The 116,200-nt window shown below is 38.1% G+C and overlaps 5 protein-coding genes across 6 annotated transcripts in view; 3 read left to right on the forward strand and 2 right to left on the reverse strand.

The window, feature by feature from the left end:
• The first annotated feature begins 6,088 nt into the window (after nucleotides 1–6,088).
• On the forward strand, nucleotides 6,089–12,063 carry LOC139150863 (tripartite motif-containing protein 3-like). The gene is made up of 2 exons (XM_070723290.1): nucleotides 6,089–6,164; nucleotides 7,971–12,063. The coding sequence occupies exon 2, from the start codon at nucleotides 7,996–7,998 to the stop codon at nucleotides 9,109–9,111; it is 1,116 nt and encodes a 371-aa protein (XP_070579391.1). The 5' UTR covers nucleotides 6,089–6,164; nucleotides 7,971–7,995; the 3' UTR covers nucleotides 9,112–12,063.
• A 4,471-nt stretch (nucleotides 12,064–16,534) lies between these two features.
• LOC139150865 (DNA excision repair protein ERCC-1-like) lies at nucleotides 16,535–37,409 on the forward strand. The gene is made up of 9 exons (XM_070723294.1): nucleotides 16,535–17,283; nucleotides 22,539–23,090; nucleotides 23,800–23,903; nucleotides 27,032–27,131; nucleotides 35,106–35,182; nucleotides 35,470–35,569; nucleotides 36,325–36,396; nucleotides 36,762–36,830; nucleotides 37,126–37,409. Exons 1-9 carry the CDS (start codon nucleotides 17,212–17,214, stop codon nucleotides 37,219–37,221), a joined length of 1,242 nt encoding a protein of 413 aa, XP_070579395.1. The 5' UTR covers nucleotides 16,535–17,211; the 3' UTR covers nucleotides 37,222–37,409.
• On the reverse strand, nucleotides 37,396–42,867 carry LOC139150866 (18S rRNA aminocarboxypropyltransferase-like). Its single transcript, XM_070723295.1, has 5 exons — nucleotides 42,429–42,867; nucleotides 41,035–41,266; nucleotides 39,956–40,149; nucleotides 38,990–39,166; nucleotides 37,396–38,321 (listed from the first exon to the last, which is right to left on the reverse strand). The coding sequence occupies exons 1-5, from the start codon at nucleotides 42,553–42,555 to the stop codon at nucleotides 38,038–38,040; spliced, it is 1,014 nt and encodes a 337-aa protein (XP_070579396.1). The 5' UTR covers nucleotides 42,556–42,867; the 3' UTR covers nucleotides 37,396–38,037.
• A 38-nt stretch (nucleotides 42,868–42,905) lies between these two features.
• LOC139150864 (WASH complex subunit 2A-like) lies at nucleotides 42,906–95,071 on the forward strand. 2 transcript variants are annotated; one of them, XM_070723291.1, is made up of 31 exons: nucleotides 42,906–42,998; nucleotides 52,962–53,105; nucleotides 54,529–54,693; nucleotides 54,902–54,973; nucleotides 55,377–55,556; nucleotides 56,393–56,486; nucleotides 58,499–58,572; nucleotides 59,555–59,647; nucleotides 59,785–59,880; nucleotides 60,360–60,582; nucleotides 60,896–61,020; nucleotides 61,929–62,025; nucleotides 62,728–62,855; nucleotides 63,240–63,369; nucleotides 63,798–63,934; nucleotides 64,488–64,702; nucleotides 65,623–65,743; nucleotides 66,474–66,586; nucleotides 70,232–70,361; nucleotides 71,014–71,160; nucleotides 71,802–71,927; nucleotides 72,827–73,522; nucleotides 74,887–75,025; nucleotides 77,137–77,324; nucleotides 78,068–78,247; nucleotides 91,688–91,813; nucleotides 92,169–92,613; nucleotides 92,890–92,978; nucleotides 93,789–93,969; nucleotides 94,684–94,771; nucleotides 94,835–95,071. In XM_070723291.1, the coding sequence occupies exons 1-31, from the start codon at nucleotides 42,915–42,917 to the stop codon at nucleotides 94,896–94,898; spliced, it is 4,890 nt and encodes a 1,629-aa protein (XP_070579392.1). In that variant the 5' UTR covers nucleotides 42,906–42,914; the 3' UTR covers nucleotides 94,899–95,071. The 2 variants fall into 2 exon arrangements, with proteins under 2 accessions (XP_070579392.1, XP_070579394.1); XM_070723293.1 differs by having other exon boundaries at nucleotides 60,896–61,017; nucleotides 94,684–94,981.
• A 14,012-nt stretch (nucleotides 95,072–109,083) lies between these two features.
• The window catches only part of LOC139150867 (germ cell-specific gene 1-like protein), a 23,211-nt gene continuing 16,094 nt past the window's right edge, over nucleotides 109,084–116,200 (reverse strand). Inside the window, exons 2-4 of the mRNA XM_070723296.1 lie at nucleotides 113,368–113,439; nucleotides 112,566–112,703; nucleotides 109,084–110,339 (exon numbers count right to left, since the gene is read on the reverse strand). Coding sequence (XP_070579397.1) covers nucleotides 109,975–110,339; nucleotides 112,566–112,703; nucleotides 113,368–113,439 — 575 coding nt within the window. The 3' untranslated portion in view covers nucleotides 109,084–109,974. The remainder of the gene's footprint in view (nucleotides 110,340–112,565; nucleotides 112,704–113,367; nucleotides 113,440–116,200) is intronic.

The raw sequence follows: 116,200 nt of genomic DNA on the forward strand, positions 1-116,200 counted from the left end.
ATTACAGATTGCAGGTACGGTTGATTTACGTTGTATTCAATTTACAACGTGCATGTACTCGTTGCATTAGCCCATATAAATTGTCACATGAAGTAGTTATCAAACAGAGTTTACTGAGGGTCATTATTTCAAGTGGAATACTTTCAGTTTGTGCATGCAGCACAGACTTATTTTTATTTCCCCCTTCTAGTTCCTTCTGACCTTGGTCAATATACAGAGAACGTGCCTGGTTCACTCTGAAGTCAAGGATACCCTGTCTTGCAACCTACTTCGTTTCTATATCCAGGTTTTATAAGTGCAGCCTTGTATTGTAGGAGGTTCACCATGGAATCTCAGCAGAAGCCTTGTCACCTGCTACTAAAGCAGTCGGTGGCCCACGCTCGTCCCTGAAATAAAGAATTAACCATTCCTTTAGCTTTGTGTTTGCCCTCGTGGGAAATAACAGTGCTCGATGGAAAAAGCAGAGCTTTATTATCAATAACACATATAAAACATATAACAATATATACACATGTAACTATATATAGATATATATATATATATATATATATATATATATATATATATATATATATATATATATATATATATATAGATATATATATACATATATATTTATATATATATATATATTATATAATATCGTTATTAATAATAAAGATATCAATACTGAAACCAAACCATGGTTCAGCACTGTAAAAGATATCTCTACATGAAACACATTATTTTACACCTTTGACCAGGAAAGCAGTGTTTAAAATATGAAGAATGTCATCTTAAGGAGGTCATGGACTGTGGCAAGAACTTAAATCATTCGATTTACCATGCCAATGAAGCTATGGCACTATGGCACGTTGGCCCGAAGTAAACTCTTGATTTGCGATGTTTAATTTTACAAAACTAGGATGTGGAGGTTAGTATCTCCCCAAAGTGTTTTCATCATCATGTAAAGGAACAATTAAAAGAACTCGGTATTTCCACTAACCGATCACATAGGGCCAAATTCGCCGGAATTGTAGCGCAAAGGACAGTCCATGAGTAAACATGGCTATCTGTGAGCAAATTTCAATACTTAGCATAGATATACTAGTTTCAATACTTAACATGGATATGCAAAATGCAATATTAAACCTAGATATGCAAATTTCAAGACTTCATGTATATACACATTTCATGGATGTACAAATTTCAATATTACACATGGATATGCAAATTTCAATATTACACATGGATATGCAAATTTCAATATTACACATGGATATGCAAATTTCAATATTACACATGGATATGCAAATTTCAATATTACACATGGATATACAAATTTCAACACACACGATGTACAAATTTCAATACCAAACATGGATGTACAACGTTCAATACTTCACATGGCTGTGCAAATTTCAATTTCACAAATGGATATGCAAATTTCAATATCACACATGGATATGCAAATTTAGGATGACAGAGTAACTTGCAATATCATTGAAATGTGGTCTTGTGAATTTGAATCCGTCTTTTAATCACTTGATTGATTGCCAGATTGAAGTCTGAATTCACTATTTTGCCAATTGAAACTTTATGACGTGAATCATTTGATGCCATGGTAACAATAGCCGATCATCACCAGAATGAGTTGAGTCGTGTATTTTATCATGAAAAAATTATATTTTTGACACTCCTATTTTTACATTGTAATACATTTTCACAAAAGATGATCTCTGTGTAATAACATTCGTACTGGTTTATATGATAGTAAATCGTGATCAGGCAGCAGACATCACTTCCGCCGCACACTGATGTTTGAAAACTATATTATGCCACATCGTTGCTAGTTATGCAAATTAAACGGACTGTACAGTGTTGACCGGCACAACCATCGAACGCACTAGTGTAAATTGCTTTTAAATTGTTAACTTTTGATACGATACGTTTTAAATTATTGCTTTAACTCCTCGTGTAAGTACATTTAGTCTTGACCATGTACATGTACTTGAGAGTATCTGCAATTCTTCTGACAGACAGCAATTGTAACTCCTCCAAGGAATTATACTGAACGTACGGCCATTTTAAATAGTACTTTTAGTTGTTTATCAGTGAATCAGACCGGGGAGGGGCGCCGAGTAAATTTCATTTACGTTGATGAAGGCATGTCTTTGAATTTTAATTTCTTCAGTTACAACCTGATTAGTTATTACGAGCTGGCAGCTCTACCGGTGAAGACTATTGTCCCTATTTACTTGGGTAAAGTGCATTTCTCTCACTTCAGTACTATTTACGAGCTCTCGTTTGTGTTATCAAGTTTTGTTTCGTTTTGTTTCTTTTTGTTTTGTTTTGTTGGGGGTGAGCAAGGTAAGCAATCTGCTGGTGTATGATGCTATGGTTTCGAGTCTGTCGAGTCATGCTACAATTGTCTGAGCGTGGTTTTGGAAGGCAGCTCGCTCGATGTTCAATGGAAAATGAAATCTGTGACGTATCAAACCATTCAGTAAGATGACACTCTTGACCGAGTCAACGTCAAATTTGCTGACTTGACCGTTTCACGTTTGAGCAAGGTCAATCGATGATATTTAAGCTACTTAGCACTCCAGTGCATAATTAAGCAGAGTTCAGAGAGTTGAACTCGTTGTCGGTGAGGATATTATGGTATTTAAATCTGAGTTGATCAGCACCTGGCTGCAGAACAAGACACGGTGCTATAATTCCACGTTTAAAATATCGTTCAAGGTCTATTGATTGGAATCAAAGTTTGGTTAGCAACCACCAGAGGCGTCCGTATAATGAAATGTTTAGCCTTGTTCACTATTTATTATCAACTAGATTTGCACGATACCCAAGGGATGCTTTTATATAACTTGTATGTTTTGTTGACGTGGTTCATGGCCATTGAATTCGAGTCTGCGATCGATTTACCACATCGTCATATCTTACATATACTTGGTAGTGTAGCCGGGCTAATATCATGAATGGTTCAGCCACACAATTTACACATCTCAGTCAAAGTCAAATGACATGTCGCCAAGACAGCTTTTTCAGAATGAAACTCCTCATTCCACTTTCAGTCGGCTCCACTGAAATCGTTCTGTGATTGCAGTTCATGACCATGGCTTTTCGCTCTTCTTCTCCTCAACTGTGACGAACCAGAAAAACACACAGTCAAGGTCATGCCTATTTATTTGCCATGTATCATTTGATCATGAACTATACGTGCTACGTGAGTGTCAAATAGAATATTCGACAGAACTACAAGATGTTTATTTTTTGAAGCTTAAAGGGACGGGTGTTCATATTTTAAAACATCGTTGCTTGTATATACCAAATATTTTCAGTTTTAATAATCTGCTTAATCACGGTCTCTATGGTTATTCGCGCCTCGAAAAATAATGTTTTCAATTGTATCTGCTAAGACATACTTTCGTCAACAAAACTTCGAACCACTTTCATAATAATCACTTTCATAATAAAAAATAAAAAACACGAGTCGATGTACAAATGTATGGTTTAGAAAAAAAATTACCTAAAATAACCAATTGAAATTCAAAAAGGCGTCATATCTCTACTGAGAAAAAATCCTATTTAATTCGATTTGCACAGAATACGAAGATTGAAACTTAATTTGCGCCACAAGCTTTCAAATAAGTCTACACACTCAGCAGTTCAACAAAGTACTATGAACATTTGATTCCTGAGTCGCATTCTACTTACAGTGGGCTGTCCAAAGTAAGCATTTTAAAACTTTCTTCAAGGTTCCTATCAGTGTAACTGACTTATCGAAGTTGAGAAAAATAATGTCTAAAGACATTATCGAAATTGAGAAAGATAATGTCTAAAGACATTATCGAAATTGAGAAAGATAATGTCTAAAGACATTATCGAAATTGAGAAAGATAATGTCTAAAGACATTATCGAAATTGAGAAAGATAATGTCTAAAGACGTCGACTTGAACTGACGCAGCTAGGGAAGTCAAAGTCATAACAAATGTGCAAAAGTGTTTAGGATATTGATAAATTTGAAACTATGAACATTAAAAATCTAATATTCTGTGTTCATGTTATATTATATAAGCACCCAAACGCACTGGAATCCTGCCAAATTATCGTGGTTGTAGTATACAGGTCCGTGGAAATAGCGTCTATAGTTGTAGCATTGCACAGTAATTACACGGTCATAGTACAACCTTGAAAGTCTCTCTAAACATTAAATACAAGAAGGGGCATCTGTAATCATCGTAACAGGGCACAGGCTTCCATGTTTAACTCCAATTTTCTTCACAGCTCCTTCTTGATTTCAAAACTTTCTACCCGATTTTGGCAGGTTTAAGCATCAAACCGACCTGTTTTATACTTGCGCCCTGCGACATCTAAAGCCTGGGCCATCGAGAAATGATGCGTTGTTGAGAATTCAGGCCATTTTCAACCCTGTCGAAACCGACATATCTGATTTGTATATCGGTTCAATGAATTTAAAATTTCGTACTCCTCACTCACTTGTTCGTTAGCTGCTCTGTCAATTATGTCAACATACTTTTATGCACTACTGTCCGCCACGCCAAACAATTTTGACTGATAATGCCTTCTGCTCCCGTGAACTTGATTCATTTATTAGACTTTCCGAATGTGTGTGTGTGTGTGTGTGTGTGTGTGTGTGTGTGTGTGTGTGTGTGACGTGTGATGTATAGTCATGATACCTATAAAATATTAAAAGAGAAATAAATTGTGTGCAAAATAGTTTCCACTGATTTGTCATTCTTAACTCATTTTGCTTCCAATGATATCGTGTTTCAACCACAGACACATACCGTTCGAATGTCGTACTAAGTGTTTGAAAGAACAATTTTCTTCATCAGTGTGATCTGAACACACAATGATTAACTGACTAAAGTAATGAAATAGCAGTAAACAAACTCGAGACATGTGTGTGTGTCACAAATATGTTTTCGTTTCATTCGTAACTTGCGGCGAGCTATGTTCACAATGTAGATGTTCACGGGGAGGAATTATATTTGCCAGATACAGACGTCTCAAAGTTCCGTATTCAGCAAATGGACTTGAACTTCAATAAAATATAGGGGCTAAGTAGCACAAGTTGAAGGACACAGACGAAAATAACATGTACAGCTGCTCGTCTTCAATGTTTCAATTCTATACAAATCTCCTGCACTTCATTTCTAAACTTTCAGCTTAAAAAAATATACACAAGTCGGCCTTGCTGACGGCCACTGACCATTTCTTCCGTTATTCGGTGCATATTTTACTACAGTGAATCGAACTTTGGTCGTGGGCCTCTTGTTTCGGAACAGGTTTTGACAGCAACACGGTAGCTCATAAATGCAACCAAGCGGCTACTTTCGTACACGTGACCAAACTTCAATATATTTGTAAGAAGCAATTGAGGGCGCGGTGTGAATTCCAAACGTCACAAATCTAGTTTGGCTCGACAAATTTCTCACCTTTCGGAAAATACCATAGACAGTAGAAATTATATTCAGTCACGTGTACTAGAAGCGAGTCTGGCTTCTACTGTCTATGGAAATACTCTATTTCACCGCAATCTCATTTATTACGGGATTCGCATATCAACAAGACAAATATTCCGGCGACACCCCTAATTTAACTGACACTTCTAATTCGTAAGACATAACTTTTTTCCTCAGGCGGGATCTCATTGCCAGAGTAACAATGCTCCAGTGTTTGTCTCAAAAAACACACAGTAATAATTCATTTGCCATTAGATAGCGATATGTCTGACATATATATACAAATTCTTAAAAGATACAATTCTAGCGTTAAAAAGCAAAAATTACTTTTTAACCCGCTATGTAAGTTGGCCATCAAGTGACTTACTCCAAAAGGGTCGATTCCGTTACATTCGGCAATATCTGTGTTCGCATATCAACTTTATCAGGTGTCGATATAGTATAAAACAGATCTTTGGCATATTATATTATCAGGAAGTCGATATAATCTTTCGGTCATTTTGGTCGCTGCAGAGTTTTCCTGAATGCGTACCAGCAATGGTTTCTGTGCAAAAAAGTGTGTATGCCTTCATAACCTGACACTACGGTCAGAGGTCAGAAAGTTGCATTCATTGCGATGAACTGACGTCGTCGGAGTGGGTCAACAACAGGAACTGCAAACACAGGAGACATTTTACTAGGTGTGGCAGGTCTGTTCCCCGTTTACTTTCAATACTATTGTTAAATAACATTGTTACTTTAACAGGCGACACGGCACCGTAGTCCCCCGAGTTGGCTTCAACCTCTGCAGTTTGGTGTAGAGGCTACCCCGCAGGGTCACATTTGACGCAGGAAAAGTTAAAATTCTTTTACGAACGATAAGTCCAGCCGATGAGCTAGGTTATACATAGCTGTGCGTTCCGCTCAAGTGCATAGCGTCAGTTTCAGTAATGGCATTTCGAGAGAACTTGGAATACGAGAGTGAAGTTATTTTGTCGTGGACTCTAGACGAGCAGTAGGGCAATCGTGACTCATTTCTCACACCCGGAAGTAGAAATTATCGGAACTAAAGCTATCAAAACTTTGTCGCGCCATTTTTATTATACATCTATTTGGGAGGTGAACCATCTTCCCTCCGAAAGTCGCTTTTAAGGCCGAGGTGTCTGATAGAGGTAGCTTGCAGTCAATCAATCATTGCGACGCTGAACTAATAAAGGGGTTGGTGTTGTGTTAAATGTGCTCTAGATAGTTATGGGGTGGGCGTCGTGTTGTACATTCAAGCGATTGGAAGCAAAACCATCGTCCATAATAAACTTTTTAAAGTTAATGCGTTTCAAATGCAGGTTTCGACGCTGGTATGGAGATTTGTTTTCACATTAGTTCCTTCTATGCAAGCAAATTTCGTCTTGTGTTTTAGGTTTCTTGTTTGATTTTTTCGTGTCTCAGAATTTGTGGCCACAAGTGAGTTGATATCTTCTTGGAGGGAGCAAGCTTAGGCCAAAATCACGCCATTGCTATAAGCAGCATTCATGGTCTTTCAATGAAGTTCTCCTTGTTGCAAGACGTCCATATATGAACAAATCTAGTGATCACCGCAGTTCAGAATCTGTAAAGGGTTACACTGTTAGCTATTAAAGTGTTTGAAACGACACTGAACGATTTATTGTTGAAAGCATAATAATGACAAATAAATCAGTGCTATTGTTCTGTTGCAGTTTTATTTGGAAAGGTCACACAAATTGAAGTATTTACAACATAAAATATTAACAGTGAATCATACATGGTTTCAAGCGGACTTTGATATGCTGTACACTAATTTATATCCCAGTGACCTCACACAACCTTTGCCCCATTTACGAACACCGATGCGCAGCCCTTCACGGTCGGTCATTTTCGGCACGGATAGGGCACATCTTTTTCTTTATAGAAATCTATTACACAATACATGGCTGATTTAATGGTGTGCTAGTTATTCGACCGTCTCATAATATGCGTGCGTTCTCATTTTGATAATTGGATCCATATTTCTCTAAAGATCATTCTATCTCTACACCCATTAACGACAATGTTAAAGTATATCATAATGCACGCTATGTACAGCATTGACAATAAAGAGGAAGTTGGTCTACAATGTACTGCTTTAACATGTGTGTTGACACGATATATATGTGTGTGTGTGTGTATATATATATATATATATATATATATATATATATATATATATATATATATATATATATGTATATATATGTATATAATATATATATATATATATTGTGTGTGTGTGTGTGTGTGTGGTGTGTGTGTGTGTGTGTGTGTGTGTATATGTGCGTGAATCACTAGATATAATGATTATTGTGTACACTTAATGTAACCTGATGACAGTCTGAACGGACACAGACTTAGTGAAAAAAAGAACACGTACGCATTCATCTCTCGTCGCCCTGAGATTACATTTCTTACATAAATATACTTCCAACATTCATTTTACCCTCATACCTTTAACACTTTTACAGATGAGAAGGAGCGCGCTTGGTAACCATGGCAACAGCGATGTCCAACGTCAGTGAAATCGATGAGCACTTTTTGCAGTGCCCAATATGCCTTGAACGGTTCGAAAACCCGAAGATATTGCCGAAATGTGGACACAGTGCCTGTGAAAAGTGCGTTGTCGAGATCGTCGCTAAAAACTTAGGTTTGTTGCAATGCCCAATGTGCCGAGCTGACAATACTCCCATGATTCCTAGGAATGGTGTCAGTGGCCTGCCGGACAATCACATTCTCAAGTCGTTGAAACATTTCGTTCAAGTTGCGAAAAACAGCCCTTCCGATGGCAGAAGTGGGGACGTGGACCTTGGTGAAGCTTGTGAAATAGATGGCAACGTTGCAGTGGCCTACTGTACCGTCTGTCAGCAGTTTCTATGCCACCAATGCAGAGGTGCACACAATAGAATCTCGGCTACTAAGGACCACCGAGTCGTCTCCATTCAAGATTTTCTGATTTCCCCGCTGGAAATACTACAATCAACCACCAACTGTCCGGTGCACGTCGGGAAACAAGTTACTATGTACTGTGAGACGTGTGAAGTACCCGTATGTGACCAGTGCAGCGAGACCATGCATCAGGATGAGACACATAAACATATACATCTGAAAACAGCCGCCCAAGAACGAAAAACCGCCATGATAGCCCTGAATGAAAGAGTTCAAGAAAATGCTCCGAAACTGAAGAGCGCTCTCGAAAATTTTGAAGAGCAAAGAACAGATTGTTACAGGGAAAGAGGCAGGCTCTATACAGAGATTCAAGAGTGTGCACAAGATTTGATCGATGCCGTTCGTATCGAGGAAGAAAAACTGTTGAAAGATGTACAAAAGACGAGCGCTGAAGACATCGAAGATCTTGATAAGAAAATCGAGAACTTTGGGAAAATGGTGAAAAAGAGCCAAAATTCTGCGGCGGAAGTAAACGAAATGTTTGAAATACAGAACGACGTGGCTTTCTTGTTCCTGGAGAAACAAGAGAGGGTCCATTTCGAAAACTTAGCAACGGCTGAATTCGAAACACGAAAATCAACCAAGACTAAATTCACCGTAAACAGTAATTTACTGAACCGCGTTGAGAAGAAAGGAATCGGCAAGCTTAGTGTAAAGAAATAGACACATTTTGGTTTATTCATCTTATCGAATATGTGTACATGCAATATCAAAGCGATGAACAGATCTCATATATTGTACCGTTTTGAAAGTATTTAGTTAAATTTCTGTGTCTACCTGTGCATGTTATTCCATTGTTTCATGTCAAAGAATTCTAAGGTTGTTCGGTCGGTCGGAATGCTTAAGTTTTTAGTTTTATTTTTTAATCCGGTTAATTATGGTTAATGTTAGGCAATAATGTAGTTTTACTAAATGTTTATCTTTATTGAAGAGTTGTGGAGAGAGCTATAGAATGGTTTAAATGATAATGAAAGTCTTGACAAAACAACTGACTGACTGGCAAGAAACATAATTTTTCGATGCTCGTTGATGAAATTTTTTCGCGTCATTTTTCTTGCTTGTGTATCATATTGCTTTTCGGAATTGGATCTACCTGTCGTCATGACAACTAGATTTTACTTTGTTTATTTGCAGACACTGAACTTATACCATAACGTAGAGGTGTCTAGTCCTAATGCTTACTTGGTAAGAGTCACCAATGTATATATTTTTATGACCGAAACAGACAAATATTTTACCAAAAGTCATGGTGCTCGCCTCCCTTGTTTAGGCTGCCTTCACAAATATATGGGGGGGGAGGGGGGGGGAGCTGGAGGAATCGAGATTGAAATCTTGTTTTCAGATCCCCCTCTTCAATACACCCCCTCCCCCAAAAAATTCAAATCGGATCCCCCACTATATGATCAAAATTTATCAAGCAGATGTTCGATACAACCTTGATTTGACGCAAACATAGATATTCTGTAGTGGTTAGAAATGGTGTCAGCAGTTTGTTTAGCCATATTACTAAGACAACTTCTTAAATTAATTCATTTTTAAATGCATCAGTGGACTTTTTGGATTTATCAGGCTAAGTCGACTTGAGTTAATCCAAATCTGGTCTGGTCAACGGAACCCGCTGAAGAGTATCCAAAATAACAGTCATGATAGAGTATGCAAATTGTGAATTCCTGGCTACACTTTGCCAAATAGTGAAAAACTGAGCGTGGTAATATACCGAAGGAATTAATTTATATAAAGAGTACAGACATATATGACCTAGATGCTACTTATAAAAGTTAAAATACTAGAAGATGAAAAAATTCCATCAAATAAAACTTAAACTTTTGGGTGTAAGAATGGGCAAATTTGGTGAAAAATAAAAAATACATTTATTCACACATTTTTTAATTTAAATTAGAATTTTTTACTGTTCAAAATTTCGCGTTTTTTCATTATACGATAAGAATGGGAACATTTCATTCACTGAATGAATTTGAAATGAATGGTTGTATATATTGGTTTTATATATTGGTTTTATATATTGGTTTTCGTGGAAAATAGTGACTTTTCATCATACGTTTGTAGAAAATCAAGCATGGCGACCCCAACTTATTTCTTTAATATTTGAATATTCTAATATACCACAATTCAAAAATCCGTAACGCAAAAGTATAACAACATATGCATTTATTCTGACCATACACCTTTAAGCAAACGATAGGGTACTTTTCGGTATTTTTGCTTGTGGTACTAACTATTCAGTCTATCAATACAATCCTACACGTGTTATTTACATTTATATTGCAGTTGCATTTCATTTACCCCTCCCCCCATCAAAATGTCATTCTACCATAAGACTGCTGCATATTAACACTCAGGCTGTGTGAATAAGTTAAAAGCATTTAAACATGATTTAAAAAGGTTAACTACATGTTGATACAAATACAAAGTTGAAAAAAAAATCCAAGTTTGACATACCTACTGATCATTCACATCTTTGCTGTACTCGGTGGACAATATATTCATTGTAAAGTGACAAATATAGGTAGCCATATAGGAATAGAAGTAAACTATTCCACAAGGAGATGCACTCTTTTTGTGTGTCATTGTCAACATTTTTGTGAACATTGATACACCAATTGTCTCTTTTGGTCATTATCTATGATCTTGTGTTTCACTGTCATGAGCCTCAAATGACCCAAACTCTCTTCAACTACATCAGAGTCATGGCTATCGCTGCCTCTGTCACTGCCGGTATGTAGTGATATGACACTGCCCGTATAGGCAGTAGCAGGGCAGTAGCTGTATTAACGTTGATAATTTTGACAATGTTTTTGTTCAGTTTATACAACTGCGTTCTTGTTCTCCTCGCTAGCATGTTGAAATGTCCAGTATTCAGCTTGCCAACACAGCCTGTGTATGTGTGCTGTGAATTTGTGTTATTGAGAAATAACTTTCAGTCTGGATTAGTGTTTACATACACAGGCTTTGTCTACGGACTAAATATTGTGTTTCAGCAGGCAGCATGGATACAACAAGAAACTGTATTTGATACATTGCATAGAAATATTGAAAAAATTATCAATATCCCGTTACAATGCCTACTTCTTGTTTTTATTATGCAAATTCAATGGCATTTATACAGTCTTAGATTTTTTGCAGTAAAGGGATAAAAGTAATGAAATGTGACAAAATGGTTCTAGATTTCGTTTAATTATATAGTAACATTAGAACCATCGGACGATGTAAAAATGTTATTCATTTTTCATTGAATTACCTACCAAACTATGGAATCTGAAAATGTAAAAAATAATAGGGAACCAAAATATTTTCAGGTTCCCTCTTATACGCATAGCAAAACTTTCAAGTCTCCCTCTACTGCCTTCAAAATTTTCACATCCACCCCCCCCCATTCCTCCAGCCCCCTCACCATTATTTGTAATCGCAGCCTTACATAGTCTCTCACGAACTACGGTGAAAAAGCACGGATGGTTTCACTCAAATGTGCCCTTTTACAAGATTCTACAACTTTTAAAGACAGAATATTTTATATCATTTTTGTACTTCTTTGTATTGAAAGACGTGTTTTTAAAACAGTAATGAAGGGTTAAAGTTCTTCTCTGAAAGATGTAACTGTGCAGTCGTACAGACTCCTGTTTCGGGTAACCCGTCCTACTCTATTAACACCCCCCCCCCCCCGAAACTAAAATTTTTTCGCGTTTTCAAAAACCAGGCATGATTTTGACAACTTTTACTGTTTTTTGATCGGTCACACTTAATAAAAAAGTTCCCGACCGACCTGACCTATTCCCCGAGTAGTGTACATGTTAACGGAAATACACAATATATTTTTATGCCTATTTGTATATATTGGTAGTATTTTAATCTAATTTACAACAAACGTGAGAGTGGGTTTCACGAAAAGAATAACTCTAAAACTCCAAGTTACATATTTACTCAACGCAAACTTCATTCTTGGCTTTTTCCGATGGCAAATCCACCGTGTGTGCCATCAAGTTGCCAGGCAGGCTAATTGACGGTCTGTGGACATCATCGACTGATTAGGTTGATAAGGCCAGTCGTCATACCGGTAAATGTGTAACTATGATGGATGCAGATTTTATCAAATTAATTAACAAGTGGAAATTGCTTAAACTAAAATATTTAAACTTTTGCATAAAAACAATTTCAATCATTCTGTTACCAAATCAAGACAAAAATGAGGGGGTCACCTGGCTGCAATAATTGTAGCCTTGGTTGGCCGCTTAGGGCTTGGGCTTCTGTCGTGCGACTCGTGCCTTGCCCCAACCAAAGTTGGCACGAGCCGCACGACAGAAGCCCAAGCCCCACGGCCAACCGAGGCAACAATTAGGGACCGTTCAGTTTTTACGGCCGGGGGGGGGGGGGCAAAATCTTGTCGCCGGTGTTCAAAAAAATATAGACCCCCCTGCATTTTTCGTGAAAAAAAGATGACCCCCCCTTTGTCAGACGAAAAAATTTGATTACCCCCCCCCCCCCGCTGAAAAATAACAAAAACCCATATGTTAAATTTACCCACACGGTTTGGATTTGAACTCCGTACACGGCGCACTTTATTCGTTTAGCAGAGATGCCAGTGCACAAACTTCTCAGCCACATCCATGCAAAAGTCGAGATCTGTTAATTATGACGACTGTAAGGCAATTTTTAACTTCGTTTCCATAGACAACTTATGTCCATGGACATTGTATAAAGTAAACTTTCTTGGAGTGGTTCGCCAAAGGCAGCCCTCCGGTTAAGAGGGTCATGGGCCATTACGTAAAGTCAACTTTATTCTAGTGGCCCGCCGATAATGGCCATTGCTTTAAGTAAACTGTACTGAAGGCGTCCAGCAGTTAAGATGGTCATTGGCTATTACATAAAGTCAATTTATCGTCGTGGGCCTCCGAAGGCGGCCCGCCGGTAAAGAGGGTCAATCATGGCCATTGCATGAAGTAAACCTAATTGGAGTGGGACACAAAATGCGTCTGCCCGTTAAGAGGGTCATGGGTAATACATAAAGTGTATTTATTGAAGTGGGCGGCCCGCCGGTAAGAGGGTCGATCATGGCCATGGCATGAAGTGAACTTTATTGCAGGTATTATGTTTTTGAAAATGTGGTGACCCCCTTTCCTAACAGTGAAAAAGTGATGACCCCCCTTCGCGGATTCCAAAATTATGATGACCCCCCCCCCGGATTTTGCCGCCCCCCCCCCGGTCGTAAAAACTGAACGGTCCCTTATTGCAGCTAGGGGATCACCATGCTAATTTTGGTACAAGAGAAACAAACTCACAAGCGTTAGCAGATATTTAAAATTAAAATGGCGCAATTCCTGTGTTAATTCTAAGGGAAAATAAATGTTAAAAGTGCTCTTTATTTGAATACAAGCAAAAAGAACAAAGTGCATTGGGAAATTTGCGTGGGTTACGCTGACATTTTCACAAACCCCTTAAGTAGTGTGACCTACATTACCTTTGGATGTGTAGTGGTGATATGGTTTCGCCCACCTGTTGGATTCACTCGCTGAAAATGACAGCTCTAAGTAAAAACTCACACCACGCATGTACTCCGCCATATGATACATGTTGAAGGATTTGAAGAGACTTGTCATTCTGGTACGCCGATCGATCATATCTCACTCGAGTCGAATATAACTTACGTTTTATTGATAGGAAAACTTAACTCAGTTGCAGAAAACTACTGTTAGAGCGTCTGCAAAAACTTCTTTGTTTAATTGGAGCGAAAGATATAATAAAACACGAAAAAAGGAAAAGGCGACTCCCTTGCTAAGGCTATTTCGGTATTAAGAGCGTACTAGGATTTGAATGATTTAATAAATAGCAAGAGACCCTGTGGCAGTACATGTTACCATCTTAATAAACACAAGCAGATTCTTTGGTTGCTCATACCTTCGACCTTAAGCTTATGCCAGATACATTTTAGCAATTTGTACTGTTTAACACTGAAATAGTTAGCAATATTTTGATTGAAAATCGTACCCTTTCTCCCTGGATCAAGTTCCATCCGGAAAAACTGTTTTCCTTCATCGAATATGAAATCAATTGTCCGTAAGTTTAAAAAGCTTAGCCATGAACTATACGAAATAATTTGAATAGTCCACGATGTTTTAACAAATGACTCGAGTTACAGTTTTCAGCCACAGGTCCGATGGGCCTACTAGGCCTACATGAATATATTTAATAAAGAGTCATCATCATACTACATGAACAGAAGAATATATTAGAAATGGAGAGTTTTCATTGCATTCAATTTATGTTGACCATGATATATATTTCATCAAAATTACTATTTTACACGGCTTAAACCTCAATTTAAAAAAAAATATTTTACTTGTTTGTCTGACCATTTCACCATTCAATTTTTAATTTATATCAATTTTTGTCAATCGATCCATTAAATACATATTCAATTCAATGTTTCTTTTAAAAATCATAGAAGCTGAATGACTTCATAAATTAAAGAATCAGAGAACTTAAAGCGCAGTGGTCGTCGCGCCGCGCTTGCGTGGTTTTTTTGTTGATAAACATAAATTTTTGTAAACATAAGTCTTCTCAACTTCAATAGGAGTGAGATGGGAGCAGTCCCCCACTTTGTTAAGGCCTTTGTAAGACTCAACATCATGCAATAGTAAAATATTAAGATCGGAAACGAACTTCAGTGGTATAAACTCGTGTAGAGCTACGAACATTTGGACACTACACTCAGCACATTATGTCGCTGAGTTCACTGTACGCAGACACAGTGAACAAAAAGCTTTGATCGCGCGCGATCACGCTGGTTATACACAATGCTATGTACAGTACAGTGAAAATACATAACTAAAATGATCAACATTGCCTATATATGTAGACCAGCAACAAGCACAATGCCTAACACAAAAATTACACTCAAGACCATGATCGGCTAGCCTGAGCAGGACACGGGAGATGTTGTTGGGAGACGGTCACCGCGTTGACGTACACGGATATAGAGAATCCGGTCCCACAACGTACCGGCCGGCCCGCCACGACTTGGCCCACAACCAACTGTTGATCACCATGTCTTACTTCTCCTAGTATTACGTGGTAAGAAATAGTAAATGTCAGGAAACAATAGACAAAACGAGCGGGTTTTCGCGGCATTTGGCAGGAAAATTGCACGGCTACACCGTGCATAGACATATCGAGAGATCCTGTGCCCCGGGCCTGTGCACGGTCATGGCAGTGATCCAACCGCTAGCTGGTGTAGGCCTACCGGTGCTGGGCAAACTTCGTTGTTGTACCTCCTGATTGCCGGGTAGGTCTGAATCCTCTTTCAAGTGAGATAACCCCCACATAACAAGAAGACCTATGAAAGGTCCTTCGCTTGACTTGATACCTGTACTCAGAATTCTCGTTTGCACCCCAAAACGGGGTAAACTTTGTTGTAGTTGAGTTGGATTCTCCACAGCCGAGTGTAGCGCGCCATATACCCGGTTTGACACGGACGTTCATACAGACCACGGAACGGAACAGATGCAGAGATGCTTCTTGCTGCAGCGGGCATTGCTCTGCGAGCTGTAGATTTCTGTAGTTTGAGTTGTTGTCTTTGTACAACTTGTTGTACACCTGTCGGGCCTCTTGAAATGAAAGCTCTCGTCCTTGCCAGCGATGTCGAAAACTAGAGCCCGGTCGTTGATAGTCTGTTGGCGTATACATGCGTACGTCTAGCTCTATGGCTCGAGCGATAACAGTAGCCGAGCCCCATTCAACTGATTCAAGAAAATCATGAGCAAATGTGATCTCAATCCAGCGTGCAATTATTGTTCAATATTCAGCAGATATTTAACTTAGATTAATTGACCTTTTATTGCGTGTTACATTTGGTTAGTTGGTATGCTTGTGACAGATCAGCCGCCATTTAACAAGCGGCAATATCGCAAACATTACAATCAACCCGTAACATGTGCGGCGTTCTTGGATTTGTTTACAACAGAGGGGGACCCCCTCAGGAGGATGCGCAGCGCGACGACCACTGCGCTTTAAGTTGTAAACGTTGTCAATGGTGGCGCTGTTGAACGACCATACTATGAGTAAAACATATAACTACGTTAATTTTACCTCCAGCTTCCGGCTGGGCGTTGTGGCGTGCGCCTGTAATCTAGCTACTTGGAGGCCGGGATTGTTGGATGGCTTGAGGACGGGGGTCCTGTTAGTCGTCGTTCTATGTAGATCAGGCGTCCGCGCTAAGCTCGGCATCGATATGGTCGGCCTCGCGGAGGCAGGGACGACCAGGTCGCATAATGAGGGACGGACCGGTCCAGGGCGGAAACGCAGCAGACAAAAGTCCCCGTGTGGAGCAGTAGTGGGATCGCGCCCGTGAATAGGCGACGGCTAGCAGCCCGACCAAAACAGTCGGACTCAATCCCTTTTTTCGATTTTTTTACCGCTTTATTCTTTTTCTTTAATTCTTCTTTCTCTCATCCTTTTTTAAATCGTTGCAAACACATTCAAAAGATATCATGATCGCCAATCCACATCGCGAGGTGTGAAAAACAACGTTATAGACGTACATATTGAGTTTTGTTAACGACGACGTATCCTTCGGGACTTATGTAGACCCAGGAATAGAGGCTATGGACTCATCTCCCCCTTACAGCCATTATCCCAAAAGCCAAGTTCGGTTCACAGGCGCTTCGACCGAATTCCCGAATATTTCCCCTCCATGTAAAACTTGACCTATGACCTTGTTTTAATGAGCATGCGTACTTTTTCATCTGCATTATGGCGGAAAGGAAGAAGTTTATAATACCAAATGCAGACGAAGTCGAAAAAATTAGCAATGAAAGGCCAAAGGTAGGGCTCGGAACTATGTCACACTGTTTATATCATTGTGAATTTCTGAAATATAGATTTTAGCGCAAATGAGACGTCGAATCCACTGTTGGCTGCAGCATCCAACACTGGCAACAGTGACACCTAAGGCCGCGTTCAAAAAAAATGGTGAGGGGGGGGCTGGAGGAATTGCGATTGAAATCTTATTTTTTTTCAGATCCCCCCCTCAATACCCTCAAAATTTTCAAGTCCCCCCCCTCAATACCCTCAAAAATTTTCAAGTCCCCCCCCAATTACCATATAGCCGCTTATTTATTAGGAATGCACGCAGAGTAAAAAAAACATGTAATGTGTGGTTCTGCACGCAAATGTTCAACACTACCTCTTATCAGCAGGTTGTAGAGCCATATACCTAGGGCAAGTTCTTAAATTGATTCATTTTTAAATGCATCAGTGAACTTTTTGGATTTCTCAGTCTAAGCCGACTTGAGTTTATCCAACTCTGGCCAAATCAATGGCACCAGCTGAAAAGCACACAAAATGACAATCATGAGAGAGTATGAAAATTGTGTATTCCTAGCTACGTTTAACCAAATTGTGAAAAAATGAGCACAGTGACCTACCCAATTTTTTTTTCAAAAGTACAAGACTTATGCAACTTAGATGCCACTTATGAAATGTTTTACAAAATTGACAATACTGGAAGGTTAAAATATTCCATGATATTAATGTTTTGATCTCAGAAATTTTGGGTGTAATAATGGCAAATTTGATAACAAATAAAAGATTCCATTTAGTCACACATTTTTCCATTTAAATTAGAGTCTTTACTGTTCAAAGTTGTACTTTTGTGTTATCGGTACAATGAGATGTGAAAATTTCATTCACTGCATGAACTTGAAATGAATGGTTTTATATATTGATTTTAAGTGATTTTAGAAAAACGGACTTTTCATCGTACATTTGTATAAGATCAAGGATGGTGACCCCATCTTTTTTCTCTAATATTTGATTGTTCTCATATGCCAGAATTCAAAAATCCATGGTAACTGTTAGTTCCCTAGTCTTCTATGTGTTGCTCTCCGGCTGAATCCTGTGTACAAGTAGATGTATGTTTCACTGTCGATTGAGTGTACTATGACCGAAACTCTTCTTAAACTACATCAGAGTCAGAGCTACATGTATCACGGTCACTGCCAGTATGTAGTAGCAGGGCAGTAGTTGTATTAACTTTTTATTTTGACAATATTTTTGTTCAGTTTATACAATTGTGTTCTTGCCCAGCTATCCAGTATTCATCTTGCCTACACAACCTACGTGTACCATGCATTTGCATCATTCAATTATCACCAATATTTAGACAAACGGCTTTGTTGACAAACTGAACATTGTCTTTTTCAGCAGCATGCTGTAGAGAGACACCAAGAAACTGTTTGATACATTGCATAGAAATATTGAAAAATTATCAACAGTTGTAGCTCCTGCCCCATTACAAGGCCAACTTGTTCTACGAAAATTTAATGGCATTCATACATTTTTAGACTTTTTCGAGATTAAAGACATAAAATATGACAAAACGGTTCTAGATTTTGTTTAATTATTACTAACATTAGAACCATTGGACAACATCCAAATGTTGGGAGTCAAAATATTTTTAGGTCCCCCCCCTATAGGCAGAGCAAAACTTTCAAGTCCCCCCCCTCGACTACCCCAAAAATTTTCGAATCCCCCCCCTGGATTCCTCCAGCCCCCCCCTCACCACTTTTTTTGAACGCGGCCTAACCAACATTTAATAGCTGTGGGTCCTTAGCTGTGATGTTTCAGACGGGATTCCTGCCTTTTACGGGCTGGTTTTGACTTTTACGATTTTAACCCCGCCACCCCTTACGAAAATGTCTTTTAGGACGCCTAAAAGAAATGTCTTTTAGGATCTAAAGTAATCTTAAAGGAATATTCTTATAAGAACCTTCAGTATTTTGGCCCCTTCCTAAAAGAATCTTTAAGGAATATGAAAAGTATTACTAAAAGATTATTTTTGAATCTTAAGGTATTCTTTAAAGAATACTATTTAAATGGCAACAAATTCTTTAAAGAATACTTATGGCTTTAAATGTTTTCTTATAAGACAATAAATAGTATCCTGAAAAAATACTTTTGAATTTTTTAAGTATTCTTTAAGGAATACTATTTACAACTCTGAAAATTTCTTAAAAGAACACTTAATACATTAATGTACTTTTTATGTAATATTGAAGGACACAAAAGTCATATTTGCAACATTCAGCTAGTATTTTTATACAAAGAAACTTTATTTCTGAAGTAAAAAAAATGACAAATTGCTGAGATATACAAAATATTATGCAAAGGTGTATGTAACAATTCAAATTGACTCTTATAGCTGGAACTGCACAAGCATTCTACGCACTGAAATGAAGATCTACCTTTTAGGATGTTTTTGACTTGCTACCACATGCTATATTTGTGTAAAACTGGTATCTTGACTTTTGTTAAGGGTGATCAATTCAGTAGATGCTGCATTATCAAGAATCCAAATTGATGGCACAAAACATTCAATTTTCAGTACCATAATTTTAACAATTCAATAGCCAAACAAGGTCTTAGTCACCAGCATAAAAAGAATTCAGGCTTCATGAGGGTAATATGTGAGCAGAAAATTAATTAGATATCCACTTCCTGTTTTGTTATGTAACACAGTCGAAACCCTTTGTTTCATAGCTCCTTTGTCTCACCATAAAAGTCTTTCGTTTACCTCAATGGTCTCACTTAAATGTCAATGAATTGTGGATAATTTGTATCCACAATCAAATCCCTAACTACATAACTACCTTGCCTTTAAACTGCACTCCTGTTTATGCCATGGTCAACAAGCTACAACTTACACTGTGGCTGTATACACTGAACAGGCATGTAGACAAAGGATCATTGTGAACCTGACTGTATCTGTAACTTTTCAGTCTTCAAAAGCAAAACATTGACATATAATAATCTATCCTACCTAACCTTGCCATAATGCAGAGAATGAAAGCTGTCAAACACCTGGTTATGTCGCTACACAGTCATTTTTAGAGCTGCAACTGCCTTGGTGTCTTTTCAGTGGCGGCCATATTGTTTTGATGATGCCTACCCATAATGCATTGGAGACCCAAATGCATTCTGGGCTTAAGGAGCATCCTATAGAGGACTTAAAAAGTGTAGAATACAGCGTCATGGCAAAGATGGTGGAGAAACAGGAAAGAACGGATAAATATTAAACTATTTTTTGTGTGTAGATTAAAAAGAAGTGTATGATGTCCACTGACTATTTTTCTATACTTTTTTGTAAAGGATAGAAGTTCTGATTTCTTTCTTTAGTATTCCTTAAAGAATACTTTATACCTGTATAAAACATTTTATGCATAACTGAATTTCTATAAAATGCATCTTCAGTATTCTGACCGAATACACAATATAATACAGTAATCATAAGATATTACATGAATGTGTGACTAGAAATTAGGTGATTATATGTGTTTATATTAAATATCCTTGTCTGACAACGTAATATAATACAACTTTCAAAGAAGAAATTTTGAAAATATAAAATTTGGGAAAATAAATTAAGAATTCTCAAAAACATCTACAAATCAAAAATGATAACATTATATGACAAGAGTTTTATTTTCATGTTACTAAAGAAATGTCCTATAGGAAAATGTTATCCTTTAGTATTACTAAAGGACAGTCTTTTAGGACACTTTTGTCCTAAAGCAGTCCTTTAGGCTGGCTAAAGGTCTTATAGTAATCTTAAAGCAGTACTAAAAGACATTTTCGTAAGGGACCACTCGGGGTTAAAATCGTAAAAGTTAAAACCAGCCCGTAAAAGGCAGGAATCCCGTCTGAAAACACCACAGCTATGGACCCACAGCTAAAACCAACATCTGCTCACACGAACACTGCTACTCACTTGCACATGTAGCATGGAGATCTCGCTTCCTACATCTTAGCTGTGGAAACGCAGCTATCTGTTGGCGGGTCAAAGGTCAACCCCGCCACGGATACCCAGCCACCTTTGACCCGCATATCGATCCCCGCTACCCCGCCAACAGATAGCTGCGTTTCCACAGCTTCCTACATCCATGGTACCAGGTACCAATATGATCTATTGCCATATGGGGAGCATGTTTTTTCACTGCTGTACGTTATACTGTAGTACTGCCAGTTTTTTTGTCTGGGTGTGCACCTAAACAACCTAGCACTAAAAACAGAATCAATATCTGCCCAGTGATTTGTAAAGTAATGCGCCCCAGCCACAAACTAAATTGCAAACATTGTACTGTGGATTCCCAGACACTTCACATCAAAACCACGTCTCACCATACCATCTCATCCCATACCATTTTGGACGAAATCCACTTCACACCTAAACAACAGCTCACACTAAAACCTCTTCGCCCAAGGAGTTACGTCACCCTAAACCATTTTGCCCCCCAAAACATCGCCACATTTCCCCAACTATCGGCAATCAGTAAAGCATGTAGAAACACAGTGTGAAGCATTATGGTTTTAGGACGTGTTGGTAGTATGATGGAACTACGGTATTGTTCGGGCAAAGTGGTTTTAGTACAAGGTAGTACATGTACATGTACTTGGGGCGAGGTTGTTGTGGTGTGAAATTGTTTTGGCATGAAGTTGTGTGGAGATGACATGGTTTTTGTGCAGTGTCTGGACCCTTTACAGTGTACAGAAGCTTTGTGCAGGTGTAGAATTTATGGTGCAAGCAATGTAGCCAGTAACAACACACAGACCTGTACACAGAGGTACTCTTCCTAGATCCTCAAATTATACTGTCTACATGTATGCTCAAATACAATGTAGTGATGCCTATGCAATCATGAAGGCTGAATTATCCTTGATGTGCTGAAAGCTGCAATACTGGAGAACCTAACACCAAAACAATCTTTACACCACAGTGAATCAATTTCATATCGTCATGTTCATTGTGATTGTGAATATCGGTGCTAACAAATTCCTCCGTGGCTGTATCTGTTCATGTTCTGAAAGCAAATCATATTGTGAACTTTTATCAAGGCTTGACAACAGAAGCAACCCATTGACTATGAAAAGCGAACATGAAACTTGGAAATTTCAAAGTAGATGCAAACAGGTCAGATCACTGATAATTTGACAATGCAAAAAAAAAAACTGTCAAAGCAAATGTGATCATGGTATATTGCTCACATTTAAGGTAATTCTGACCACTGCATTGTTCATTGCAGGTGAGACCTTTGTTCAAGTCAAAAAGAGTGTTCAGTGGTGATGTGAAGACGTCAACTAAAACGGAAAGTGATGACAGAACAGATAAACCAGGCCCTTGTCAGCAGAAAAATGAGAAAAAGGACATTACCAATGTATCCAAGGGTTCTGTCAGGAACTTACAGTTCAGAAGTGGTATCAGTAGTCGACAGTTTAACATAGTGACATCATCAGCTCTACAGCCTCCATGCAAAGCAAACACTGAGGCAGGTGATCCGGTGAAAAAGACAAATTCTGAGCTCAAACTAGAAGTTTGTCAAAGTGAGGAAACATCAAGTAAACCTAGCAGTAAAAGTACTGATAAAGCTGTCCCTAGTGACTCTAATATTGAGACTGACACAACCTTACATCATGTGCAGAGAACTCGCAAAGTGGGCATGACGTTTGCTGAGGCTTTCGCTGATTTGAAAGATACTAAACATTATGATGGACTCCAGGGATCAGAGAAGACAGTGCAAGGTGCTGCAGTCAGTTCAACAAAATCATCAAACAGTATTGTTGTCAATATGAGACAGGTACGAACAGTTACTACTGATGACAGCAAAGAACAATTAGTTCCCACCTTTATGGTAGTATGCATCTTGAAAGTGAAAGACTTAAAACTTTTGTTCAAACTTTCCTTAGGGAATCTTTCAACCATTCTCTTTAAAAATCAAGAATAGAAATCAGGGGTCACCATGCAAATTTTGGTATAAGGGAAACAAATAACCCAAGATTTACCGATATTTTAATTCAAAATGACCGCCATCCCTATGTTAACTCTATGGAGAAAAATACAATTTTCGAATTATGAAAAACTAATCAGGTGAAAAGTTTTCTTTCACCAAGAGCTTTAAAATGAACCCCACAAATGGTATATCAGAGAGTCCGAATATCTGTCCCGAGGCACGTCCTACCTTAATCATTCTCAAACAGTGGTGTATTCACAGATAAAAAAAATTTATAACTCCAAAAACCCCAAGCAAGATAGAACCTATTTAAATAATGGCGTACCCCATCCAGTGCGGATAATCGTAAAGAAATAGTGTAAAGAAATACACATGAATATTGTTTTGATTCATTTGTACATGGTACAGGCAATTTGCTGTTTCAGCAGTTATTAAACTGATTCCACTGAGATTTTTCCTTTCCTTGAATATTTGCAGATTGAAAAGCCATTCCATTTATATTGATGCTGATCAACTTCACCACCGTTTTTTTCTGTACTTTTTTTGTTCATTGCAGCGTGGAAATCCAATCTTAAAACACATAAGGAATGTACCATGGGAATTTGGTGATATTTTACCAGATTATGTTATGGGTAAAACCACTTGTGCTTTGTTCTTAAGGTAAACCATGTCAATTTTTATGAAATTCACAAATACAGTCCTTATGTGATAAATATCAAAGCAAATATCATAGGAGTTACATTAGCCCTTTCCTGCCACTCAGTATCACTTTGCCATCAGCCAAGTCAGTAAAAAGCAGTGTTAAGCCAAAACCATCTGTATTTTCACGGCTGACTCGCAGCGTGTTTCCAAGGTTATATCTGATTGGTCGATTGTCACTATTCACAGCCACTTAGGGAGTCTATTTGTATTGTTTTCATTATATTGGTAAGATTCAGCACCCAATTGGATAACAGCTTCGAAATCGCTGTGAGTCGGCCCTATTTTCATGCACTTGGCTTGGTCTGTTATGGGTCATGTGATATTGTGCTTCACTGATTTTAACTAACTTAACCAGACCTGATGGTGAAATATGAACTTGACAGGATGAGAGTTAACATCGTACATCATGTTTTGACAAGTTTTTCTCAGAAATGTTTACTCCATGTGGTTTTTTTCTCTCGGGAAATATAAGGTTCTTGACCTTTGATGTTGAGTTCTTGTACATCTGTTCTCACTCAGGGAAGCATTAGCGAGACCAAAATATGACTATACATGGATCAAGTGACTTTAAAGTATTTGACGGTACTTTACAGCTGCTTAGGTATTTTCTCTTTTCATTTCATATCCACAAGCAGAAATTAGAACAGTGAGTTGCATATTTCTTGAAGTGTTTCCACTGAAATCAAAGCAATCGTATCTCTTATCAGTGGATATCATAGGAGATATTGCAGAAACTTGAATTGAACATCTTAAGTGAAACAAAATGATTTTTATGAAAATTTAAAAAAATTGTTTGGACATTAGCATACACATATGAGAAAAGATAGAGAAGAGAGAGAGATCAATTGTGCCTGCAACATGATACATACATGTACATGATACATACATGATACATTCATGTACTCAATGCCATTGAATAGTGTACCAAAGCAATGCCCTTTTCATTATTATTTCAACTGAATTACAAGTTGCTCACTGTAAAATGTACAAAAATTGTAAAATGAACAATTCAACATCTTAATCTGTATTATCATTGCACAAATCCTGCAAATGATTACTCTGTTTTCTTGCTGTCATGTATCAGATGATACCTAAGGGTGCTGTCATGTATCAGATGATACCTAAGGGTGCTGTCATGTATCAGATGATACCTAAGGGTGCTGTCATGTATCAGATGATACCTAAGGGTGCTGTCATGTATCAGATGATACCTAAAGGTGCTGTCATGTATCAGATGATACCTAAAGGTGCTGTCATGTATCAGATGATACCTAAGGGTGCTGTCATGTATCAGATGATACCTAAAGGTGCTGTCATGTATCAGATGATACCTAAAGGTGCTGTCATGTATCAGATGATACCTAAGGGTGCTGTCATGTATCAGATGATACCTAAAGGTGCTGTCATGTATCAGATGATACCTAAAGGTGCTGTCATGTATCAGATGATACCTAAGGGTGGCTACTTGACCTTCTCATTGACAACATCTGTTCTGACATTTTACTGGACAAACCCTTTAGAACTGAAATCAAGCTTTCTAAATTTCCAAAAAGTACTTCATTCCAGTTACCATAAACAAAGCCTCAGCTTCATGAAGATAAAGTTCAATGTGTGACTGTAAGATCGCTATATATGTGGTCAAAGTCAGAGAAAGAAGACCAGACAGTCTGGACTCCCCAAGTAACTCTAAAAAGCTATAAAGTCATTTGATTTAGGGTCCATGTGTGGAAACGAGAAAGTTTTGCGTACTGCTGTTCAGTTTAAGGTAGCTACATACCTTTTAGACACTTTCAGATTTTTATTTTTTTCTCAATTGAACACGTCCCAAACCCCAATAAAGTATACATTTTCTAAAAGCCCTGATATAGAGCTATCCGACCAAGCACAGTACACGGTCATTATTTGCATAAAAGTCACGTGACAAGCGTTTTGCTGAACCTTCCAAAAACCGGTTTTTCCCGCCTTATGCGAACACGCTGCAAGATTTCCAGTTGGAATTTCTTCATTGACAAGCCTTGACAATATCCTTCAAAACCGTGTCTGGGATTTTCTTTATATGCCTTTGTTTTTTTTAATGCGCTCTTAAAGGTGTTAGATGAAGGTGCTTTTCAAGGAATTTTAATTATCACGCCATATAATTTGAATGGAGCCTCCGGGAAAAAATCGCAGACACGGTTTTGAAGGATATTGTCAAGGCTTGTCAATGAAGAAATTCTAACCGGAAATCTTGCAGCGTGTTTGCATAAGGCGGGAAAAATCGGTTTTTGGAAGGTTCAGCAAAACGCTTGTCACGTGACTCTTATGCAAATATGACCGTGTACTGTACTTGGTCGGATAGCTCTATATCAGGGCTTTTAGAAAGTGTATACTTTATTGGGGTTTGGGATGTGTTCAATTGAGAAAAAATAAAATCTAAAAGTGTCTAAAAGGTATGTAGCTAGTTTAATAGACACTTAAAAAGTCATGATCGAAAATTTGTCTCTGATGGAAGGCTGACATTTATTCTTGCTGCCCAAGCTTTTTATTTCTCCCAAGACAGACACCTGTGAATTTGGGTCCATAATGTCCTAACATCTGTTATGTATCCTTGTTTGCAGCTGCAGCATTTAATGAATTTGACATCAATATACCACAAGGTGGTTCGTGCCTAAAGAATGAAAGACAAACTTTAGCTCGCACTTTCCTCAGGCAAACTTTCAACTATTCTCTTTCAAGATCAAGATCAAAAATCAGGGGCACCTCCAAATTTTAGTACTAGAGAAACAAATTTTCCATCATTTGCTGATTTCTGAAATTCAAAATGGCCACCATCCCTGTGTTATCTCTGGGGAAAAAACATTTCCAGATTTTTACAATAGTCAATGAAAACTTGTTTCACACCATCAACTTTAAAATGAGGCCCAGTAAGTGGTAGGCTAAAAGAATATTGTAAAAGTTCAAGAGTCCAAATATATGCCACTAAGGTACGTTCTACCATAATCTGACTTTATCCATAGACATTTCATTTGTACACCACTCTCTACATACAAAGACACAACCAGAAAAAAGCTATGTGTACCAGCTTGACCATTTCTTTTACTCTACAGCATAAGATACCACAATCTAAAACCTGACTACATCCATGATCGACTGAAACAGCTTGGACAAAGTTATGAACTCAGGGTGTTACTTGTACAAGTGGATGTGGTAAGGATTTCTCAATGTCATTGTCAGTTTTTATTAGCTACTATAGACTATAGTCTATAGAAGCTATTGGGATGGGTATCCGTCCGGTGTCCGTCGTCAGTCTGTATGTATGTATGTATGTATGTATGTATGTATGTCCATTTGTGAGGCGTCCGTCCACTCAAATATCTTGAGAACCGCAGTACTTACTGATTTGATATTTGTTGTGTAGATGAAAAATATGATTTTGAGAAACTTTTTTTTTTTTAATTTTTTGATATTGTTGAAAATAGGCAAATTAATGCCAAAAAAGGCATTTTTGGTAAAAAATCTTCTTCTTCATAACCGCTGGTCAGACAGCTTCGTTATTTGGTATACAGGTCCCAGGGACAACCCAACTTAGATTTGTTCAAATTGTGATGAAATATGCAAATCTGTATTTTTAAGGAATTTTTTTTGTCATTTTTGATGAAAATTTGACTTACATTGTATGTAATTCTTGTCTATAAACCTATCAATTCACCCAGAAAAAAATAATTAATATGATTTTAAATAATTGAACTAATTAGGAAATCATCAATGCCAAAATAATTTTAGTGTAGCATTATCAGAAAGTTCAACTTTTTTTGACAGTTCATAGTGAAATGCTTACCATCTTGGAGGATTAAAACATGTAAAGGCAACTTTCCTGAATCCCAACTTTGACATATTCTGAACCCTCATTTATTGTGCCCTGTATGTTATCTAAAAGAAATTGCTCAAAATAGTTTGTCATGATAGGGTGGTCAAATAAATAGAGATAGAGAAAGTTCTAATTTCCATTTATGGTTGACTTGGTAAGGATAAAATAAAATTACTTTTTGAGGAAAAAAATAGAGTGGTCAATTAAAAGAGTAGTCAAAGTGATAGGGTTTTTATGGTAAAGCTGGGCTGTAAGATTCCTCATGTGCTATTTATAGCAATTATGCAATCTGTGTAAACACTGCAATGAAAGTGTTACATGATGCTTTTGATGATCTTGAACTTCTTAAGTTTCAAACTTTTGTCTCTTCAGTGTGCTTTCTCTGAGTACGTACAGTCTCAACTTATTCAACAGAACTTAGTTACTATGTTAATTTGAAAGTTAAAATGTGCTTGGTTAATAGGTTGAAAATACTGATAAAAAGATAACCAGCCTAAGATTCTTTATAACCTGACAGATATTCTGTTTTTTTATGACGAAAATCTTGATTTAAGCAAATCTTGTTTACTTTAATTAGAATGTAATTAACTCTCATTTACTATGTTCAGACAGGGAAAAATTGAAACGCTTCTGCAACACTATTTGTGATTTGTAAACACAGGGGATTAATAGATTGAGTCCGCTTGCATCCACATACACAAAATTAAGCCATTGTTTTGATGTTTAAGACGTCTTAATGCGCCCTCTCGAGTTCAAAAGGTGTGTATGTCCAAGCATTGTTTGTAACAAGATGGCTGAAATGGACAACGTCGTACTGGCTGTAAAGAATGTGAAAGAGGCTCCCCACCTAACTATCCAATATGTTTTTGTGTCGAGTTTGTGTTTTATTCGTTTCTAAAATGTGTTCCTACATTTTTATCCGATTGTTTGTGTTAATAAAAATGTTTGTTTCGCCTCGCCATAAGCTTTCCCAACACAAAACATTGCTGTACACACTAATCCAAACTTCCCTACAAATATCCGAGGCGAAACAAACATTTTTATTAACACAAACAATCAGATAAGAATGTAGGAACACATTTTTGAATCGAATCAAACACAAACTTAATGACTCAGTCGAATATTTTTGTTCCCAATTAATAAATCATAGACAATCTCGATTCTCGGCGGTTTATGGCATTTTATGTCGACCGATAAAAGTCTTTTCATCTTCAATATTCCGTTCTAATTTCACCTACGGTATATAATATCCTAACCTCCTGTGACTTTCCTTCTAAACGTTGATTTGCCTTGTGCACCAAAAGAGATGCTGTATTTTATGCCAAACGATGAAAAAATATGTGAAGAAATAACCATGTATCAGTCAGTACGGCAGGCGAAACCCGGACGGCCATAACGATTGGGGACAGAGCAGAGTAGATCGAAACGCAAACGGGGTGTTATTATAGGAAAGGCGGCGACTTATTTTAAAGCTGAATAAAATGCTGTCTCTGATTGTGTAAGTCTGTTGATCGAAATATATATTTTGTTCCCTGTTGATTAATCATGGGAGATGGCAGTCTCGATCTCCCCTTTATTGTTCGATATTTACTGACTCGTTCCTTCTCATTTTTGTCAGTCGATGAAAGCATTTTCGTCTTCCATATTCAATATTACTTTGACCGATGTTATATCCTGACCTATACTGTCATTAGTTTTGACCAACGTACAAAGACGTTGCCCATGCGTCCGGTTGATGAGATATTTTGCAAAACGGTGAAGAAATGGGGGCCCGGGAGACATCGATGTCAGTCTTTCCGGACTGTTTACATGTAGCTTAGGGGATATCAAAGGAGATGAATCAGTTGAATAAAACATAACTTTTCGGACTTATTTTATGTCAATTTTGTCAATGTCGGACTTTTGATTCGATCGAGAAACCAGAATCACCTACAGAGATGTCTGTATTTAACACGGACGCACAATTGGGAATAGTTTGTTGTGCTACTGTGGGTCTCAGTCGTGGTGTCTCTCCCATAAAATTTCGTAGCTATAGGCCTACACTTGTCATTTCAATTCACAGGTAGCGGGTACACCGATGACCAGATATTGTACCGTTCTTAAAACTAGTCTAAGCAATTTTACGACACTGCACTATTTGCCATCGTGTCTCCCCTTGAACGTCCTTGAACGTATGGACGTGACCATCGTTTTACTGCGCCCATTAGAGTGTAACCCCTGCTCGTTCCCAGCAGAATACTTTTTTAAAGTTCTGTACATCAGTGTACACTATGTGTATAAGCCCTAAACCTAGTTTAATTCAATTATGGAAAGGTATTAAAGAATAAAGGGTCGTTACAGTTGCTAAAATTGCGAGAAAAACGGCACTTTTTACTCAAATAGAATAGTCCTATCCACAAGCGCTATTGTTTTAAATCACTGTGACGTCCAGGGTGTGCTGTTGATTTTCATTCTTTCGTGCAATTTCATTCGTTTGGAGCACATATCCTTTCATTTGACCTCTCTGTGGGACTCTTCTGAATATGTGTTTTGGGTGAAAAGAACTCTACAGTGAAAGACATAAACTTCGACGGTGATAGGTATACAATATCGGTTCGATGTGCGAAGATATGCAGATTACAAGTTATTTTAGAAGTTCTCAAAACCAGTAAAAATAATTCTGCGCGCCACTTAGGGACAGGTCAGTTTCTTCGGCCTGGGGGGGGGGGGGGCGGTGGATTATTTTTGCCGACGTCAAAAAGTGGCTGACCCCCCCCCCCTATTCCAAATTTTGAAAACAGGGTGACCCCCCCATCCCAAATTTCGAAAACAGGGTGACCCCTCCCCCTGCGCACGCGACAACTGTAAAACAAAAGGTGGACATAATATATATATATATATATATATATATATATATATATATATATATATATATATATATATATATATATATATATATATATATTTTATATTTTATATTTTACATATATTTATATTTTAACAGTTATTCTGTGTTTTAGTGAAATTGTTGATATGTCAGTTGTAAGATAGGAATTTCAAAGTGTCTATCTTGAAGTTTGAATACAGTAGGGTACATTTGAATGAGTTGTGAATGTATTTCACATTTTCTATGCTTAACCAGATGTCCTGAACAGAAATGGATGTCAATCATTAATATCAAAGAGGAAAGTGCAGTAAATCAAAAATTTTGATGGGTGTTAAAGACTTTCCAGCCATCCAATGAAATCTCCTGAGGAGCCATAGAGAGACATTTTCGCTAAATCTGATGTGTGCAGTGTCTGAGATGACCTTTTCTTGTAACATTGAAACCATAAAAGCACAGCTAATAATGACAAAAACTGCCTTTTTAACTGTTATTTTGGTCATAAAAAGTATCATTCTACAGAAAACCTGAGACACAAAGGAAAACAGTTGCATTAATGACAACGAAAGATATCTTGTCATTTTTCTATCTCTATTAAAAATAAGTCAATTTATCAAATAGATATTGTGAAATATTTGTGCATGTTGCTTTCTCATACTGAATTCTCATACAGAGAACAGAAAAGTATCAGGAATTTGTCATGCTTTTCACTTTCACTTAGCAAACATCAAGATATCTCTGGCATATATCTCTGATTTATTAAAGTATGGTGCCCGAAGGGCGCGGAGAAAAATATGAAACATCCTGATACCTCTGATATATATTTCTTGTATATTAAAGTCATGCACAGGAAGGGCGTGCTGAAAAATGTCTGATATATTAAAGTAATGTGCTCGAAGAGCACGCTGAAAAATATTGAACATACAGATATCTCTGATATATGTATGCCTGATATGTTAAAGTTGGGGGTGCTGAAAATATGTCTGATTATTAAAGTTACGCGCCCGAAGGGCGCGCCGAAAAATGCAACTGAATGATGAAATTTGTGGCTGACACGATGCATTTTAGGCAATGATGAGCCTGTGTCGAAATTCAAAAACACACTGACCCCCCTATATGACATTTCAAAAACATGGTGACCCCCCCCCATCACCAAAGTCAAAAACAGGGTGACCCCCCCCCATGAATCCACCGCCCCCCCCCCCCCAGGCCGAAGAAACTGACCAGTCCCTTATTGATAGTTTCTTCTTGTGAACGTCCTCGAATCCGTGACCGCGACCATTGTTTTTGAAGTGTTCGACGGTCGATGATCGGTAGATTAATGAAGATATATGTTACGAACTATCGTGTGATTGTTTAATAGCATGATTAGGTAATAGACGGTGTAGTCTGTACCGGGAGTCTGTAGAGGCGATACGGCGAAATTCCACGGCCCAAGGGAGCGTACATCGCATGGTTTCTTACAACGAACGAGCCATCGGTTTCCATAGCTACTGCGTGAAATCCGGCCTCACCGATGCCCCGGGCCGATGTCCCTGTCCTGATTCGGAGAACAACTTTCAAGCTGCGTGTTGAGGTTCAGATGTCCGATTTTTCATATTCAAAGGCTTATTAATTTACAGAGAACGCCCGTCTTGTATTTAGCTTTAACTTAGCACATGATGGCAATTGAAAATTCAAAGCCAAATAGCCAGTTGGAAAAAATTCGACGACTCGCTCTCACCAGCGGTCGAGGTCGCAATGATGAAAAAAAAATCGAAGTCTCTGAAGTCGGTATCATTGCTCCGCCATGTTTATTGTTGGTTGTACGGCCAGTTTAAAGTCACAGACTTTCTTCACGGTAAAATTCATATAATTGCCATACCGCGAAGTTCCCTGTGCATTTCAATATGTCTATTTGGAAGCAAAAGCGCCACGGACATTCGATCGATGGTGATGAACTTTCTCCAGGCCGTGACATGTCACCAGTTACGAACTTTACCGGTTTTCGATATGAAAGATGCAATATACTATCAGCGTTGTTCACGTTGTGTTTTGAGTCTGATGTCGAATATAACAGGAAAACACTAACGATTATATAGAGTGACGATAGAGACCATGCCCGATACGGAAAATTGACATCAACTACTTGCATTGAGCAGTGACCTGAAACTTCAGACTGATATATAAATGTCGACAATATAAAACATTGAAATGCCGGAGAGAGAGAGGGAGAGAGAGAGGTTTACGCTGTCGCGAACTGATTATACTCTTTCGGATATGACTTCGGTATAGACGATACGCAGACATCGAAAATGTACACCTACTTTCCAGAAATTCGACTAATCTTATAATAAAGAGTAGAACAAATCCAAAAGTGTTGCTTGAAGTAAATCTTCAGATGTTGGTTTTCTAAAGTTAGATAATACTTACAGAAATATGGTCGTCATAGTCTTCTCTTAAAAACTATTATCTTCAACACCACGTTTCTTATGATCGGTGATGTCATTTTTTATTATTTTACAAAGTTTCAATGCATCCAACGCCATTAGACTATCTCATCTGCTTGTCAGGGAGTTACAATATATTTCCAAGGGCTGGCTCACGATGTCAACTTACGTGTCGTCCGTCGAGCGGCCGGTGGCAGTGTCACAGATTGTTCCGTCTGTAATCGCGGCCACTTTGATTTTGATGTGACACCCACGTTTGAGGTTTTTTGTTACCTAATTTGTCGACCTCACAAAATTTCACAGTCCATGCTTTGAAGCAGTCTCAACATGGCAAACATGTCTCGCTTAAATTTCATCCTCGTCGTTCAATTTCATCCTCGTCGTTCCAAATTTAATTCGACCACTAAATTATTTCGGCAGTTTTAATTTCCTATTAATTCGACGTTTTTCAAATCGTAATTATTTTTTTTCTGGTCGAAACTGATAGGGTTTTTGATAGCTAGCTTATCTCTTCGTCGGACCAGTATACCGCGAGATGTAGTACTGTGTTCGGCAGCCATGGCGAAAGTGAATATTGTATGTTGGTTGTTGTTTGTTTTATGTTACAAATACCTGTCGCGTGAGGGCGTTTGAAACGCTTCTGAAGCGGCTCAGTCTGTCCACACAGCGATTTTCGGATAGCGTTAATCCCTACAACGGCTCTGGTCGGGCCGACTAAACCGTCTCAAATCTGAAACGCTTCAGAACCACTTCCGAGTGTCCACACATGACTTTCTGTGTCAGTATTGGCCCAGAACCGTTTCAGAGGCGTTTCAATGGCCTGTGTATGAACGGCATAATTTATTAGCTACTATAGACTAATATAGTCTATAGAAGCTATTGGGATGGGTATCCGTCCAGCGTCCACCATCAGTCTGTATGTATGCTGTATGTATGTATGTATGTATGTATGTATGTATGTATGTCCGTTTGTGAGGCATCCGTCCACTCAAATATCTTGAGAACCGCAGTACTTACTGATTTGATATTTGTTGTGTAGATGAAAAATATGATTTTGAGAAACTCTCTTCATTAATTTTTGATAGTGTTGAAAATATGCAAATTAGCACCAAAAAAGGCGTTTTTGGTAAAAAATCTTCTTCTTCATAACCACTGGTCAGACAGCTTTGTTATTTGGTATACAGGTCCCTAGGGATAACCCAACTTAGATTTGTTAAAATTGTGATGAAATATGCAAATCTGTATTTTTACGGAATTTTTTTTTCCATTTTTGGTCAGGCCATCCTGAAATGAGCTATCAAAGATATCCACCTTCTTCATCAATACATGTGTCACAAAAGGTTATTCTCTACATAACACAGCAGAGCTCTGTCAACTGTTGAGTCGCTTGTTTTTTCAAAACCGCTGGTCAGAGAGCTTTAATATTTGGTTTACAAGTCAAAAGGATGACCTTAGTGAGATAATTTCATACAGTCAGGAAATACTTAATTTTGTATCCATGTCTATAGTAGCTTCAGGGACTTTGGCCCTATGCTTTCATTCTTTAACATGAAAGCACAGTCCCTCATCAAAGGGACAGTGATGAAAGTAATTCTTTTCAAAGTCCTTAAAAAGCACCACCCTACCATCTTCTGTGTGAATGCTGTCAATCAAATTGTCTAGAGGAGTGTAATGTTGAAACAAAGATGGAAAATAAAATTTTCAGAGAGTGTTAGAGACTCATCATTTTACAAAATTTCAAGTGGAAATCTGTTTTGATTCTTCCTGCAGTGTGTGGTACAAATAGGTTTTTCAAGGGATTCATGTGATCACTGTCTAATCAACAGAACTCTTTGTTTTGAAAGTTTTTTCCATGTTCTAAAAGCAGTTTGACCTGATGATTTTCCATGCCCATGCTTCATTATATGTATTGATGTTTGTGTGAAAAGTGTTTTGGGTTTGAATCCACTGAAGCAACTGTAGAGGCATCATCTGTCCCATCAAATACTTAAATCTTACAGACGTTCTCTATTTGTTTTCAGAAAGACCCTCACCATGCAGTGAAGGATCTGACAAAAATAGCAATCCTTGCTGACTGTACATTGATACTGGCGTGGAGGTAAGCCGAGAAACACGACCTGTCTCCAGGATAGAGTAGTGTGTCTACTTTTACAACATGTACATGTAATTGCGAGCTTCCTTTCTGACAACTATTCTGGCAATTTTTACAACTGTATTTTGCTTTTGGTAATGATGTTAATAGCATATACATTGCTGTGTTCGTTACTTTTTGTTTTCTCACAACAGAATGTGTATCAGAAAGGAACAGGCACTTTGTCAGGAAGGAAAAAATCATTCTGTGACCAGAGTTAGTTTTCTCTTGTAATATTATTTCAATATTTTCAGCCCTGAGGAAGCCGGTCGTTATTTGGAAACTTTCAAAGCCTATGAAAGCAAACCACCTGATATGCTGAAGGAAAGAGTAGACAGTGACTACCTATCCAGGGTAAGAAATCTTTGCATTGATTTCATGGTGAACATTGACCGGCTAATGAGGGCACCTGCCTTGGTCTGTTTCCCTGAGGCTACTTGTGAAAAGCTATAAATAACTCTCTAATGTAGCTTTTAGGTGTATAGCCATTAAGTACACTTTTGTACCCATGGCCTTAGAGGCGTAGATCCACCAGTAGAGAGACTCTGGTGAGTCATTTACCGATAACAACATCCTGTATTAATGATTATCTGTCATGCAGGTTTTGATGCAGTCTTCTCATTCAGTACACTGTTATGCAAGTGTTAGCTTGGTATTTCATGGTGTAGATTATTACAACAGTACATACAATAATGTGTAGAAACAAGAACGGAGAAATGTACTGGTAGCTGTAGATTAGTAGAACAGCATTGTAATAAATGTTATGGATTACACTCTGAGTTTTAATTTCATGATATATTGATTGACCAAGGTCAGGATAAAGACCATTTATTCCAAAGCAATATTGCATGCCAAACTAATCCTGACAAGAACCTTGTTTAATATTTTTGTTTTCCGGTCTTCAAAATAAAAGGAATAGACATTGGCAATATTAAGTGTCATGCTTTGTAAATTCTAATTTTAAACCAGGCCATCCCTCAGTCAGCTGCTTTGTGCTTGGATCTGACCATTACACTTTGGTTTACCTACGATGAATGAGTGTAGAATTAGTGATCTGTGTGTTTGATATTTTCAACAATTATTCTGGTGATTTTACTTCTATCTATCAGGCCATTGATTGTCTCACAACTGTCAAGAAGGTAAACAAGACAGATGTAGTCACTCTGCTTTCCACATTTGGAGTAAGTTCAGTTTCCTTCAGTTCTTTCTCAATGCTCCTTTTTACTACGCAGTCAGATCATCTTTTGCGATTGTATGTACATGTATGTACACTATCCGTGGCTAAGCCAAGCTGAGCTCAATGAACTATGCTAGGGTACAGATTTGTACAACACTAGCTTCATCTCACTGCACTGGACTGGTAAAGGCACATCAACTATCAGGAGTTAATCATAGCCTCGTGACCAAGAAAGACTGTGAGATAGTGCATTTTGCACTTGTCATGTTGATAATGATATGTAAGGATTCACCATGGAGTTTATACCCTAAACTCAACCACCAAGTCTTGTCATAAAGTAGTAATCTGATTGATATTCTTTGGTTTCAGTCCATGGAAGGCATTGCCAAGGCATCCAAAGAAGAGCTAGCACTTTGTCCAGGAATTGGCCTTCAAAAGGTGAGATGCAGTTTGTTTACCTCACCAGAGAGGGCGCTGTAACGTAAAAGGCTACCAAGGATACCTGACTGGCAATGTGATTTCGAATGTGAGGCATCTTAAATATGAACTGCAATGGCAAAACTTATGGTGCTTTTAATTGGAGTCATATGCTGACAACAGGAAAGACTTATTTTGCTTCATGTGCAAGTTGAGAGAAGATAAAATGTGTAGCCTTCAAACATTTATTGTAGCTAGTTTCAGTGAAAGTGATGGATTTCTGTGATGCAGTTTCATTCGCTGTATTTTCCTACAGGCACAGAGACTGTGTGAGATCTTCCATGAGCCATTCCTCAGATCAAAAAAGGCCAAGATTGAAGAACCAAAACCAGGACCCAGCACTGCCATCTAAACAGTCACTAGATAATTTGACGCATTTCATGTATGGGAACAGCAATGAAATAATTCTAGAACTTTTCAGTCAGTGTACCGTAATTTACAAAATATTGTATATATTGACAATTTTTGCAAGACTTTTTTATACTGGTACTATAAATGTAAATATGTATAAATTGAAAATAAAAACTGATGTTTTAAAGATTTATTAGTTTTACAGTGTTTTTACATCAAGTTCATATATAAATTGAGACAGTAACTGTAACTTTTGATGAATTTTTCACCATTTGGATTTTGTATGTCAAATGCTTGTCAGCACAGCATGTATCTCTGTAAAATGCACTGTTATTGTTTACAATTGAACTTTGGTCTGGACCGGAATTTAATTGATCACAATAACATTGTAGTTTACATATGTACAGGATGAGTTGACTAGCTGAAAACTTTGACAGTTTGTCCCAACATCCTTTGAGGAGTGGAACAAGAGGCTGCTGTTGTTGGCATTACAACAAAATAGTGAATAAAATCATCAATAGCCACAGCTACTGTCCTTTAGTTTTCAGGTAAAATTCAACTTCATTCAATCCTACAAGCATGTGAGTTATCTCATGCCCTGTTCACGGTCTAGTCTGCCTATGAAGTTCATCAACATTCTTTGTTCTTGGTTTTTCTGGAGAGATTGCACTTTGTGCTGGGTGAATGTTCACTGTATGTGGACTCACATCGATACTTTTCATGCAACGATGAACCTGAGCAGTTTTGTTTTTTTCATTTACATGCCTTATGGCCATTCACTCCTGTCATTCTTTTACAATTCAAACTGTTCATGTCTCTATTCCCTTTCATCATTTAGTCTCTGATCTATGCAGTCTGTATGTACACTGGCATCAATGTCTGTTTGCAAATCAATCTTTGTTTGATTATTCTCCATGTTCTCAGATCTCATTGTCATCTCAGTTTTTTCCCCTTGTTCCATCAGTTTTCTCTTGTCCTCAAGCTCCTCTTCCTCCTCCTCCTCCTCCTCCTCCTCCTCCTCCCCAGACTCCTCACTTTCTGAGGGGGGCATGTCATAGTCAGGTTGTCTGTCAAATTTGCTCATACCTCTTTCTTCTGAGTCTGTCAAGGAAAAGCAGAACTAGTCATTTAGAGTTCTTTCCACCGCTGATATACAATGCTAGACGTAAGATACATGAATATTGCAAGTTGATAAGGAATCATGAGCATCAAGTTCCAATATGAAAACAATGCTGATTTAATGTAATCTGCATACATGAATATACTAATTCACCTTGTCCCTTACACTAAGAGACCCTCATTAGCATAAAGTTCGGGAAACAAATTGTCCCTCACAAAAAAAATTTCGTCAGAAGTTGCATTGTATTATGAGGGCGTTAATATGTACATGCCCACCTAAGCCAACAGAACCTGAATGATGTAGAAGAAATCTGGTTCTTTGAGGTAAGAAACTCTGTTGCATGTATTTAGTTTGGGGCAATACAGAAACTTATAGACTAGAACTCATGCCTCCTATTTCTTTGCAGGCACAAGGTTATCATAGCATGTAGATTTACTCTCTTATTCAGAAAATTCTCTCTTAACTGATCATTGTACAAAATATACAACAAAGTATCTTCAGTCAACATGTATTTCAATGCTAAACCCACAGCACCATGTCAAAAAATTATTTTACAATGCTTTGGCTATGCCCATTACAAATCTCAGTCCCTTAGACTGAGGTGTCCAATTCGCATAGTTCACACTGGAAGATGTCATGTATTTCTCACCATGAGAGCTGCCAGCCCTCTTTGTTTGGCACTGTTCAATCCATCTTTGCTGTGCTTCGATGACTTCAGCCGCTGTCTTACAAGATGCATAGACATCCAAGATGTCTTGATTGATGGTAAAGAAGCCAGGTCCCCATTTGAATTTCCCAAGGAGATATTCACCAACCTCTTTGTAACCTACAAGACAAAATATCAGAGGATTTGATAGTGAAGTCTTTGGCATAAGACTGATCACCATTTTACAAATGGTATAGCCACAAACTGATGTTGTCAAAGCGCCACACACAAAACACAGACGCCTTGTAATATGGCATTGTGTATTGTGTGTGTGATTTGACGTCATCAGTTTGTGGCTATACCACTTGTAAAATGGTGCCTACGGCTGAATTATGTGTTTGACAAAACAAAAAGTGACAGTCAACACCAGAGTTATCTTTGCCTGTACTTTTATCGCTTTTAGCTTTACATCTATTGTACAGTCATGAAAATATTTTGTTGATAAATTCCAGATGGGATACCTTGCTGATAAATGTATTCCTCCAGTTTCTTTAATCATGGGTAGTACCAATAACGTTACTAAAATAAAAAGTGACTGTCAAAGCATAGATACTGAAAGCAATGGATGATGTTTTCTCTGTGCCTATGCTTGAAGTGGCTGCAATGATGAAATCTTTGGCTTTCCCTGACCTGTACTTACCCTTCACACAAATACATTGGTGAAAGCTAGGGGCTACATCAATGCAGACATGGGTAACATAATGTTGTTCCTGTATGCACAGTAACAGTGCTTTTTCTAAAACATTCTGGTTATTGATGAGGGGAAGGGGAGGAAAATGATGAAAAATGTCTGAAAATCTTGTTTTCATTAGAAGCTCACGTGTTACCTATGTACAGCAATGAACACTGGTAAACCATGACAACAAACCCTTTCAGTACGTGAACAAAGACAATCAGTATTGTGCTCACCCACTATGTATAGAGTTGCTGCATAAGCCTCAACACATGATAATTTACAAGGCTTTCCATAGTTAATAGGATTAGCTGCTATGAGATACGGAAGCAGTCTAAGATGTGTTCCTTTCATCTTCTTGAATGGTGTCTCTTCCAGTTTAGCCCAGGAACAATCCACAACAGCTATGCCATGTTCCGCTACGAGTTCCCTAGAAAATATTCATGGGCAATGAACACTCAGAGAAGCAGAAGACAACTATGTGAGGTTTATAGGATATACATCACCACACATGTCCTATGCTGCATCTCTATATTGTGATAACAGCATTAGCAAAACCAGCGTTCAAAATGTCTCTATCAGCATCTTAGCGTTTTATGTAAGAGCACATGTAGTATGTAATGAAAATCTATGAGATGAGATGATGCAGCCTCTTTGAATCCATAAATGCTTTTGCTACTTTTTTCATCATGAAGAAAATTATATGCTTGTAAAGGCTAAAATAATGTGTTAATTTCAAATATGATGAATGACTTTAATGATTATGTGCTTCCCTCCTTCAAATCTCATGGGTTTTTTAGTGTACTGGTAAATTTGGCCATTTTGCTTTGAGCTAAATGGTGAAATTTGGCTTTGAAAAGAAATGTAAAATATGCAGAAAAACCAAAACATTTCTGGAAAAGCATGTGCTATTATATACATATCCTTCAACATTTTTGTGGCAAAATGTGAAGAGTATGAAAAATATGAGAGAAATAAACATATGAACTACTTGAATTGCTGTGGATACGTAGCCTCTCTAACAGCCCCTTGACGGCTACGCTTCAGACCTTGCAAGTGCCCTCAGCAGTTGTGCCGAGCAGAGCTCAGCTAAGCGAGCTGGCGAAGCAAAGTTCTGTGGCTACGTGTTAGCCTGGCTGGCTCAGTGAGCCTCGCTTGCTAGAAAAACTATTGATGGCGCATCACCACGTGGTTGAAGATTGAGCTGCACAGCAAACAAGGGGTTGTGGGAGAGTCTGGTGGAACCTTTACTTTTCTTGTCACAGTGTTCACTACATCTTTGCCAACATAGTCTGTCTGAAGAAGCTTTTCATACCTGTCTTCTGGTGATACACACTTTGATCCAACGGGTGATAAAATTAGCCCTCCAAATCGCTGTGAAAGTCGCAGTGACTTTACAAAGCCCATTCTGGCTAGTTTACGTCCAGAACATTTCTTGGGGTCGCAATGTCCCATATCCCACATAGCCAAAGGGCATGGAAATTTGATCTCATCATCTGTTCCAGACGCACCCTCACCAGATTCGACATCCTCATTGTCAGAGTCATCTGAAATCAGAAATAAATTGGTTTTAAGTCAGGAAAACCAAACATTGACGTCATCTGTTCACAGTTTATGTGCTCTTTTTGTGCTCAGATGTGTGAATGCATGTTTTGGAGTCAGATGCCCCCAAAGTGTAGGGTCAGTAGAGTTTGTTAGATTGATGGATAAGACATAAAATACTGATCTTGAAGCAAGTATTTCAAATCAAACCATGGAGGGGTTAGAGTTATTGGCTAATTTTGGGACCTCTGAGGAAGTCTTTCTTATGTACATGAAAAATTCCAGACATGAAAAGTGGGATACTGTAGAGATGCTAGAGAAATGAATTCACCACACTGATATCAATTGTCCGCTACTCCCGCCGAATATCAACTGGTCTTTATTCCTACACTTAAAAATGCGCTGACCCAACTTGGCATATTTTGCTTAAAATAATTTTTTTGCAAATATTCATTCAATTTAAATTAATTTGTCAACCCAAGATTAATATGTTGGTCAGGTTCACCTTTAAGCTTGTCAAGCAGTCGTAAGTTGCGTGATAAAGAAGTGTTAATTTATGCAAATCATCTGATTCTTTCCTGACTTCTCTTTTTTCCCAACTTCAAAATTTCCCAATAATTACACTCACTCTGGCTGGGTCAAACTTTCTGAAATTTTCACATATGTTCTTTAAATATCATATATAACAAAATAAGTATTTTTTTTGGCAATTAACTTCTTACATTTTGAATAAGAGGCATTTTCATTTTGCTAATTATGCTTTCAATCACTTTTTTTGAGTGTTATCTTTCCACCCACGCCATTTTAGAATGAGGATACTTATACAAAATGAAAAAGTCGGTTTTTTTCTACATATACTCGTTTCAATTACATTTACAATTACATTTCAGAAAATAGTATCAAGTTTTTGACTTACGTAAAAAGTAATTTTTTAGCATTATTACCAAAATTGAGTCTTTTTACCCCAAATATACACCTTCATCCTTAGAGTAAACTGTTGCTTAGCTACCACACTTAACATTAGATTCTCTGTTTTTTTAAATATATAGTATGAGGGGGCTTGCTTGTCATCTTAGATGAGTAATATTCCTTTGAAAAAAATACTGTGATGGCAACGTGGTTCTCAACCTTAATAGAATGAGTTCAGAATGTCGAGATTCTGTTTACCTTCTAAAGCAGCTTCCAGATCTCTTGTAAATTTTTCCATTTTATCGACATACCCCTGTCTCCGTCTGTCCTTCCCATCCTTTCTTTTTCCGCAGGCACCGTGACCTTGACCACGCTTTCTTCCCATATCTCGGCAGTGTGTGTTTGCGAACTGAGTGCGATGAGCGCATGGAGCGTTGAATTGGAAAGTTACGACGGTACATACACACCGCACGTAGAGTGGGACGAAGAGCTAGAGTTGAGAGTGAATCGAAACGCCGGGAGGACTATCTTTTCGGTAAATGAGTGTCGCTTCCAACAAAGCTGTGGGTGAATGCTAGAGTGGTCACTCAAAAGAAATTATCGAGCGAGAAAGTAGACAGCTTGTAAGTTGTATATTTCATCATCGGCATGTTTACAACACGGGCGCTGCCATTTTGTACGTGGCATGGTGGAGTATGGGTAGTGGGAGTGTGTATCTCGTGACTTCCGAGATTTCATTCCAAGATGGCGCCCCCAGCACCACCTCCGCCACCTGACCCTGAAACATTAACGAATAGCTCCGAAAGCATACACGGAGGTTCAGCAGAGGTGAGTAATTTCACGAAAATATTGAACAAAGTATGGAAAGATACGTTCAAAAATCGACGGCAAATCCAAGTGACAAAATAAGCCATCATAATATAGCAAACCTGTACTCTGCAATCAATTTACAACCGATACCGTGTACGTCATGTTCAGGCATCACACGGAAGAAAATGAAAACAAAATGTACTATACATTAGGTTTGGATTAAGTGAATTGCTGCGACAAAGTTATAAAATCGTAATCAAAATAAAAGGGATGTGATAACGAATTTTTCTACAATTTATTGTTAATGACTAGAGTTACAAGCTAAGTACAGTTCATTTTGTAATCATTTGTCATTCAATTTCAAAGGTTTGTCATGTTTTTAATGATTTGTTTAATTGGGAAGCAATTAATTCACAAAAAGCAGCAACCGGCTGCATTTTCCTGGAAATGTGAACAATAATTCAACCCAATGCGTTTGATGCAGTATTTGATGTTTGTTTGTATTGTGTACATGGAGGTTTGTACAAACCATACATGTACTTAAACCGTAGAAACCTGTGGTGACTTTAAGCAGTCCAGTTTCAAAAACGCCTCTTTTATGAGTTTGGATGGATACCCTTGTCGGTTGTTGATTTGTTAGATCTGGTACACACATTCTTCTCTTCTCATTACACTTCACTCATCATCACACTTTCACTTTCAGAATGTTGTTCACCAACTCAAACCTTACTAAGCCTTACCTGTTTCCAACATATTTACCTTCAGTTTCTGTCTGAATTTGATACAAAGTTGTCACTGTTTATTTACTGTGAAATGTTCAACATAAAGCATGTTATTATAAACCTGTGTATGTAACCTATGGGATTTCGTAGTACAGTAAGTTTCGGTATCAGAGGATGTGGCGTCCAATAACTTTGCTGCAGACGCCTCGCTGGAGTACAGTAACTTTAGGTGTTATTGGACGCTATTTGACCTCTGACCTCATAACACCTTTACATCAACACAGGAAAAACAAGAGATTTTACATTTTTACAAAAAATATACTTTGCAACATTCATTACTTCATGCAGTGAATGATGGTCATTTCAAAATCTGTGAATTTGAGTGAAATTATGCCGCTGACCTATAAAATTCTACCATGTGCACAAAGCTATTGCAATTCACGGGTTGAAATTTCATGCTATGCGGACCATGGTATGCACTTAGCGGACGCGCTGAATGCGTTCCCAGTCTGCTTGCGCTCGCTCGGTACAGTGTGGGATTAACATCTGTGTTTCCTCTGGCTTCTGAAATTTTTTAGTAAATTTACGAATTGGGTATTGAAACTTTTCGTAAATTTTGAAATTTATAAGTAAACTTAACCGTTCCAATACGGAATATCATTCAATCAAATTCAAATTAAGTACCACATGTGCTTAGAACGATTTTGAGGTTATGGGGCCTTCAGCTCTCAATCAACTAGCTGCTTCCTTGCATTCGTATATTTACGAATCAACAATGAAAAAAATTAGTAAATCATCTAAAAAATTAGTAATTTTACGAATTTGAGAGTGGCAGAGGAAACACAGAACATCCTAAATATGCCTGATTTCGACTTTTTTATGGTAAAATTGGACTAAAAAAGTGTAATAATAAGGTTATTCACACAGTACTGGGATTTATGTCCTCATACATCGTGTGCTTTGGTATTGTCTGAGATGCATAGTGTTGAGGACAATACCTCCGCTGCACAATGTACTTGGACATAAATCCTTGTAATTTGTGAATAAGCTTAAATTATTTTTGATTTTGTTGTTGCTGCCAATCGTCGTCATTTGACAAGTCTAAACTGAGAACAGTTACACATTCGAGACCTATTTGTTCATTAAGGCACATAATGTATGCTGACTTACCAACCACTCACCCTCTAGTCATTGAGAATAACATTGCTCATTCATCATTAGTGTGCGATGTTGATTGGTTGTTTTGGAACAGTAAATAATTGAATAACAGTTAGAGTAATTAGAAAAGTATGATGTATGAATTATATAAAGTTATGATGGAAAGTGCAATTCTTTGAAATTTGGGAAAATGTACAGTAGTATTGATGGAATTGCTGAAATATGATATGTCAACTATATTTTCAATTTTTGGAAGAGCAGATGGTTCAGTAACTTGTTTTCATTCCTTCAGCTTTAGCTTGAAGAAGAAGAAAAAAAAAAAAAAAAAAAAAATATATATATATATATATATATATATATATATATATATATATATATATGTGTGTGCCTTAGTGCACATTATCAATGCTGACAAATCTACACTGTTAAACAAACGCTCTGAGTGGTTTCAAAATGTCGCCACCAAAACAAATATTATTTATCGAATTTTAACACTACCTACAAATAGAATGTTTCGTCCCAATCATATATGTAAGAGTGTCGAGCTAGTAATCCTTTCACTCTATCTGAGGATTGCAAGATGCATGAAACTTAAGTAATAGATTTCATTACTTTGTACTTCAAGTAATCTGTTTATTTATAACGCTCTGCTTTTGCATTGAGCACTGTAATTTCCCACGAGGACATCTGTATACTTGATATATATAAATTTATTTATATGTTAATGAACCTGGGCACTCATCCAATCAAAATCCTACATCACAGTTGGTGACAACTATGTATTTTGTTTAGTATACTATTGTTTAAGATATATTTCAAATTAATGGCACTTATACGATAGAATAAACACACAACATGATCAAATACATTTAGAGAATATGGACCTTGAACCTAACACTACAAAGCAAATGACAAACTGTAATTTGTTAAATAGGAAACATTCTTCTTCAAATGTTTGCATCGAAGAAAAAATAAACACTTTCCTGTTGTGAATGCAAACAAATCAGTTCTAGCAAATGAGGAAGTTCATTGATGAAAATTTTTCCATTTTGTTTTCTGTGTAAAGTCAAACATGCTTGAAAGTATACTATGTACCCATACTTGAATAGGTCTATAGGTCAAGCTAGTGTTTCCTCATACCGCCATCCATATATATATTTCATTAAATAAAAGAGCTAGCTTTGTTTGAAGACTAGCAAAGTTTCAAATAAGAGGTTACTGGTAGCACTTGCTAACAGCAGTAGAGCAATAACCCTTTTCCTGCCAAGTCGGTGAAAATCCGCTTGAAATTAGGTGTAGCTAGAATCTGAGCAGCCACGGCCGTTATCCTGCCAAGGCGGTGGAAATCGGGCTACTTTTTGGTACCCCCTTTCCTGCCTAGTCGACGGAACTACGTGTAGCAAACCCTTGCTCGCGCTAGGGGTCGTTCGAGGACAGGTTTTGGGCGAGGAACGGCGTTTGCTCTCGAAATGGGTTCACAGAGAGTCCAAGGACAGGGAAAGGTGCGGAAGCTACCCAGCCAGTCCCCCACCCCGGTGGGGGACTGGTTTTTTTTTGGGGGGACGAGTAGCGTACTTGGCAGGTTAGCACGTTGACGTATTCTAGCGGAGTTTGGGGTAACTTGGCTCTGAGGCACTACATAGATTGCGGCCGAAATTGACCGTCTCGGCAACGCTAATCTGTAAGGCAACCGCCTAAGACCGCCTCAGCTGGCGGTGCAATTTTTTGCCAATGGTGCGAGACAAAAATCACGGACTTGGTCCTGATTGACGGGAAGTGCGGACGGATTTGACGGACTCGGCTTTCTCGAAGGCAACCGCCTAAGACCGCCTCAGCTGGCGGTGCAATTTTTGCCAATGGTGCGAGACGAAAATCACGGACTTGGTCCTGATTGACGGGAAGTGCGGACGGATTTGACGGACTCGGCTTGATTAGTCCCTGACATGGAACTGATCCGAACGGACTTGAGCGACATTTGTGAAGGGTAACCACCATTTTTAACCGACTTGTTACCTTCTCGAAAAGACTACCCACTCAGATGTCGGACGTTGTCGGCTGCACTTGGCTCTAGACGTTCAAGCCGTGCAACGAAACACACCGCCTCAGCCTTGCCATTCAGGAACATGGCCTCAAAATTTGATACCATTGTTCACCGACTTGGCGGCTGCGGTTAGGTGCGTGAACCGTTGTTCACCGACTTGTTACGCCTATGTTGTCCCTGTGAAGTTCGGCTAACGGCCGAGTCTAACGGGAGTTGGCAGACCTGTGTTTGGTTTATACCGTAGTATGACCGACTCAGGTAGAGGTACCTGTCGGTATATTCCGAGTTTTACGCACTCGGGCGTCAATGACGGGTCGTCATCACCGCTGATGACGTAGACGTGCTGGCCACGTTATTTGAAGGAGCCATGTTTGCCCAACGGACGAGGCCGAGACAGCCGTTGACAATTTTGGCATCCTTCATCTTTGACCGCCTTAGTTGGGTAAGCCGCTCGGCAGGCGACGGTTATGACCTAAACAAGCCGCTGAAGCACTGTTCGTTGCGTACAAGAACGAGACGGCCAGTCCATTACTGCTTAATGGGCAATCTGTCGGGTTGGCTTGTCACCGACTTGGATGACAATACGCCCTGCGCAGGCGTACTTAGAAGGGACATGAGGTTAAAGATACGGGTTTCCCACCCGTACTAAACATGGGCTTGGGGCAACGTCCTTGGGTGGCAGGTGCGCATGCCACGTACCCAGCTGGACGGAATGTCAAGTTGAGATGCTAATGACATTGACTATGTTATGCTAAGTGCTCGATTGATTTGCATCGCAAATGAGTATTATTAGCATATCAAAGGTGCGGACAGGCAATTTACATGACGGGTAGGAATGTCAGCGCCGGTTGGTGGACTGATTGCTGTAGGTCCATTATAATAACAGGTGGATGCATATATTAACACCCCTGCGTCCAATCATGTCCAGGGCTTTGTTTCCCTGTGGCTTTAAAAGGGAGGGACCTGCTAGTCTGTCGACACTGTTCCAGACATGAGCTTGACGGACCGCAAAAGTTTTCTGAAGGCGAGCAGACGACTGAAGCTCAAAGATGCAGAGTCTCCGGGCGGTAGTGGTAGCGATCGTTGTGATGTCCCTAGTAAACGTTCTAAGAAGTCGGGCAAGAAACGCTCCCGTAAGGCGAAGCCATCTCCGGCTGAAAAACCCAGTGGTAAGCGTAAACGTAAGACGATCGTTCTGCCGATGAGGATGATGACGGGTCACCGGTTGCCAGTGGTTCTCACCCGGCTGCTCCGGGAGAGACTACTTCACCTGCAGAGACTACATCTGCTCTTGTGGGAGATACTTCACCTGCACAGACTACGTCTGCTGCTGCTAGTGAGACAGTGAGTAATGAGACGGCTGATGCCATTGGTTCTCCCCCGGCTGCTCCGGGAGAGACACCACCTGTTGCTACTATGAGCCCTCATCCTGCGTCAGGAGAGGTTCCTGTGCCCAGTGCGAAAGAGCTTGAGTCCTCGTCATCAGCAGAGGCTGCCGAGCCCGCTCCTGCCATAGTTTCGTGTGCTGCGATGTCCCCGCCGAAAAAGATAGTGCGGAAGGTTCGTTATCAGGATAGCCCACCTGATTTTGAGCCAGATATGATCCTTGATGCCGCTACGGGCGAGTTCAGGCCCAGACGCCCAGACGACGGTGATATCACCGCTGAGTCCGACTCGGAGGTTGACGAGGATGCGGCAGAGGACGATGACTTTTATGACAGGCAGTACGTAGGTGAGGCAAGCTCTGACGACGATGATGACGTTGCTGCTGTGTTGGCGGAGGACGACACACCTCCTGTCTGGCGTATGTCGGAGACTACCGATGCTAATATATTTGAGGAGACCGATTTTGACCATGAGAGAGGACCGACTTTCACCTTGCCCAGCCACGCCCGTGAGCTCGATTACTTTTTTAAGTTTATTCCAGCTACACTGATCAGATTGGCCAAGGACGAGACTAATAAATACGCCAAATTCACCAGCGACATATCGCTAGGAAAATAGATAAATACTGGCGTAACGCTGACTACCGAGAGGTGCAGGCGTTCATTGGCGTCTTAGTCTGTATGGGTATCGACCGTAAATCATCAGTGGAGGATTATTGGTCTAGCGATCCCTTTCTGAGAAACCAGGGTATTTCTACTGTGATTACCCGCAGTCGCTTTCAGCAGCTTATGCGATACTTTCATCTGGCAGACCCAGAGAACGATCCACGTCGTGATCCTGATGAGGCACGCCGCCGACGTCGGTGTCAGGAGGATCCCCTGTATAAAAATCAATCCATGGATGGAGCCCATAGTTGACCGGTGCGTAAATAATTATAAGATGGGTAGAGAGATCTCCATCGACGAGGGCATGGTGCGATTTAAGGGCCGTTCTAAATTTAAGCAGAGATTACCGCATAAGCCTGATCGAGACGGTTTCAAGATATGGCAGCTGTGCGACTCCACCACTGCATACATAGCTAACTTTGCACCGTACCTAGGTGTGAAATATCGGGATCGGACTGATGGGAGACGGCAGGAGCGAGGTGTGGTGAAAAGAATTACGATGGAGCTGGTCCAGCCATTCTGTGGATATAATCACAGCCTTCTGTGATAGCCTGTTTAGCACGGTCGTTACTGCTAGAGAGCTGATGGAGACCGGGATCTACATGGTCGGGAGTTTCAACCGCCGTAATCGTCGCACCATGCCCCCTCAATTAATTCCGCCGGGTAAGAGGAAGCGCCTTCCTCTGTCTGTTGGGGATATGAAAGCCACGACCAGAACGGACTCTAGTCTTAACATCACTGCTTATCAGGATAGTAACGCTCAGGTGCTGATCTTGAATACGGTCTATCCACCCTTGGAGTGCGTGCCAGTGGGGGAGGGAGACGAGCGGCGACAAGTGCCTCTGTCGCTGTATAATTATCGCCGGTACATGGGAGGCGTCGACCGAGCCAACCAGAAGCGCAAGTACTTTCACACTGGGCGCAAGAACCACAGATGGTGGACATATCTGGCATGTTACCTGATTGATGTTGCCCTGGTAAATGCATATATATGCTTCAAGCATGTACACCCTGATAGTAAGTTGACCCATAAGATGTTTCATCTGCGTGTCGGGAAACAACTCATTGGCGGTTATTGTGGGCGATCGCAGCCCAGTGTGAGAGAGGTCGAGGCCACTGTTTCTCTTGCCTCGTACATCAATCCACAAAATCAGCCGATGCACGTTGTCAGCCGTTTGGAGGGGCGGCAGAAATGCTGTAAAGTATGTAGCAGAGAGGGTAAGACCACTGCGAGCGGACGACTGTCTGAGACGTCCAAAGGATGTAGTCTGTGCGGGGTTCATCTTCACGAGGGCGAGTGTTTTGCGGCTTTTCATCATCGCATGATGCTACGAGGTAAGAGGAGCATTGGCGTGCAGACCTCTACTCACACAGCCCCGACGACACCCATCAGCAAGAGAACCCGACGTAAATAACGGACAGGGGACAGCTTCGCCTAACAGTGGCTTGACTGTATTCTGAACACGGACCATGATCACATTTTGAGCACGGTTGTGCCGTTTGTTTGTGCTTACGATCCCGCTGATTGTAAATTGAAACACGGATTATTTTGTACAATCCCCCGATTGTAATCTTTGTAACACGGACCATGCACTCGGACGTCGAGACAGACTCTGAGATTTATTATTCGGCATAATGTAAATTATTCCCGAATAAAATACTATCTATGGATCGCATATTTTCGTTTTGTTTTGTTTTGTTTAGACGGATTATTTTGTACAATTCCCCCTATTATAATTTTTGAAACACGGATCTGCCACCCCGATTGTAATTTTTGAAACACGGACCATGCACTCGGACGTCGAGACAGACTCCGAGATTTATTGTTCGGCATAATGTAAATTATTCCCGAATAAAATACTATCTATGGATCGCATATTTTCGTTTGTTTTGTTTTTACCCCCACTTTCGTTTTTGGCAGATCCGTAAGGACGCTATAGTAATGGATGAACATGCGTTGTATCACGTGGGAGGGGCACAGCCCAACGGAGGCTGTGCTCGTGCGACGTAGACGTTGTACCAACCATCTGTCGTTGGGGTTAGTGCATAGAGCAGTTGCACTGTCCAGAGCTAAGGTGGTACAAAACTGCACCTTAGTAACAACTGCACAACTAACGTGTTAGGAAACGGTAACACTAACGAGCTAAGTGTTCACTGAACTGGCCAAACTACGTACACGCCTTCCTTCAATGGCGGAACTATGTCGTTGACACTACGTCAAAGCAGACTGCAATGTGCGACTCTTCCAAGTCGTTCAAAGTACGTGGCCAAGTGACACAACCCAGGGGAAACAGGACAGGTTTGAGGGTGCTCCCGCACCCATAGCACTAACCCCTGGGTCTTCTACTAACCCACGAGAGAGGTGACGTTTCCCCGGTGTGGCCGTGCGTGCCGGCGAACGAGCTTTACTTCCGCGAAAGTAAGCTAGAAAAGGGCATAAAAGTGCACGTCCCCCGGGGCAAACAACGCCCGTGACCTCGTCATTTTCTGGACACAACCTCATCAGCGGTTGCCCCTCTATACGGGCATGCAAAAATTTTTGAAGTCTAACACGTATATGGTCGGTAATCGTACCCCGAAAATGCGGTATTTTCCCGCCAAATGCCTGGCAGGAAAGCGTGCAGGAGAGCCTATCTTCTGTAGACACGGAAAAGGGGGCGGGTTTTGACCGACTTGCAGGATAACGGACAGGGGCGCTCGGCAGGAAAAGGGATAAACGTATCATTCAAACTTTTGAATTTTGAACTGCTGCTCCTACAGACAGCCATATATCTTCAATGTCCTGAACAAAAGTGTTCCTAAGACTTACCAGAGGTGTAAGTATATGTTTACACAGCTAGGTAAATTATTACCACTCATAAAACCTTTACATTGTTTTGTTGTACCATTAAAATGTAAAATTTCATCTGTAGCAATAGGACCCTTCTATGGTAGTCCAGTGGTAAATTACAAGCCATGCATCAATACATGTATCACCTGATGACAAATTGAATCCTTATTTTAAGAATGATTGCATTGTCCTTTTATCTTGTAATTCTCTGAATGACAAGAAATGTTTATAATAAAATTGACATTTTTACAATTGTATAAACTATATTAGAAATTGCAGATGGATAATTGTTTTCCAGGCATTTCCTGCAGTCAACTCAATATTTCACCAAAAATTTCCATCATTTCTCAGGCACATGCCATGCAACTCCAGACTTTCCAGATGACCACATGTGTGTTATTAAGTTTATTTACCGGAAATAAATAGGCTTTAATACCTGTTGATTTATTCAGATTTATTTGGACTATAAAGAAAGATAAAAGGGTAGATTCAGATTGGCATGAATAAGTCAACTGAAAGCTTTTAAAGTTATTCTTGTCTCTGTACTGAAGGAAATTTGAGGACAAGTTCAAAAGGCAACATTAAACCAAATCATTATCAGAGGAGGATATACTTTCTTGTCTGGTTGTGCCAGGTTTCCTGGTTTTGATTATATTATTGTTACACGACACCTGATACAGACAGGTCTACTAAGTGTACAATTAATGACTGATTGCTGACCTGACCTAATGTCTAGTCTGCAAATAAAGGCCAACATGTAACAAAACATTATTTGTGCTACAAATTTATGGTCTCTGTATGTACCTTTTCATATGACCCAGTTAGTTAAGTTATTGCAAATTTCAATCACTAATTTGAAATACCGGTATGTCTAAGATAAATTACGGTATTCAGCCATAATCTCTTGGAACTTTTCGGGTTCTTTGTATACAGGTTGTCATGTAGTTTTACATGCAAATAGCATACATGTATTCGTGACAACATCTAAACTCATGTGAGTAAACAGAGGTCTGTGCAATTATACATGCAGAACAAACTGACAAAGTACAATGGACATTTTAGTGTCACATGCAAAACAGGCTCAGACAAAGGCAACACACACATTTGTCAATTGTGCAAGATATACTGACAGTGACAGTATGCGGGCCATTATGATAATATGGTTTTCTTTTCCTGCAGATGAATGGCCCAGTGGATGGTGGTGGAGCCAGCGGATCCATACCAAATGGTCCGGTATCACAGAATAATCAAGGGGATAAGGCATGGAGCCTATCAGAGATTCGTAAAGGAAGCACTAATTGGTCACTAGCATCAGATTCAGGGGTGAGAACATCTTGTTATTGAAGTGTTTTTGTCAAAGGAGGGCCAATAAAACAGTTCATTAGTCCCCTTGGCATGAATGCTGTCATATTTATAGGGTATAGCAAAAAGCTTGTTGTGGTTCCGGACCAATGATTTAACTGCAATAATGCCATATAGCTAAGAGAATACACTGTGTAGGTAAATTCAAAGCATTACAAGCAATCACTTCTCCCTGATCAAAGACTAGTCAAGCGAGATAACCATTTTATAAAATATTGTGAAAGATGCAATGCTCCTGTAATAGTATTTTTGGTACTGTAGTCATGAAAAGATTTATTTCAAGCTTCACCATGACTTGGTGTCGTAGAATTTATCCAAACTCATCTGATCAAAGTAAATACTGATGCACTCTAGTACCCTTGCATATACAGTTTCAGAGTGAAAAGCATCAAACAGTTTGTTGCCATGGCAACAACTGAACTGCTGCAGAACCAAGTTTTTCACTTCCCCTGTAATCCAGTTTTGTGTTAGTCAGATTATGCTGACAGCATCATGGTTGGCAGAAGGAGTTTTCAGGGATGTGAGTGCTCAGTAAATATTGTATTACAGTAGATATTCAGACAGCAAACCAAAGGTGAAAATACAGATTGCAAGAATTTACATCAGCATCAATCACGGACTAAACAAAGCCAAACATTTGACCTCTGTGACCCCTGTTCAGTCTGAAAAAGCAAACACTTATTTTGTGTCAAATAGACTACAAAACAAGTTTTTGTGTAGGAAGCACCAGTTCTTTTACTCTTGTATTATATTAAAAAGAGAAATATTTGACTAATTTATTATCGCCATTGCTGTCTAATACAATGTTTTATCAGGTCATCTACATGTAACTTCAATTTATTTGTTCCAATAAAACTGGTTTTTAATCCAGCACATAGCAGAAGGTGCATTGCTAATGATATAAGGTTTGCTGCATACATGCAGTACCATATGACAGATCTGTTGCAAAGGTTTTGAGAAGGAAGCCATTCCAGTTGATGAATACTGCTATGGAATGTCTACATACTCTATCTACTTCAACAATAATGTTTACTCAGTGACGTTATCCTGTAACAGTATTGATGCAGTATTGATGAAACTCTTCAACAACAGGAATTTGGATTGTCTAAGACAGAATTTGCCACAAGTAACAAAGACACTATTTTGTGCATGTAACAGAAATAAAGATATGAAAGAAAAAAAGAAATTATGTCTTATCACAAGTAATCTTTACAATTAATAGAATATTCACAACCAAAAATTGTTACAAATTTTGCACTATTATAGAAGCACAAACAAACTATCTTTCATTGATACTCTGAAAATATGAAAAACTGTGTCAGGAAGAGCCAATAATTATAAAATTATATTAACCTGGAGATCATCTTTAATGTTTTCTTTTCAGCTTTTGCTTTACCTGCAAGAGTTCTCTCAGAAGATGATATCTAGGACACATGAAATAGAAAAACAAGTTGAAGGTCTGGTTCATGAAACCAAGAGTACAGATTCAAGGTTACACAATGTCTTCAATGACTTCCTGATGTTGTCAAACACACAGTTTATTGAAAATGTGAGTAGAAATGATGATAGTCAACAAACCACAGCCCTTTAACAATCATTTTGACAATGAAGAAATATTGAAAATATGGTTGATGTTTGTAATTTGAAAAAAAAATGTTGTCAATGGTTAATATATATTATAGTGATTTTACATCCTTGTAAATAATGGATTCGTCACGAGATGTTTCATATAACAAATTATTTATTTACAACAACAGAGAGTTTATGATGATTCTCCGGAAGAAACTGAAGCAAAGAAAGAGGAAGAAGAAAAGGAGAAGAAGGAAGAGGTAAGCTACTTTGCATGTGCCTTTCAGATTAATGTGATTTCAAATAATTTTATGAATATTATTTTTTTATAATATCATTATTTATGATTGTTTTTATAAAGGCCCCTACTTGTATCCAGCTTGGCCAGCATGTAAAATGCAAAATATTATCGCAAAATTTAAAATGAACATACAATGAGGAAGAAATTGGAGACATCAAGGAATTTCCTCTGAAAAAAGAAAAAAACATTTCAAACATCACCCATACCTTGAGACTGAGACTCCTTTACCAGTAGCTCAGTTTCATAAATATTGAGGTTCCACAACAGACAAGTTTCTGTACAAGAAGAGCACTGTTTCTACATGTGACCTTGACACGGTGACTTCTTTGACCTTGACCTCGATGACTGCTCTTTACACTCAGGAAAAAACAAAGGAACAGAAAGAGGCAGAGCTGATCCCCAAAGTGACCACTGCTCTGAGTTTTGGTTTATCAGTGCTGGACAATGCATTTGATAAATTGGATATCAAAGATGCCATCTCTGACTCGGAAGATGAAGAAGAGAATATAGCCTACAAAAATGACCCAATCCTGGAGCCAAAGGTAAACTTTATGCTGAATTATTTCATTTTTGAAAGAATGCATCGATAATTTCTCTTATCAACTTCTCATCACAAATCTCATAGCCTATCAAGATAAGATTTACAAATAACTGTACTAATATTGAGTGCAGTGAAAACTTCCCTTTATTTCACAAATAAGAGTTCAGCCCATTACCAATGATTTGACATAAACATCTTTGAACATGTAGTGAAAATTCAAAGGGAACAAAGTATTGTTATGTAATTGCTGTCAACACAGTCCACTCCAAGGGAATATTTGTCCAACCTTGACTTATGGTAATGTTCTTAATGCAACAAATCTAGCAACAAAATAGTTTTTATGCTGCTTGATAAATTAAATTGAAAAACTGACGCCAGGGAAAAACTGATGCCAGACTTCCATTTATGCATCACCAACAATAACACACTTGATGGCTAGGATAATCCACATGCCTTTTATAATGTGAGTCTTCTTTAATACCAAATTGTAAATTCCATGTCTCCCTAAAAGTTATCACATTGCTGTTAAAGTTTCATAAAAAAATCAGACGTATTCTTAACCAATGGTTGACAAATTCAGTATGGTTTCCTAATAACTTCAATGAAGTCCTGAATATCAGAGGCTGTTTTGAAGTGGCATGCCATGATGTAATTTTTCAAACCACACTTTGTAATTTTTGGGGGTGTTTAGGGCACAAACAAACAGTCGACAATGTACAGGATTAATGAATACGATTAATATTTCAAGATTATACAGATGTGTATACTTTACCATCAAAGTTTAATAATTACATGAATTTTGTTGTTATACTTTGTGTTTCTTCTCCATGCTAACAGGACCTGTATGCTCACAGACCACTGCCACATCTCATTGGTAGCCATGACTTCCTTCAAGACGATGATGTAGGACTTGGTGACCTCATGAGTGAAGGTCAGTTATCAAATACTAATCACAGAGGGATAAACATCCCCAATTGAAAATTTGTTCTTCATTGTTCCTAGTAGTCACTAATAGTCATGCTATAGTAAAACCCCCCTTTATCAACATATTACCCGATCCAAATATGGATAAAATAATTGGTCATAGAAATTCAACTGACAAAATTTGTGGATTCTCAGTGCACGTCAGTATGACAAATCTACCGGTACAATGATAAATCACAGCTCATGAATTCAATTGCCTTTCCATGGAACTAACCTATTACTCAATTCAACTAACCTATTACTTAATTCAACTAACCTATCACTCAATTCAACTAACCTATTACTCAATTCAACTAACCAAATACTCAATTCAACTAACCTATTACTCAATTCAACTAACCTATTACTCAATTCAACTAACCTATTACTCAATTCAACTAACCTATTACTCAATTCAACTAACCTATTACTCAATTCAACTAACCTATTACTCAATTCAACTAACCAAATACTCAATTCAACTAACCTATTACTCAATTCAACTAACCTATTACTCATTCAACTAACCTATTACTCAATTCAACTAACCTATTACTCAATTCAACTAACCAAATACTCAATTCAACTAACCTATTACTCAATTCAACTAACCTATTACTCAATTCAACTAACCTATTACTCAATTCAACTAACCTATTACTCAATTCAACTAACCTAATACTCAATTCAACTAACCTATTACTCAATTCAACTAACCTAATACTCAATTCAACTAACCTATTACTCAATTCAACTAACCTATTACTCAATTCAACTAACCTATTACTCAATTCAACTAACCTAATACTCAATTCAACTAACCTATTACTCAATTCAACTAACCTATTACTCAATTCAACTAACCTATTACTCAATTCAACTAACCTATTACTCAATTCAACTAACCTAATACTCAATTCAACTAACCTATTACTCAATTCAACTAACCTATTACTCAATTCAACTAACCTATTACTCAATTCAACTAACCTATTACTCAATTCAACTAACCTATTACTCAATTCAACTAACCTATTACTCAATTCAACTAACCTATTACTCAATTCAACTAACCTATTACTCAATTCAACTAACCTATTACTCAATTCAACTAACCTATTACTCAATTCAACTAACCTATTACTCAATTCAACTAACCTAATACTCAATTCAACTAACCTATTACTCAATTCAACTAACCTATTACTCAATTCAACTAACCTATTACTCAATTCAACTAACCTATTACTCAATTCATCTAACCTATTACTCAATTCAACTAACCTATTACTCAATTCAACTAACCTATTACTCAATTCAACTAACCTATTACTCAATTCAACTAACCTATTACTCAATTCAACTAACCTATTACTCAATTCAACTAATCTATTACTCAATTCAACTAACCTATTACTCAATTCAACTAACCTATTACTCAATTCAACTAACCTATTACTCAATTCAACTAACCTATTACTCAATTCAACTAACCTATTACTCAATTCAACTAACCTATTACTCAATTCAACTAACCTATTACTCAATTCAACTAACCTATTACTCAATTCAACTAACCTATTACTCAATTCAACTAACCTATTACTCAATTCAACTAACCTAATACTCAATTCAACTAACCTATTACTCAATTCAACTAACCTATTACTCAATTCAACTAACCTATTACTCAATTCAACTAACCTATTACTCAATTCAACTAACCTATTACTCAATTCAACTAACCTATTACTCAATTCAAACTAACTAACGTATTACTCAATTCAACTAACCTATTACTCAATTCAACTAACCTATTACTCAATTCAACTAACCTATTACTCAATTCAACTAACCTATTACTCAATTCAACTAACCTATTACTCAATTCAACTAACCTATTACTCAATTCAACTAACCTATTACTCAATTCAACTAACCTATTACTCAATTCAACTAACCTATTACTCAATTCAACAGAAGAGGAAGAGGAAGAAGAGGAGAGTGATCGTCCAAGCGGAAGTGAATCTGAGGAAGAGAGTTCTGAATCAGGGGTAAGTTGAGAAGTCATGACCTTTGACCCTGTTACAACCAAACTAAGGAAGAATGTGGTTTCATCAATGACAATATGGAGAGAAATTGCATTTAAAATCGATTATGGATTAGAAGTAATATATTGCTTTCATATTCAGTGTACAGATGTACGGAGTGCATGGTCCCTTCATCATGATCACATCCCTTCATCTCAATGGAAAGACAGTGACTGCACATGTACATGCTTACAGATAATCAATAGTGTTATCACTGTCACAGCTTCTAGGTTAAGACTCCTGTCATAAGGTTACAGTACAAACCATAATAAAAGTTGACACTGAGCAAAATACATCATGCATGTGTTGCTCAAACCATCAGCTACAAGTTCATTCAGTTTGTGGTGCCATCCATCCACCAAGTGCCCTTAGTCTGAATATTGGAGTCTATTTTCAAAATATCAACATTGGACTACACATAATTTAGTGTTCATGACCTTTACATATGTAATTCAGAATATTCTTGACAGTATCTTAGGCATAGACACACATTTGATAGGATTCAGTTTAGCCAGGGGTAGACTTTTAACTAGGGTTAACCTAGACAAAAAGATCAATGGATTCTAGGAATACTAGGTCTGATATGAAATTGAATATAAAGTTTATTCATATGCTTGTACACTGTCGACTTAGCAAAAATAATCTTTTTTGAAATTTTTATTTTGAAAATGATGTTAAAGTCAAGGTCAGAGAGCAACTGTTAATTTGCATAAATTGTGTAAGAAGATCCAGAATTGAATAACCTTGGAGGAGAAGTTATTTATAAAATACCTGTTACTTGGTAATAATTTACTTATGCTAATTTATGTCACTGTGAAGTTCCATCATAATGCTCTTTTGATCATGGGCAAACTGTCTACCAGGCATAAGCCTCTATGTAACCAAGTCATCAAGCTTTGTGTTTTGGTTTTCTATCTTTTCATGATTTTGGTTTCTTTCTTTTCAGTCTGAAGAGAGTGAAAGTGAAAGTGACGAGGAGGATGAGTCCGATGAAGAACGGCCGTCAAAACGGAGAACAAAATCAAAAATATCTGCACAGGTAAAGAAAACTAGTAACCACATGGCTGACAATTCTATTTACACCATTTATATGAACAGTTGAAGTTCGTTTTCTGGGCAAGAGTGATAATAAGCAGACTAATATTCTTTGTTTTATTCTGATACCTTCTTCAACAGGGTGAATCGGATGAATCAGGTGATCTCTTTGGTGACAACTCAGCAGATGAAAGAGAATTGGAATCGGATTCAGAGGAGGAAGAAGAAAAACCAAAGGTTAGAATAGATGATCTTATCAGATTGTTTTTAGAAGCTTACATGACAACTGCCCTGCTCTAGATGATCTTATCAGATTGTTTTTAGAAGCTTACATGACAACTGCCCTGCTCTATCTCCTGTAAGTGTACCCATAGGTAGTCCATGACCACATCCAACAAGAATAAACAAAAACCTTGGTAATGGATTTCATTAAATTTGAAATTGTTCCCCACAGTAGTTTTGTGTGCTAGGTTTGATGTGGTACTGTTGTGCATGATTTGTAACAAATACATAGCAAATTATTGTTTTCTATTATTCATAATCATGGCATAAATGAATTGTATTTCTATTTAAGTGTGAGATGATTATAAATGACAAGATTTGTCCCAGGTGTCAGATAATTTACATAAGTAAATAAATTCCCTAGCATTTTATCACCACCAGTACAGACGGTGCAGAGTTAATTCGATGATTTGTTTTTGTAAAACTTGACGCAGAAAAAAAAGGGTCCGGCCTTTGCAGCTGAATTGGCATCCAAGATTGGAGCACCAGGACCCATGGATGATAGCGAAGATGAGTGGGAGGAGGGAGAGAAACCACGGAAACAGAGGTCAGAAACTTCATCCAGTATCACCTCTGAAAGAATTGATAAGAAGAAGAAGAAAAAGAAGGAAGACAAAAAAGGCAAGAAGAAAGGAAAAGAAAAGAAACAAGAGCAAGGTATGGATTAGTTTTTGACATTTATTTCGTTCTTTAGTGTAATGACCCTTGATTGTTTATGTCAGGTACATGAACTTGTTTTCTGAAGTATTCTCGCATGAAAACGAACTGATCAAGATTACCAAGATTGATCACTAACCATTTCTTCCAAGTTACTGATGTTAGTATTGTTATTTATTTTACAACATATTTGGTGTTTGTGTTCATAACTGTAAACTCAAACAGAAAACTGTTTGTTATTTTTTTCTGAGTTTTTGCTGACTGTAGGTCCCAAAACACAGAGACTCATCGTGAATATCACTTTATATTTCAGAGAATGATGATTTGTTTGGTCCTCCACAAAATGATCTTTTTGAAGATGATGAGTCACCATTTACAAAGAAGTCTGGTCTCTTCAGCAGCAGTGGTGGTGGTCTGTTTGATGATGAAGAAGAAGAAGTGAGTGTAATTGAATTTTACATGTGTAGAAGTATGAAAGTTTCAGCTCTTTTTAATTCTGTGATTCCTACCCAAGCAGTGTACTCTGCCATTTTTTGTCATAGCACTGAGCTTATCACACCTGAAGGTACAGCACGCAACTGATACCTCCAGGTTACTTACTGAATTATGTGACAGAATTGTTAAAATGTATTTTTTAGGGTAAAGATTCACTGATAACAAGTAAAGAACCTTCATGAAAGTAGGACAAGTAATACTGTTTTTGCTTCTGTTGGAAAGAAAAGTAACATTGACTGCTCAAGTAATTTTTCAAGATTATGAAATTCAATGGAATATTGTATTGGAAATATAACCATCTATCACAGCAATTAAAATATCTTTTCCATTTTATGACAGAGTTTTTGATCATTGAATCTTATCATTTATAAGTGTTGTAGAGCATTGCCATCACCCTGCCCAAAGGCACAGATGATGTGCAAGAAATACTGTAATATCCATATACTGAATCAAATCATAGAAGAAAAGTTTTGCAATATAATTTCTTGAATTGTGTTTGTAGATTTAAGAGTGTAGTAACTTACTCATAAGAAATAAGCAAGATCCCAAATGCGGAACAACAATATGTTTTCACTACAAACCAAAGTCAACAAAACGTGTTAAATTAGTAACTGAGAAATGTTATGGTCTGTTTGACATTTTACAGCCACAAAAGTAAATCATATCACACTTTGAAAGAGAAGTATCAAGTGTATATTTGTACCTCTCTCTTGCCATATTACACGACCTTTAGTATCTTTGAAAGGAGTCCGCCCATGAAGGAAAAAATGGACATGCATTTAAATATTGTAATATTTCTGTTTTTAATGTGCATTTTAAATGATGTCTTTGTGATTTCTTTGCTCGTACAGGAAAACCTGTTTGATGACAAACCTGTCAAAAAGGAAAAAGTTAAGAAACAGGAGGAGGAGTCGGAGGAGTCAGAAGAAGAAGAAGAGAAACCGATAGGTTTGTAAACATTTTAACATGTTTTCTCAACCAAAGACCATAATGTTTACCATACAGCATGTACATTGTAGAGTTGACTCATAACCTGGGCAATTTAACCAATGATTTAGAGTATATCAAAGATGTATCATAAAATAGTGATATTTAGATCTTGATTCCTTTGCCATGAAATGTGCAAGGCTCTGTCACATGTAGACTGGTTTACAAATCCTTTGTGTACATGTAGTTAGGATTTAGGAAGTCACTTTGCTACAGCGTTCTTTTCTGACATTAAAGCAATTATGTCAGAAGAAAGATAAAATGCTACTTGTGTTTCCACACTGTTCACTGAATTACGTTCTAAAGTTGGTACAAGGCATTGTCAATGCCTTCACTCTACTTGATGAATTCTAGTTCATTTGGCTGTCAATCAAACTTCGTATGTGGATAAAAAATAAATTGCAGTAGAGCATTCCAATTCCATATGTTTGCACTGCATACTGTCATGTTCGTTGAACATTTGCACAAATCATTGAGTACAGATGATGTTGAAAACTATGATATTTCTGTCCACGCCTTGGTACTGTAGTTACTGTTTCCTGTCTTCTTAAGAATATTTACTGACTGTTTGAAATCAAATCTCTATTTGTTGTGGATCTGAGCATGTTAGTCTAGAAATCATAGCACGTGGTGATAATGATAAACATGTCGAACACATTGCAGCAAAAAGCCCACCCAAGTTGACAAAATCTGGGAAAAAACTACCAGCTGGTGCTGTGTCATTGTTTGGACCGGGAGACAGTGATTTGTTTGGTGGTCCAAGTGAAGAACCTGATGACGTAGAGGAAAAGGTGAGAGAGTACCAAGCAATTTAAAATTAACAGTCAGATAAAATGAAATGTAAACAGTTTTGCGGAAAGTATTTGTAGGAGGGATCGTAGTAATATTTCAGTCAAAACAAAGGATTAATATTTGATTCAATTGGAATTTATACTGTGGAAAAGATACAGCAGATATTTTGCAAACAATGCAATGAGAATAAGTGAGATACATGTAACATTTTCACTATTAAACTTGTTTTCGGTGACGCAGTAGTTAAGGAATGGCTGTTGTTTAACTTTGAGAGGAAAAAGAGGAAAATGTAGGTCTGATTTAGTACCAATGCAGTCTTTCATAATTCCCCTATACTGTGATTATTCTAGTGTATGCAATAAAAGTTTGCTGTATTTTTGTAGGCTGGAAGTGAAGAAGTGGTTACAAAGAGTGAGAGAAAACCACCCAGCAAACCATCCATCAGTAGTGGATTGTTTGATGATGAAGATGAAGATGATCTCTTTGGCTCTTCAGCGAAATCAACAAAGAAAGGTAAACATAGATTTGGTGATTTCTGATGTCAATTTCGGTCTAAGATTCCATGTAGTCATTAGATGCACATATCACATTATCTTCAAAATTTGTTTCAAATGTCTCAAATAAATGTAATATGGTGATTGTATACAAATTACTTGTAGTGGTTCCATACATCCAGGATTGAATGAGATCAATGGCATAGGTCTCTCATTCTGATGGTCCAAGCTACCCTGTGTCAGATCAAACACATCATACAACACAGTTATAGGTTTGTTAAAATAATGTATAAAGCAGTCTAGCCGCAATTTTCTTTCACAGCAAGTGGCTCAATCTGGAGAACAGAATTTCGATATTCATGCTTAATCTCATCTATGAAGTTCTGTGATGTTTTGAGTTCAGTTTACTGGAGTCAAATTTTCCTTTTCTGTGAATTAATGATCCAGAGCCATCCAAGCCTGCACAGAAGAAGAAAGAGATTGATTTGTTTGCTGATGATGAGGATGATGATGAAGATGACTTCTTCAGCAGAAAACCTCCAAAACTTGATGAGCCTGTCGCTAAGAAACCAGAAAAAAAGAAGGTAAGTAATGATAGCTCGTAGGTCATTTAAGGTTACTGGCAATAGGCAGGTCAAGGGTCAGAGTTGGTATGATATGATAGGTCATGAATCACTTAAAGGTAACTGGATAGGTCTCGAGGATACCAGTGATAGGTCAGGGGTCATACCGGTAGTTATGATAGGTCATAGGTCAGAATAGTTTAGTGGTGGTAGATCTTAACAGAATTAGGAATTGGAAGCAAAGTATCTTGAAATTTTGTGAGTGACTTTTAAACAAAACTGAACGAAATCAGTGTTTATCTCATTATTAGATTAATTATAGTGATACCGGTATTTTAATCAAAATAAGTTTCAAATGTACCTAACTTCTATCCTTTGGTTTGGCCCGCTCCAGCAAAAGAAACAATCAGAAGTTTTTGTTTTTCATGCAAAGAGAGGATTTTTAGATGGATTTTTGCTCATCTTTCTAACAAATATATCTTCAAGACAAGTTACTGTATTTTGACCTGTAATATTTACGTATTTATTAGCATTCCATTGTGATAAATTTTCTCTGTCTAATTATTCTGCACAGCCTGTTGGTGGAGTGTCAGTCTTTGGAGATATAGATCCACTAGCTGGAGACAAGAAAGAACCAACACCTGCTCCAAGCAAGACAGAGGAAAAGAAAGTCACGGCCACAGACAGCCCTGCAAAACCATCTGCCAGTGTTGGAAGTGGTTTGTTTGGTGGTGGTGGTGATTATGATGATGATGACATGTTTGCAGTGCCTAGTACCAAAAAGGAAAGGTAGGTACTGATATGTACATGAGGTATCAGTAAAATTAACATATCAGGGTTTTCAAAAATTAAATAAGTAACATCTTAGAGACAGTCTGGTACTATACATTATTGCCTGAATACATGGGTTTATGTGCCCGAGAGCAGGTGACAATTTGCCTGATGCCAGGAGGACAAATTGTTTCCTGCTGCGAGGGCACATAAACCCATGTATTCGGGCAATAATATTTTTATTACATGCCTCTTCACAGTTAATGCTATATGACATTTTTAGTTACATGCAGGGCATTTTCAAACAATTTTACCATTATCAACCAGCATCAAACAGATATTAGCGAAAATCAAAATAAAAGTTCACGCATGGATATTTTACACCTAGCCTCAAGCGTCTACTTTGACGTCAAAAACGTCAAAGAACTTCACTGGACTGGGTAACCATAGAAACCGGTCAGTACATCATTCACCGACCCACTAACTCCCCGGATGTTCCTATTCAAATCAATGCACTGATTTGCACTCACATCGAGGCATGTAATAAAGTGATATGTTGTTTGTCACAGCCAAGAATACTGTATTTAACATCACACTGTCCGGTAACATTTATGTACATGTAACTCAGTAAGAATCCCTGTACCTATCAGTTATGGCATTCAGCAGAATTTCATTTTCAGTGGTAGAAAGTAACTACTCAGTATGCTTTTCAGTTGTACACCACATTCATCAGACTCTCTATTGGAGATAAACGTTGACGTTTGTGGGTTTTTGTTAAAATGTCCCCACCAGATTTGAACATATATCACAGAAAGATCACAGCATGCTATTTGAGTAGTGTAATTACTCTATCTTTGCTGTGTGTTTTGTAATTATGATGTTCACCGTAGTTATTCAGTACCTGCTTCATTTTGTCTTTTATCTTTTTTGCATCTCAGCAAACCCAAGACAAAGAAGCCCAGTGCTGTCATCTTTGGTGATGATGATGATGAAGATGATTTCTTCAGTACTTCATCATCTACAAAGTCAACTCCTAAAAGAGACACTTCAGATGCTAAGGTAGGAGGTATAAAATGAACAGTCATTTTTTTTACTCTGATTCATAACAACTGAAGCTACAGTTTCTGAGCCTTATGACAAGGCACACAGACAACAGTATTTCAGTGTTTTATGTCTAAGTGTGTTTGTTTGCCACCAGAAGAAGGAAAAGAATTTGAGAAGAGATGGAAAATACATGAGAGTATTGATGATTCCTAAAGTCAATGTATGTTAAAGTTTGTCATATTTGACCACAGTGTTACATCAAGTTTCAGCTCCAGGCTGCAATTGTAGTGTGTGCAGATACCTTCCAAATTCGGCTGCTGTCAACACTGAGGGCGCTGTTCACACTGTCAGTCTCACATTGCACAATCGAGTACCTATCATAGTGAGTGCCAGCTCTGAAGTACAGGTGCACTGAGGAAGCTATTAGAGTCAGTCCGAGCCGACTGTCTTCCATTAAAGTACTTCCACTAAACTGACAGGCTTAATGATAATAAGAGACTTTGCTATTACGATTGACACAGACCGGGGGTTAACCTTCAATATGGAAGGGTTTGAGGAATGTCATTGGTGTTACTTCAAAATTGATTTTTTTGTCTGATTCAGGCAAACTACACATTTTTTAGCAAAATCTAATCATTCAAACAAACACAGTCATTGTAAAAAAAGAATTTCTTAACTTTTGCAAATATATATTTGCATTGGTTGTCACTGATGGTACTTTCTTATTTTCCACTTGGCTTTCCAGAGTACACCGAGCAAAAAGCCGGCAAGTGATGATCTATTTGGTGGTGATGCTGGAGGCATTGAGGAAGATGAGGATGATTTGTTCTCTACCAGTATTCCAAAACCAAAGGAAGGGTGAGTTAGCAATGCAGTACAGTGTGTAGTAAACAAGGCAGCTTCAGCCAGGACCTCAAACTAGCCCTTTTAGCGCCAAAGTCAATTTTTTTTCACCTTTACAAAATATACCACAGTCTAATTTTTTCAGATTTTTTCCAAAATTTTGAAAAAAAAATCGTAGTTAATTAAATGTCATGTCCATTTGCTCCAAAATCATCAAAACAAATAAAGAAAAATTCACAAAAATTTGTAAAATGTTGCACTAAAATTTTTGTTGGAAAAATTACAGCTCTCAAGGGGTTAAACGTTTATTTGACATTGCAATCAATATCATGTACAACAAACTCTTGTCATGTCATATACTTTATTCTAAGACCAATGATACAGTTCCACAACACATTGGCATAGAGCTGACAGCGTTGATGATTTGCCTTGATAGTACACTCAGGCAGGCAAAACCTTTGCAGACCTCAATATTATTTATTCATAGGTTACATAGCCATCTTACCACTGTACTCTTTAGGGTAGTATGTGACTTGAAAGTGAAATACTTTGACTCTTACTCAAACTTTCCCAGTGATAATTTCAACCATTCTCTCACCAAATCAAGAATAAAAATCACAGGTCATCTTGCAAAATTTATGACCAGGGAAACAAAGTACCTAACATTTACCAATATTTTAAATGCAAAATGGCTGACATCCCTGTGTTAACTCCGTGGACGAAAATAACATTTTCAATTTTTCGAAAAAACTAAGACTGTGAAAATTTTCTTACTCCAAGAGCTTTAAAATGAGACCCCACAAGTGGTAGATCAGAAAAGAATTGTAAAACTTTGTGTCCAAATATCTGTCCTTGAGCTGCATTCTATTTTAATTCTTACCTGAACTGATACACCAGTGACTTCAATCAATCAATCAATCAATCAGCAAAGTTTATATAACGCCAAAATCCAAACCCAGTGTTTTGCTATGTGATGCTCAATGGCTAAACCACTCTGTATGCTCTGGAGAACATGTGCGTTTTCAGTTTTCTTTTGAAAGTTTCCAAGTTTAGGGATACTCTGATGTCGAGTGGTAGTGTCCATGGTTTAGGTGCAGCGTTTGAAAATGCTTGGCCACCTTAGGTGATGGTTTTGTAGGTTGCAGATGTTCAATGTTTCTTGGTGAATTATACAGATGAGAAAAAAGCTTCTGTGATGCAAGAAAATTTTAGATATTGTATATACTGGTATGTAGATACAATGTATAGGTTTGATGTAAGGGAATTTCAAAAAATGCCAAAAAACAGCTCAAAGAGTTCTGAAGTATCATGAGTCAGACGGCACACTTCTCCTTACAGACGCAAGTTGCGGACCTTTCTCCATCAAGCACTTATCAAATCTCATTACGGTACATTTCAATGGTACAGTAGGGATCTTCTTACAGTGTAATGGAGTTCAAAGGGTCAATCCGGCAGATTCTTTGCACTGTAAGAGTTAAGGGGACCTACTTATCACTCTTCCTCAAAAAGAGTTTGATGTTGCCATGTCAACTTTGGTATTCAATATTCCTTGCCACCAGTGTATCATGAGAAATCTGATCATACCAGCCAGAAAATGGTTTGTACAAACACGGTCCCTCCACAAACTGTAGCTAATAATAGACTCAACTTAGTAGAAAAGTTTCTCATCCTTATCAGTTTCTCACTCAACATTGTTAACTTCCCACAAAATGGTTTTGTTTATCTGTTAACGTTGCAGCAGCCATGGCTTTCAGTTCGCTGATCACTGTGTCTCACGTGACCAGACAAGCAGCACGTAATAAGATGCAGATACAGGCAAACCGCCATTTTGAAATATGCTAGTTTTTGGTCTCCCGGAAGTTGTTAATTGCGCATGTCCGCACATTGTGCATCCTTTTTTGTCGCGTGCTTTTTAGTCTAGTCTGGTAGCTGCCAATATTTCAAAACTTTTAAATACGGTTATTAAATCCTTGGTTAAATTCTAGCCACGTTCGCATCATGAAACTGTGATAATTTTAGCTTTACTTCCAAGTGAAATTGAACAGCCAATGACAGCGCCCCATGGTTCAACCAATCAGATTTCGTAATTCGATATATGTCGGTTTCCTATTACCTGCCTCTTTGTGCTTGTCACTGAGGCGGGGACCAGCCAAGCCTTTCAGCAGCAAAAGTACTATGAAGATTTATGTTGCTTGTGCTTTCATATGAGGCAGATCCACATCAGTGTACATATTACTTGATAGTGGTTTAATCATATCATTTTGTACATGTATATGTAAACACTCTGCAACTTGATACTCTATACATGTGTAGGAAAAACATCATTGAGGAAATTAAAGTGTTCATGCCATTTAATTAGGAAACGTGATAGCTAGCTGAAGCTATCATGTTGCCTCGCAAATCAACTTGAAAGTTGAAATATCATGGGATTTGTTTACAAATTGAACATTTACATATGGTGATAGTGACTGTCCTCCTATTAAAAACATTTGAAAGTTCCATTGAAAATGTCAGTGATCAGTTGCACCAAATTTGTATTTTGCAACTAGTTGTACGGCTATTGCGATGGTTTATGGTACAACATTTGCAATAAATAAGGCCAGACAAAATAAATTGGTCCTTGGAAACACCTCTAAGTTGGAATTTGTAAAATACTTTAGTCTAAAATACTTCCACATCACTTCAGTTGTTTATTGTATCTTTCTCAGCAACCCTGAATTCCCTAAAAATGTTGGTGCATGACAGGCTGTGGTTAGGGTTGGTGGCTGTAACTTGCCACAGTGCAATGACTGTATCATTTGAAGTATGTTGTTTCTATGATAAAGTGTAGACAGCCCCTTCAAATTCTGAAAATAGTACAAAAACTTTCAGCCACTCATCCCTTTGAATCACACTTCATCAGCAACTGTCTCCTTGTTTCATTACGAAAATCTATATTTATTGATTAATCTCCTCCAGTGATACATATTTACTCAGCATTTATTGTGATAAAATTTTTCGGTATGATTAGTGAAAAAGTCCAAAGAACAATATTTTGTGCCGGGGATTTTCTCATGTTTTATGTGAAAAGACATTCAGTATATTTCTAGCAAAACAACTTTTCAATCATTACTGTTGTATCAAATGACATTAAAAGTATGAGTTTCAGTACCATGGCTTTATATTTACTCAATATCGTATCTCAGAATCCATCCTCTGTTTGCAAAAACCTAATTATCCGAAAGAGTGTGTCAACAGCTCTGAAGAACATCAGCAAAATTACAAATTATGTTTCCACCGTGATAAGAGAATGAGATTGGTCAGTGAATTAACTGGTTTTCCGTGAGAAAAGGCTTTTGTGTATTCACTAGTCACTGAGATGAATACAAGATAAAAACATTTCTTAAGACTACGTCTTTTATCAGTCTGTGCATATTTATACAAATGGAATAATCTATCATTTTCTGTACATGATTGCAGAGTACAGGGCACAATAAATAGACGTAAGATTTTTATCAAACTCAAATAAAAACCTGAAAATTTCTTTTATCAGTGTATGAGTGTATTTAATCATAAATTACAGTGTATATCTTCCATAGTAGGCAGTATAATTCACCTTTCAAGTAAATAGATGGTTTCTTTCTGTCCATATTTGTTAATGGACTCATTTTGTGATTACAGCATTAAGAAGAAACCCATCGGAGGTGTGTCTGTGTTCGGTGGGGCAGATTTGTTTGGAGATTCCAAGATGCCGGCTAAAATAGAACCAGCTAAAGAGGAAGACAAAGTGATCGAAAAACCTCCTGAAAAGGTAAAAAAAATAAAATTCATGCACTGAATGGTCAAAAATTGTAAATTCATGTTTTGTAAAAAACAAATACAAACTTGTGCACAAATTATTTAAAGATTAAAATTCATGCATGTATGTATTAAAGCTTTGTCAGTTAGATCATTATCAATCATGATGTTCAGGATTTTGCAACAGACAACTCACATCTCTAAGCATTAGTTACGGCTTGATACTGAAATACAGGTAGTGTCCCTTGGATGAACTTCTACAATAAAAAGGCATATTTACAGTCTCTTTTGTGACTGTCCGTCTACCCTGAAGCAATTACCCAGACATAAAGGAACCAATTTCTATTCAATTTGCGCTATTGCAATACAGCATGATGTACAGACAGTGTGTCAATTTGTTTTACAATGAAATCCATTAATAATAATCAGACAATCATGTTGTTTTGACTCGTGAATATATTTTGCTCAATTTTGCATTATAGTTACGTCAAAACATCTATTTTTGCAAAGAAAAATAATATCATCACGGTAAACTGAAAGTTTTGAATACCTTTTCTCAAAACTGCTATTGACTTGGCATGCCATATTTTACCATATGTTATGTATTTTAGTGTGACAACAAAATCATACCAAGTTAACTGTTTGTTGCATTCTGTGTCTTTCAGAAAGAACCAGAGCCAGTCAAGGCAAAGAAGAAACCTCCAACAACACTGAGTCTCTTTGATGACGATGAAGTGGACAACCCGCCAGAAGATGACGATGATGATGATGGTTTGTTTGCATCACCTAAGAAAGAACCACAAACGACAAAGGTAGACATTAAGATTTCTACTTTACTCTTTTAGATTTTACAGTTTCCAGTGTCCTTAAAAAGTCTGAAATAGAACACAGTTATTGGGATGATCATGTCGTCAGGGAGTCAAAATAAAAAGGTACCAATGCAGTATAAGTTCAACTGTTCTGTACCAGAGTCTTGAAAAATATCACAACCATAAATATCGTACCATCCTGCAAAATGTTGTTTGTATACCAATATCAGTAGTATTCTAAAGGATCGGATCATAAAAATAGCTGAAAATCTCACATCTAATAAGAGATGATATTTCCAATAGGAGTTCAGGTAAAATTGGAGGATATTAACCCTGCTACTCCTTCTATAGGTATCAGGACGGTCACCCCCGGACATTTACCACTTACCCTACTCATCAGAATCAGATTAAAGTACAGTGTCTGGTCAGTGAATGTCCCAGGGTAACTACCCTAGAACCTTTCTATGTATACGGTAGATCCATGAGTAACGTCATTCAAAATATATTTTTAGAAGGATTATATCTTTCTGTATTGTTCTCAGAATAGTGAGTTTGATATGATGAGAATTAGAATATCATTATTATTAAGTGAATGATTCACTTTACTATTTTCAACACCAAACCTACCTCATTTTGTCTCACAGCGAAACAAACCTCGAAGTAAGAGCAAGAGTTTGTTTGCAGATGAAGATGTGCTGTTCGGTGGTGCGGCTGAAGATTCACCTGATGTGGACTTATTTAGTCCAACAAGTCCTGTCAGTCCAGACAAGGTATGTGCTCATGTTTTGATATTGACCTGTTCAGTCCAACAAGTCCTGTCAGTCCAGACAAGGTGTGTACTCATGTTTTGATATTGACCTGTTTAGTCCAACAAGTCCTGTCAGTCCAGACAAGGTGTGTACTCATGTTTTGATATTGACCTGTTCAGTCCAACAAGTCCTGTCAGTCCAGACAAGGTATGTGCTCATGTTTTGATATTGACCTGTTTAGTCCAACAAGTCCTGGCAGTCCAGACAAGGTATGTGCTCATGTTTTGATATTGACCTGTTCAGTCCAACAAGTCCTGTCAGTCCAGACAAGGTATGTGCTAAAGTTTTGATATTGACATGTTCAGTCCAACAAGTCCAGTTAGCCCAGACAAGGTATAGTGCCATGTTTGATATTGACCTGTTCAGTCTCACTTGTCCAAGACCAGTTAGTCCAGACACATATAGGTCTCAAGTCCTGTCAATGGGGAAAAGATGTCATCATGTTCAGATATGTCTTAGTGATGTTATTCAAGTTAACGCACATCTTCATGTTTGACCTTGGACTTGTGTAGTCCAACAAATCAAGTTTAGTCAAAATTAATCCTTTTCCAATATCCCTTCATGCTAATGGTCTGAAATTTGTATTGGTGCAGTATGGGATGCCATTGTAAAATTGTTCGATCAATGAAGTTGTCCCAACTCATTTTACCTTTGTCTTTTGATGCAATTTGTGACGTTCATTTGAAAAGTCCTTTTGACAAGTAGTTCCTATTTTGTCATTTGTCTAGGACAATAGGAGCTTATCTGATTGTTATACATATAGGGTTGAGTGTTTCTGTGTTTTCTGTCAAGGTGAAGCACATGAAATAATTACCTATTAAAATTAAACAATACTTTCATACATTTTTCAATCATTTCAGCCCAAGTTTCCAACGAGTGAACCAAAGAAGGAAGAGGTAAAGAAGCCACCGTCACCATCTGCTGTGGAGAAACCAAAACCCAAACCAACGGCCAAAAAATCAGGCAGCGGTCTGTTTGGTGATGATGACGATGATGATTTATTCAGTGTGACAAAGAAGGCTGAACCCAGAAAGGAAGTGAAACAGAAGAGTTCAAAACCAAAAGAAACTAAGACAGCATCTGTTGCCAAGGCAACACCATCAGGGTCACTATTTGGCAATGATGATGATGATTTGTTTGGTGCTGCGAAGAAAGCCCAGCCAAGGAAAGAAATTAAAAAAGACACTCCTAAAAGTGGAACTCCAAGCAAAGTAAAAGTTGCCGGGGCTACGACCACGGCGACGTCTGATGACAATGATGACCTCTTTTCAGACAAAGCTGCAAGCAAGAAGAAAGAAGCCAAGCGGGAAGAAACTAAAACACAACCCCTAGGTGGCATAAGTGATGATGATCTGTTCACCGGGAAAACAACGGCCAAGAGGAAAGAGGCTAAGAGAGAGGAAACAAACAAACAGCCATTGGGTGGTGGTGATGATGATGACCTGTTTGGGGATACCAGCAAAGCTGAAAAGATTAGTGGAATGATTACAGGGCAGACGAGTGGTAAAGTTGATGAAGATGAGGATGATATGTTTGCTGTCACAAAGAAACCCCAGGTATGTGCGTACTTATTCTCTCTCTCTCTCTCTCTCTCTCTCTCTCTCTCTCTCTCCACTTTTGGCTATCCATTTATATTATCACAACTGAACCTTTCATTGGCTTGCCTTGCATCTGTATTTATTTGCCTTGTCATTCCTTCTCTGTTTCAAATGTCAACATACTGCTCAGCAAATACTACCCCCTTAGTTTTCATTTTGGAGGATATGCCTTCCCGTTTTCTTCATTTGCAGCGCTCTTATTGTCACAAGTGTGTCAATTGTGAAAGTATAGGATTGAGTCACATTACAGGTGTATATTATGGTCACACAGACCAGCTCATCATGTCAGAGAAATTTCCAAGGGCAGAGCTTTGCCATCCAAGTGAACACGACTGTCAACAACAAAAAAACAGAATGCATTCAGTACTGCCATGATTGATGTTGATGGCATAAACATGAATAAAGTGAAGTCACCATTGGCTGTTTCTGTTCAAGATATGAGCTATTCTGATACAAAGTATGACTTATTTTGATTCAAGATATGATTTATTTTGAAACAAACACTGCAACAAGGGGGTCAAGTGCAATGTCCAGGCCTCAAAAAGTCATGTAATGAAATCAATATTTTCATAGACTACGACAATAATAATCAGAGCAATGAAAACAAAAGAGTGTACCTCCTGTATTGTATATTCCTAAGGAATTACGTGAATTATTTGTGGAAACAACAAACTCGAAGCTGGTCCCTTTACCGTGAGTCCGTAAGCATTGTAACCAGGGTCAGACAGGACATTACACAGTGTTTGCGCTGTCGAGATTTAGTCAATTTTTGTCCATGAAAATAGCGTATCTTTTTCTGTGGTAAATTTCTAGGCCTATGCTATCTTTGAAATTGTGTAAAACTTTGCGGAAGGTATGTGTACAGCAAGAGGGCGTCTGGCATTTGCTCCATACATAAACGTGAACGCTGTGTTCCTCGCTAACACGTCGGACGACTAGAAATGATTGACAACTTGCCCACAGCGTATTGATATCATTCATAAAGTAGTTCAAAAGTATAAACACGGAATCGTCACCGAAAACTTTTACTTAGCAAAAAATAACGAGTTATTGGCTTGTGCATGTGATACATGTAGGCACCGGTATATTATTCTTTAATATTTTCTTCGTTCAGCTCAGAAAATACTCGTGACGTAATGACCATGTCACCACGAGTCGAACACGGTCATTATGTCACTCACATTTGCTTTTGCTGAACGAAGAAAAATATTAGGGAATAATATCTAATTGTAGTAGAAGACATAAGCTATTCTGATACAAGATATCAACTATTGCGACCCTTTGAGTCAGTGATACTTGATATTTTTCAAATGACCCCTCAGGAGGAATCACCATCCAAGAAAAAGCCGGTGGGTGGAGTATCATTGTTTGGTGGTGTGGACCCACTTGCTGGATTGAAGAAGACACCAAGTCCAGAAGATATACCAGATACTGAAGAAAAAACATCAACTCCTTCAAAAGGTAATGAGAGATGAATACAGTGTGTTACTAGTGAATTAAAACTTGAATGAAACCAGTAGAAGATTAACCAGTTCACCCGCAATTCACAGTAAACTGGTCCATTGTCACTATTGATAACAAAGGCTCTGGGCCAAACCATTGTGGTTAAAGTGACAGAGCTAAAAGTAATGAGACATGCACTCATTCAAAGGTATCCTTGGTAAATGAAAAGATTGACTGATATTTTTGTACACCAAAATTAATTAAATAAGAGGAGGATAGCATGGAGGAGGATAGCAGAAGGACGTGTTGATTATAAATGTGAGAGTGTATAGTACATGTACATGTAGGTTGTCCCCACCATAGGTGAAGCCATGGACAATGTACAGTGGTACCAGTACTAGTACATGTACATGTAGGTTGTCCCCACCATAGGTGAAGCCATGGACAATGTACAGTGGTACCAGTACTAGTACATCTAAAGGTAAACTAATGAGAATGGCCAGCTGATGTTTATCAATTTGATGTCAAGTTTCATCTCAGGTAACACAATTATTATGAGATTATCCATGTCACTAGTGAATGAAATGTAAATTTCAACTGCATATAACATCAGAGTGTGAGTGAAACAAACATTCTCATATACCGTTCCTCGGAGACAATTTTCACCAATCAGATAAAAATAGTTACGGCCATAAGGCTGTTGTTTCCAAGGTACCAAGCCACTACACTGGCAATTTTAAGTAAGAATTATGACCAATGTTTTCAGTGGTAAATTGCACAGGGTGTGATAAAAGCTGAAAATCATCTACCACAGTCCCAGATGTAATCACATTTATTGCAAGTTTTACTGTGCTTGATCTCAGGGGGTGTCTCATATTCTTATCACCATCTGGACAGTAACATTGTATCAGACTGTTTTGATGATCTCATGTCATGTTAGATCAGCTGGTATTTGTTTTAAACTGTCCCCTTATGAGCCTGCAAGCACGAGTTACTGTTGATATGATACATTTTATCTGTCCTCCCTGGCGTACATGTATGATAGTTGAATGGTATTTGCTTCACCCCTGTGTGTACCGGTATGACTTGCTGATTTGAGGTCATTCAACCCTCTTCTCCTGCCATCATGAAGATCACAACTATTTGCTTTATTCTCAGTTGTAATGCCAAAAAAATAAATTGTGCTGTTCTGATAACATGGTTTTCAAAAATAGAGTTGGCGGGTCGGCAGGGATTTTTTTTTTTTCAAAATATTTTTATTTTTAAATATGCATTTTTCAGGGGTGCAGGGTGATCAAACGCTGGCCACAACATTCCCAGAAAAATGTATCATACATATAAAAGGAAAAAAACATAAAAGACATCCTCGTTCAAGCAAAAATCAAATGCCAAGTAACAAACGTGTGGTTTTATGTTTTTTTTTTCTTTCTTTTTTTTACTTCTGTGTTTAAGTAGCTCTAAAAAGTTTAGGGTCGGCAGATATAAAATAGGGTAGGTCAGGTTATCGGAACAGCACAATTTTTTTTGTTCGGCCTAATACAGAACATAATGTCTTCCAACGGTTGAATACAGAAAAGTTTGTAGTGAAACTGAAAGACTGATGTCAACAAAACTGACAATTAAAAGCCATGCAACGGTTATGCAGATTGCTTTCAAATGAAACAATCTAATTTCCATCAATTTCTACAGCTTTAGTTTTTAGCTCCCATTAGGAATATAGATGAGGAGCTATTTGACTTTGTCAATATCCATTATCTGTATGTATGTTTGCCTGTTCACTGCAAAAACTAGAGAACTGCTTTGTGTATCACCTGAGTATGTCATGCCAATGTGCATCAGGAATTGTACATAAGGTGGGGGTAGGGGTTGGGGGGAAGAACATGTATGCTCCTGTAAATGTGTAAATGAGATTTCAATAATGTGGAAATGGTTAAAAATCAAAAACTTCAGAATCTCTTGTCAGATTGCATTGATATATTATCAGTAGGTACTTTAGGTAGATTTAATATAGTGTTTTCATTCTAAAGTGATATTGGAAATTTTCTATTGCAGTGACCGTTTTTTGTTTTCGTAACTTTTCCAACTTTTTTCGTTTTACAATGTTATTGTTTTTTACTAACTATTTTTAGACTCTCCCCTGGATGATGATGATGATGATGATCTGTTCGGCAGGAAACCACCACCACTACACACTGGTAGTGTCAGATCACCAACATCACCTCCACAGTTCAAATCTGTGAAGAGACCGGTGCCGAAGTCCAAAACAGCAACCACTCCACCGCAGACTGTCAAACCAAAGCCTGATGTTGCAAAAGAGGTTAGCATGTGACAATTTTTCAAAGTTGTCCATTATGTTTGAATGTTTTAAAGGCTTTGCCCATGCTAACACAATGAAATGCAACAGTTTCTGACATACATGCATCAAATACAGAAATATTAGTTTAATACAAAGTCTTTGTTGACTTTTTGTTGTTAAAGACAATATATTTATAAAGCATGTAGTGTATGCATTGTACCAGAATGAAAATGTTTTAGATGTATATGTAGACCTGCTGTATTTAATCCTTGTTGCATCACATTTAAATGGAGTCACATTTAAGAGACGAATAAGGTTTGATTTTTCCCTGAACACATCAAATACAAAAGCGATTTTGTCACTTCCAGTGTTGATATTCAGTGTACTCTGGATTTATGAAAACTAGAAAAAAATTTCATAGAAGCAAGGTTTAACAGGTTGACAACCTGTGTGACCAAAGCATATGAAATGCATTTAAATGACAGTGTATTGGAAGAGACGTGTCTAGGATAATTGTACATCTGACAGTAGATGATGATACCCATGTAATGAAAAATACTTTGAAGAGTGGAAACACATTTTGTACAAAGGATTGAATGGGAAAAGGAGAGAGGGATTTTTATCACCTCATTCCTACAGCAGAATTCACCAGGAAATCAGTCTTTTTTAATTCGAAACTAGCAAATCAAAATGGTGAAAGTTGGTTACATTTATCATCCATACCAACTCATACACATGTATATCTTGTTGTTGTGTGTTTTCAGTCTCCAACTGCTAGTCCAACCAGCTCTCCAAAGCCAGCAATAAAACCAGTCACTTCACCACGGCCTGTGTCAAGTCCGTCTGAATCACCAAAGTCAACAGTAAGCCCACTGGACTCTCCAAAACCATCTCCTTCAAGTAGTGGGTCATCAAGCCCATCAAAATCTGTTGGCAAACTGCAAGTATGTTTCAAAACATCAAATCTGTATTGTACATGGCCTGTCACTTCATATCTGCCAAAGTAGCAAAAGAATGGCATTGAGCCAAAACCTAGATGTATTTTCAATGACTCAGCATGGTATGCTGTAGCAGAGCAGGTTTATCATTAGAGATCATGTTCACAGCATGTGTTTTCTCAAACTTTGAAATATTTGTGTAAAGGTACATGAGCCTCGCAAGTTACGGACTTAAACTTTTGCTCAAACTTTCCTGGATGAAACTTTCAACCATTCTCTTACAAATCACCAATAAAAATCGTGGGTCACTGTGCAAAGTTTAGAAGTAGCAAAACAAATTGTCCGATATTTTGCAATATTTGAAATTCAAAATGGCCACCCTCCCTGTGTTAACTCTTTGAGGAAAAATTCAATTTTGGATTTATGAAAAACTAAGACGGTGGAAGTTTTTCTTTCTCCAAGAGCTTTAAAGTGAGCCCCCACAAGATATGAAAAGAATTGTAGAAATTTGAGAGTCTGAATATCTGTCCCTGAGGCACGTTCTACTTTAAATGTTACACACAGGACATGCAATGCCTCCTGGTTTTAACAATCTTAGCCTGATGTGATGATGAAATATGAACTTGGCAGGATAATATACCGGTAATTGGCCTTGCTTATTTATAGGCACTAGTGTATAGAACATGCCAACCTAACAAATTACTGTAGATCTATACTGATCTCAGTACAGGCGCATTAACACAGAAAAATAAGTTGTTAACACAATGCATGCAAGAATACAGGTAAAAGTAGCTCATTTATACACAGTATGTAGCTGAAACATGCTATATGTACCAGTATGTTATCAATAATGATATTGATGAACACAAATTGTTGTGACATAAACACATAAACAGACCTACTGTACTTTCTGTGATGCAAATTTGTCAGTGTTCTCTGCAACAATCCAAACCTGACACCCCCCTCCCACACCCTGCATATTACAATGTAGCAAACTGTCACAGATTTATGGTAATGATAAACGTACGACCAGTGTGCAAAATTAACGTCGGTCCGACGGTCCGAGACCGACAGATTTCTCGTCGGGCCGAATGTTTTTAGCAACATGTCGGTCCTTATGACCGACTGAAATTTGGAATAAATGATGAAAATTTCTCCGTCAAGACCTGTAACAGATGCAGATGATGACTGACTCTGAATCATGTGATTCAGACTTAAATGTCATGCACCTATCAATGTTTTCCACCGTGGGAGTGCCGGCAACAGGGGATATTGATTGTCCTGGTAGTGGGGAATTTGATCTCTATGGTACGCCAGACCGAGCTATGTAAGCGGTCTGAATCACCAAAGTGCGCCTGCAAACTGCGCCGGCGCATTTCAAACTGCGCCCCCATTTTGTGCCAGTATATTGCGCCGCCCAAACTGCGCCCTTACTCTGCTCTGCACCATTGCGAAGTTTCAATGTCAAGCACGGTATTAAAAGTCTATTTTGGTTTAGTCAGGCGATTTCAAAGAAATATTCATGTTTTTCGTGGGGAATATGGTGAAATGTTTCACTAAAATATGGAGGATGGGAGTAATTTTTTCCGACACGTATGTGTAGTATGTAATAACATCACCCGAGAGGGAAGGTAACTCGGCCAGTCGAGTGTCATTTGCATCGTAAATCGACCTTTGAATCTGTTTGTAGTTTCTACCCGAACCTTGTCGGTAAATACTTTCACAGTTAAAAAAGATGCTAAATTTTACTCGCAAACTATTTCGATGGCCAAATATCTCTGCCATTATACGTTTCGTAGGGTAACTCTATACTCAGTATATGGCGAGAGTGTCCTAGCTGTCTCAGTGTCTGAATAGGCGGTGCAGCCGTAAACCGGACACTCCATACTTTCCTTGTTTGATCGGAACCTCGTGGACCGTAATTCTTGCTCTAATTCTGCGACCTTTGAATGTCCAATAACTGCTACTTCCAACTCATGACGACCCCAAATGATAAGGAATGCGACTGATTCCTGATGAGACTCTCAGTTCACAGAAAGAGTCAAAGTGCGATCACGTTTGCGACTGAACTTGAGACTCCCATTTCGCTTTGTGATATATATTTGCGAGTGAATTTGAGACTGGGTTTGAGACTCTCATTTAACGTGCAAACAGCAAATGCGACAGTTCTCGCGACTTACTTCCTGACGTAAGGTATGTAAGGGTACCAGAAATCGACAAGTGCGAGGCCCCTGGGGCGAGGCCAAAGTTAGGAGAGCGAATGTGAGGGCTTGAAGTGTACGTGCTCACTTTGAAAGTGCGAGCGATAGTGAAAATGTGAAGTGAACTCGGTCTGTTCATAGTTAGTGCTTGTCAGCATTTATTTCATCACTTTGGTCGAATGAAAACTTACGATCAAAGTCATTGCTAAAACAGCGATACGATTTCCATGGAAGTACAGTGCTGTGTAGCTGTGGGTCCATAGCTGTGGTGTTTTCGGACGGGATTCATGCCTTTTACGGGCTGGTTTTGACTTTTTACGATTTTAACCCCACCACCACACGCGGGGTTAAAATCGTAAAAAGTCAAAACCAGCCCCTAAAAGGCAGGAATCCCGTCCGAAAACACACAGCTATGGACCCACAGCTAAGTGCTGTGTATCATGAGCGAACCGCTGAGTGAATTCATCATTGAAGTCCCCGATGGTAATTATTGCAACACACTTATTTCAAAATACCAAACACCAAGAAGTTGATATATTCGTCTAAATAAAAATAGGAATGAGACATTCATCTTTACATAAGGGAGCATCATTGCATGCTTTCTAACAATGAGCCGCGTGTTTGCATATCTATATACCATACGAAATCCCGCTTTGACCAATTATGTTCCTGTCCTGTTTCGGAGGATAACTTTCGAGCTGCGTAACCGATGTTGAGGTTCAGATATCCGAATATCTTTCGTGTTCGAAAGGTTTATTAATTTACATTGAATACAACTTTTGTATAATTTGTTTACGTGTAGGCCTACATAACCCAGCACACGGGGAAAAGCCAAATACTTACCAATACCAGGTTGGAAAATTTCAGCGAGTCGCTCTCATCACAGGTCGAGGAAAAAATACGTCGGTATCGTTGCTCCACCATGCTTATTGTTGTTTGTACGACTAGTTTGAAAGTCATAGACTTTCTTAACGGTGAAATTCATATAAGGTGTCGCCACGTGTCCGTCCATGGGTGAACATCACTGCTGAGTCGCTCCGTCGTTTCAGACACCAAACCTGTCAACCTGCCGCCTTTCAAAAACATTCTGCATACATGCGATAATTTAAGATACTGGGAATTGGCTGACAGGATATTTATTTCGAAAATGTCCTTATTTGAGCGAAAAAGTGAAGTAGAAACTGGCGTCAAGGTAGGAGCAGTAACAGAAACAGGTCCAGCACAATTTACATATGAAGACAAAGAAATTCTTCGTAGCATATGGTCACGGATGCCGCTGCTGGACTCACTTGCAGTAAAAATAGACCGTGCACTCTCAAGATTGGAGAAAGTCGAACAACGAGTAGACGTGCTAGAGACTACGTGCACAGACTTAGAAAATGCTGCCAGTTTCTTTGAAGAAACAGTCGAAGAAGTGAAAGAGGAACTGACTAAGGTAAAAGAAACCTTTGCCACAACAGAGCAGGTGAGAAAGTTACAGTTGGAAGTTGTTGATTTGTCCAATCGTAGTCGACGAAATAACATCGTGCTACATAATGTTCCAGAAGGTATCGAAGGAAAGGAAAGTGTAGATTGCACTGATTTTGTAACCGAACTTTTGAAAGACAAACTGAAAATAATGAGGAATATAGAAATTGAGCGAGCCCACCGTTCACCTGTAGCTATGAAGCCACGTGAAGGTGCAACTCCACGTCCTATACATGCCAAATTCCTTCGCAACAAAGACCGAGATGAAGTACTCCGCACCGCAGCAAGGGTCTTACGAAAGGATAAAGACAAAATGCGTATTTCAGATGACGTACACGAAGAAACAAGACGACAACAGAAGCAACTACTTCCGAAAATGTATGAACTTCGCCGCAAAGGGAACTTTGCCTTCATTCCGTGGTCAGTGCCAAGAGTTATCAAGTACAGCGACGAACCACGCGAACCCGGTAAACAACGGCGGCTAAAACAATACGAATTGAAGATCTAAAAAGATGAGTAAAATGACTGTGGTTTTGGATGTCTGAAACTTGAGGTTTTATAACCTACGCGTGGCTTTTGGTTTGTTTTCTGTTTCTTTGCGTTTTTTGGCTTCTTTCGCCTTTCTTTGTATGTTTGGTCTTTCTTTTCTCGCCCCGTCTCCCGCTTTTTCCGTTTGTTGTCTGGGTGCTTTCGTTTCCTCTTTCTCGTTCCGCTCAAAGATGTCTGGTAATGTATATCGTGTAGACAGAGTTAAATGCTCAGTTTTCAACTTACTTTTACGGTTAAAAACGGATGAGTAATTTAAATATATCTTCCTTAAACGTGCGGGGGTGTGGAGATACAAAGAAAAGACGCCAGGTATTTTTATGGCTTAGAGAGAAGTCTTTCAACATTTATTTTCTCCAAGAAACGCATTCAACTAGAGATTGTGAATATATTTGGAAGAATGAATGGGGTTACCAGGTGTTATACAGTCACGGCTCGTCAACGTCAAAAGGAGTAGCTATTTTGTTTAACAATAATTTTCCACTGGTCATAAATAATTCATGGAGTGATGACGAGGGCAGATGTATCATCTGTGATATTACTGTAAATGATCGTAGGCTTGTGTTATGTAATATTTACGCACCGAACAATGATCAACCGTCATTCTTTGAGAAAGTGTTTGATATTTTGGAGGGTCAATTCCCTGAAGGAGAGCGTATCATTGGAGGCGATTTCAATTTAGTCTCCAATGTTCATCTTGATAAGAAAGGTGGGAACCCATCCACTCATTTTCGTTCTCAAGAAGTTATTCGCCGTAACTCTGAGTTGTTTGATTTGAGCGATGTGTGGCGGGTATTGCATCCAAACACTCGTAGGTATACTTGGAGACAGAAGACGCCGCCTGTTCATTGCAGACTAGATTTTTTTTTGTTGTCTATTAGTTTAGTGAGTCAAACGATCAAAGCTGACATTAGCCCAGGCTTCCGTACTGATCATTCACTCATTTCTATAGCTTTAAAAATTGACAATAAGATACGTGGTCCAGGATTTTGGAAATTAAATTGTTCACTTTTGAGTGACATTGACTATGTGAGTACCATAAATGCATGTATTGATGAGACCAAAAATATGTATGCGAATGACACAGATGTTGACGACCAACTGTTGTGGGAAATGATTAAATGTAACATTAGAGCAGAAACAATCCAGTTTGCATCAAGGAAAAGGAAACAACAGCGTATTTTTTTGTCAATTTGGAAAAAGATATTAGTGAACTTGAGAAAAAATCATACAGGCTGATAATACACACGATTTAGAAATTAAGTTGTCAGAGAAGTTATTAGAGCGAGAAAATTTGCTAGATTACGCTACCAAAGGTGCTATGATTCGCTCTAAAGCAAGGTATTATGAGGATGGAGAGAAAAGCTCTAAATATTTTCTGTCACTTGAAAGCGTAACTATAATAATAAGTGTATCTCAAAGCTTTTGTGTGATGATGGGTCCTTTATAACGGATCCAAAGGGAATTTTGAATGAAGAGAGAGACTTTTATAAAAAGCTTTACTCAACACATAGCAATTTGGAGAGCTGTTCAGACCAAATTATTGAAGATTTCTTACCAGATATTAGTGACATACGCAAACTGAATCATGAAGCCAAGCAAAGTTGTGAAGGTTTGTTGAATAAGGAAGAACTGTTGTTTACTCTTAAATCAACAGAAAATGGGCGTTCACCAGGTACAGACGGTATTCCCGTTGATTTCTATAAAGTGTTTTGGAATTCCATTTCTGACCCTCTCCTGAACTCCTTAAATTGTGCTTTCTCAAGAAACCAGCTGTCTATCTCACAACGTAGAGGAGTCATCTCTCTCATCCCGAAGAAAGACAAAAATCCATGGTATTTAAAAAACTGGAGACCAATCTCCCTGCTGAATGCCGATTATAAACTTGCTTCGAAAGCAATTTCTTTCCGTATTCGTAAGGTCCTCCCGTCAGTTATCAATACTGATCAAACTGGTTTTGTAAAGTCTCGGTATATTGGAGAGAATATTCGCACTCTCATGGAAATAATTAACTTTGCGGACAAGGAAAAAATTCCTGGATTAGTATTTTCTGTTGATTACGAGAAAGCTTTCGATTCGCCTTGACTGGTCTTTCCTTTTTAAAGCACTTAAGTATTTCAATTTTGGTGATTCTTTAATTTATTGGATAAAACTTTTATACTCTAACCCAATGTCATGTGTAATCAACAATGGATGGACCTCCGAATTTTTTCCTATTGAAAGAGGAGTTCGCCAGGGCTGTCCCCTGTCCCCATACTTGTTTATTATTTGTGTTGAACTCTTTGCTGCAAAAATAAGGTCCAACTTGTCAATTCAGGGTATTGTGATAGGTGATCGTGAACATAAGATTTCACAGTATGCAGATGATACAATTCTTTACTTGAATGGCACTGAACAGTCTCTTAATGAAGCGCTTTTAGTTTTGAATAAGTTTGAACAGATTTCTGGTTTGAAAGTCAATTTTGACAAGTCTAAAGTTTATAAAATTGGTACCTTGCGTCAAAAAACTATCAATTACAAGACGACATGTTCTGTCACTTGGTCACATGGCCCAATTGAATGTTTAGGTGTCCTTATCCCTCTTAGTGTAAAAGAAAATGTCTTTGCTTTGAATTATGAACCAAAAATCCAGTCAATGAAGATTCTCCTCAACATATGGTCAGCCAGAAATCTTTCTTTGAATGGCAAAATCACTATTTTGAAAAGTCTTGCATTGTCAAAACTTACTTACCTTGCTTCGGTGTTACCCAATCCTCCAGACAATATTTTCCAAGATTTAGAGCGTATTATTTTCAGATTTATTTGGAATAATAAAGGTGATAGAATAAAAAGGACCATTCTTATGAATGGCCAACAATTTGGGGGTCTGAAAGCTCCAAACTTCAGAGCGATTTGCATGGCCATGAAAGTTCGATGGGTAAAAAGACTGATTCAGATGGAAAACAATACCCCAATTAAGTTGATTTATACCCATCTTTTGTCCTCACTTGGTGGTTTATTTGTCTTTGATTGTAATTTGCACATTCGTCATATTCCTAATTTTTTCAAAGCTTATCCTTTTTTATATGATATTATTTATACTTGGTGTAAATTAAATTTTCAGAATAATGTAAATCCTCAGTCGGATTGTATTGTGTGGAACAATTCTGATATTTTGATAGGTGGAAAAACAATTTTTTCAAAGAAACTCAATGATTGTAATGTTAACTTTTTGACAGATTTCATTAATGAAGGTTCGGCTATAGATTACAATAGTTTTAGGTTACGACACAATGTACAAATTAATTTTATTACTTATTTCGGTATTGTCAAAGCTATCATGGAATACAAGAAGAAATATCATGTAAGCATGTTTTACCCTTTATATACATGCCATTCAGAATTTCATATCAATGTATTTAACAAGAAATGTTTTGAATTTATCCATCAATTAATAATGAAAGATTTTGTTTCTATGCCAGAAAAGACTATGAATTTCTGGGCAAAGACATTTGGCGAGTTTGATGTAAAACTTGGAAGAAAATTTTCAGTCTTCCATATAAGTGCACCATTGAATCAAAAGTAGAATTTTCCAGTTCCACCTTCTACATAGAAATATTTTTACCAATGTCATTTTAAAGAAATTAGGTAAAGTGGAAAGTGAGCTCTGTAATTTTTGTCTTGAACGTCTTGACTCTATTTTACATCGCTTCTGGTTTTGTCCAATCATAGAAGCATTCTGGAGAGAATTTTCTTTATATGTTTTCGATGCTTTCAACATAGATATTCAACTCGATGCCATGTCAGTCATTTTTGGTTATGATTTCAATGCAAAGGATATTCTTTTAGAACATCTACTCATCCTTGCGAAACAATACATTCATTGTAATGTCAGAACCCCAAAGAGATTAACAATTAGTAACTACACGAGAGTGGTCAGTACAATCAAAGAAGTTGAACTCAATATAGCCTTTAAGAATGGAACACTTGAAAAACATAGAATGAAGTGGAAATGTTAGTTTTGTGCTCTTTTCTTCTCCTGTGTCTGTTTTTGCTTTTTGTCCTGTTTGCGTTTTTCTGTAAAAAAAAAAAAAAAAAAAAAAAAAAAAAAAAATATTGCCTTTCAATATTTTACGCACTAAGTCACCTGTCACCTCCATTCGGAAGCAAAAAACGTTTACAGAATGTTTTTATAGTGAAAACTAGCTCCAGGCCGTGACATGTCTCCAGTTGCGAAGAAACTTCGTAAATCAAAATCGACATCAACATGGAGCAATGATCGTGAACCGTTAAATAAATGTCGGCAAAATAAAACATCAAATGGCTAAACTTTGGGGGGGAGAGAGAGAGAGAGAGAGAGAGAGAGAGAGAGAGAGAGGGAGGGAGGGAGGGGAGGGGTTTATGCAGTCGCTAACTGATCATGGTCTTTAGGATGGATAAATGCAGTGTCGGTTTACACATTTGCGCTGCACAGATATCGAAAATGTACAGATACTTTCCCGAAATTTGACTTATTTTATAACATGAGTAGAACAAAACCAAAAATATTGACGTTACTCTTCGGATGTTTGACTTGCAAGTTTGCTAAAGTTAGATTACATGTATACTTACAGAAAATGGTCGCCGTAGTCTCAGAAAATGGTCGCCGTAGTCTTCTATATTCATAAAATATGTTCTTCAACACCACGTTTCTTATTATCGGTGATGTCACATTTTCTTATTTTTATAAATATTAATTAATGCACCGATTTCAAACCGTAATTATTTTTGCTTGTCGAATTGAGAGAGTTTTTAGTAGTTCTGTAAACGAAACGATCGGAAATAGCAGAGTATCTTGGCAATGGCACGACATCTACGCTATCGTTTAGCTGCAATAATTGTACAGTTGCAGCCAGAGCCCCGGGTAACCGAATCGGAAACGAAGTCGAACGTAATAACGCCAGTTGCAGCGGCGTCGTGGATAGACTGTACCTTTGTAATTTCTGTTGAAGTACACCTGTTATTGCTACAAGCATTGTGGGCTTCATGAAACGTTTCTCTGTAGGCCCTACATGTATACTGGTCTTGCCGTTATATTCAGTGTCGTATAATCTGTTGTTTGCATGTCAACACATTGGCCTGTGTACAACCTCCAGTGCACACTAATCGTGACCGTAATTTACACAGACATAAACATTCGATCCCGTCCGTGAATGTCAAAGGTGAACGGGATTAACTTGATCCTGGGTATCAAGTCCCTGCAGGCCTTTAATGGAGATGCAAAATTCACAAATTATGACTGCTGCTGAAGCCATATCCTTTCACGATACCGCCAAGTGAGTGTAATCCGTCCCATACAAACATAACATGGTCTCGTACCTCCGAGACTCCATTCTGAAAACATGTCGAAAATCCACGTACGTATGTGCGTAGTAACTTGTTGCAAATTCACGTCATTTTTCGAGCTGCATTTTTTAGGGCACGAATATTAATATCTACAGTCTACACTGCTAAAGCGTCCTGCTACGCAAGTGCGACTACTCAATGTTGTGACACTCAGAGGAAGTGTTTTGGCGCAGAGTAAGGCGCAGTTTGGACGGCGCAATTTACCGGCGCAAAATGGGGGCGCAGTTTTGAATGCGCCGGCGCAGACTGCCGGCGCACTTTGGTGATTTCTGACCGCTTACATACCTGCCAGACCGGGGGGTTGACAATGTCGCAACATGGTAATTTTTTTGTCCCGCGACTTTTTACATTTATGAAAATTCTAATCCCTCCGATCGACGCGCATAGCACGGTGCAGCTGATTACATTCAGATCATTATGAATTACGTCCGTGCATGCAGATTCTAGCAATGGAATGGATTGATTTTGGTGCAACAATGTGACACAATATTATAATAATACTCGTCTAGTGAGTGTAACCCTGGTAATGTTAGCATATCTGTGTCATATGACAACAACACCCAGTATCACTTCACTAGTTCCACACTTTAGGGACTGGTCAGTTTATTCGGCCTGGGGGGGAGGGGCAGTGGATTATTTTTTGCCGACGTCAAAAAGTGGCTGACCCTCCCCCCCCCCTATTCCAAATTTTGAAAACAGGGTGACCCCCCCCCCCCCCCCCGCACGCGACAACTGTAAAACAAAAAGTGGACATTATATATATATATATATATATATATATATATATATATATATATATATATATATATATATATATATATATATTTTACATACATTTATATTTTAACAGTCATTCTGTGTTTTAATGAAATTGTTGACATGTCAGTTGTAAGATAGGAATTTCAAAGTGTCAATCTTGAAGTTTGAATACAGTACATTTTGAATGAGTTGTGAATGTATTTCACATTTTCTATGCTTAACCAGATGTCCTGAACAGAAATGGATGTCAATCATTAATATCAAAGAGGAAAAAGCAGTAAATCAAAAATTTTGATGGGTGTTAAGACTTGCCAGCCATCCAATTAAATCTCCTGAGGAGCCATAGAGAGGCATTTTAGCCAAATCTGATGTGTGCAGTGTCTGAGATGACCTTTTCTTGTAACATTGAAACCATAAAAGCACAGCTAATAATGACAAAAACTGCCTTTTTAACTGTTATTTTGGTCATAAAAAAGAATCATTCTACAGAAAACCTGAGACACAAAGGAAAACAGTTGCATCAATGACAACGAAAGATATCTTGTCATTTTTCTATCTCTAAAATAAGTCACTTTATCAAATATATATTGTGAAATATTTGTGCATGTTGCTTTCTCATACAGAGAACAGAAAAGTATCATGAATTTGTCATGCTTTTCATATGAAATGCAGATTTCATAACGGTACACTTTCACTTAGCAAACATCTAGATATCTCTGGCATATATCTCTGATTTATTAAAGTATGGCGCCCAAAGGGCGCGGAGAAAAATATGAAACATCCTGATACCTCTGATATATATTTCTTGTATATTAAAGTCATGCACAGGAAGGGCATGCTGAAAAATGTCTGATATATTAAAGTAATGTGCTCAAAGAGCACGCTGAAAAATATTGAACATACAGATATCTCTGATATATATATGCCTGATATGTTAAAGTTGGGCGTGCTGAAATATGTCTGATTATTAACCCTTTCAGGCCTGACTTTCTGGTAACTTACCAGAGCTACCCCTACATATAGGGGTTTAGGCCTGAAAGGGTTAAAGTTACGTGCCCGAAGGGCGCGCCGAAAAATTTGTGGCAGACACGATGCATTTCAGGCAATGACGAGCCTGTGTCGAAATTCAAAAACACACTGACCCCCCCCCCCCCTATTGGGCATTTCAAAACATGGTGACCCCCCATCACCAAAGTCAAAAACAGGGTGAAACCCCCCCCCCATGAATCCACCGCCCCCCCCCCAGGCCGAAGAAACTGACCAGTCCCTTTAAGTGTTCAGAATTTACATGTACACAAATGTACATAATACAGCCCTTCATTTTATCAAACTGACTCCGTTTTCTTTGCTTTGATTTTCCATTGAAGCGTTCAGAACATAAACGGTTCATAGAAGAGTTTAAGACAAAACCTACTGCGAATACGGTGCTGTTGACTAAACATATTTGGTTTTGAACATGGAGGTATTTTTTTACCTCTATGGTTTTGAACTACACCCGATACAAGGACTAGATGTTACACGACAGCCCAATTGTGCTACATGCAGTCGACAGTCAAGTTCACGTTTCGCTGCGTTTGTTTGTGGACCGCTAAAACATCTTGCTTGCTCGTTGATCTTTAACCAAAGTTCACAAGGCCGACTGCAGTTACCACGATATATCGACATGATAACAAGTGTACATTTTATAAAACAGAGCGGCCTTATCATAACAGTTTTTATCGAGTTGCACGATCCATCGTGTATACTGTAAGAGGCCGACAGTAGGGCTTCAAATTGTTTCGATGTATACCGTTTTACGACAGGCAGGCAAAATTTACCGTCATCCTGGACTGTAGGCCTAAATGTCGCAAAAAATTACGTCTTTTAAGATTTTACGGTATCATTAACTGATCGTGTCGTGGTTTTCAGCAGTATCGAGTGTTTGTCAAACTTTTCAGAGTCATGTTAATAACTTTAAGCTTTCAAAGGGCGTTGAGACCCAGGACTCGCTCAGCCAAAACGTTTTGATCAGAAAATGTGCATTCATTTCCGCGAGTTGCGACATGTGCCATTCATGTTGTTTGCAATTTCTATAATCGAGAAAAAGTCACGATACTTGTCCTTTTAATTAAAAGTACAACTTCATCTGTTTCTTCATGAATGCAACAGAGGCCACATTTAAGCATACTTATTTTTTGAAAAATTTTGAAAGTAATCCATACGTCATATCAAAATATATACCAGGTATTTTCTCCCTTCTGTTTTACATCACAATAAAAAAGTCGTAGTGATCAGAGTTTGCGTACAAATTTTATTCATACACTCCCCTTACTCATGACTGTTTTTAGGGTACTAAGTTATTAACCCACTCTTCTACCACTTGCGTTGGCTTATTTCAGAAGTGATTTTCAGCTCGCCAACCATTTTCAAATCACAATATCACATGCCCTGGTGTAGTGTACAATTGTACACAGCAATGTAGAGAACAGCATTCCCCATAGAAAGTCATGAGAGACAAACTTTCTTGCTTTCATCAGCCACATGTAGCCAGTGCATGAGCCTGTATTCCCCGGCCCCTGGGTGTTTGACATCATTTTATAGTCCGAGAGTGGGGGATTTGACATGGCTAGGAAAAAATGTCTAATTCTCCTGTTAGCCCCATAGTCCCCCCCCCAACCCCTGTGGTGGAAAACATTGATAAATGTGTGCGCATGACAGTGAGGAAGATGAGGGCTGTGATCTTTTTCAGATTCCAGATCATGTAGATAAATATTTCATGATCATTCACTTACACTATTCTGCAATCTATGTGAACAATAGTCTTTTGGAGTGAATACTTGCTGACTCTAGTGATAAAAGGACATGAAAAATTAAAATATTACAACATTCAAAAGCATAGTATTGGTGGAGAAGTTGACTTTAATGGTCGTTAACAACTGCATTTATTGAGGACCGGCAGTTTTCTGTAAGGACCTGAAGCTTTGGCTTGGTGCAGGTCCGTATGACCTGAAGCTATTTTCTCTTAATTTCGCACACTGCCTACGACTATGGTCATTCACAAGCATACTGAAGGGCAAATTTAATTTGTGGCCATCGTCACCACAATGTTGATTGTTCATTTTTTTCCCAGGTAAATCTTGATATCAACACATCAGCATTGCTACCAGGTGCTGAACCTCCCAGAAAGGATGTAGAGCCAGCAGCTGTGAGTTTTGATGAACCTGTGGAGGCAAAGACCCTGCAGACAGTACAAAAGGTATTGCGTACTCTCTGCTGTGTGTGTGTGTGTCTGTGTGTGTCTGTGTGTCTGTGTGTCTGTGTGTGACATCGAAATGAAGTTTCACTAAACGATATCTGTTTATATCATTTTGATTATATTAGTCAGAATGCAGAGAGACTCTTTGAATTTGTGGTTGACTTTATGCCATTACAGCTAGACTAGCAAAATCTTGAACTGGTGTAATCTTGGCATGCTGTGCAGTTCTCAGCTTTCAGTATTATTTTGGTTTCTTCAAAATATTCAGTAGATCTTTATACATCTATACTGCTCTGCAAATGATTTGAGATGCCCAAAACACTGTCATAAATGTTTTTCTCACTTTCTTTTACAGGACAGAGTAAAAGGGCAAGCAAAAAGACGTCCACCTACAAGAAAGTTACGTCAGACGTCGATAGAACAGAACGATGTTGGAAGTGAGCAGATTGATTCCATGAATAGTACTACAAACAATGCATCAGCTGGGTCCACCCGGCCAAATCAAACTAATGACATTTTTGACGACACAAGGCAGACAAAGTCCAAACCGGCAGATATCTTCGGTGACGATGACTTGCTGAGTGACAAGCCTGACAAAGACGACCCCTTTCTGTCCATTGCTGCATCAGATGGAAAGGATGACCTCAACCCGGATGCCGGGTTTTTCAGTTCATCGAGTAAAAAGGAGAGAAAAACAATAGGCACTGTTGATGACGATGATCTTTTTGCTCCAAGCACAGCTCAGAAGAAAACAAATGTAGAAGAGGATGATATTTTCAGTACTCCAACTAAATCATCAGGTTAGAAAAAATTGGTCAATTACATAATCTTTTTTCCACCAGAAATATTGGAGTGTCAAGAAATACCAAAATGATGTCAACAACAACAACAATGATAATAATAATGATGATGATAATGCTGAAAATGAAGATAAATACAAAAGTGGCTGTGAAAATTGGCAGTGATTTGTGTGTAAATTGCTTTGTTTAGGCAGTATGATAATCTGCCAAGGTACTAGGGTCTATCCAATCAAAATCGTGACAACATTAACCTTTCTGACATTTATATCTATCCAGAGGTCAAAGAAGTCAAAAAGCATGAAGATACACCGGTCACAAGTGGTGCTGTTCCCAAGAAGAAAGAAGCAAAGAAGCCAGTCCTAGATGTAAGACAAAATCATTCTGATATACATACCATACACGTAGTGTTCCCAATCAAATAGCTACCCAGACCAAGTTTTGTGAAATCATCATGAGGTTGTGTTCAGGAAAACACCCCTTTGCTCTCGTTGTTTAGTTTTTCCTACAGAATGAGTCATTACCATAAATGTAATTTGTATAAATTTTTAAGAAGTATTCACATATTAGCCGCCCTGAAAATTTTCCACTTTAAACCCTTCCATCCTCATTATCTTGTGTAGAGGTCCAACTTCACCGTGTAAAACACTTGGATTGGGTCAAACCATGGCGAAGGATCCGTGGGTGGCTTGCTTGCTGGACTACATTACATTGTACAGTCCTGAATACCTTGCATCACTCACAGACATTTAGTGTGTTTCATTTGATCTGTTGAAGTTTATCATACCTTGCACACGTTAAGTGGTAGCCTGTATTTGCATCGTTCAAATCTCATTCTCCTAGTAGCAATGACGATGAACCTGAGAAACAAAATCTTTTATTCTCCAATCATATAGTGCATGATCCAAGGTACATGATTGTTGTCAATTTACAGTGAGTCACATTGTCATCAAATTTTTGTACTAAAACAACACTCATTGATACTCGCTCCATAACTAAATACTAATGTGTTAGGTGTCATGCATAAAATATTTTCATACCAAGATTTGGTATGTTTCCATTGTTATTATTCCTTCAGTTTTGGCCGTTTACAGGAAGAAGAAAATGTCATAGCACTCATTCTTTAACTCTCTCTTTCTCTCTCACTAACACTCAACTATTTCTCTCTCCAATGGTAGAATGAAGACGATGATGATTTGTTTGCCTCACCGAAGAAAACCAAGAAAGCAAAGTCAAAAACCAAAGAGAGTGATCTCTTTGCTGATAACACCGATATATTCGCTGATTTGCCTCAAAGTAAACCCAAGGAGAAGAAAAAGAAAAAGGAGAAAGATCCTTTGTTCAAGGAAGTTGAAGGAGGTATAGTATTATTGGCTTTCTTTAAAATGGTGTATGGGTGATGTCTTTGACTCTACTGTTGAGATTTTTTTGAATTGTAGTACAGTGGTAGCATCACTGACATGTGGCATTATTGTAGTACAGAGCAAGGCTGTGATTGTGTTACAGAGCAGGGCTGTGATTGTGTTACAGAGCAGGGCTGTGATTGTGTTACAGAGCAGGGCTGTGATTGTGTTACAGAGCAGGGCTGTGATTGTGTTACAGAGCAAGGCTGTGATTGTGTTACAGAGCAGGGCTGTGATTGTGTTACAGAGCAGGGCTGTGATTGTGTTACAGAGCAGGGCTGTGATTGTGTTACAGAGCAGGGCTGTGATTGTGTTACAGAGCAAGGCTGTGATTGTGTTACAGAGCAGGGCTGTGATTGTGTGACACAACAATGTCGATACTTTGTGTAAGAGCAGTTCTGCAAGTGTAATACTGCAGTACATTGATTTTTGCGACAGTGGTGTTGTGACTAGGTGACAGAGGAATGGTGTGACTTTGTGACAAAGCTTGTCTGTGTGACAGAGTACATTTAGGTTGTTGATAGGGTGAAAAATGAATGGTATAAATTGTGTGACAGACCAATGCTTTGATTTTATACATAGCAATGCTGTTGTTTTTCCTGAGCTCAGTTTCCAAAATTCACAATTTGAATTATTTATGGGTTGAATGTTGACCTTATTGCACCAACAGATAGTATATTTGGTGATGCAAAGAATAGTCCCAAGAAGACAAAAGCCAAGAAAAAGACGGAGAAGAAAAGTGGAGGCAGTTCAGGAGCATCAATATTTGATGCTGATGCACCAAGTATATTTGATGATCCACTCAGTGCAACAAAAAAGTAATCAATATTTGATGCTGATGCACCAAGTATATTTGATGATCCACTCAGTGCAACTAAAAAGTAATCTGATGTGGCCAGGAGCTGACTGTGATGATTCATGCAGAAACCTATTTTTTCAAATCCCAGCCCTATGATTTCAAATTTTTCAAATCCCAGCCCTATGATTTCAAATTTTTCAAATCCCAGCCCAATGATTTCAAATTTTTTAAATCCTGGCCCAGTTATTTCAAATTTTGAAAGGTGGCAACAAAGTTAATCAGGATTATCATATCACACTGGTCTGAAAGCTTGATTTGATGAAGACTCCTTTGAAATACTCCAGAAACATTCATAAATTATGACTAATTCTCAGTTCAATCGTACACATAAATTTCAGTGTTTCAGTGATGCTAAGAAATGAAAATTACAGCAAATATTGCAAATTACTGGACTGATCTGAATGTAAAGGAAAAACTATATAATGTCACAAAGATTGTACAAATACTTTTACTCTCATTCTTGGTTGTGTGCAATACATTTGATATTTTAGAAGAGTTTACAGGATACAAGTACATTGTGCTTTGAGAAACTTTGATACTCCACAGATTTCGGAAGAGACAGGTTGTAAACTTTGAATTTAGCCAGACCACTTCAAGCCATCCTGTTCAGTGTAATGCAGGTAGTCGTTGCCATGGAAATGAATCATGAGCATGTCAGTTGATATAGAACTCTGATTACTTGAACTTTTTCAAGGAAAGAAATCATGAACAATGCTTGGTACCAACTTGACTCAGTCATTTAGGAATTGTATATTGTTATTGTAATGAGCAAAAGTAGTTATGAATCTGATTATTTTATTACGGTAAATTTGATTCAAATTAAGGTCTTGGTTACCATGGAGTCGGTACAAAGACTGTGTGTCAATTATAGTTATACAAATAATGTAATTCTTACAACAAGAAAAATTAAAACTTTACAAACAACCATCCACGTGTCTCTTTCTCCCTCCTCTTGTTAAACTACTGGAAGCCTTAGTAAGTCATCCATTCTCGTTAATGCTTAAATTTTATAGAAAGTGTGTGAATAGCTTTCCCCACAAAACCACTGCACCGTAACGTTCTCCATTGATGTATACAGTATATCAGAAACGTAAATTATGGATGGATCAGATACAGCGGACTACATGGGCATTTGTCTTTGTCTTCTGTTTTCAAAGGCGTCATGGATTTTGATTATTTTCAAGCATTTGTTGGAGTGATTTAGAAAATTGACTGAAACTAGGAAGAACTCCCCATTGATCATACATTTGGAGTTCGTACATTGTACTCAAATGTAGAACTTGTGAAGATTTGTTCATTTTAATGGCTAGACTCATTTTGCTATGTTATAGCTATAGCTGCAATGCACTTTTGAAGCCATTTCATTGGTCAACTCAGTTGACAGTGTATCAAATCCCTGATAACATGAATTTTTAATAAGCACCCATCATGCATTGCATGGTTTGCCATTCACCATCTTATACCAATGGACTTCATTTCAAGGCAAGTATGCCATTCATCCCTCCTCAATTCACTCAAATTTGAAATAACTGAAGGGTTGCCACCTTGATTAGTGTTTGTAGACCCTGTATACAAAGGAATTATGGTGCCCATGGTTTTTGTATCACCCATTCTCAGCTTTATCTGAGAAATGTATGAACTGATTACTCCTGGCTTTGAACCAAGATGGTTATATACTAGTTTATCCATGTACAACACTGAGTCTTGTGATGTGATCCAACATAATCCAGCTGCTCCTATTTATGATTTCTTGTCAGCTCCCATTTGATATGTGTAGGTATATATATATTTATTTATTTATTTATTTATTTATATATGTATATATATTAATATATACATAAATTTCCATCGAAACATTTATCGTAAAACTTATACAGGGAGTTGAGATCTGACGACAGACAATTTAGAATGTTAGAATGTCAGTGAACAGAGCAGTATGAATAGTTGCTGACATGAAACAAGAATAACTGTCAGTAATATAATTTGAAAAGATAGTAACTTCGAAAGTGTATTACTTCTTGTTTTTATGCCAGAATTCTGTTCATTTTCTGGATGGACTTTCACTTTTGCTGTACCTGTATATTGTTCATTACAAGTATCTGCTGCATTATTCTGATATTCCATAGGGACTACCATATTAATATTTTGGAAGTACACTGAAACTGATATTGTTGAAGCATAACTGAGGTTGTTTATGCTAGCAATTCATGCAATTGGTACTCAGTGTTTGTGTTATGTATACACACGCACATGCATGCGCGCACGCACACACACACACACACACACATATATATATATATATATATATATTTGTTATGTAGGTCATTTCCCCCACACTCATCATGACCTGAGTTCAATTAGTCTAGAACATTCTCAAGGTCACTGCCCTTGATGACCTCACAACCTTGAATTCAATTAGTCATGTTTGGAATGTTCTGGAAAGTTGATTAGTTGTGTAAGGGAGATAATTTTAGAACAGTAATTAGCATGTCAATAAAAGTTCTAGATTGTTCTTATATGCCTTTATAAAAGGGACGTGCACAGCTTCCAGTCAGACTTTGGGATCGTGTCTCTTGTGTGTTACTATAACTCCAGCAGTAGTCATTCTCAAGACTTTTCAAGACCTTCACTGTCAACGCTGGATTTATACTGTGGACTTTGTGCAGCTGCAAGCCTGCAAGGACTGTTCATTCATTCAACTGACTGTTACAACTCTGAGACTGGAGCTTTGCCGTCCCAGCTGAGATAAGTAGTCTGTACACTTTTAAAGCTTGTACTCTATCCCTGACTTAGCAATTAGTTTTTTTTCGTAATAAATTTTGTTTAAACGTTAACTGCTGAGTTCACCCTTTTGTTCGTTTTCTCTGCACGTAACAAATTGGGGGCTTGTCCGGGATACGAATATTTTGAGCCGTTTGACAACATTTTGACAGCCTTTTCAAAACTACTGTATACTGTGAACTCAGCGAAATTCAATCATGGCGGAATTCAAGCCAGACGAATTTATGGATGACCTTGATCAGGACACATTTAATTCCTCAGAAAAGACAACCTCATAGCACTGGCAAATTTCCTTAAAGTAGATGTCAAAAGATCTATGCGCAAGCGAGAAATTCAGTTCAAGATTGCAAAACATTTAGTTAATTCTGGCCATTTTGAGAGTCTGCCTTAAAAGATTATGAGCCTGAGTCTTCCTTCGAACTCAAAAATTAGAATTAGAAATACAGGCAGATTTGGAGCTTAAGAATTGGAATTAGAAAAGGAAAAATTGCAAATGGAAGAAAGGGAAAGGCAGGAAAAATTACAAATGAAAGACAAAGAATTACAAATGAAAGACAAGAATTACAAATGGAAGAAAGACAGAGAGAAAAGGAGAGAGAATTGGAAGAACATCGACTACAGTTAGAAATGAGACGTTTAGAGCTTGGACAATCAGGAAAATTCTTCCCTTCAGACAAGTTTGACATCACTAAGCATTTCAGGTTAGTTCCCCCTTTCCAAGAAAAGGATGTTGATAAATATTTCCTTCATTTTGAGAAAATTGCTCAGAGTCTGAATTGGCCTAAGGAGTCCTGGTCTATGCTTTTGCAGAGTGCTTTGGTGGGTAAAGCCAGAGAAATTTACATTCAGTTGTCAGTAGAGCAGGCTTCAAATTATGATTCTGTGAAGAATTAATTCTCAAGGGCTATGAGTTGGTGCCTGAAGCTTACCGTCAGAAATTTAGGGATTGTGAGAAGGTGAAGGATCAAACTTATGTTGAATTTGCTCGAACAAAAGAACAACTGTTTGATCGTTGGTGTTCTTCTGAAAAGGTCAGTCAGAATTATGACAAATTACGACAGCTTGTTTTGATTGAGGAATTTAAAAGGTGCATCCGGAGTGACATCAAGACGTTTATCAATGAACAAAAGGCAGATACATTAGAGGTTGCTGCACGTTTGGCCGATGATTATTCATTGACCCACAAATCTTCATTTCTCAGCAAACCATCCCAGTCCTTTTCTACAGAAACAATGCAGGTAAATTTAACTCCTCCTTTTCATCCAAGAATTTTTCAAAGGACAGTAGAAAATCAAATGACAACAGTTCACAGAGTTCAAGTAACACTCCCACATCATCAGATCCCAAGTCTCAATCTCCTTCTGACAAACAGTTTGGTACACTTTCTTGTAATTATTGTAAGAAAGACGGCCATTTAATGTCAGAGTGTTTCAAATTGAAAAGAAAACGTGAAGGTCAAAGTGGTCAAAGTGGATCTAAGCCAACCGGCTTTATTTCTTCATCAACTCAATTAGAGTCTAATAATGTGTGCAACACATTTTCTGAGGTTAAACCCCTCTTATCCCCAATTAATGAGGTCAAGGTCAATTCTTCTCAAGATAGCATTATGGGTATTTTCGAGCCATTTATTCATAATGGTTTTATATCACTTTCTAGTGATTTCTCTCCGCTACCCCTGTCAAAATTTTAAGAGATACCGGGGCTTCCCAGTCTCTTTTGTTGGCAGATACCCTGCCGTTTTCTGAAAAGTCATTTTCAGGTTCTAAAGTTCTTATTAAGGGGGTAGATTGTAATGACTACATTCCTGTTCCTCTCCATAATGTCTATTTGTCTTCGGACTTTGTTTCTGGACCTGTGGCTTTAGGTATTAGGCCTTTTTTGCCTTTTGAAGGGATTCACCTTCTTCTTGGAAACGACCTTGCTGGGGACAAGGTCATTACTAATCCACTTGTGACTGATAATCCTAGTTTAGATCAGGATCCAGAGCCAATTGAACAAGAGATACCCGATTTATTTCCTTCATGTGCCATTACTCGAGCCATGTCAAAGAAAACTTCAGAGAATCAAAATACTCTCAAAAATAATGTCACAGATGTTGACTTAAATGACACCTTTCTCAGTCAGGTGTTTGACACGGATCATTCCGTTATCCCTCGTGGATTTGAAACTTCCAGTAAAACTTCTGCTGACCAAAGTCAGACATTTTCTAGATCAAATCTCATTGCAGAACAACACAAAGACCCAGATATTTTGTCTTTGTTTGACAGGGTAGATGATGAAGGTAAAACTTCAGATAGCTCTGTTTCCTATTATACAAAATCTGGTATTCTCATGCGTAAATGGAGACCTCCAGATGTTTTGGTTGATGACGATTGGGCTATAAAACATCAAATTGTGGTTCCAAAGCCCTATCGTGCTGAAATATTGCGCCTGGCCCATGAAACCCCCTGGGCTGGTCATTTGGGAGTAAGGAAAACTTATCACAAAATTCTCAGTCACTTTTATTGGCCTAATCTCAGGCAGGATGTAACACATTTCTGTAAAACTTGTCACACATGTCAGATGGTAGGAAAGCCGAATCAGACCATTCCAAAGGCCCCTTTACAGCCAATTCCTGCATTTCAAGAACCATTTAGTAGGATACTAATAGACTGTGTTGGGCCCCTACCAAAAACAAGATCAGGAAATGAGTACATGCTGACAATAATGTGTACATCAACTCGGTTCCCAGAAGCCATACCACTGAGAAATATAAAGACAAAGACTATAGTTGAAAGCTTTAGTCAAATTTTTCACTTTATTTGGCCTCCCTAAATGTGTCCAGTCCGATCAAGGCTCCAACTTTATGTCTGGAATTTTTCAACAAGTAATGGATCAGCTAGGCATTAAACAGTATAGGTCATCCGCCTATCATCCAGAAAGTCAGGGTGCTCTTGAGCGATTTCATCAAACTTTGAAAAACATGATTAGGACTTACTGTTTTGACACAGAGAAACAGTGGGATGAAGGAATTCATTTTTTGCTCTTTGCTGTTAGAGAGTCAATTCAGGAGTCTCTTGGTTTTAGCCCATTTGAGCTTGTATTTGGACATACAGTCCGTGGCCCACTTAAGCTCGTTAAGAGAAATTCCTATCAGACGATGATGATTGTCTGAATATTTTGCAATATGTGTCAGATTTTCGTACAAAACTCTCTAAAGCATGTGAATTAGCCAGAGAAAATCTTGAGTCATCTCAGCAGTCAATGAAAACCAAATATGATAAAACACCTCAAAACGGAAGTTTGAACCAGGTCAAAAAGTTCTTGTTCTACTTCCAATTCCTGGCAAACCACTCCATGCTCGTTACTTTGGGCCATATCTAATCGATAAAATTGAGTGATTTAAATTACATCATAATAACACCTGACAGGCGAAAACAAAAGCAGCTATGTCACATAAATATGCTTAAGCCATATTTGGATAGGGATAATCCTACTATAACTCAGCCTGTCAGTACCGTCAGTTCTGGCCATTATGAAGATAGTGATACTGAAACTGACTTGAGTGAAAATACTCTAAACTCAAAGCTGGGCTCGGTCAAGCTTCAGAACTCAGAAATCCTGGAGAAGCTGGAGTCTACAAAGTTGGCACACCTCCAGCCAGAACAACAACAACAGGTGAAAGAACTGCTCCACGAATATAAACACCTGTTTCAAGATGTTCCAACGAGGACAAACGTCATCTATCACGACGTTGATGTTGGGGACAGTAAGCCTGTAAAACAACATCCATACAGACTGAATCCAACAAAAGCAAAATATCTCCAGGAAGAAGTCAAATACCTGCTGGACAATGACTTTATTGAACCCAGTAAAAGTAACTGGAGTTCGCCGTGCATACTTGTTCCCAAATCAGATCACAGTTATCGTATGTGCACGGACTTTAGGAAGGTCAACACTTTAACAAAGACAGACACTTTCCCAATCCCGAGGATTGATGACTGCATCGACCGAGTGGGAAAAGCCAAGTATGTGACGAAATTTGACCTACTGAAGGGATTTTGGCAAGTCCCTCTGACGGATCGTGCTCGTGAAATATCCGCCTTTGTTACGCCAGACGGATTGTTCCAGTACAAGGTGATGCCATTTGGAATGAAGAACTCTCCGGCAACGTTCCAACGGATGATCAACGACGTCATATCCGGGCTAGACGGGTGTGCAGCTTACGTTGACGACGTCATTCTGTATAGTGACACCTGGGAGGAACACATCAAGCTCATGCGGAAGTTCTTTGAGAGACTGAGCAAAGCAATGTTGACTGTCAACCTTGCCAAATCTGAGTTTGGTTGGGCGAGGGTAACTTACCTCGGACATACTGTAGGACAGGGTGAGGTAAAACCTGTTGATGCCAAAATCAGTGCCATTTCAAGTTTTCCCATACCAAACTGCAAACGACAACTGATGCGCTTTCTCGGTATGGCTGGTTACTACAGAAAATTCTGTCCAAATTTCTCCGCAATTACTGAGCCTTTGACTAACTTACTTAAAAAGAAAGTAAAGTTTGTTTGGTCAGAGCAATGCCAACAGGCATTTGATACACTTAAAGCCATACTGCAAAGTGCCCCAGTGTTGTCTGCACCAGATTTCACTTTGCCATTCAAATTAGCTGTAGATGCTAGTGATACGGCTGCTGGTGCTGTTTTATTGCAAGAGGATAGTCATGGGGTAGATCATCCTGTTTGCTATTTTTCACGCAATTTAACAAATCCCAGAGAAACTACTCTACAATTGAAAAAGAGTGTTTATCTTTGATATTAGCTTTACAGCATTTTGAAGTTTATGTTACTTCTTCAAATCAGCCAATAGTGGTTTATATTGATCACAACCCTCTGTTTTTTCTGCAGAAATTTAAAGGCAAGAATCAGAGATTGCTAAGATGGAGTTTAATGTTACAGGAGTTTAATCTTGACATTAGACATATCAAGGCAGAGACAATTTAATTGCAGACTGTCTCTCTCGTATTTAGAGTTTATTGTTGTTCACTTTCAAGAAATTTTACTTTAGAGTAAAACAAAATTTGAGTACTTAAATCCTTTTCAAGATTACATTTGTAAAGAAAGATTTTCTTTGAAAAATTTTCTTTTTTGAAGAGGGGGTGTGTTATGTAGGTCATTTCCCCCACACTCATCATGACCTGAGTTCAATTAGTCTAGAACATTCTCAAGGTCACTGCCCTTGATGACCTCACAACCTTGAATTCAATTAGTCATGTTTGGAATGTTTTGGAAAGTTGATTAGTTGTGTAAGGGAGATAATTTTAGAACAGTAATTAGCATGTCAATAAAAGTTCTAGATTGTTCTTATATGCCTTTATAAAAGGGACGTGCACAGCTTCCAGTCAGACTTTTGGGATCGTGTCTCTTGTGTGTTACTAAACTCCAGCAGTAGTCATTCTCAAGACTTTTCAAGACCTTCACTGTCAACGCTGGATTTATACTGTGGACTTTGTGCAGCTGCAAGCCTGCAAGGACTGTTCATTCATTCAACTGACTGTTACAACTCTGAGACTGGAGCTTTGCCGTCCCAGCTGAGATAAGTAGTCTGTACACTTTTAAAGCTTGTACTCTATCCCTGACTTAGCAATTAGTTTTTTTTCGTAATAAATTTTGTTTAAACGTTAACTGCTGAGTTCACCCTTTTGTTCGTTTTCTCTGCACGTAACAATATATATATATATATATATATATATGTGTGTGTGTGTGTGTGTGTGTGTGTGTGTGTGTGCGCGCGCGCGCATGCATTGCGTGTGTATACATAACACAAACACTGAGTACCAGAAATGATGTCATCAGCATATTTACATGTTATATGTACACACAAGATGTGAGTAGAGCTCTGGTGGTTGGTAATTCAGTATGTTTTAGTATTAAAGCAGCTATGAACACATATCTTCTCACGTGAAGTGAAACATAACTGAAATTTGAAAAGATAACCATTATATCCCTTTAAGAATCAGAGAGAAAAGAAAATTGACAGCCTTGTTTGCTGATTTCCAACTTTTGTCCTGGAAACGTACGTTACCACTTGACTGTTGCTGTGTCACTGACGTGTGTTTGTAGTTTGGTTTCCATGGAACAATCAATACTCAACTCATTTCATCTTGTTACTTCGAAATCATTAAAGCTGCTGAAATGGGGCACGTCTTTCCAGAGAAAAAGGACATCAAATTTGATTGTCAGAAAACAGTCTTTCACACTCCTTTTAACGATGTTTTTACGACAAACGTCGGAATAGTTTTCTATGGAAACGCTTTAAAATGTTTTTGGTTTAACTTTTTCACAAAGGTATCGCCAGCCACCGAATACTACACCAATATATACGCCAAGATTTAATACCGTCTGTCACTGAAAAGCATAGTTAGACAGCTTTATCTCTAGGATTCTCAGTAGTTAAATAAAATGTTAGCCCATGATATGAAATCAAGCTTTTTGAAGTCGTGTTCATAAATTTTCACCTGCAGATCCATTATGTTCAAACCGAAACAATTGCAATAATATGGCGACAATAAGCACTTATAAGTAAGCTACGATATACGTACTTAAATGCTCGATGTGGGTAAGCTATAATTTTATTACTTCTATCAGGTCCATGATGAGAATTAAAAGAATGAGTCAGCATATTCTGACGACAATTGTCGTCCTATTTAATTGCCCTTCCAGAATCGATCGTTTATAGAAGATTATCATCAGGAACCAGTTCCCAAACTTACAGGCTTATACCATTAAGCTAACATAACTTTGAAACATTTGTGTTAAGGCAGTCGCGCGAGGTAACTGAAATTTTCGCTTGTTCCTATGTGCTTTGAAATCTGGGAAACTGTTTAAATTTTTTTAGCAAGTTTACTTTGTAGTAAGTCCGAACATACTATTTTTATCGACATCAAAGAGAAAATTTATGCCCGTAGTGCATCATCAGAAAAGAATAATTTGTCGAATTTTCGAACGCGAAAAAGAAATGCTTGCTATCATCCTGAACACCCCCCTCCGAAAATCAAACGGTCCATCCCTAAATGCCACATGGTTCGGAGGAACTATTTCGAGAGACGTCAAAGTGAGAAATAGTAATTACGTCATAAGGCTAAGGAGAGGTCATGGTTAGAATACAAAACGACGATCTATTCTACGAAATTCAACACGATTGCTATATTGACTTTCAATATGCAGCATAACCCCTTCAAATGTAACATTACATACTGTAAAGGTACAAGCATCATTACACACTGAATAAATTAAAAACCTCACCTTTACGTCACAAATTACCTTTGTGTTGTTTGGTTATTACCTGTGCAGGATGTGGAATGACATTTTATCAGCAGGTCAATATTTTAGCATTACAAGAAGGGAAACTTTAACACTACAAGACTTCAACGCTCAGTCAATCCTACAGTAAAAAAATTACAACTACTGTGGGTATAATTCATCTTAAATTTACTTTCTACGATATTTTTAATAATCGAGAGGTCGAAATGAGATACTTTCATTATGTCACGTGACAAAAGAAGGGTTCAGATCTCAGAGTGAAAACGGCAGAATATTTTTGTACTTGAAATATACGTTTTAATATGCCGCAATGTCTTGCAAAACATCAACATTCGCCCATTATATTGTCCAACCACTTATATTAGCGTACCTACTTTTCGCTGAAGATTCATTGCCTTTGATGAGGCGTGTTCAAAAGTGTATGCCTTTTTCTAAAGGATGAGTACAACGTCCAATTTGTCATTTTGTCAGTTTCAGTAATCGTCGAAATTGAAGATTTTCGTCGATCCTGTTAAAAGTATAACAAGAGGGCCATTTATCAGCTTCCTACGAGACATCCGGGAATTTCCACATCTTTGACGATGAGGCAGATACATCTTTTTAAGGAGAAGATGCAAGACTTTCGAAACACGTGGGATTTTCGTTATCTGAACGGGTAGGTTGTCCTAATTTTATTGATGAGACGCAGACCTCCAATACTGATGTAATCTGGGTCATTGAGTTAAAGACGATATCATGAACCATGGGGATTCTCCTTACTCCGTTGAAGTTCAGACGAAATGCAATCTTTCACAACATTGGACAAGTATGTGAACGTTGACGTTGTCTGATTTTAAATCGGACGAGACTTTTTATCATTACGGAAACTAATCTTGGTGAGGACTTTTGCTAATTTCGTTGTTCTCCCGTTTTTAATACTGCCAATACAAGAAGCGTTATAAGGATATTAGACGCGCGAGCATGCACACACAGACACACACACATGAATATCGCCCGACTGGAAGTTCAGCTCGGCCCTAACCCCACCCCCACCCCCACCCCATTCCCACTCTCATCCTTCAGGCTCGACCGAAGCATACCCACCTCTTGAACGATATAGCAAGTCCACAGTAGAGTGGATAGCGTGAACTTCTATATTGTATCATGCACGGAGCCCGGACTATTTTGTAAACGTGTACTTGAGTAATTTGGTATCCATCTCAAAACCTATTACAAATCCCAGTTTTGTTTGTTTGTTTGTTTTTCAAACGTTGTCATGTACAGTATCAAAGAGTGATGACCCTACTTTACACCTACAGGTGAATGAATATGGGAGAATGTGTTCTTACTTTGTTCTCAATGATCTGCGTACACCTACGTACTGATTAGTTGTAAAGGATATCTGTAACTTGTCTATGTATACAGAATCGCTTCTGCAGGTCATCAAGACAGCAAGCATCGTTTGTCCCCGGGGCTTGGTCAACAATATGTAGAGAAAAACTGAAGATGATTGACTTATATTTGGAAAAACAGTTGTGAACAGTTCCAATAACCATCTTGCGCAATCGTCATGCGTAAAATTACTTTTTCGATTTTGACGTAGGCCTAAATTTGTCGATGGAAAGCAAATATATTACACAACTTTGAGCAAACAAAGTGTTTCAGCGCTATTTACAGAAAAGTGGAACTGATTTACTTTAAAACATTTCCAGAAAAGACTACGAACGGTTATTTTTTGGACGACTGAATAGCAATCGGTGGATCATTTCGATCAAACGGAAAGATTCATCATTGCGAAAACTTTCAGCTCTTAAAAATGTCCCGCGGTACTGTATGTGGCTGTTTATTTCCGGGACAAGAATTAGGTTATTTCAAACGGTAAAGTTGTCGTGTTGGTATTTTACATACACTAGTCCAATGTTGATGTGTACGAACGTCTTGATATGCAGGACACACCCCGTGTCCTCATTCGATATTATTTGCAAATAGGTCATGTGACAGCTAATTTAAAGTCCCTTGTAAAGTGACAAGTCCTTATTAGGCTTGCGGAACGATCCGGTAGTTGTGAACTTGACACACTGGCTGTGGAAGACATTTTACAGAAAGGACACTGAGTTTTTGCGTTTTCAGAATGTTGAGATGGAAAGTTCAATCAATTTTTCCAAACAACACAAACGGTACGATCTGAACTATTTCGAGCGTGAAATGAAAATGTTACAATTGAATTGAACCATATTTGAGAATTTACATGCTGATCAAAGGGAGAGCAGTCAATACGTTTATTCTTTCCTCTCGTCTCTTCTTAAAGAAAATTTTGGTTCGAAAATTGTATTTTTGGTTTTTCAACACAAATATTCTCACCATGTAGAGAAATATTTTTTGGATATTTTCGTCCTAATAGTTGTATCGCAATACTTTTAGATTTTATGAACTATGTTAGTGATCGAGAAAATATGATGTTTCCTTCAGCTTTGCCCATATAGAAACATTTAGTAAAATGAAAAAAATGTGTGCACTTCAAAATTTTATACAGATCACTAATTCAATTATCCAAAACCATCAAAACGATGTTTTTGCGTTTTAGGACAACGTGTTAGTGTACTGAGGAACAGAAACGGGTGGCGTGTACTACTAAATTCCGTTGCTTACGGTCAATCACCAATTCGCTTCTCTTTTGTCAATTCTTGGAAACCAAATGAAACACTATTGGAGAGTGAGACTTTTCAATGTAATGTGAAAACTTTATTGGCACTGCCAACTCACTATATAGTGACAGCATCTTTATGAATCTCGCAGAGCATTCAAGTACAATATTCGTAAAAACGCAAGCACATGATTTTATACCCACACTCCAACGCGAAACCCCCCACATTGTTGATATCTACAGTTCTCACTGAGTTAAGTGACCATATCTGGATAAAAATGACGATTTACGTTTGTTCAGCATCGCACTAGAATTCTAATTCGGTCGACATTTTTTTGTTCCAACTGCGTTTCGCTTTTTTTTCTCTACAGAACACAGAAGTGATTGCAGTAAAACTTCTCTCATTCAATGTCAAAATATGCCTCCCATGCAATTTAACTCCCGGTTAAATTTATATCATTTAAACATGGACTTATATGTTTCAAACATATTTGTCACTGTGGTAAAACTTTCTTAACTTCTACTTCTCTACCGAATACTTTGACAGCTCATGACAGAGTTGTGCAGAAACATTACACAGCAACTTGTAAACTTAGTTCTAGTCACCATAGAATGTAAATTGTCCGATCAAGCCAGACCACAGCACACAGAAAACGGTGTGTTTGAGAAAGAAATGACACTTCTAGAAAATGCTTACATTCAATGAGATTTTACACTTTTATATTGTGCATGACACAGAAAAAGGATCAAAGATTAACAGTGCCGAATTATTTAATAAGATGTCATGATATTTACACAATCATGGTATACGTAGAGTATAGATGATTCTATCATAAATTTAGTCAGAATTGAAGTTCATGTTCAAAGTACACACACGGCATATGTAAAACCCACAACACACTGGTTAATCTGACATTATTTAACTTTCCGCGTGTACAATTGCTTCACAGGAATATTTTCTTTATCACAAAGATGCCATACAGTCACGTCGATGGAATTTTCAATCACTACTGGCACCGACATGCAACGTGCCTTTATTAAGCCTTTCTCTGTGCTGAACTAATCAGTTCTAATCATCCTAACCTTCCATCTCATCGTATCCATCAGAAATAATCCAGACATTTCCTTTTAAAATCATAGAAAGTCGTTTATGTCGCCGTATCGACGCCATCTTCCTGCACATGCCATCTTCAAAATATCCAATTCATTCTCTGGAATTATCGAGATCATAAGTGACGTCATATTTCTCATACACCAGGCAATCAGAAAAATCAAACACTGCCTATTTCAATAATTCAATAGAATCGTCCAATGATCGCCATGGAAACCATCACTGCATGACAATTGAAGACATCTAGAAGACATCCAATGAGTAAACAATATTTTCCTTCATATTGTGAAGATTCAGTGAAAATATTCTGACTCATCTTCCTGGGACTGGTGAAGTATCTCAGTACATATATATATATATATATATATATATATATATATATATATATATATATATATATATATATATATATATATATGGTAGATATGTGTTGGTGGATGTATATACGGATGGGTATCTTCGGTATCTCTATGTTAAGTTACCTTCACATGTCCTATTTTCCTATCACTGTTGTGTACATAGTAAAAAATGATGCTTTGTACTCATAATCTGAAAATGATTAATGATAATCGATGATTACAACACAAATCAAGAAACGAAAATTACAACAAAATTGAGAAATGAAAAATGAGCACGTCGTAAACGCCCGAGTGATCGCATCGCACAGTGTTTTCAGAGACAACGCTGACGTTAGTGAACTATAAAAAACATTTATCCATGGAGAATGAGGTTCATAACCAATCAAGCATAAGTTTTGACTCCGTAGGACGTACGAGTGTTTCATTTCAACGGACAAAGAAATTCTGCCAATTTAGCGAAAGTTTCATTATTTACAACTGGTGCTCAAAGTTACAAACCCTTAAACACAACAAACCTAAAGGCAATATATAAGGGGGCCGAAGCCCGTTGAGAGGGAGGGGCAGCTGCCTCCCCCTCCGCCTCATGGAATTTTCCACAGTCAATATGTAAATGTATGTATCGCAAAGTAACGATACAATTTTATCTATACAACTTGTATACCAGATGCTATCTCGTACGTTTTAGATACTATCATGATAGCTAAAGGCATAATTGATGTACACTAGTCTTGTTTTTACAATTGTCAATCTCTGCTATTAATCTTATGTAAAGAAAATCAATGGTTGCAAACTATGTCAACTGAATACCTTTTAAATAATGAAATTTTACCTGAAATACAAAAACAGTTTGTATTGATGCAAATAAACTTAAAACTATAAAACAACGAAATCAACTTTTCAAAACGGACGAGAAAATCTACGAGTATCTGACTACGCGTCTGAACGAGGTGAGCTTGGCGTCTTCAAATCATCTTTCGACGTGGAATCTGGCAAGTTTTTTGACGAGGCGTTCTCATTGTTTCTCTTGAATAGGACGCTGCATTCAAATCTATCAAAAAACTGACACAGTGAGCTCATGTTGGCATCGGGGTGTTCCTTCCTGTATTTCTGAAAAGCCGTGTAAACGACGAATTGAACGAATGTGGCCAGAGCACACATGACAAAAGCACACCATCCAAGGTTCAATGACCATCCGAAACCCCATTCCTCGTAAGCCATCTTTAGTTGTTTCGATTTCTCCTGTACTTCGTTATGGACGATCATGTACATCGAATTGCCGACCATCATGAACAACCCTTGTGATAAAATAAGAAAAGGTATATACTATGATATTTTGTGGCAAAGCTACAGATATGTGAAATTGTGAATATTATTCAGATAATTTTGTATTATAAGCGTGCATGCTGTTCGCTGTTGAACGGTCATGAGCTTTAACTTTTAATGATTTATCCACTGTTTTAGTTTTTAATGTCGACTATAGTTTGTCGTTCTATTCCCTAGTGAGCCACAGTGCATTGTAAAATGAATTCTGGTGCGGACCAGAATTCAAATGTGAAAATTACAAGTGCGTATGCATTTCTACATGTATAGACGCTGGTTGGTACTCGTATTTTAACATGTTTTAGGGAGTCCAACAATAACTTGCAATCGGCACAAAAAAACAAGAACAATGCGAAAAAATCATCAAGAGTTAAAGCTACTGGCGTTTTCATGAAAAGTTTATTGATTTTAGGACTTTTGGGGGCATATGTGGTAACCAAGACGCAATAAGTTTTATTCACTGGTATTTGTTCCTGTGTAGTCAAAATGATTTTTCGCAGATTATCAGTATCCTCGCACTTTGGCAATAGATCGTTCGCAGGGCTGAACAGATAAAACCGTGTAGAGCACAAGGGTATTGCCCTTTATATCTGTTATCGGAAAGTATTGTGAGATTGCTCGCGAAATAAGGTCGAGATTTTCGGAAAAAGCGAAAAAAATAGATGCCCTTATTAGTCTTGACGTAAAACTCTGCAAAGACGCCAGCCATTAGTAGCAACTCCACGTTGGCACCAGACTAGAACGCAGTACCACAGTAGTAATAACAATAATGGAAAACATCAGATATCGTATAATTGTTTTCATCTGATATCAAGGGTGAAGAAATGACAAAAAATTATGCATGGCGTAACCACTGTGCACATTCAATCTCTCTGAAATTCCGAACTGATACATCAACAATATCCTATTATATAAGTGAATATGTCTAATATTTTGTGATAGCACTCAAGCATCTACTTCTCATTCGACGGACGCAATTTGCCTTTCACATAATTGTTTTCAAGAAATACTAGAGAAAGTACAAAATTGTTACAAGTAAGGAAATAAATACTTCAAGCTTCTTTTGCTATCACCCGTATACAGCTTATACGAAATTTTTGAATGTTTGTTTTAGTTATCAAAGGCGCTACCGGTGGTTTCACAATCAGTCGTATGTATGTATGTATGTATGTATGTATGTATGTATGTATGTATGTATGTATGTATGTATGTATGTATGTATGTATGTATGTATGTATGTATGCATGTATGTATGTATGTATGTATGTATGTATGTATGTATGTATGTATGTATGTATGTATCTATGCCTATGTATGTAGGCCACTGTATATAGGCGTACTTATTTGTGTATGTATGTTTATATGGTATAGGAGGGAAGGGTGGTAGGGATGGCTGAGTGGATGGATCGATTGATGCATTACCACGATGAATTGCCTAGACTCATGTGTTATTCATTGGTAGTCGGCCCCTATATCGTTGTCATTAGAGATGTTAACACAGTGAGACCAGAACAAAGTGCACAAGCTGTACCGGTCTCGATATCTTCAGACGTCAGTAGGAACCGTGCCAGACGATTCGTTTCAAGCGTAATTAGATTCAGTGATTATCGTCATGGCGCTAAAGTCAGGCTCGGCGTTTATTGTATTCGATGACGTGTTGTGAGACTGCTTTCATTTCATTTCCTTAGAAATGGAAGAATGATATCTCGACGTCCATTCCTGCGAAATACGCGAATGACGTGTGATAAAGCTGGGTCACATGTGTTTTTTGTTTGGGTTCGATATATATATATATATATATATATATATATATATATATATATATATATATATATATATATATATATATATATAACCTTATATGTGTGTATATGTGTGTGTACGTACAAGCATGCATGCATGCATGTATGTATGTATGTATGTATGTATGTATGCATGCATGTATGTATGTATGTATGTATGTATGTATGTATGTATGTATGTATGTATGTATGTATGTATGTATGTATGTATGTATGTATGTATGCCTATGTATGTACATGCACTAATCTATTCGTTAATTCTACGGTAGAATCATTCTTCATCTTATTTTATTTTATTTTAATTTATAAATGAATGAATGAATGAATGAATGAATGAATGAATGAATGAATGAATGAATGAATGAATGAATGAATGAATCCATGCACTAACTCACTTACCGGCCATTGCCCCAACCACGCCAGAAACTAGCATTGCTAACGGATGTCCAGTCAGCCAGCCGACGATTGCACTCAATCCAGCACTGCATGAAGCAACGAAACTGATAATTTCAAAAGCTATGACTGATTTTAATTGCTCTGAAAAGAACACAAATCAAATATTAATTGCTATCATGTCATAAAGAAACGATGACACTTAAAGAGGACAATCGAAAAAATGCCGCAAGCGAGACTGGTATGTCGCAATCCTTTTTCGTCCAAATTGCAAGACGTTATTGACTTCAAAACAAACATATAAACAAAGCAAAATTCTAAGAACTCCGTACGATCTAACATTACGAAGCTTCCGGGGAAGTCATTCTCGTTACAGAAAAGGAATATCCCTTCTAAAGTTCAAAAGAAACGCTCCATCATGTGAAAATATAACATTTTCTTTAATGTATTTTAGCCCACTGTACATAATTAAGTTTTATCACATGTAAGATTGGGTACTAAGTCACACCAGAACAGAGATATCAAAGCCATCAGCCACTTAGTGACGTCCTGTAATTATAGGATCTTATGGCATCTTTAACGCACGCATAAATCCCATAAATGTCATATGCATGTCAGCCTACAGGTTTCATTTTGAATAATTAACAGTCACTCGCGGCACCTCGGTGTGTTCAAAGTCCGCTAGCAAATACTGACGTATCCCGTGGCCAAGATTCTGGAGAGAGAGAGAGAGAGAGAGAGAGAGAGAGAGAGAGAGAGAGAGAGAGAGAGAGAGAGGATAATCACGCAAACAATACAAAATATTCACCGGTCAAAATGTCCCCTTCCAATTCTTTTGCACCCATCATTTCTATAACATTTATGCAGAGCCATGTGGAATCTGAAAATAAAAATTATCGAAAATTATTATTATTATTATTGTACTTGGGCCTCAGCCCAAGTACATTTGTTTTCATTCCGTGGGAAAAAACTCTGTAAGGTATAACCATTTCTGGCTGAGACCAGGGAGGGCAAAATGTCTTGGCTTCATCTTTCTTGGCATAATAAATGGCGTAATGATGTTAACTGAATGGAAGTGCTGCTCTCAGCCATCTTGAATAAGTGAGATGTGAATATTAATGCTTCTCTATCTGAGTTTTTGCCACAAAATCTTCTGAATATAATCAAAATGTGCATCGAAATGCAACAATTAATGCACCCTCCGTTTCCTAGGCGATGGCACGACCCTTGCTACACCCAATGGACGAGCCAAAGTGGGAGGGGTAATTTCAGTTTGGTCGAAACAAGAGGGCTCGAGACCAGAATTTAACATTTAAACTTGAAACATGTTTAATCGCTGACAAGATGTGGACTAGTATTAATCAAAGTAAAAGTTTAAAAAGGAAAGGTTTTATATCCCGGACACAATGAAAAACATTACGACTGGAAACTGTACCCCCAGTTGAGAATAGTAATGCCCACAGCGATGGAGAACACTTATCCTTGAGCTGAGAAAACCAGACCATCATTTCGAATAGAGCTGCAGATTCGAGAAGCTCGTTCAAAATAGCTAAGTACACGCCATAGGGGTGGTTTCGAGTTTTGAGGGCAAATTTCGCCTCCTTCATATAGAAATCGTACGTTTGTTTTTCCAGGAGAACACACCATTTGACACAAAATTTGCATGTAAAGGGGTCGCCAGTAAGCACGTGGTCAAATCTGGCATAAGAAACAATATGAAATGTTGGGTAAAGCCAGTCCAAAATAAACTGATTTGAACGTTTGTGTTGTGTAATTTATACCACTGCAGTAACATTACCTTTTTTTGACAACATATACGTTTTGAAACTGAATACTCCGACGTATTCTGTGTCTCCTTTGCTAAAAATACGGTATGCCGATTACCATGTAAGGAGATGATGACGTCAAGACAGATTTGTAGTGCGTTTGGTCCTGGATGGTGCTCGAAGTTTTGTCAAGATAGCTTGTGTATTTATTTCCTAAATGGGAGAGATTAGGGTCGATCTAAACGAAGGCCGAAGAATGTTATGATACTCTAAGCGAGCTGAACTCTAACGCGAATGGTTGGATAATTTGGAGGATGTCTAGAATGATCTCGTCTCATTAAGATTATTTGGCGGTCAGTATTGAATTTCAACTGCGTCACAAGTTTGCGAAATGAGTATTCCGTCGAACGGTCAACGAACGATATTTTAGAAATCTGGAGACATGGCACATCGCATTTTTATTTTAGTACTTTATACTTTACAAAAGATTTAAGAAGCAATGATTTTGTCGAAAATCCTGAAAAAAATATAGGCAGATTTGATCGCGAACACATTTTCACTTGGGGTCAACTAGCCCTGCGTACGATGCTGTGTGTTCCGCTACAGCTAATCGCCCCGCTCACCACAGCCCTGCAAAGACCCGTACGTAGGGTCGGTGACTTCAAATCCATTTTGGGACTTGACGTAAAAAGCCAAATTACTGCCGAAATTCAGCGTTCTTGGGCCCAAGTCGTATCCCAGCCTACCTCAGCTACTCGATCGCTTCCAAAAATGACAGTCTTTTATTCACTTCTCGTAAATAACCGTCGATGTCGGCAACTCTCTCGCTAGCCCTGCGTACGATGCTGTGTGTTAGCTGTAGCACATAGCATCGTACGTAGGGCAAGGGGTCAACTTGTGACATGGGGTCGCAGCCATGTTGCCTCAAAACTTATTTCTGTCTGCACTCAAAACTCAAAAATGTCGGATATGAACCTGAAAAATTGATGCAATTTTGTCAAACTTCGGCGAAACTTCAGCCTATAGATAAAATTTCATCTAGGTAAGGTAAATTTACTGAAATTTGATCGACAAATAATCCTGAGTTTGAACGTGACAGCTCGCCTTCTCCTGGAAGTCAAGTATCCAGCTGCCCATACACAGTTGCCCATATGGCCAGGTTTATGAGATTGTTTTCAAGCGACGGCGGCAGACCGTTAGGGGCTCTGGATATGAACCTACCGCCGGTGTAGCTGTAATAACTGTTGCGTTGTTTTTTAGTGCCCACGGACGAAGTCCTGGGGGAGTTATAGGTTTGGTCATGTCAGTCCGTCCGTCCGTCCGTTCACGCAGATATCTCAGACATGCCCTGGTCAATTTCTTTCAAACTTTGCACAAGAATAGTACCCAACCCCGTACAGATGCACGTCGATTTGTTTCACAATGCGATCGAATTTGGCCGTGTTAGAGGTCTTTTTAGTTTTCACCTCCATAGACTCCCATGTATAAGGCAGTCTCCATAGACTCCCATGTATAAGGCAGTCCATAGACTCCCATGTATAAGGCAGTTCTCCATAGACTCCCATGTATAAGGCCAAGAAAAATAAAAATTTAGTTTCTCATCGTATTCATATTGCCTAAAGGATGCAGTGACACAGTTTTTTTTCCCCACGGATAAAGTCCAGGGGGCTTATAGATTGGGTCATATCCGTCCGTGAGTCCATCAGCAAGTCCATCGGTTCACGCAGATATCTCAGACATTTTGACAAAATATCATGTGACCTTGGTGACTTTTGACCTCAAATATACATTATTGTCCATAACTCAGTAACCACAAGTGCTAAACCTTTCATATTTGGTATGATGGGACACCTTATGACGCCACAAATTGTACCC

Source organism: Ptychodera flava, chromosome 15, assembly GCF_041260155.1.
Source record: "Ptychodera flava strain L36383 chromosome 15, AS_Pfla_20210202, whole genome shotgun sequence".
In the NCBI taxonomy this organism is placed as follows: Eukaryota; Metazoa; Hemichordata; class Enteropneusta; family Ptychoderidae; genus Ptychodera; species Ptychodera flava.

Bases quoted from the DNA above. Each gene is read 5' to 3' on its own strand.
- LOC139150863 (XM_070723290.1), top strand. From the start codon at position 7,996: ATGGCAACAGCGATGTCCAACGTCAGTGAAATCGATGAGCACTTTTTG.
- LOC139150865 (XM_070723294.1), top strand. From the start codon at position 17,212: ATGGCGGAAAGGAAGAAGTTTATAATACCAAATGCAGACGAAGTCGAA. The intron at 17,284-22,538 runs GTAGGGCTCGGA...TGTTCATTGCAG, and splicing joins TTAGCAATGAAAGGCCAAAG to GTGAGACCTTTGTTCAAGTC. The intron at 23,904-27,031 runs GTAAACCATGTC...TTTACTCTACAG, and splicing joins ACTTGTGCTTTGTTCTTAAG to CATAAGATACCACAATCTAA.
- LOC139150866 (XM_070723295.1), bottom strand. From the start codon at position 42,555: ATGGGAAGAAAGCGTGGTCAAGGTCACGGTGCCTGCGGAAAAAGAAAG. The intron at 41,267-42,428 runs GTAAACAGAATC...TTCTGATTTCAG, and splicing joins TCTGGAAGCTGCTTTAGAAG to ATGACTCTGACAATGAGGAT. The intron at 39,167-39,955 runs GTGAGCACAATA...TTTGTCTTGTAG, and splicing joins AGCAACTCTATACATAGTGG to GTTACAAAGAGGTTGGTGAA.
- LOC139150864 (XM_070723291.1), top strand. From the start codon at position 42,915: ATGGCGCCCCCAGCACCACCTCCGCCACCTGACCCTGAAACATTAACG. The intron at 62,856-63,239 runs GTGAGAGAGTAC...GTATTTTTGTAG, and splicing joins CTGATGACGTAGAGGAAAAG to GCTGGAAGTGAAGAAGTGGT. The intron at 75,026-77,136 runs GTAATGAGAGAT...AACTATTTTTAG, and splicing joins AACATCAACTCCTTCAAAAG to ACTCTCCCCTGGATGATGAT.